The following is a 144,179-nucleotide window of genomic DNA, read 5'->3' on the forward strand; positions in this document are numbered from 1 at the left end:
TTGCCTTTCCCTTCTCCAGGGAATCTTCCCAACCCAGAGATCAAACCTAGGTCTCCTGCATTGCAGGCGGATTCTTTATCAGCTAAGCCACAAGGGAAGCGCAAGAATACTGGAGTAGGTAGCCCATTCCTTCTCCACGGAATCTTCCCAACCCAGGAATCCAACCCAGATCTCCTGCATTGCAGGCAGATTCTTTACCAATTGAGTTATCAGGGAAGCCAACTGATGGTGGGAAGGTACTCAAAATCATTCCAGAGGCAAAAGGGAAATCATTTTGATTGGTACCTAGTGAATGAGGGGTATAGTGGGGAGGATGAGGTTGGGGCGGGGGTGCTGAATGAGGGCCAGATCATGCAGGCATTTATAGAATCTTAGAAGGATTGTGTGGCTTATGCTAAATGTCACAGGCTGCCAGTGAATAGGACAGATTTGGAGAACATAAGACAAATGACAGTAGTTGGTGGTAGGATGGTAACAGTAGTGGAGATGAAGAAAGAGAAGAAATTAGAATATTTTTAAAGGTAAGATATACAGAACTTGATTTCTGATTGAAAGGGGTGAGGAGTGTAAAGGACTTATCAATGATGACGGAGGTTATCTGATACAAGGAACTGATGGATCAGGCTACCTTTTTTAAAGAGAGTTGACACAATGGTAAGAAGAGGGATTAGACGTCTTTAACTCCATGTGGCTCATTTTTTTTTTTTTCTTCTACTTCATCCTATAAAGTTAGTTTAATAGGATTAGAAGAGTCAAGCAAACCTAAGACAGAGTCTAGAAAAACAGGGATAGAATCAACTAGATTAATAATAATTTTCAACAACACTAGCTTGTATTTACTGGTGTCTGCTCTTTGTCAAGCCCTTATGTAAGCTAGTTATGTGAATATCATATTTATATTTACTTATCTAAATCCTTAATCAACATGAAGTTAATACTACTTTTAGTCTTATTTTATGGAGGAAGAAACTATTCAGTCCAGTCACTCAGTCATGTCCAACTGTTTGTGACCCCATGGACTGCAGCACAACAGCTTCCATGTCCATCACCAACTTCCGGATCTTGTTCAAACTCATGTCCATTGAGTCAATGATGCCATCCAACCATCTCACCCTCTTTCGTCCCTTTCTCTTCCCTCCTTTAGTCTTACCCAGCATCAGGTTCTTTTCAAATGAGTCAGTTCTTCACATCAGATGGCCAAAATATTGGAGTTTCAGCTTCAGCGTCAGTCCTTCCAATGAACACCCAGGACTGATCTCCTTTAGGATGGACTGGTTGAATCTCCTTGCAGTCCAATGGACTCTCAAGAGTCTTCTCCAACATCACAGTTCAAAAGCATCAGTTCTCTGGTGCTCAGCTTGCTTTTTAGTCCAACTCTCACATTTCTACATGACTATTGGAAAAACCACAGCTTTGACTAGACGGACTTTTGCTAGCAAAGTAATGTCTCTGCTTTTTAATATGTTGTCTGGGATAGACATGGGCTTCCCTGGTGGCTCAGATGGTAAAGAATCTGCTTGTGATGCAGTTCAGTCCTTGGGTTGGAAAGATCCCCTGGAGGAGGCATGGCAATCCACTCCAGTATTCTCACCTAGAGAATCCCCATGGACAGAGAAGCCTAGCGGTCTACAGTCCATGGGGTCACAAAGAATCAGACACAACTAAGTGACTAAGCATAGCAGGATAGACATAACCTGGTCATAACTTTTCTTCCAAGGAGCAAGTGTCTTTTACTTTCATGGCTACAGTCACCATCTTCAGTGATTTTTGAGCCCCCCAAAATAAAGTCTTTCACTGTTTCCATTGTTTCCCCATCTATTTGCCATGAAGTGATGGGACCAGTTGCCATGATCTTAATTTTCTGAATGTTGAGTTTTAAGCCAACTTTTCACTCTTCTCTTTCACTTTCATCAGGAATTTCTTTAGTTCTTTGCTTTCTACCATAAGGGAGTGTCATCTGCATATTGGGGTTATTGATATTTCTCCTGGCAATCTTGATTCCAGTTGTGCTTCATCCAGTCCAGCGTTTCTCATGATGTACCCTGCATATAAGTTAAATAAGCAGGGTGACACAGGGTGACAGTACACAGCCTTGACGTACTCCTTTCCCAATTTGGAACCAGTCTGTTGTTCCATGTCCAGTTCTAACTGTTGCTTCTTGACCTGCATATAGTTTTCTCAGAAGGCAGGTCAGGTGGTTGTTATCCCTATCTCTTTAAGAGCTAAGGCGTGGAGAGTTCAAATAATTTAAACAGTGTGGAAATGATGAATTTTAAGTTCATATATCAGATATTGCTGCCTTTCTTCATAGGCCCCTCTAGTTTAACCTCACACTAAAGATGTAAAGGAGGCCTTAAACATCCACCTAGGCTCAAATCCAATATCCTGAGAGGTGGGGTAAGTATTTGAAGCTGAAATCCTACATAACATAACACAGTGGTATTGTCCCACTGTCCTCTTGGGAACCAAGAAGCGCTCCAGTAAGTCTTCAGGTAGGATTGACTGGAAATTGAGAGGTGTGTTACTGGCTTTAGTTCTCATAATAAATGTACCCAAGGTGAACACTTGCAATTTTTTTTCAGTCCCTTAGCAACTGCTTTGCCATTTAAGAGCCCTCAGTTTTATGACACAGAAATATTTAGGCATAAGTACAAGAATGAACTTGCTTTTTATGAAGAAATAAGATATTATTTTTATATTTGACAAAATCTTGAAAAATCATTACTCCTGCTAAAGCATGAAAAGCAGAGACCCATGATCTTCGTCCCCTGCTGTAGAAGCATGAAACATGAGCTTGCTTAGAAGAATAGTGATGTCTTAAGGTACCAAATGGTCAATTTTATTACCACATGAATTCCACATAATCAGTTCTTAGCACAGCACTTTGCCATAATACGTTTCATGGTTCATTGACAAAAATGATCCTTCAACCCAGGTAAATAATAGCTTATGTCATATGTATTATCTGGTTCTGAGTCAAGCTTTGAACACCAGAGGTAGTTAAAATTTTAGTAGGGAATGTGATTCATAAATCAGGATTTTAAAAAGTGTCTGAGTAATATGTCTGCCTACAGTATCTTACACTGTTCTTACAAACTGTGAAAATACAAAGTGAAGAAAATGCACCCATGTACAGTGCTGAATCCTTTCTTGTTAAAACTGCTTTTAATGCAATAGCTGATCACCAATTATCAGGTACAAGACACAATTTAAATGAACCCTATCTTCAATTTATGTTATTTCACTTAACTTAGAGATTATGGGAAAATGTATCTGAAATGGGACAGCGTATTTTAGTGACTGCTGATAAAAATCCTAGTGTGACCTTACTGTTTGCAGAAATCTGTCTCTGAAGGACAAAACCTTTCCTGTCATGATTGCAACTCTCATTGCAAAATTAGAAAATTAAATCACTTGGGAATGCTAGAAAAGGCAGAAAACTTTTTAAACTAAATGCCATTCATAACACTAGAAAGCAGGAATAAATGATGTGTTGGCTTTGATACAAGAAAATATCTGTGACATTATCATTAAGTTGAAAAATCTGTCAGGTATGTTTTTCTTACAGTGATGATGTGTGTTTTTTTTTAACTTTTAATTTTTTTTTAAACTAAAGTCTGGGATTGAGCTGTTTAAATAATAATTGGCACATATATCAATTTTAAACACACTTCTCAACCCACCTATAAAACTTAGACCGATGAGAATTTCAAAAGTCTATATCCATCAGCTATTTTCAGGGTGACTTAAAAAACCTGATTCACACCAGCCAATGGTCTGCAGTCTACACATTACCTCAGAAGTTTCCATGATTATCAGCCAGTTAGTAGTAACCTTTCCAATGATAAAAGGTAGCATAAGTTCATGGATGCAATAGGAATGAAATTTACTTGGAGAAAGAATGGTGCTTGTGGTCAAGTATATATATTACATATATAACATTTTCTGTACACATTGTAAAAAAGTTTAAAATCCTACTTCCAAATTTAACTACATCTGACTGATGTTGAAGCTGAAACTTGAATACTCTGGCCACCTAATGTGAAGAACTGCCTCATTTGAAAAGACCCTGATGCTGGGAAAGGTTGAGGGCAGGAGGAGAAGGAGACGACAGAGGATGAGATGGTTGGATAGCATCACCGACTCGATGGACATGGGTTTGGGTGAACTCCGGGAGATGGTGAGGCCTGGTGTGCTGCAGTTCATGGGGTCGCAAACAGTCGGACACGACCGAGTAACTGAACTGAACTGACTGAAAATTACATATTAGATATTGGGCGGTAAGTTGTCCTGCAGATATTTTCTGCTAGGACAATAAGACCCATTTCTTTTCTAATTTTTCAAATACCAAAAATTACTTTTATAAGAATTTGTTTTCTTTGTTCATAGCTCCTGTTTTTAAAATAGCATGTTAAAAAGCTATGAAATATTTAGGTCTATCAGAAAAGCTGATGGTTCAGCAAAGTTAACTGATGGAACAAGAGAAAAAGTATATGGAAATTAGACTGCTACTTTAAAATGTTTTCTCTAAACGTTGCAAGATTTGAAACATCCACATAGAAATGAATATATGTGCTTTCCCTAAATATCAGACTGCCATTCATGTTTGCCTATGGGCTCGATAAAGGACAGAAATGGTATGGACCTAACAGAAGCAGAAGATATTAAGAAGAGGTGGCAAGATTACACAGAAGAACTGTACAAAAAAGATCTTCACGACCAAGATAATCACAATGATGTGATCACTCACCGAGAGCCAGACATCCTGGAATGTGAAGTCAAGTGGGCCTTAGAAAGCATCACTACGAACAAAGCTAGTGGAGGTGATGGAATTCCAGTGGAGCTGTTTCAAATCCTGAAAGATGATGCTGTGAAAGTGCTGCACTCAATATGCCAGCAAAGTTGGAAAACTCAGCAGTGGCCACAGGACTGGAAAAGGTCAGTTATCATTCCAATCCCAAAGAAAGACAATGCCAAATATGCTCAAACTACCGCACAATTGCACTCATCTCACACACTAGTAAAGTAATGCTCAAAATTCTCCAAGCCAGGCTTCAGCAATATGTGAACTGTGAATTTCACAATGTTCAAGCTGGTTTTAGAAAAGGCAGAGGAACCAGAGATCAAATTACCAACATCCGCTGGATCATGGAAAAAGCAAGAGAGTTCCAGAAAAACATCTATTTCTGCTTTCTTGACTATGCCAAAGCCTTTGACTGTGTGGATCACAATAAACTGTGGAAAATTCTGAAAAAGATGGGAATACCAGACCACCTGACCTGCCTCTTGAGAAACCTATATGCAGGTCAGGAAGTAACAGTTAGAACTGGACATGGAACAACAGACTGGTTCCAAATAGGAAAGGGGGTACATCAAGGCTGTATACTGTCACACTGCTTATTTAACTTACATGCAGAGTAAATCATGAGAAACGCTGGGCTGGAAGAAGCACAAGCTGGAATCAAGATTGCTGGGAGAAATATCAATAACCTCAGATATGCAGATGACACCACACTTATGGTAGAAAGTGAAGAAGAACTAAAGAGCCTCTTGATGAAAGTGAAAGAGGAGAGTGAAAAAGTTGGCTTAAAGCTCAACATTCAAAAAATGAAGATCATGGCATCTGGTCCCATCACTTCATGGCATCTAGATGGGGAAACAGTGGAAATAGTGTCAGACTGTTTTTTTGGGCTCCAAAATCACTGCAGATGGTGATTGCAGCCATGAAATTAAAAGACCCTTACTCCTTGGAAGGAAAGTTATGACCAACCTAGATAACATATTAAAAAGCAGAGACATTACTTTGCCAACAAAGATCCCTCTAATCAAGGCTATGGTTTTTCCAGTAGTCATGTATGGATGTGAGAGTTGGACTGTGAAGAAAGCTGAGCACCAAAGAATTGATGCTTTTGAACTGTGGTGTTGGAGAAGACTCTTGAGAGTCCCTTGGACTGCAAGGAGATCCAACCAGTCCATCCTAAATGAGATCAGTCCTGGGTATTCATTGGAAGAACCGATGCTGAAGCTGAAACTCTAATACTTTTGCCACCTCATGCAAAGAGTTGACTTATTGGAAAAGACCCTATTGCTGAGAGAGATTTGAGGCAGGAGGAGAAGGGGACGACAGAGGATGAGATGGCTGGATGGCATCACCAACTCGATGGACATGAGTTTAGGTAAACTCTGGGAGTCAGTGATGGACAGGGAGGCCTGGCATGCTGCGATTCATGGGGTCGCAAAAAGTTGGACATGACTGAGCGACTGAACTGAACTGATGAAATGCTCAGTTAAGAAGTTTCAAATGGAAAAATTTCTATGATGACAAGTCATTATTTTTAAGTGAAACAATGATGTATATCTTGACAAGTGTTCTTTGATTCCTCTAAGTAATATGATCAATCCAGTCAATAATAAAAAGTAGATGTCTCAGGTGATGGAATACCCTTAATCTATATAGAGAGAATATCACATATGCCTCTATATGCTTTACTTAATATTATTAATATGTTCATTTAATTCTATTGCAGAAAATATTCACAGACATAGCATCCTGAAATGCCATCAGGATTTCTTTTTATTCCTTGTTGGTTTAAAATGGCTAATCATTATATAAAATAAAAGGGCCTTTGTCTAGAGGCTGGGGTCTTACCTATTTCTCATGGTTAGGACCCATGTTTCCCCTCTACTCATCACCATACCATGGTAGTCAGAGGGGTAACCCTCAAAGGACAACTGGAGGGGCCTAGGCCTGCTACTCCTTCTCACTATCCCATTTTTGGCATGTGATGAGAAATGTTGCTTTTTGGATTGTCTCCTGGTCTTCTTTATCTTTTGAAACCATAGAACTCTGATCTCCTTCAAATTTTCCACTTTTCTTTGGTGTTTTAAAATTATTTTTTTTCTTTTTACTGCACATGCATTTTAAGGAATAATTAGATGTTATTGTGTAAAGAAGGGAGAATTAAAAAAAATAAAATGTGCATAATTATATTTGTAAATGCTTCATTGCAATTCAAGCAAGTAAATTTCTTGAAAAATCTAAATGATGCCAAATTTCTAAAGAGTTATCTCTGCCTGCTGTTTAATACTTCTGAAAGTATTTTGTTCAAATGGTAAAGAACAGAACATTTGAACTGTGGTATGCTTAGTCGCTCAGTCATGTCTGGCTCTTTGCAACCCCATTGACTGTAGCCAGACTCCTCTGGCCATGGAATTCTCCAGGCAAGAATACTGGAGTGGGTTGCCATTTCCTTCCTGAGGGGATCTTCCCAACCCAGGGATGGAACTCAGGTCTCCTGCATTGCAGGCAGATTCTTTACCATCTGAGCCACCAGGTAACCCTGGATGGACATAAGTAGATATAGAAAAAAAATTTAATGAACCTACTTTTAAAATCAGTTACTGAGGATAATCAGGTTTCTCTGCAAAAACAAAACTATAGGACAGTTTTTGTGGGACAAAGAATAAGGTTCTCTATTATCACAAGATTTTCATCAAAGCTCAGCTAAGTCATAGATGGTCAGAATACAGAAGTAGTAGAGTAAACCATTGCAAAATCAGATGCTTTTTTTGTAGTCAAGGTACATTATCTCCTGGACCATATTGATAGAAATCTCAGTATTTGGAGGTGTCCTATTATATGGTTTGCCTATCAATAAACAAATGACTAGTGCTGGTTAAAGCAAAGTTAAACAGTTCCTCTATTTGACAATTTAGAATGAGAAACTTCTCATTCAAGAACTCATTTTTTGGACTTCTCCAGTGGTTGGCAAACTGCCTGCCAATGCAGGGGACGTGGTTTCTCTCTCTCATCCAGAAAGATCTCACATGCTGCAAGACAACTAAGTCCATGTGGCACAGCTACTGAAGCCCACCCGTCTAGAGTCCAAGCTCCAACAGCAAGAAAAGCACCACAATGAGAAGCCATGAGCCACAGCCAGAGTGACCCCTGCTTGTTGCAACTACAGGAAACCCGTGCAGAGCAAAGAAGGCCCAGAGCAGCCAAAAATAACTAGACAAAAAATTACCAAAAAACCCCTCATTTTCCCCTTTCATTTCTAATAAAGGTTATATGATACATAATGCTAACAAATAGAAATTATAATCAAATATTATAATATCATATAATTTAACAATAGAAAAATATTATTTTTATGCTTTATATAAACTATAATTCCAAAGCAAGAGAAATAATTATTTGAAAAATGGATACAATTTATACAGCATTTATGCTATACCAGACTGTGCTTAGATGCAGATATAGATATTACTATACCACTTTGTGTGTGTACCCAGTTGTGTCTGGCTCTGCAACCCCATGGACTGAAAAGCGTCAGGCTCCTCTGTCCATGGCATATTCAGGGCATAAGTACTGGAGTGGGTTGCCATTTTCTACTCCAGGGGATCTTTCTCACCCAGGGCTCGAACCCGCATCTCTGGCTTCTCCTGCATTGGTATTCAGATTCTTTATCACTGTGCCACCTGTGAAGCCCACTATATCACTATCTGTATCTACTGAACAATCTAGACATACATTTATAAGCACATGCATACATATACACATTTATATGTATAAATATGCTTTCTTAATCCTCAAAATAACTCATAAAGCCAATTCTAATATTATGATATGCATTCTGTAGATGGGGAAATTGAGTCCCTGAGCATAGATTTTCCAAGTCACAGGGCTACTAATTGGTGGATTCAATACTGGAACCCAGGTAGTCAGTCCATGCTACTAATACGATTTTCACTATGTTACTGATTAAGCTTTCTTCTTCTTTTTTTTCCTCTTCCCAAACCTTAAAACCTCATTAAAAATATTATCTCAAAAGCAATACTCAAAAAATTTTCCTAAACTAGATCATAAAGCTTTTAAAACTTTATATAAAAGTGCTTCCTTATAATCAAAACTTATGACAAAGCAATGCTTGTTTTGGGAGGTGATCACTCTTCACACATATATCTGCTAAGATTCTTTTCTACTCACCCCTCTTGCTAGCAGAGCTCCTCAAAACACTTTTTAAAAATTAAACTGGCTTGAATGAATCAGCAAATTAGTCATCAGAACCAAATGTTTATTATTCCCTGGCTCTTTATCAAAAAGAGGCAAATCATGAGAAAAGGAGCATATACATCTTTTCCAAACAACTAAATTACAATGCATGTTCTAGAGTCAATATACATTTTAGATCAATTATCTCTGACTCCTTTCAGGTAAAGCAGCAAATTTATGTAACTAAAACAACCCTTCCCTCTATGTTTTCCAATTAATAGGGTTTTAATATGTTTAGAAAATATCTTGTTGAATTCAGTGAAATATCCAATTATAAACCAGGTGTTTCAATTGTATAAATAGTCTAAGATGTGGACTGCATTAATTATGGCAAGTCTTTATCTCAGCTCCAAAGCATCCTACTGAAAATGTAGTGAAGACTTCTGCAAATTTCCTCAATATATCTGGATTCTGTTTTAATATCTCATTATATTTTTAAAGGATACAATCAAGATCTCTAAGGCATATAGAGTTCCTGGTAATTATAAATACAAGATAGTATTAATAATAAACTTTTATTTCCATTCATTTTTCTCATTAATTCATTCTTCTAAATTTTGTATATTGCAATGGGATTCTTTCTCTCCCTGTGTTACAGATGTTTGGATTTTGTAATCCCCTGAGGTATCAGGAGCCTGCATATCCCATCTGCAGTGATAAACATATCTGGTGATTAGAATTTCATACAAAACAAAATACTAATACATCATTAAGTCTACAAAATATTTAGTCCTCCATATGTTGTTTGTGCTTCAGATTTCTCAAACATTTTGCTATAAAATACAATTCAGATTAAATAATAGATAAAAGTAAAGTCAAGGGAAAGTAAAGTACATGTGGATTTTTAAACTTCTTTGTTTTATATTTGTATAAAGTATACTATTCAACTCTCAGTATACCTAACTTCCTTGAAATGAAACCTGAATATTCAGAGTATATGAGGTTTGCAGAAGATATACATTTGGCATTAAACTGAGTTTAATTTAAGATGTGAAAGTTGTTCAGTGGTGCCCAACTCTTTGTGACTCCTTGGACTATAGAGTCCAAGGGATTCTCCAGGCCAGAATACTAGAGTGGGTAGCCTTTCCCTTCTGCAGGGGATCTTCCCAACCCAGGGATTGAACCCAGGTCTCCTACATTGCAGGCAGATTCTTTACCATCTGAGCCACAAGGGAAGTCCATTCAAGATGGGTGGGAGAAACTCATTAGAAATTTCCTGATTGGGCATTAATTGCCAATCATCTTATATAAAGTAAACTCTGTATTTTTCATTGTTTGGGCAATGGAGGAAAGATTCTGTTTGCTACAGAGTTTAAATGCAACATCGTGTCTTGCCACAACACTTAAGAAATAAATCAATTGTTAAGCAAAACCTATATATATGAGAAGAGTTGACTCATTGGAAAAGACTCTGATGCTGCGAGGGATTGGGGGCAGGAGGAGAAAGGGACGACCAAGGATGAGATGGCTGGATGACATCACGGACTCTATGGACATGAGTCTGAGTGAACTCCGGGAGATGGTGATGAACAGGGAGGCCTGGCATGCTGCGATTCATAGGGTTGCAAAGAGTCGGACACGACTGAGCGACTGAACTGAACGGAACGGAACTGATATATAGTTTATCACATATAATAAGGCAACAGAGCTCAAAGGTAAAGTTTCAACAGAAAGAGAGAGAGAGAAAAGAAAAAAAAAAAAGAGTTCCTTTGATAGCCCAGTATTTGTTATACCTTGCAACTGGGCTAAACAAGAAATAGGGGGAAACTACATCCATTGTATGAAACAAGACTATAGGATCAATTCTCAGATTTGGATTGTCTGGTAATTATCCACAGGTAATGTGTTAATTTTTCACTTCAGCATTAGAGTCATTTACTTTTCCACTAGCTTCCTTGACTACCACCTTACATACATCCTACTTACTCCTTCTCTCTGCTGAGTTCATTTCAGCTAGGATTACTTTAGTCTGGGCTAGAATAGTAAACACTAGAGGGACTAAACAAGCCAGTCTCCTCCAGTGAATAATATAATATTTCACCCAACCTACAAACATAAAATCAAAGAACTGGATCCAACGGAGCTTGGACCTGCGTATTTTAGTTTGTAATATAAACATAAATATGACCCTGGAGATTAAACAATTTAATATTTTTCACATTTAATGAAGACTGGGGGCCTCCTGAGTGTTTCCTGAGTATAAGCATCTTAGAAGAATATTTTTCATAAAACCAAATTAACCAAAAATGAGAAAGACCTTTCAGGTCAGTCAGACCATCCCCTGGAGACCTCAGAGGGCAGTTGCCTAGAATAAATACTCCAGTGTTTGGTCCCCTTGAGTGTTAGAGTTCCCTAGTGTTAGGCCAGCTTCTGACCTTTTATTTACAGTGTTATTTATTATTCATATTTTATTAAATATTTAAAATGCCACCTATTGTACTTGATAACTATTATAAGAAGAAAAGGTCTCTGTTCGTCAGATCTACCTAGTTAATATCCTGGACTTGGCATTAATTATCTGGCACTTCCTTTCAAAAATTCCTAAAGCTCTGTGTTTCTATTTAACAGCCAGCAGTTGCAAACCCTTTTGGCAGAAACCAAATATAGCCTCGAAGATGGCCAGACTCAGTAATTAGTTCCTTCTTCACCTCTTCTTTCAAATGAATTCATCATTTCTTTCACTTCTCCAGGAGTACCACTGATAACTGATATTAGCAGGCATATACAATAGGTGAGAAGGAGAATTTGCTTAAAGAAAAAAAAGGAATTTTCAAATTCAGTATTGGTTCTTCTAGAGGAGTGATTTTTAGGCATAGCTATGTCTTATACAGAATTTATTATACCAATAGAGGCTTTTGCTTGTCTGTATCTGTCTATCTCATGTCTTTCTCTCTTCCTCGTGGTGTGGGAATTTGAACTAAAGGGACAGGGTACAGTATCCTGTTTCTTTTACAGCTTATCTCCTAAACCAAGTGTCTAGTTCTTCATGCAAAACTCTATATCCTCAAATTAAGAAAAAGTAGAAAATCTCCAAACTTTATCTGAGGGAGTTAATCCTAGGGCTGTGCATAAGAATACTATAAGGAAAGACAATCAGTTGATTGAACAATTAATCAGCAACAGAAAACAAAATCTGAAGAGAAAACAAAACAAAACAAAACAATAAAACACCACAGAACTTTTCTGTCAACTTAGACTAGCTACAGAGAAACAAGGGGCTTCCCAAGTGGTGCTAACGCAGGGGACAAAAGAGATGTGGGTTTCATCCCCGGGTCAAGGAGATTCCCTGGAGGAGGAAATGGAACCCCCTTGGACACGACTTAGAGACTAAATCACCTCCACCACCACCAGTATTCTTGCCTGGAGAATTCCATGGACAGAGGAGACTGGCAGGGTATAGTCCATGGGATCACAAAGAGTTAGACACTACTGAGTATCTGAGCACACAGAGAAACAGAGGCGCCTAGACAACTTTACTGCATTTTTCAGATGCAGAGATGCATCTGGTCATGAAGATAAAGTTCACAAGCAAGGCTGATAACTGGTTGTATAAGGGAACGTGGCATAGCTATAAGCTTATGCGGCAGGTTAAATATATTTTCTGAAAGGTACCCTGCCTTACTATTGCCATAAAATTTTATTAAAAACGAGTCTGTCCTCAGTTATGTTCTACATGGTAATGGAAAGTTCTGGTAGGAGAGCAGCAATATCATCATAGCAGATGCTATGACGTGGAAAACATGTAAGAGATCACAAAGAAGAAAACAGCAATGAAGGGAAGACCAGAGGAGAAGAAGCAGATAAAAGAGTTAGCTAGTATATGTAGCCTTATGAAAACTTGGACAGGGACTATTTTCCCCTCACCTCACCCCCCAAAAATGTTCATGAAAGCTTATGCCATCATGATCTGAATTATGTAAAATCTCTTCTTGCTGCGTATTACTAATTCTCGTTCCTCAAATCCTTTCTAAATGCCTCCCCAAAATTATCTTTTGTATTTCTGCCCACTTTATTTTCTTTCTTACTCCACATCCCTCAACAATTTCAGAGGCTCCTAAGTAACATCAAGTTGGATTTCTGATTCAATAGAGAAGAGATGTTAATAAAATAACCTGGACTTCCTGGGATTAAATCTGAGATCCACCACTGATTATTTGTCTAACCTTGGAGAAAAGAAACTCATCTGCAACTCTGATTCTTCATATACAGCATGTTAAAAAAAAAAAAGTACATATATATAATCAATGTTTTTGAAGAGTAAATGGAGTTACTTGGGAAAATTACTTGGCAGAGTGCCTGGCATAGAATATACCTATATTAGCTCCAATTATTATTAATTATAATTAGTCAGGTGACATTCCTTTTTTTTTTTTTTGTCTCACTGTATGGCTGGTGGGATCTTAATTCCCTCACCAGGGAGAGAACCTGCACCCCTTGTAATGAAAGCTGAAATCTTAAACACCAGACCTCCAGAGAATTCACCAGGTGATTTTAAATGTGTATCTCCAATATGTTCAGTTCTTTTATTACACTCCATTCCTTATTTCCATCTTTTTTTGTTGTGTCTTACTATCACTGAATATTCAGTATTTGTTAAAACTAAACTCATACTGTTTTTTTTTAAAACTAAGCTATTTCTTTATGCTATTATCACATTTTTCTCTATCAATCTAACCAGTTATGAAAGTCTCCATCTACTACTTACACATCTTGAGCATTCCTTCACTGTTTTTCATTTCCAAAGTCACCACTCTAGTAGAAATGCTCAACCTCTGCCTCTGGTATAACTACTGCCTCCTACCTTTTCTTTCCTTTCCTAATAACTCCCTACTCCAATCACTTGTAACTCTTCAGAAATCAATATTCCTAATCACAGATCTTAATCTATAGACATTTGAAGTTTACAGTAGTTTGAGCCCATTACAAATTTTGCTCCAACCTTCACACTCAATCTTCACACTCCAACCTTACTGCTTTCATGCAAAAGCTTAAGCTCTGATAAAATACATTTCATTTCTGTTATCTGAATATTCCACAAATTTCTCTGTCAATATTTATTCTTTCTGAAATACATTTATCATTGAATTTCTGTGTTAAATAATATATGCATTTCAAGGGTCATTTTTAATGCAATATCATGTATAAAACTTTTCTTAATTATGACATTATCTTGACCAAGACTTTCCAGGATTTGATTTAAATATTTCTCCTGCCATGTCTTTGTGAAATGGCATGAGAAATAATATGTGTTTATATATCTTGTTGCCTCTTTCTTTTATCTCCACTAGGCTTAAGGATCCTTGGAAAAGCTTTCTAGGCATAATTCAGTCTTACATTTATATTAGTGCTCTACATACTGTGCCTGGCTGACATTCAGAGGTATGATTAACTTAACAGCACTTAGTCATTTTAAAAAGGGACACAAAAATAATTTCTTATATCCAGTTAAAATTACTACTCAGTGAGAAGAAAATATTTATTCACTAGTTTCATTATGGATATAAACTCCAGGTAGTAATCTAGCCCAAAGCTTATTAAGTTTTATTTCTTAAACAAAGGATTATTTAGGTCAAAGGAAAATTCATTTTTTTAAACAAAACAGAGTATCTTGAAGATGCACTCATATACATATACTTACATCATGCTTATAAATTTAAAATATCAAAGCTTAATGGTAGAGATTCTGATTCTGGATAGCCAAAAATTATCCCACCAGATCTCACACTCCTACATATAAAAACCATAAAATCTGAGGAAACTTTTAAAATAGCAATGAGCTGAAGATCTTGTAGAATGAAAAGAAAAAGATAATATGTGGAGAAGAGTTGAGAGTTGACACTTGAAAAAAGAATCATCATGCAGTGAGATATTTAGCCTGAGGGTGGATTACTTACAACCCTATGCAGGGTGGCAGAAACTCTAATAATAGCACAGAGATTTTAGGGCATAAACACCAGAGAAAAGCATTTACGGCAATCAGAGAATCTGAAAGAGGATCCTAGGATTGAGATCCAGAGATTCAAGAACAAAATTTTGTGCACAGACTTTGCAAAATTCTTAGCAGATCTCTGAAAAATGCAATCATGCATTAGGCTTGGAGATGACTGAAAACAACCTACCTAAGAACAAATTAGCTGAACTGAGATTTGAGCTGCTTTTCTTAGAGATAGGATTTGCAATTTATGTCCAACAAAAATAACTACCTGGTAAAACCACACCAAAAAACAAAAATCAATATTTTCCAGAGAAATGTAACTGAATCTAGAATCTACACAAAATACCACCAATATATCTAACATACAATCTAAAATTACATGGCATATGAAGTACCAGGAAAATGTTAACAATTTTCAAGCAAAAGACAATATGAGATAAACCTTGAGATGACCTAGATATTGGAATTATTACTACACTCAAAAATGCAAAGAATAAGATGTTTGCAGTGAATAAATGACAACATTTCAGCAGAAAAATTGAAATGGTTTAAAAAATGGAAAATTATAAAAATTTGAAATTTAAAAATTGCTGAATGTGCTTAACAGCCTAGTAGAGATAATAGAAGAAGAGTCAAGGCATGTGTAGACATGGTAATAGAAATTATCTAATTTAAAGAAAACAGAAAACAAATATTGTAAGAAATAAGAACAGCTTCAGACCTGTGGAAAAATATTAAAAGGTCTAAATTATGTGTAATTGGAATCTCAGAAAAGAACAGAGTGGAAAAATATTTTAATGAAAGATATAAGTTTAAAGCTTTGAGAAACTCAGTGAATGCCAAACAGGAAAGAAAAAAAAAAAAAAAAGCCTTAAGTGTATCATATCAGAGTCATAAAGATCAAAAGATAAACTCTTAAAAGGAGCCAGAGAAAAACAATATTTGGATTTTCACTAATTTATCAATCCTCTGGAGTAGAGAATGGCAACCCACTACCAGTAGAGAATGGTAGAGAATATTTGGATTTTCACTAACTTATCAATCCTCTGGAGTAGGAAATGGCAACCCACTTCAGTATTCTTGCCTAGAAAATTCCATGGACAGAGGAGCCTGACTGGCTACAGTCCATGGGGTTACAGAGTCAGACATGACTGAGTAAATGAACACACACACACACAATCAGAAACTGTGGACATCAAAAGACTGAAGCAAATTTAAAGTGTAAATTTAAAAAAATCTGTTAACCTAGACATCTATATTTAGGAAAAATTTCAAGAATAATAGATAAATATATTTTTCAGTTTAAACAAATATGAAAATTCAATGCCAAAAGACACGAAGTACAAGAATAGCTAAGGAAAGGATACATAGATGTTTAGGAAGGAAGAAAGGATCAGAAATAGTAAATACCTGAACAAATACAAAATACTTTTTCCTCATTGTTTTAAAATAAAATATTAAATTGCCTCATCAGTTTTTTAATATAGAGAGATATTACATAAGTAACAATTGTAACAAAGAAGAAAGGGGTTAATTAGACTATAAAGCTATAAAATTCTCTTGTTTTATAAGTAATGATACAATATTATTTCTATTTTGATTATGAAAATCAAGAAATTATACTGTAATTCCAAAAACAATCACTTGAGATAAAATATAAAATTTATAGCAAAAAATTGATTAAATTAAAATGGAATTGTTAGAACATACTTAATTTAAAGAGAAATAAGAATAATCAAAAATCAGAGGGGGAAAATTAAAGACAAGTAGCAAAATGGCAAACCTAAGTCCACCTGTGACAAAATTACCCAGAATGCTAATGGACTATACACTCCAAGTAAAAGCAAGAAATTGTCAAAGAAAAAATAAAAGCAAGACTCAATAATAAGCCTATTCTTCTTGAGCCAGGAATCGAACCGGGGTCTCCTGCATTGTAGGCAGATTCTTTACCAGCTGAACTAACAGAGAAGCACATTTAGTACAAATATAATTTCAATAAAAAGATCACAGGTTAAGGGCAAATGAATTGGAAAAGACATACCACCATAATTCTAATACCAAAATCTGTGAAAGACATAGATGATAATAAAATTATATACCTCTATTTTTCATATATAGATGAAGTTATTTCAAATTATTAGAAAGTCTTATCTAGCAATATATACTAAGAAAATACAGCAAGACCTAGCAGAGTTTATCAGAAAACAAAGTTGATTTCAATTCTGAAAGTTAACGCAGTTTACTCTATTAGCAGAATAAAGCATTAAAACCACGTGATCAATACATACATGAAATATATTGACAAAATTCAGTACCCATCTATGATTAACAATGACGCCAAAAACACACCTCTCAGCCAATTAGTAATAGGAGGAAATTTTCTTAATCTGATAAAAGGCATTATTTATTAATAAAAACAAAACAAAACTACAGCTGCTGCTGCTGCTGCTAAGTCACTTCAGTCGTGTTCGACTCTGTGCGACCCCATAGACGGCAGCCCACCAAGCTCCCCCGTCCCTGGGATTCTCCAGGCAAGAACACTGGAGTGGGTTGCCATTTCTTTCTCCAATGCATGAAAGTGAAAAGTCAAAGTGAAGTTTCTCAGTCCTGTCTGACTCTTAGCGACCTCATGGACTGCAGCCTACCAGGCTCTTCCGTCCATTGGATTTTCCAGGCAAGAGTACTGGAGTGGGGTGCCAATGCCTTCTCCAAACTACAGCTAATGTCCCTGAAATCAGGAACAGAGGAAGAATGCTTACAGTCTCACCAGTCCTGGCAACATTGTGCTAGAGATCTGAGATGCTAAAATTCAGCAATGCAGTAAAGGAAATAAAAATTCTAAAGCTTACAAAGAATAAAATAAATTGTCTCTATTTGCTGATGAAATACATGTTTATATAGAAAATCTTAAGGAATTAATAAAACAATTATTAAAATCAATAACTCTGGATCTGCATTTAATATATTTAAAAATTGATTATAGTTTAATATTCCAACAGATGATTTAAAAAGAAATTATTATTTTAAAATAATTTGCAGACAATCTGTACCATTTAGGTTAAGTATAAATGGACAGACATCTTCCATGAAAATTACAAAGTATTGCTGAGAGAAAATAAGGAGGGATCTAAATGAACAGAAAAATTACACCATGACCTTTTACATAGGTCATATGGATTATAAAACAATATTATTAAGGTGTGATTCTTCCCAAATTCATCCATATTTAAGACAACACTCCCAATTATGATCTCAAATGCCTATTTTGTAAAATTTGACATGCTAATTCTTAAATTTATATGACAGCAAAGGACTGGAATATATAAAATAATTTTCAAATAGAAGAACATGAGATTTATCCAACCAGACATTAAGACCAACAATATGATAGTAATCAATACAGTATATTATTATAATAAGTATTGCTGAGTAGATTAGTAGAAAATAGAAAATTCAGAAAGTCTGCACAAATAATTTTTTTTTAAACACAAAAGTGCTTTTCTCATTGCTTTAAACTGAGGGCTCATATGGCAAAGTACTATCTTCAGTTAGTTAGTTAGTGTTAGTAGCTCAGTCGTTCCCGGCTCTTTGCGACCCCATGGACTGCAGCCCACCAGGCTCCTCTGTCCATGAGATTTTCCAGGCAAGGATACTGGAGTGGGTTGCCATTTCCTCTTCCATGAGATCTTCCCAACACAGAGATCAAACCCAGGTCTCCTGCACTGCAGGCAGATTCTTTACTGACTGAGCTACAAGCTTATACAATTCTCAAAAATAATTCAACAATTTAATTACAAAAGCTTAAACTAGCTGGGACAGGAAACCATGGAAAAGAATCTTCATGACTTGGGAGTAGGAAAAGATTTTTACATAGGTCATATATATGTCAGATACTAGGAAATGTAAATTAAACTTTATAAAATTTTTAAAAAAATGAAAAACTGTGCTTCTTAAGAGACATTATTAATGAAGCTAAAAAGTAAGCTTTCAACTTGGAGAAATTATGTGCAAGGCATGGATCCCTGATACAAAAAGAACATTCACAATACAAAAATAAAAGGAAACAGCCTCTCTCCAAAATAACTCAAGCATTTTAACAGTCTCTTCACAAAGAAAGATATATGACTGGTCAATAAACACATGAAAATAGCTCAATATTGGTAATTAGAGTATTGGAAAACAAAATCACAAAGACATAACTTCATACCAATCAAAATCACTAAAACTGAAAAGATTCTCACAACAAAGTGACAGGAAAGTGACACAAGCCTCACTTTTTATTGTTGCTGCTGCTGCTGCTGCTAAGTTGCTTCAGTCGTGTCTGACTCTGTGCGACCCCATAGACGGCAGCCCACCAGGCTCCCCCATCCCTGGGATTCTCTAGGCAAGAATACTGAAGTGGGTTGCCATTTCCTTCTCCAATGCATGAAAGTGAAAAGTCAAAGTGAAGTCGCAGGGATTAAAATGATACTGACAGTTTTTTACCCAAGAAAAATTTTTAAAAAGCATGTCTGCAAATAAATTGTATAGTAATTTTCATAATAGGTTTATTTATAATAGCCAAACATTATAAACATCCTGGTACACATCAACTTCTAAATCTCTTGTCTATTCCTATACTGTGATTTGTTGCTCAGTCATGTCTTACTCTTCGTGACCCCATGGACTGTAGCCCACCAGCTCCTCTGTCCATGGGGATTCTCCAGGCAAGAATACAGAAATGGGTTGCCATGCCCTCCTTTAGGGGATCTTCCCAACCCAGGGATCAAACCCAGGTCTCCCACATTTCAGGCAGATTCTTTATCATCTGAGCCATCAGGGAAGCTATCCTATGGTGGAATACTATTCAGCAAGAAAAGTGAAAGAACTATTAATATTAATAGACCCAATAGCTTGTGTATATATATGGTAAATATATCCTGTATATAATTAAAATGTCAAGTGATAACAGCATTTCCAGTATAAGTACATAATGTATGCTTTAATTTATATGAAATTCCTTAAGAAGAAAAATTGTTTTATGTTGAAAAAACAAACCAGAACAATATTTTTCTTGGAGGGTATGGACAGGAGCTGACAGAGATGGGACCTAAAGAAACTCCATAGGCTGATGCCAAGATTCTGTTGTCTGATAGAAGTTTGAGTTGCGTGGTTTATTGATATCTGGCAAAACTCAGTGCATCTATATATAAGAGTCAACCAATACTTGTTCTTTTTATTGTATGTAAATTTTAATTTAAAAGGTAAAGACTATACACAAATCTTGGACTCTAGTTAATGATCTGCCACATGAACAAGTTAAATATACTTGTCTACTAATAAGTCTACTAGTCTGAAATTTAGTATGAAATTCACCAGAAATACAGTGAATTAATAGATGAAGAGAGAGATGAACACATAGGTAGATATTTGGTTTATTTAAAAAAAAAATAGCATTAAAATTCAAAGGTAAAATTTTGGAGGTGAGTGTGCAGATTCACTGTAAATTTTTTCAACTTTGCTATGTTTTTTAATATTTCATAGAAAAATATTGGGAAAAATGAAAGAACTCAATGATAATAGACATTTATATATTATAGGTAGTGCTAGTAGTAAAGAATCTGCCTCTAATGGAGGAAATTTGGGTTTGATCCTTGGGTTAGGAAGATCCCTGGAAGAGGGCATGACAACCCACCCCATCCTTCTTGCCTAGAGAATCCCATAGATAGAGGAGCCTGGCAGTCCACACGGTCACAGAGAATTGGACATGCCTAAAGCAACTTAGCATACGCACACACACATGTATATGTGTGTATATGTGTGTATGTGTGTGCACATTTAGGAAAACGGAGCATGCATAGCCAAACCTACCAACTTAGAACACTCTTGGAAGCCCTAACAAAAGCAAATAAACAAAACAAAATAAAACAGTTGGTGTAGCTATTGAGAACATCGAAGGCAGCCAGGACTTAAGGAGTTTCCAAAATTTAAAAAAAGCCCTGAAATGAGCCTAGTTTCATTAGTTTTTGAATCAACCTATTTACTGAGCCTTAATTTGTTCAGGATGAGGGACCAAGACAAAAGCAGCAGTTTAGAGCTTTTTGTGACCTCACAGGGATACAGGGACAAAATTGTATTTCAGCTTACCAAGGAGACTATGTCTTGAAGGGCCAAGGTTCAAGAGAAATAAAAGATTGTAGAATTTTGCATTATTTTCCCCTCAAGCTATTTGCGAATTTCTAATTCACTGGGAAAGAGATTACGAATACAATGAGAAAACTGCATCTAAGAGAGAGAGAAGAAGAATAGTGGTTTTGGTAGTCTCACTTTCCTGTGATCATAAAAGTTGGAGTTCAGGAAACTCCATAAAGGAGAAAATCCGCTAAACACTTTGCTCCTCAGCTTACAGTAGGGAGCCCTGAGGGCTAAGATCAAGAAAGAAACATGTGCAAACTGGAAACAGATTAGTCCTCAAAAGACTGAAACACAGACTAAACTATCTTAAAATCTGGTTGCCTTTACTCTAAAGGCTTTCCAGATGAAAACTCAAGTGTGCTTTGGAGGAAAACATCATAATCAAGATGTATATATATATGTATTAATACATGTTATCCAAAAATTATTTTAAATATACCAGATACATCACTTCTATTCAGCATCTTACAAGTGTTACCCACTGAATAAAACTACAAGGAGAGATCAAGAAAAAATAACACTTAAAAATATAACTGTCATTATTCTCAGATGAAATGATTATGTGCATAGAAAGTCTAAAGGAATCTAACAGTTAATAGTAAATGCATTCATTTAGCAAGTATGCAAAGGAGATGTTAATAATTGAAAATGTATGTCCATATACTAGCAGCTAACCATTAGAAATTGAGATTTTTTTAAAAAATGTGTGCACAGATATATTTTAGATTAGTTAAAATACTCTGTATGATACCATAATGATGGATATATACCATTACACGTTTGTCTAAATCCATAGACTGTACAATACCAGGAGTGGACCATAAAATTACACTGTGTCAATGTAGGCCCATCTATTCAAAAAAATCTGGTGGTAGATATTGGTGATGTGGGAGGCTATGCATGTGTGGGGTCACAGGGTATATGGGAAATCTGTACCTTCTCTTCAACTTTGCTTTCAGCCTAAAATTACTCTAAAAATATAGTTTTAAAAATTTTACAATAGTATCATAAAACTTCAGACATCTAAGAAAAAAATTTGCAGAGATATGAAAAAAGACCTCTATATGGCCTTCTACAAAATATCACTGAAAAAGCTTTAAGACTAAAATACACTGAGTGTTAGCTAAAATAATTTTGAAAAAGATGACCAAATTGGGCAATTTAACACTATCAGATATCAAGCCTTACCTTACTATAAAACCAGCTATTAACACTGTGTTGTTTTTATAAAAACATTGAGAAAAAAATTTCAGAAATAGACAAATATGAGCACAAGATTTTCTTTCTTTTTTTTTTTTTTTTTAACAAAAGTACAACTGCAGTAAGATGGGAAAAGTATGATCTTTTGAACAGGTGGTACTGGGTCAAATGGAAAGCAATAAGAAAATAAATCTTGTAGTTTATTTTAAATTATACACAAAAGTAAATTACAGATAGGTCTTGGAACTACATTTGAATGAAACAATGAAATTTATAGAAAATAACAAAGGAAACTATTTACATAACTGTGGCATGAGCAGATATTTATTAGCAAAGTAAAAACAGACTAGAAGAAAATAGCTATATGTGACCAACTAACCAGCAGTGGCTTGTGGCCAGAATATATAAATCTCTTCTAACAAATCTATAGGAAAGAATCAGGGGAACCAATTTTAAAACAAAGGGACAAAAGACATCAACAAAATATAGCCAATGAATGAAAAGGACTCTTATATAGCCAATGAATGAACAGACTCTTGCATAGCCAATGAATGAAAAAGACTCTTATATAGCCAATGAATGAAAAGGACTTCATGCAATTATCAGAAAGAGGTAAACGAAACCTTTAATGGAAACATTGGCTAGAATAGCTAAAATGTAAGTTTGACAATATCAAGTGTGGATAAAAGTATGGTTCAACTGGAACACTTATGCTATGCTAATGTTAAAGTTAACTGGAAAACAAACAAACAAAAAAAAAAAAACTGATGTATATCCCACAATTCCACTCTTAGGTATATACAAAACATGTGAACACCATAAGACATATATAAAGATATCAATAGCAGTGTAATTCACAATGCATAAATGACAATATATAACTGTTAATAAACAATAGAATCCATAAGCTGTGACATATTTATCTAATGGAACTCCATAAACAAGTAGAAATGAATGAAATTGCTTTACACTGTAACCTGCATGAATTTCAAAAATGTAATATTAGGAAAGGAAGTCGAACAAAATGATTATTTGTCTTTAATAAAAACATATGAGAATTTCCCTGGTGGTCCAGTGGCTGAGAATCCATGCTGCTAATGCAGGAGACCCAGGTTCAGTCCCTGATCAGGGAACTAGATCCCACATGCCTCAGCTCAGAAATCCACATGTCACATGCTGCAACTGAAAGCTCCCATGTGCCTCAACTAAGACCTGGCACAGACAAATTAAGAAATAAATGTTTAAAAAACACATATGAAACAAACCAAGTGGAAAAGGGTCAGGAAAGTGGTTAGTAACAGGGTGAGGCTCACAAGACTGATAGGGGACATGGGTGAATTTCTGGGCTTATTGGAACACTCCATTTCTTCAATGAAATTGTAGTTATACAAGTGTGCTCACTTCAAAGTTATTGAGGTAAATGAATATGGTCTGTGTAACTTTTCAATAAATAGATCACATTTCAGTAAAAAAGTTTTCTCAAAAACAGTGGTATAAACTATACAGGTAAATATATAGCCTTTAAAATAAGATTCCCTATTTTCTATTCACTGAAAGACAGAATAGTTTGAATGTCCAGTCATCTGCCTTGTAGTTTCCTTTTAGTCTATACAGATTAAATAAGTTAATATAATGATTTTGGTATATCCCATAATCCTTCATATTTTTCTTGCCTATATATGTTCGTATACCATCTAGGGATCCAGATTTTCTGCTTGAGAATCCGATCATTTAAAAATATTAATAAAATTCATAGTAGGCACCTGTAAATTTGGTAAGTCATAAATATTCTACAGGTGCTTTCTGAATGAGTATAACAAAGAAGGTATGGTTTTAGAATGGAGCTTTTCTGATAAATCTGAACTGGGGAGAAGAGACCTCCTTTGAGAGAAACTATAAAAAGACTTGCTCATTGCCTTGTGTAGATATGTTCTAGCTAATTAGATCTTGCATTTTTAAATATATTTTAAACTGTAACAAAGTAATATGTATATCATTTTGTCCAAATTTAATATATGCTCAACAATGCAACAGTGTGTGGATCCATTACTACATGTATATATGTGTAATGTATATACATGTGGACTTTATATCTATAACTGTTTATATATGTATATTTCTCTCTTCTTAGAATGTAGTATTATGCCATACTATAAGTTTAAAAAAAAATTTGGTTTTGAGATTATACAATTAAAAACTCAAAATACAGATTATCAGTAGCTAAACAATGTGGCCTGGCTAAAACTGTTGTCCAGTCACTCAGTCATGTTCAACTTATTGTGACCCCATGGGCTACAGCCCACCAGGCTTCCTGTCCTTCACTATCTCCCAGATTTTGCTCAAACTCATGTCCATTGAGTCAGGGATGCCATCCAACCATCTCATCCTGTCATCCCCTTCTCTTCCTGACTTCAATCTTTCCAGTGAGTTGGCTCTTCACATCAAGTGGCCGAAGTATCAGAAGCTTCAGCTTCAGCGAAGTCATTCCAAAGAATATTTAGAGTTGATTTCCTTTAGGATTGGGTTGGTTTGATCTTGCTGTTCAAGGAACTCTCAAGAGTCATCCACTCATTATTTCATATTCTCTCCTTAAATAACTTGTAAGGTATGATATTGGAACACAAATTATCATTATTAATAGTATATTTATCTATTTTCATTTTTATTTTTTGCTTATTTCTGAGCACAGGGAAATTAGGTTAATAGTGATGCTACCTATGGTTAGGAGTGATTGGTGATAGCCAGGCTCCTGGAGTATATTATTACTACATTTGTGATGTGATTTGTAATGAGAAAAAATAAATAGCAAAAGCATATGATTATTTCTGTAATTTAACTTACATTTTCTAAAACCGGTAATAACTAGTGTAATTTAGATCTCATAAAAGAAACAGAGATACTCTACTGAATCTAAAATCAAAGCCCATGAAAACCTTTTATACACAATGTAAACAGACATGTTTAGTATAAGCATCTGCCAATCTAATCTGATAATTTTGCTCATGTTGTATTTTTTGCCCATTTGGCATGTTTTTATGCAGCAATTTATATACAACACTGTATCAGCATATATGGGGGTATACCACCAGCTGTGTCCCATTATATAATTTACAGGAAAAAAAATGTTTGACAAAGAAAATTGCTTTCTAATGAAACAAGGGGTGGGGGTGTGAAATTCTAAGACCAGAAGAAACCTGTTGACCTATTTTCCAAGAGCATATCCTGTATCAAACCTTGGGCTATAATGTTGACTGCCCTTGATCAGACTGGCATATCTACTCCAATGCAAAACTCACACATTTGCTTTACAAAGCAGTCTGTCACTTTTGAAGTCAATCCTTTGAAAAGATACGAAAGAACAGCATGCATTTTACTCCCCAAAAGGGAGTTGTTTCTGGAATTTTTTTTTTCTTCCCAATCAGAAAATTGTAATTAGTAGTAAACAGAATAAACAGTGGTGGGGAGTAACAATGCACAATCAGAAACACGCATGGGATGAGCAGCTGCCAGTAGTTAGCATAGGTTTTGTTCAGTTTGCCAAAGCACTGTTTATATTACAAAGGGGAAAAAAAATCAAGGGAATAAAACTGTAAGAAATGAATATGGGTCTTAATCCTCCTATCATTGTCGTTCCTCCTATCTTCCACCTCCAATTAATTTTTCCTATTTGTTTTTTCGGAAAGTTTTCCCGAGTAAGAATCCTTTGATCTACTATTAGTTAGCCAGGGATATTTGCTTGCAGACATCTTAGGTTTCAGTAGTTCAGTGACTTTGAATATTACAGACACCTTGACAAGATTTGTCTCTTCTGAGATATGACCACAAAAGGATTAACTTCTCTTAAGACATTTAATTCTTATCTTGTCTTGTCTAATCCTCTTTATTTTTGTCCAAGACTCATCAGTTAGTTTTCTTATATTTGGTGGCTACTGTCCATACACAGAGCATGGAGTTTCCTCCTCTTGTTACTGCTGTCTGTGTCCAGATATCTGAGATTAGTAAATGTGATGTGAAAACATTCCAGTGTGTTTCAGACACACATTCTATCCATTTTGAATCATAGATATGATGGGCAAGGATGCATATGCTTAATAGGCAGCTAGTGTTTTGGGTTCCTGGAAGTGATTTGCCCAGTGGATTAATACTTCTGCTTCCTTTTATGAATAAAGGCCTTCCCCAGTTGCTCAAATGGTAAAGAATCTGCCTGCCTATGAAGGAGAGACAGGTTTGATCTCTGGGTTTGGAAGATCCCCTGGAGAAGAAAATGGTAACCCACTCCAGTATTCTTGCCTGCGAGATAATTGGTGGGCTACAGCCCATGGGGACACAAAGAGTCAGACATGACTGAGTGACTAACACTCTCACTTTCTTTCAGTTTGATCATAATGATTCAGTGGTGATCATGGTGATGTATTTTTATTCATGGTTGTTGATCCTATAGTATATTAACATATTTGAATTCTGAGATTTGCTTCTTCTGAGCAAATTGCTTCTTTTTAAGATTTGCTTCTTTTGAGTCAGCAAGGCTTTCACAAGAAAGGATCAGATCCTGAATCATAAAACTCTCATTGACATAGTACTTCTGAGTCATTGTCCAGCTTTTCTTAATCTTGCCTCAGTTGAAACCAGCACAATCCCATCTTCTTACTGTCAATAGATAAACTCTCAAATAACTGTCCTTTCTATTAAAATAATCAAGTGTCTATGAAGTTATTCTTAGATCATGGGACAGGGTAGCACTAGACTTAGTGCCCTTTTCCAGTTATCTAGTTCTGCCATAGTAGTCCCTGCCTTTGCAGGATCATGCCCAGTAGACTATGACTACTACTAGTAGTGAAAAAAGTGTGATCATTAATATTTTTATTATAAAAAAGAATAAAGTTGAAGTTAACATCTTGAACTATTCACTCTGTACAAGAACTGTGTGTTAAACACTTTCCACTATTTTATTATAATTGCCACAAAATCCTCTAAGGTAGGTTCTATTGGGTTCAGTTCAGTTCAGTTCAGTCGCTCAGTCATGTCCGACTCTTTGCGACCCCATGAATTGCAGCACGCCAGGCCTCCCTCTCTATCACCAATTCTCGGAGTTCACTCAAACTTACATCCATCGAGCCAGTGATGCCATCCAGCCATCTCATCCTCTGTCATCCCCTTCTCCACTTGCCCCCAATCCCTCCCAGCATCAGAGTCTTTTCCAATGAGACAACTCTTTGCATGAGGTGGCCAAAGTACTGGAGTTTCAGCTTTAGCATCATTTCTTCCAAAGATCACCCAGGGATGATCTTCTTTAGGATGGACTGGTTGGATCTCCTTGCAGTCCAAGGGACTCTCAAGAGTCTTCTCCAACACCACAGTTCAAAAGCATCAATTCTTAGGCACTCAGCTTTCTTCACAGTCCAACTGTCACATCCATACATGACCATTGGGAAAACCATAGCCTTGACTAGATGGACCTTTGTTGGCAAAGTAATGTCTCTGCTTTTCAATATGCTGTCTAGGTTGGTCATCACTTTCCTTCCAAGGAGTAAGCATCTTTTAATTTCATGGCTGCAGTCACCATCTCCAGTGATTTTGGAGCCCCCCAAAATAAAGTCTGATACTGTTTCCACTGTTTACCCATCTATTTCCCATAAAGTGATGGGACCGGATGCCATGATCTTCGTTTTCTGAATGTTGAGCTTTAAGCCAACTTTTTCACTCTCCTCTTTCACTTTCATCAAGAGGCTTTTTAGTTCCTCTTCACTTTCTGCCATAAGGGTGGCGTCATCTGCATATCTGAGGTTATTTCTCCCAGCAATCTAGATTCCAGCTTGTGCTTCTTCCAGCCCAGCGTTTCTCATGATGTACTCTGCATAGAAGTTAAATAAGCAGGGTGACAATATACAGCCTTGATGTACTCCTTTTCCTATTTGGTTTCTCAAGAGGCAGGTCAGGCGGTCTGTTATTCCCATCTCTTTCAGAATTTTCCACAGTTTATTGTGATCCACACAGTCAAAGGCTTTGGCATAGTCAATAAAGCAGAAATAGATGTCTTTCTGAAACTCTCTTGCTTTTTTGATGATCCAGAGGATGTTGGCAATTTGATCTCTGGTTCCTCTGCCTTTTCTAAAACCAGCTTGAACATCTGGAAGTTCACAGTTCACGTATTGCTGAAGCCTGGCTTGGAGAATTTTGAGCATTACTTTGCTAGCATGTGAGATGAGTGCAATTGTGCGGTAGTTTGAGCATTCTTTGGCATTGCCTTTCTTTGGGATTGGAATGAAAACTGACCTTTCCCAGTCCTGTGGCCACTGCTGAGTTTTCCAAATTTGCTGGCATATTGAGTGCAGCACTTTCACAGCATCATCTTTCAGGATTTGAAACAGCTCCACTGGAATTCCATCACCTCCACTAGCTTTGTTTGTAGTGATGCTTTCTAAGGCCCCCTTGACTTCACATTCCAGAATGTCTGGCTCTAGATGAGTGATCACACCATCCTGATTATCTTGGTCATGAAGATCTTTTTTGTACAATTCTTCTGTGTATTCTTGCCCCCTCTTCTTAATATCTTCTGCTTCTGTTATGTCCATACCAATTCTGTCCTTTTTCGAGCCCATCTTTGCATGAAATGTTCCCTTGGTATCTCTAATTTTCTTGAGGAGATCTCTAGTCTTTCCCATTCTGTTGTTTTCCCCTATTTCTTTGCATTAATCACTGAAGAAGGCTTTCTTATCCCTTCTTGCCATTCTTTGGAACTCTGCATTCAGATGCTTATATCTTTCCTTTTCTCCTTTGCTTTTCACTTCACTTCTCTTCACAGCTATTTGTAAGGCCTCCCAGACAGCCATTTTGCTTTTTTGCATTTCTTTTCCATGGGGATGGTCTTGATCCCTGTCTACTGTACAATGTCACAAACCTCAGTCAATAGTTCATCAGGCACTCTGTCAGATCTAGTCCCTTAAATCTATTTCTCACTTCCACTGTATAATCATAAGGGATTTGATTTAGGTTCTATTGGGTTCTTGGACCCAATTCTACTATAGCAGGGGATGAGTAGAGTCCCCACAGTAATAAGTAATTCTCTGGACACAAGCTAGGTGGGGTCTTACAATTCAACTCAACTCAAATCAACCAAGAGATAACACCTGAGTCCACAGGTAAGGGGCTTCCCTGATGGCTCAGATGGTAAAGAATCTGGCTGCAATTCAGGAGACCCTGGTTCAATTCCTGGGTTGGGAAGATCTGCTGGTGAAGGGATAGACTACACACTCCAGTATTCTTGTGCTTCCCTTGAGACTCAGCTGGTAAAGAACTCACCCACAATGTGGGAGACCTGGGTTCAATTTCTGGGTTGAGAAGATCCCCTGGAGAAGCAAATGGCTTCCCATTCCAGTATTCTGGCCTGGAGCATTCTATGGACTGTTTAGTTCAAGGGGTCGCAAAGAGTCAGACCTGACTGAGTGACTGTCACTTCATTTTCCACAGGTAAAAGTTTCAAGCCTTCAAGATTGCCCTGTTTCCCACTCTAGATGCCAGTCACAAGCCTATGTTATCACCTGTGCTTCTGATCTATCACCAGTCTGTATCAGAAGTTTCAGTGACCCTCTCCTTGGGTTTTTCAACTACAAATTGGCACTTGCCAAGGGCATTTGCCATCTGCCTCTGCAGGGACTAAATCCTGTGCTGCTGCAGCTCTTAACCTTTGACATGCCCTGAAGGGAGTTCAGGGTTGAGAACAGAAATGTGGCGTTCACTCTGTGCTCCAGGAAAACTGGTGAGACAGGTCTGGATAGTTAGATATTTTCAGGAACTGATTTTGTGAGCTCAATCCTTGCATCTCCTCATATGTAGAAAAGCAATAAATCCCTTCACGGTGACATCAGTTCATCATGACTAGTAGAAAACCTATAAATACATGCTTGATTGCATGAAATTGTCCTTCAGCAAAATCACAGATATTGACCTTTCCCTCCACTTTTCTCAGTGCTATCTGAGATTCTGTCTTTTGGGCTACAGTCCTCATTTTACCCCAAATAAAGGTTGGCTCACCATTCTCATGTTGTGTGAGTTTTTATTTCTTTTTTCTTTCTTTCTTTTTTTTTAGTGGACAGGTTTCAGACACCATCAGTAGAAAGCCTAAGTTGTCCCCTGTACTTTTGACCAATTGAATATAATCAAAGTTTGCCATGATCCCCATTCTCAGGTTTGATTAAATTGTTAGAGCAGCTCTCAGAACTCAGAGACATAATTTACTTAGCAAATCACTGCTGCTGCTGCGTTTATTATAAAAGTATATTAAGGGAGGGCCAAATAGAAAAGAGTCATAAAGCCTGTATAGAGAAAGGGTACAGAGTTTCCATGCCCTCTCCAGGCCCACTGTTTTGGGGATTTCTTATGGAGGCCTCATTACATAGACCTGGTTGATTAAATCATTGGCCATTGTTAATTGATTTCAATCTCCGGCTGAAGACAGCTCCTCTCCCTTCCCTGTGCTTTCCAGGTGGCTCAGATGGTAAAGTGTCTGTCAGCAATGCGAGAGACATGGGTTCAATCCCTAGGCTGGGAAGATCTGCTGGAGAAGGAAATGGCAACCCACTCCAGTTTTCTTGCTTGGATGGAGGGGATTCCATGGGCGGAGGAGCCTCATAGGCTATAGTCATGGGGTGGCAAAGAGTCAGACATGACTGAGTTACTTCACTCACTCCCTTCCCTAGAGGTCAGGAGGTAGGACTAAAGCTTCTAACCCTCTAATCACTTAGGTTCTGGAGGCAAGAATTTTGGTGTGGAGAAGACTCTTGAGAGACCTTTGGACAGCATGGAGATCAAGCCAGTCAATCCTCAAGGAAATCAACCCTGAATATTCATTGGAAGGACTGATGCTGAAGCTGAAGCTCCAATACTTTGGCCACCTGATGGGAAGAGCTGACTCACTGAAAAAGACACTGATGCTGGGAAAGATTGAAGGTTGGAGGAGAGGGGCAACAGAGGATTACCGAATCAATGGACATGAGTTTGAGCCAACTCTGGGAGATAGTGAAGGACAGGAAGCCTGAAGTGTTGCAGTCCAAGGGTTGCAAAGAGTTGGACACAACTTAGCCACTGAACAATCGCTGGGTTGATTCTCCTGGCAACCAGCTCTCATCCTTAGGTGGTCCCAAAGTCATCATTAACATAACAAAAGACAACTTTGCTAGTATCAACAAGGAAAATTCCAAGGGTTTTTTGAGTTCTCTGTCAACAACAGGAACAAAGTCCTAATACATCACAAATATAATTATAAATCACAATATCACATCTGTACTATCGTTTTTCGAGTTGAGGCACAGATAGATTAAGCAAATTTCAGGAAGTAATATAAATTGTCATGTCTAGTTTAGGTTTGCTTATAGTCACCTTCATCACAGCACAGTTGTGCTGAATCACAAGCTGATTTTATTAAGCAACATACTCAAAGGTTAACGTGCTACTGTTCACAAAGAGACTCTGAGACTATGTCTTGGTTTGTTGTGAAGGAGGAGACCGTAAGGCCTGGACTCCAGCATAGGCCTGTTCAGTGCTGGCCATGCTCGGCCACCTTTTCCATGGACTCTGAACTCTGTGCCCAGTGCCTATGGAAACGACACACCAGCAGAAGGATAAGACCCCCTCCAGACAAAGGAGCCCTGAGAGTCGTATCTAGGTTACTCATCACCTAAGAGAAAACATATACTAATCACCCCTGTCTCCCGACAGGTCATAAGTTTTTCTCTGTACTTACCAGAGTGTAACCTTGGACTTATTGATTAATGACCAGTTGTTTAACTGTTTAAGCGCATGACACATGAGTGATGGGGATATTGTGATTGTATCTACCTTTGTTTATGCAACTTTCAAGGAATTTGGGGAGATGGCTTTGAGCACGTACATGTAGGATAAAAGATTTTCACAGAAGCTGGTCAGGGTCCTTGGCTAAGAGGAGACTCTGCCTTTGGCCCACCGGTGTAATAAACTGCTCTTCACTATCTGCACCATCCTTCTGAGTGAGTTTGTTTCCCGGAACACATGGCTACAACAGTTGTTGCTTAGTCACTAAGTTGTGTCCAACTCTTTGCAACCCCATGGCCTATATAGACTACAGGGTTCCTCTGTCCAAAGGATTTCCCAAGCAAGAATACTGGAGGTGGTTGCCATTTCCTTCTCCAGGGCATCTTCCAGACCCAGGGATTGAAACCACATCTCCTACTTGGCAGGTGGATTCTTTACCACTGAGCCATTTGGGAAGCCCCATGTTAAAGGAAAGGGGCATTTGGTATTGCTGGAAGGTCATAAAACTGTGTGTCTGGAAAGCCCCCTGGAAAGTAGTATTAGGTAAACAGGATTACTAGTACATAACCTTGTTATGTTAAACTGATGCCTAATTTAAATCCCCAGCATATGAATCCAGCCATATGAAGTGATTACCATGCAGGGAATTAAAATACAATTATGTGAATCCCCCATAGGAAAATAACAATTCTTCTGTATCTATTATCATGGAGTACTCACTATGTACCAGGTACTGTCTTAACTATATTTTAGCTGCACTTTGAAAATTAGTGTTTGGAGAAAATGGTGAAGGCTCACTAATAATGGTAGATAGACTCTTGAAAATTAAGCTAGTAAAATCGACATAGAGGGATATGACGGATCTTTCTTCCAAATGCCTAAGGAAACATTCAGGAATATTCGTAATTCTAACACAAGGAAAACTGGGAAAAAATATTCAAGGATACAGCACAGGAATGTTATCACAAGGAAGTAGGCAGACATCAAATCATACATTATGCCCTATTCAGAGAAGGTTATGATCGGACAGAAGAAAGATTAGGTTGGTTCAGCCAATGAGCTTAAATAAACACACAAGCAAAACAGCAACCATAGTGACACAAACAATGGCAAGCCCCACCCAGGTACCAAGTAAGGGATGTGGTGGCCTGTGATCAGCCCCCTTGAATTGCTACCCACTTGACATAAATCCCCATTACAGAGATTGATTCATCGATCCATCAGAGTCGAAGGACAACACATTTGAAACATATAAATAGCATCTTTCTTTCTGATTCTAAACTTAGGATTACCATTTTTTTTTTTCCCCACATGTGACTTTCTTTTAAGAGAGAATGTGCTGGTAGAACTGATGCTAGCATCTGGTATGTTTGATGGTTGTTTTTCCTATTGTTAATAATACACTGCTTTACTGACATGTCTATAGAGTTATAGTTATAAAAGCACACAGATTTAGACCAATAATGTGAGTCAACCCATGCATGACCACTGTGAAGGAAAGCAGGTTCTCCAGCACAAGAGCTGGTCAGATCTGTTACTAGAGGCAATGTCATTCAGTGAGGCATACTGGCTTGGCCATCACTTGGTTAAGACTCCTCCTGCAGAAGTGGGTTCCACTAACCATTGCATTTTAACGTAATGTTTTCTAATTATCCTTGTGTACGACTCGTTCATTTTGCTTTTTAAGATGAGTAAGCTGAGACTCAGAGAGGTGAAATAGCTTCCTCTACATTACTCAGTAAGTACAGAGCTGAATACTGAATACAAAACTGTATGGCTGAAAATTCCAAGTTCTTTGGACTACTAGCCCGGGTGCATTCTCTGAAAGAAATATACTTACACTTCACTGATGCCATGGGGAGTATGCCTTAAAAAGGATTCATTGTGAAAACCCCAGAAAAAGCCAAGAGCAACCATTAGTTAGAGAACTTAGCTAATACGGTTTTGGAAGCTTTCACTTCTTTTCTTACTTTTTGTCAGTTTTCAGGAGGATAAGAAAATCTCAAAGCTGTGTCCATGACAGACACCCATGGGGGAAACTCAGTGTCACTCACTGTTCTCACAAGTAGGTTTACTGTATTGGAAGGCTATTGCCTAAATAGAAAATGTAAGTTGAGGTCCCCTTCTCATATCTGATATCCTAAATTATTCCAGAAGTAGGCGAGAAGCAACAAATTGGCAGGAAACTCAAGGAAAAACACATTTGTTAAGAAGAGATTATTCATTATACTAAATTGCGTTTGTCTCTCATGATGAGAGAGAGAGTATTAATATCAGAACTCAAATGACTCTCCCTTCACATAAAAACTATTTTTCAGATGTTTGAGCCAAATTGCACTGTCAGAGAATCACTTCAAATTTCATAACCATTATTATGACTCAGGAGCAGTACAATCTACTTAAAGTAGAGTTTGCCTTAGGCACAATTTTGAAGTGAGTGGAATTTATCTTCTGGGTCTTTAGCTTTTTTCTCTATATTCCACCATCTCTTCTGGTGCAGCCTGCTGTTATCCCTGTTTTATTTTTCCTTAATGGAAGAGTTAGAAGTCATTTACACTTTAGTATGAATGCAATTTAATTAGCATAATTAGCATGTTTACTCAATTAGTTTACACTCATTTTAAGAATTCTTTAGCTGTGAAATAAAAGGCTGTATTTTTTAAAAATGTGAGACATCAGGGAGATGATGGAAGGGCTCTTGAGGAAATTAGTAAGAAAATTTTCATACAGTTTTTGTAATGATACTATAAAGGCAATCACCTACTGAAATGATGATAAATAATTGGGGAATATTTTAACCATAATATTTCTTGGGGAAAAAAAGCAATCCTTATCTAAAACCAAAAATTGGAAGGATAGATAAAAGCAGTGTGATGAATTACTTTCTTTCAATAACAGAATTTTAGATCAGAATGAATGTTAAACTCATCATTTGAAATTTATAATTTCCATCTTTGCCCCTTACTCTTATTATTCTTTTTCTTCTTTATTAGGTCTTTACTAATTGTTACAATATTGCTTCTGTTTTAGGTTTTGGTTTTTTGAGCATGAGGCATGTGAGATCTTAGCTACCCAACCAGGGATGGAATCCCATACACACTTCATTGGAAAGTGAAATCTCAACCACTGGACCACCAGGCAAGTCTCTGATTCTTACTGTTTTGCTAGAAGCATGGAACACTTTCTGCCCACAATCCACACACAGTTTCTGTCTCACAAGGCATTGCCCAGAGCTTTACAATTATCTCTCATTCTCAGTGATACGTTCCTCACAAGGCAAGATTTCAACTTCTCAGTAATCTGTTTCCAACCAATGACTATGTTAGATAATAATGTGATAAATTAATATTTATCATAATGTGCACGACTCAAAACGGCCTCGTTTCAGTCATCCTGTACTCCTAAATGTGTTTTCTTCTAAAAATTATTTTGTTAACCAAATGGAAGGTGGTCCAACTTAATTACAAAATTTAAACCATAGGCATATGGCAGATATTAATTAACAGGTGTGCAGGCAGGCGACCTTCCCAACTTCATACCAGCAACAAAAATAGCAAGAACAATAACAACAGTAGCAAGAGCAGTGGTAAAGCAACATCACCAACCATTGATACAGAGTGGGCAATTTGCCCCTCTGGATGTGCATAAGGTTGAACCCACCTTGTTGAGACTCTGGTAAGAATGGCATTAATTACAAAGTCTGTCACAAAGGGTTTGATTCAGGAGGAACTGTCTTCTATGAACATCTTTGAAGCATCTGTTCATTAGGAGTGTTAGAGGACGCAGAGGTGAAGATAATTATCAAACAGCACTGGAACAATCACATTCGCTGGCATCCCCCACCTAGCCATTACAGTCGTTGCTTTAGATTTATTCTGATCGCATTTTAAGTTCCATTAGTGCTAAAGCCTTCCTGGAACAAGCCCTAGGATTCTACCTCTCTCCTAGTAGATATATTGTCTCTCTCTTCCATAACTCCACAATATCTAGAGCTTTTGATCTCTACTGCTGAAAGGAAGTTTGGATTAAAATCTTTAAGCAGTGATAGAAAATAAAGTGAATCCTTCTCTTATACAGGCATAACAAAAAGGAGCTGTGTGCATGCAGATACAATTCTCTTAGTCTGGCAGTTCAGATCCCATGGCCATTTCTCTTTGATCTTCCTCGTGGTCTTGCTATCACTTTGAAGCAGCATGGCACGCACTCTGGGTACCAGCTTATTAAATACAGGTTATTGTTGAAAGAAAGTTCCAACTGAGACTGAGCTGATTCATGTATGGTCTCCCTTGTTTACCAAGAATACTTTTGACTGGAAAATATTGAAAGGCAGCTTGCTTTTCATTTTTTTAAGAAGTTTTAACTCCCTTTTATTTAGAAAAAAATCTTTGAAGTAAATTTTCATCAGTCACTCCCCAAATTTGTTTAATCCCAAAGCCTTTGTGCTTAAAGATATTTCTGCACACAAGTGACTCAGTTAAATATATATCCTACTGTCCCATTAACTAATATTGTCATTTTCTTTTTACTGGAAAACACTGGTTGCACAACGTAGGTGTTGTTGGAACGAGTGAGATTTGGAAAAGATGGCATAAAGTTTTATAGCTTGTATTTTTTTCAGAAATGTGGGAATTACATTTAATTATTATTAAATTATGACCTTTTTCAAATTCCCAAATATATAATCATTAAATTAAAATCATACTACATACATAGAAAACAATGTGTGCATATATATATAATATATATACATATATATAATACATGCACTTGTGGAAGTTTGGGTTACAGATTTTTGAATAAAACAGACTGGGGTTAGTTTTATGCATTTTATACCCTATCTGACCTTGAGAATGCTTTGTAAATTTTTTTATCTCCATTTCCTCATCTACAGCAGGACTGCTAAAATTCATCTTGAAAACCTGTTGTGAGGGTTGGAAACTGCGAAAAATGACTACAGGAGTACCTGACATCGAACAGGGTCATTAGGTTTCTGTAAGCATCTGAAGTTAGATCTAACAAAAACAACAACAGTAGCATGCTTATTAATCAGGCATGACTGTAACGGATATACATATTCAATCCTTCTAACAACCATATGCTGCTGCTGCTAAGTTGCGTCAGTCGTGTCCAACTCTGTGTGACCCCATAGACGGCAGCCCACCAGGCTTCCCCATCCCTGGGATTCTCCAGGCAAGAATACTGGAGCGGGTTGCCATTTTCTTCTCCAATGCATGGATGCATGCATGCTAAGTCGCTTCAGTCGTGTACGACTCTGTGCAACCCTATAGACGGCAGCCCACCAGGCTCCTCTGTCCCTGGGATTCTCCAGGCAAGAATACTGGAGTGGGTTGCCATTTCCTTCTCCAATGCATGGATGCATGCATGCTAAGTCGCTTCAGTCGTGTACGACTCTGTGCCCCACAGATGGCAGCTCACAGGGTCCCCTGTCCACGGGATTCTCCAGGCAAGAATACTGGAGCGGGTTGCCATTTCCTTCTCCACTAACAACCATAGAGGATAGGTAATATTATTTCCTCAATTTTTTCTGGTGAGGAAACTGTGGAACAGTGATCCCACAACTAGCAGGAGTGATACTGATATTCACACTCAGGCAATTTACTGAGTCTGAGCTGTTAACCTCTGCCGAAGGCAATGCATAACATTTTTGAATGATGTATAGCAAACGAATAAATGAGGTAGATAGGACATAGACTATTTTTAAAGTAATTTTTTCTGCATACAGTGTTAGAGTCAAACACAAGAGCTTTAAATGTAATTTTAAATTAATGTCCCTTTGGAAAGAGAAACAAGTATTTATGATTCTGTCTCACCTTTTAGGTTGAATCTGTAATTCTGCTTCTACAGATAGGAATGTATTATTACATACTGGTACCAATTCCAATATGTTCCCTGCTACGCACTCAGGCACTTGTGTTTCTAGCTTCTTTTTAATGTACAAGCAGTTCAAATATGAACAAGTCATTCAACAGAAGAATCACTTGGAAATATTATAATTTATTAAGAGAAAAACTAAGCTTAGTACTAAATTTGAAGGTGCATGTGATGGACAGGGAGGCCTGGAGTGCTGCGATTCATGGGGTCGCAAAGAGTCAGACACAACTGAGCCACTGAACTGAACTGAATTGTTCTCCTTTTCAAACACTATAGAGGATACAGTACATCTAGCTTCATAAATTTTAGGATGATTAAATCCGGTAATACAATGCATAAGAAATATCAGTTCTAATGACATGTTCCACTCTCCAAATTTATTTAGTCAGAGATACTGCCTATAAAATGCCAAATTTCTGGAAACAAACTGAAAAAAGTCATCCACCACCTGAATATTTTGTCTACTTTAAATTGAACACTGTGTTATTTATAAATTGGAAAGTTGAGATTTTTTTTTTTTTTTTTTACTTAGAAAGCAGAATATTTGGCAAAGACACTAAGGCAGTGGAATCTGGCTCCTTTTGGGTAGAGTAATAATGCCTACTGCATTCTTCTTCCCCTAGCTTTTTGCCTAGGTATGTTTGAAATCACAACATATTTCACTACATCTAAATTGGCTTTGCATTAATGTTGTACCTAATTAAAAAGTACATTAGAAGTATTGTTTAATAGGTTAATTAATGATGAATTATACAAAATGTGAAATTTTTTGCATAACAATTTTGGAAGCTATTTGGCAAGGTAAAGCAGTGTGTGCCTGTGTGCTAACTTGCTTCAGTCCTATCTGACTCTGTTACCTATGGCTACTCTGTCCATGGGATTCTCCAGGCATGAATACTGGAGTGGCTTCCATTCCCTTCTCCAGGGGATCTTCCCTAAGGAGATTAAATCTCTAGATAAACATGTATTATTGGTCTTCTACTTTTATCCCCAAAACTTAGTGTTAATTATGAAATAATCTCTTCATAAGCATCAAATACTTATCTTTATCTTTGAAGCATGGTTAAATTTTATTAAAAAATACTCTTTCTCTTTAGAGTCCAGACATATAGGAGAAAAGTTCTTGCTGTAAGGAAGTAAGGAAAGTCAGTTATAGTAGTTTCTGTAAACAGTGAGAGTGATGCACCCAATCTGTTAAGAGTAGCATGTAGTATGAGTAGCTGGGTTTCTTTCATTTGTAGTATCAGTAATTGATTTTTTTTTTTGAGCCATTATCATATACAAAGAGCATTGCTGGTTATTTTACTTCAAGATATTATTTTCTGAGGTGAACACTAGTGAAATTTTCAGAACCTAAATGAGGCATTCAATGCAAGTTGAAGTAAACTGTCTCGATATAACTTCCAAATGAAATATAAAACTAAAGATATATAAATATCCTTCAAGATTTCAGAAATTATGTTTCATCTGCTAATCAATGTCACTGCTTATGAAATGTCATTGCCTTCTATTGTCAGAGAGTCAATCTGAAACAGATCTAGTGGACACTGAGACCTTATATTTGCAAAAAAAAAAAAAGAAAAAATGAATTATTTAACATATAACCCCTGGCCTGATCATGACATTAATTTATGGTTTCCTTCCTTTCTAATTAAGATAACCATTAGAAAAGTATGAACAAGAGTCTGCTTTTTTTTTTTTTTTTTACTTTGACAATTTAAGAGTTTGGAAATATTTGACTAACTTAAAACCTAGCTAAGTATAAGTACACCCGTGTCTGATTCATGTCAATGTATGATGAAAACCACCATAATATTATAAAGTAATTAGCCTCCAATTAAAATTAATTAATTTTCAAAAATCTAACTATTTAACTCTGTATCAACCAAAGTATCTTCAAAAAAAAAAAAAACCCTTGTAATTCCTCAAAACATACTTTCCCCAAATATATGATAACATGTAAATGAATAAATAAACTTATCTCCCTTTTAAATACCACCTACTACCTCCATAAATGGAAATTATACAACTAAGAATGTTAGTTTTTATGTCAGCATATAACTTGATTTAAAGCAAAATTGTGATAACCAGATATTGGCAATTTTTCTTTTTTCTTTAAGCCTCAAAGTCATTGGCAACAATTGGTAATTCATCATAATTTCCTATTCATTTTTGCAAAAGGTACAGTGAGATATTTATAACAATTTGAAAATTAAAGTGAGTACAATATGTCTGGGACCAAAAGTACATGGTTTCTTTAATCACTGATTTTCCTTTTTTACAAAGTGAATTCTAACTAATTAGAAGAAAATTTCTCTGGCACTTCTAAACAGTATATTAAAAAAATTCACTTCAGAAATCAAAATTATATGTCTATTTCAATTTAAATCTTTTTGAATTAAAATATGAGCAAGCACAAATAAAAAACAAGTGGGAGATAGAATTCAATCAGTTACCACTATTAATAATAATAATTGGGAAAATCATGGCCAAATAGCAATACAGTAGCAACTTTAAATTTAAAAGTTTGAATTTTTTATCTTCCAAATAATTCTAAGTTTGAGAGTGTTTAATTTTTCTCCTTTAAGAATAATACTGACATTGACAAACAGCCATTTTCATCATTATATAATATATATTTATCTGAGCTGAATAATATTTTAAGAGATAATGGACATTTTGATTAAAAATTTTGAATAGCTGTCTAAGTATAGGTGAAGAGACAAAGATAGCTCAAAGTTATATTCAGGGATAGTCAACCCCAGCTAGTGGTCATTTACCTTATAACACATTTCATAGAGATAACACTAATTAATATTTCTAGAGATTGTCCATACCAGAGATTTTCTGTCATTCATGCAATTGAAGGAGAGAACAACCTTATTTTATAAGTCATCTCAACAGCTTCCTTGGTGGCTCAGCTGTTTAAAAATCTGCCTGTAATGCTGGAGCCTTGAGTTCAGTTTCTGGGTTGGGACGATCCCCTGGAGAAGGGCATGGCTACCCAAATGACAGGGTGTTTAAATCAAATTTAAGACGGGGGGCATTTAAATGTTCTCTTTTAACACAGCAATATTCAGAAGATTTCTCTCTTGGTCTTAATTCTATAACTGTTTCAAAAATTAAAAAATACCACTCATATTCACCTTCCTGACATTGTCTCATGTAGGAATCAGCCTCATTTGTAGTAGACATCTTTCGAGTCTTATCCCAAAGGCCTTCTCTATGAGATCTGCAGTCCCACATGCAAGATGGGTTCCAGCAGCCCTATTTTCACTATTACGTTGGCCAAAAGTTCATTTTCATAACATCATATGGTACACCCAAATGGACTTTTTGGCCAATTGAATACATTATCCTGCTCCCTAATAAGACTCTACTGGACTAGAAATGGAAACCTGGCCCAGGCTGGACCATTCATATTTGTTCTTTCAGAGTTTGAATTGGACTAGGATAAGCAGGTCAAGCTCTAATACTTCATGACCAGAAGGCATGCTATTTGCAAGTGTGGGATGAATTTTTACCAAAAGTACAATGCAGAAAGCAGAGAAAGGATGAAGTGAAGACGCAAGATCACACATCTTAGAGTCTGAGTGCCATGGTGCTGAAGGCCAAATGCATTCTAAGTTTTCATCTCTATCTTTCTTAAGGTAAGGGTATCTTTTTCTCCCCTCTAATTCCATAAGCTAGTTTTATATTGCTTAACAAATTCCCCATCTTTGCATGGGTTGCCAGTTGATTTCTCTGACTTGAATCCTAAAGACAATTAATTAAGACACTCATCCTTTTGCACCCTATGCCCTTTTCCAAAATTTTGAGATGGATAAAAATACTTGGACATATGTTTTATTATGTTGAGAACAATGAAGTCTTCTTTGATATTTTACCAACAAATTCAATAAATATTGTCCCCATCATATATTTGAAAATGTCTTTCAACTTGGTAGATTATTGAAACATTTTCTTTCCAGTTAGTCACCGAGTCCCCCCTTGGGCTTGTTACTTCCAAAGAAAAGCATAGCACCTGTACAGCATGTCTGTTTTTGCCCAGTGTAATGTCTATGTCTCTAAATTTATCTTAAAACCACAAGCCAATGTAAAGTAATGTGATGTGATACACCTCCCAAGCCCACCGAGTAGATATTATTAAGCAATCCTAGTGCTTCTGGGAGTTTCCCAGGTGGCACTAGTGGTAAAGAACCTGCCTGCTAACGCAGGAGACATAACAGACCTGGGTTCAATCCCTGAGTTGAAAAGGTCCGCTGGAGGAGGGCATGAAAACCCACTACATTATTCTTGCCTGGAGAATCCCATGGACAGAGGAGCCTGGCAGGCTACAGTCCATAGGGTTGTAATGAATCTGAAAAAATTGAAACGACTCCTCAAGCACGTACACACATACTCCTAGACCAAGCAACAATGAAGTATAAGTTCTGGAACATCTGCTAATCAACATTTCACCAACAGTAACTCTTATGGAACAACAGACTGGTTCCAAATAGGAAAAGGAGTACGTCAAGGCTGTATATTGTCACCCTGCTTATTTAACTTATATGCAGAGTACATCATGAGAAATGCTAGGCTGGAAGAAGCACAAGCTGGAATCAAGATTGTCAGGAGAAATATCAATAACCTCAGATATGCAGATGACACCACCCTTATGGCAGAAAGTGAAGAAGAACTAAAGAGCCTCTTGATGAAAGTGAAAGAGGAGAGTGAAAAAGTTGGCTTAAAGCTCAACATTCAGAAAACTGAGATCATGGCATCTGGTCCCATCACTTCATGGGAAATAGATGGGGAAACGGTGGAAACAGTGGCTGATTTTATTTTTTGGGCTCCAAAATCACTGCAGATGGTGATTGCAGCCATGAAATTAAAAGACGCTTACTCCTTGGAAGGAAAGTGATGACCAACCTAGACAGTATATTAAAAAGCAGAAACATCACTTTGCTGACTAAGGTCCGTCTAGTCAAGGCTATGGTTTTCCCAGTGGTCATGTATGGATGTGAGAGTTGGACTATAGAGAAAGCTGAGTGCCTAAGAATTGATGCTTTTGAACTGTGGTGTTGGAGAAGACTCTTGAGAGTCCCTTGGACTGCAAGGAGATCCAACCAGTCCATCCTAAATGAGATCAGTCCTGGGTGTTCATTGGAGGGACTGATGTTGAAGCTGAAACTCCAATACTTTGGCCACCTGATGTGAAGACCTGCCTCATTGGAAAAGACCCTGATGCTGGGAGGGATTGAGAGCAGGAGAAGGGGATGACAGAGGATGAGATGGCTGGATGGCATCACTGACTTGATGGACTTGGGTTTGGGTGAACTCTGAGAGTTGGTGATGGACAGGGAGGCCTGGCGTGCTGAGGTTCATGGGGTCTTAAAGGGTCAGACACAACTGAGCGACTGAACTGAACTGATTGTTTCAGGTGAACAGAGAAGGTGTATTTAACTTTCTTATTCTAATTGGAGTATAGAGACATATTGACCATTAGAAAGACATTCCAGAGCCTTTTTTTTGGGTAAAAGCCTAATTAAGATGATATTGCCTCATTCCAATCAAGACAGTAATTACTGTCACAAACTGTATTTCCATCAATCAGTTGTAGTAAGCTAGTTAACAGTGCACAGAGTACCTAGTTAGTTAACCATTAACAGTTATGAAGTAACTAGTGTGTAAGAAACACTAGGCTTAGGCATGGTAGAGGTGATATTAAGAAATAAAACTTCATTCAAGGACATTTAGGGGAAACTGAACAAGCACAAGTGGGACATGGTTAAATATAAGTAGTTTTCTAACATCAATAAATGATAGCAAATCCTGCCACGTGTGAGAACATGGATGAAACTTGAAACAGGCTGGTCACAAAAAGGAGGAATCCAAGATGGGCCAGCATACAGAAATAGGGAGTAGAATGGTGGTTCCAGGGGATATGGGCAGGGGGAATGTGTATATAGTTTGTAAGTTTATGCAAGAGGTTTTGGAGATCTGAAGAATAACATAGTACCTACAGAGAACAATATTACACTGTGCCCTGAAACTTCGTGAAGTGGCTAGATCTCATGCTAAGGGCTCTTAACACACACACGCACGCGCACACACACACAAAGTAAGAAAACATCTTGAAAGTCGTCTATGGTCAATGGAATTCTCCAGGACAGAATACTGGAGTGGGTAGCCTTTCCCTTCTTCAGAGGATCTTCCCAACCCCAGGACAGAACCCAGGTCTGCCGCACTGAGGGCAGATTCTTTACCAGATGAGACACAAGGGAAAAAGGCCTTAAACTTGCACAAATTCAGCTTGGAGCCTGTAACAAACTTATCTGCCCATCTGTGCAGGGAAACATGCCTACGTCCATGAACGAACTGAACACAGCAGAGAGCTGCTCATTATTGTTCTGTTGAGACAAGAGGGAGTTGACTGGTGTGTGTTCATATCATCCCTGTTCCGGGTGTCAGCTGGTGACAGCCCCGCATCTCGGTGGCAGCAGCGGTGGTGGGGTCTGAGCGCTGCCCGAGCAGCCACCTGCAAGCGCTGCCTGGAGCGTCGGGTCTGTGCTGCGCACCTCCTCTCCTCAGTGGGTCTCTGGCAGCTATTCAAATGCAAGCTAACTATGTTAGGACTGGCTTTGCAAAACAGCTCTAAGCAAGAACTCCCACTGAATCATAAAATGGAAATTCTTTTCTCAGGAAACCTCCAGAATTAGGTTTTATTTCTGACACCTCAGATAACAATAGAAAAAAATTTGTCTTCATACATTCAAAGTGCTTCACATATATTATTTACACTTCTGCATCCGTGAGGAGTTGGGGAGAAAAAAAAAGAAAGAAAGAAAAAAAAAGAGAAGATCTAAAGCATAGAAATGCTCAGGGATTCTCCGAAGCTGTATTGCTAACAACAATAATTTCCACTACAAGCGCTACCCCTGCCACTACACTGCTAGCTCCTACAAAACTTACTATGTTGTATGCCAAGGACAATGCAGAACACCTCAGATAGCCTTTCCTTTGATTTTTATGGCATCCCTGGAGGGGCTCTGTCACCCCATTTTGTGGTGAGGAAAGTAAGGCTCAGAGAGGTAACTGTGCCTGAGCACACAGGCTGCAAAGAGGTAAATGGGTTTATTTGATGTTGAAGCCCACATTTTGAATTGCTACACCATCACCCTTCAAGATTTCGCAGAAGGCGTTTCCATACATTCTGTTATTATGCTTCTATATATTTACGTATTATACTCAGAATTACTGTACATTTTTTACTCTCACATAGCATGCATACAACTAGCTCTTCAGCAATCCTTTTATACTATTTCAAATGTCAAACACACGTCCCAGTGCTTCTTTGAAGCACTTACTGTGACATGATCTACAGAGAGATACAAACGTGCATGTTTGTTTCTGGCATGCCTTCCTCTTTAGAATGTAAGGTCGATTAGAACAAGAACTTTCTGTTTGAGTCATTATTCTAGACCAATCCCAAAATAGTGTTTACATTCAATAGTATATACACATATGCATACATTGGATGAATAACTCATAATCCAGACCCCAAATATCAGGACTATCTCTACTATTATAGATGGAAGTTATAATTACGTTTTATATGCACACATCATCAACTTATTAGCAATATTCTTACTTGAGCTATTTAACCAGATTCTGTAAGGATCACACTATGACGCAGGATGCATGCAGTTGTTGGAAACTGTTGAAAAGAATAAACAGTTCTTTAAGTAAAGAACAAATGAACTAGGTGAATAGTCAAGAAGCAACACCATGGGGCAGAGAAAAATCAAGCTTTGAAATTCCTCAAAATGAAGTTGAAGTCCTATCTCTGCAACATAATGTAAATGTATCTTTATGTATAAAAATGGGAAGTAATTAAGATTACATATAGGAATTACTATGAGGATGACATGAGACAACACAGTCTGACTTTGCAAACATAATTTTCCTGACTTCCTCTAAAAATACGGCAAAACAGCAAAGCATTCTATTTCAAAACAATTGCAAATCTCTCGACCAAGTCATCTGCGGCAACAAAACAGAAAGGAGAAAGAAGAAAGATGCTGCAAGGCCCTCAAAGACCTCGAGGTCAACTGAGAAAACATCAGACAGAACATGGCATCCTGGGTGATACCTCAACAGAATGGCAAAGCCGAGAGACGAAAGAAGAGGCATGAAAAGCGGCGCAGAAAAGAAAGTGGACAACGTGGCTTTAGAACTCAGAACTGCATGGGGGGCAAACTTCAGAAGCAGCTTAGTGTGATGGCAAGATAGTGGATAGAACTAAATTCAGACTAAAAAGCTAGAGCTTTTCATTTCAAAGAGGGACAGAAGGGATAGACTGGCTTATGTTTCAGGAAAGCACCAAAGAACTTCACAATCCTTGGGAATTCCCCAGGGTGTAAAAGTTCAATAAAAGAAAATTGGATTAAAGTACTCAGCACTAAGTGAACATCTCAAGATTAGTTAGGTAGTCTGCTTCCCTCTCCTCTTAGATCTTTGGACTGGACACAGTGAAAAAATCAGAAACAAAACTATATAGTTCTTAAGGAGACAGAAAAGTTTATGGAGTGAAGACTGTGTGAAAACCTCATGATGAGATTATAAACAGTTTGAGAGAATCCCCCCTCCTCATTCCTGAAAGATAATATTTGAGGTGATGAGCATATAGAACATGGTAGATGGAGATAAAATTAAGGAAAGTTATTCTCTTTTGTGCTTTCTTTCCAGTATTGTACAATTTTGTTTTTCTAGGTTTATGCAACTTACAAAGAAAAAAAAATGCAAGTGGAAGTTTTGTAATTATCCAAGAGATTTGAATACATAGAAAAGTCAGTTTGGAGAATGTCCCTCAACATCATTAGCCATTATTTATTTATGTTTCTTCAAAACTAGAGTTTTATCTAACAGCTTCATAAGTATTGTTAAGATATTTAAGACAGAAGAGAGTTAATCTTTCTTATGATGTTTGGACTTTGAGTTAAAAGTCTTTAGGCAGAAAAGATATATTACATGTGGATTATTCTTAGAAGGTCCTAAATGAAACACTGTGTTCCATAATCATGTTTTCCATAAACTCTAAGGTACATATTTTTTATTAAAAAATCAAGCAGGACTTCCCTGGTATTACAGTGGATAGGAAATCCACATGCCAATGCAGGGAATGCAGATTTGATCCTTGGTTCTGGAAGATTCCACATGATGCAGAGCAACAAAGTTTGTGTAGCATAACTGCTGAGCACGCACTCTAGAGCCCATGAGCAGCCCCAACTACTGAGCATATGTGCTGAAGCCCCTGTGCCTACAGCCTGTGCTCTGCAACAAGAAAAGCCACCATGCTGAGAGGCCCAAGCACCGCAATGAAAAGTAGCCCCATTTGCTGCAACTACAGAAAGCCCATGAATGAAGTATGCTGTTCCTGTGACTGTTTTTAGTGATTTGCATGTATTGAAATATTTAATTTGTAAGCAATCCTGTAAGGTAAGAACTATTGTACCCACTTTACAGAGGCAGAAACTGAGGTAAGAGAGGTTGTATAAACTTCAATTGGTAAACTGCAGAGATTAGGTTCAAACAGAGATTTGAGCTATAGATATTATGTGCTTAAGTATAAACTATATTGCCACTTGTACCTTATTTGATTTAGTTCAGCAGAAAGTAGCAGAGGAGATGTATGTCTGCTGTTGACAGGACAATAAAATCTTTAAATGGGAATATACATACTATCCAGGGCTTCCCAGGTAGCTCAGTGGTAAAGAATCTGCCTGCCAGGGGAAGAGACGCAGGGGATGCAAATTCAATTCCCGGGTCAGAAAAACCCCTGGGGAAGGAAATGGCAACTCACTCCAGTATTTTTGCCTAGAAAATTCCATGGACAGAAGAGCCTGGCAGGCTACACAGTCCATGGGACAGCAAAGAGTTGGATGCGACTGAGCATCAGTATGATATATACCATCTTCACAACGGGGTATAACATTTACTGTCTCTCCTCTCAGATGCATCTTTTCCCCCATTTCTGGGATTTTTTTTTTTTTTGACCAAACGGCAACAATATTCATAACCATTCTTTGTCACTTATTTTAATCTACTTCTTTCTTTCATTATTTTTACACAAGTGGATGACTTAACCTATGAAAGACTTAATCTATGAATCAATGGATGTAGGGATCAAAGGAGACTGGAAGTGAGACTGGAGAATTAGATCAAACAGTAGTACCATGACTGGAAATGGGGTTTGAAGGCATTGAGAGAATGTATGGGAGACACAGAACCGAGCATAGAAACTGAATGAAGGCAGGAGAGGAGAACAGCAGAAAGTACAGGCTCTGAGAGTGCCCTAGGTTGAAATCTCAGGTGATTTTTTGACAAATCACTAATCTCTGTTAAGCTTCTACTTTCTTCATTCTGTAAAGTGGGAACAATCATGGGAGGCTCTTATGGTGTAGTACCATAGGTCATAGCCATAATTAACATTATATATTAGAAGTGAGATAAGGGATAAAGAATTGTACTTGATTAAAAAAAGATTTAATAAATCAATAAAATTGTACCCTGTAAGAAATTGAAGGCCACCTGAGAAGTTGATATAACCCTCCAAATCAGAGGAATACAGATGTTAATTACGTTTAAGAACAAAACTGCTCCGTAATTAATTCAAGTATGCCTAGCAAATAAATTATAAAAGTGAAACATCATAATAGTTAAACTATTACAAGTCTTTATGTAACCTTAAGTCAATCTAGATTTTTTTTGGTGGGGGGTGGGTGAGGAAATATATGAGGATCTATTTGGAAAATAACATCTGCCTAGATACAATTAATCAGTTTAATATTTTATTCTGCAACTATAATTTCATTCTTATACACAATATTTTAGTATATAACAATTTGCAATTGAGATTATGAAGACTTTTACTTTTAATTTTTAAATGACCTTTCTGAGAATTTATAGTAAATGGATACAAAATATTTAAGAGTCCTTGTCTTTGTGAACCGCTTAATTAAAGGATAACTTAGAGATACATGACTTCATACCTAGAGTTCTAAGTTGATGTTTAAAAACATGTAGAATGGGTCATCTCATGATTATATGTCCATAAGTGATACATGAAAAATGTTTTAGTAGTTTTCTACTTATTTATATCTCAAAATTATTATTTTCTTTTAAAGCAGGAATACAAAGTTTTTATAAATAATTTTAAATTTTAAAATGTAAATTTTTAAAACTAAATTATCTGAAAAGTACAGTACAACTATTACATAAGTGATATTAGAATCCACAAATAATAAATTAGGAAAACGTTGAAAAATATTAAGGATTTAAATGTTAAATCTCTTCCAAGTTTCTTCTAACAATATTTTGTATTATATAATCTATCATATCTCAAAAATTTAACAGAAACACAACTATTACTAATTGAATAAAAATTTCAGTTGACTATTCTGTATGATGTAGGCAAATATGACCTGATTACCTGATTTTCTTTGCACTTGTCTTTGTGTGTGTGTACTTGTGCATGATCTTCAGCTGGTATTTAAAGAGAGATAGACATTAACTATAGTTCAAATACTGTCCACTATTAAAATGATAACCAGTTGTGTCTTTCCATTTTCCCTTTTGGACTGCAGGAAATCAGGAAACAACTAAGTTAAGTACGAAGGAAAATTAAAACTCCTAGAAGATTTGCTATTTGAATTTAAAATATTTTACTTCTCTCATTCCAACACTACTCCTGCAGACATGTATTTCTAAAGCAATAGAAGCACATACAACATATACACACACGACACACTCGAAACTCTACCTTGCTCCAATGGTTCCACACTCCTAATTAAAAGCCACATTTTGTTAAGCAAATTAGGAGTTACAATAAAGTGGAGGGAGCATGCGAAATGAATAATTAACGTTTTATAGACTTCAGCATCATAATTAAGATTAAATGCTGCATATATTCAAACTAGATTAGCACAGCCATTGAAAGCAGCGATGTGCTCAGTGGGAGAGTATGCTTTTGCTAAATAATGTTTTATGAAGAGTATTCTAAAAACATTAAGCATAAGGTTGTCATATATAAAATGATTAAAGTTTTATACAAAAGAAGCTGTAATTCCGGTAAATGAAGTAATTTCATTTTCCTGCTGTTTTCACCTTTAGGAACATACCGTAAATGGAAAGGAACGCCATGTGATATCTTATTAAATAGAGTATGAATCCCCTTGTTTGAAATGAATAAACTCTCACTATATAAATTTGGAGTAACGGACAGTTTCAGGCACTTAACCTCCCTTCTTTCTTTGCTGTTTCTTGGAAAGATTCATTTTGTTGGACTTGTTTATTACATCCCTCAATCTTGCTAGCAAGATTTTTGGGGGGTCATTACTCAAGAGAAACTTTCACTTAATTTTTTTTTTAACTGAAATCTTTCCTGCATTTTGCCATAATTCCTGGAAACTCTTCTTGGCAATGTATATTAATATTTTCCTTGTATGTGCATTTCACTTATGTTGACACCTTTTATGCTGAGATTTGACTTGATTCTGAGCTACTTTCATTCACTCTCCTCTCTTGTTTCTTTTTCACAATATTTTACCAAACTAGAATCTTAAATCCAAAGCAAAATGTGATTTTTATGCCCATTTATTTTATTAGTTACAGTTCTTTCCTGACTAACCTCTCCATTGTTGTTAATGATCTAAAGCTGTTTAAAAAGAAAAAAGTAAAAAAGTTCTCTTAAATCTAATTCCATGATAAACCTATACCTTTAATGAGAAAAATCATTGCTCAGAGTGATCACCTAATGAAGAAATAATCTAGTGCATTTATGCATATATAATTTTAAGCATATCCTTATTTTAAGATCTCATTATTTTGGTATCTATTGACTTGAGAAAAAGTTCATCCTATGTGAAAACCTAAACAAACTTTTTGGCCAATCCAATTTTTAAAAAAATCTCAAAATTATGATATAAATAAAAGCTATGCTATTGGGATATATTGGTTTAAGAAAAAGATATATAATATATATATATACACACACACACACATATATATATACACACACACATATATATATGCATATCTTATTTGTTTGTTTTTATTTGGGGGAAGTGAATCTTTTCCTATAGTTATGTATACATATTGCAGTGTAAAATATTTCAAACAGCTTTTGGGGAGTGTCAATTCAGGGATTGCATTTTATTTTCTAGGTAAGTCTTTGTGGAGTGGGTGGAGTGGAGTGGGAGAAAGAAAACAAAGTATTCCATAAGAGGACAGTATGATCAGATAGGTTGTTATCATTTAAAACAGAGAAGAATTGCAGGTTTTATTCACATTGTGCAAATGTCTGTTTTATCAAAATCATACTATGAATTTGATTCAGCACGGGATGGTTCCTATAAACTGAGGGAGGGACTTTAACTTGTAGATGAATTATTCTCAGGAAATAGCATCCACTACTCTAAAAATGAAGCAAGTCAAAAAGACGAAAAGATTTTAAATGCCAAATAAAAAGCTGACTAATTACATACAAATAAGCCAAGGGGAAATCTTGAAATATTATCTCAAATATATATCAGGTTAAATATTTAGGAAATTCATATAATGGGTGTATCAAGAAATCCACAAGGTTTATTTATTTATTTATAAGCAGCTCATGCCAAGAAACTCTTAAACAGACTGGAAAAAATAGGTACCAACAAAAACACAAAAAATTGAGATAACCAGGTCTGAAGAGGGTAAAAAATCTACAGCTAGTATCCTTGTCAATTCAACAAATTATTTTTTAAAATATTACATTAGTCACCAGTTTTTTGTGTGTTAAAAAAAAAAATCACTGCTTTATGGATTTGAGATTTGAGATGAAACAGAATTACTGTAACTGTAAATTACATTTATAGCAACATAATTGTAGGCCCTACAAGTAGGTAACACTAAGAACTTATCATTACAGTGCCATAAACATTGTTTATAGCAGTATAAATATTGATAATAATGTAATCAAAAATCAATAGTGGTTATTCAAAGTGTAACTAACTTAGATGAAATATTTAACTTTAAATCTTTGTGGGATATATATTACCATAGAAGGAAATTCTGTATGTCAAGTCTAATCAATCTTAAATACTGATTTAAAATGAAAAGAAAAATGGTTATATTCACTGGACATCCTGGATATGGCAAAGTTTTTATAAGATGGCCTCCTTAAAAAATGGTATATTTTATTAAGATAGAAAAGCAGCTGGTATACATGACGGTGATTTTCAAATTAGTGTGCATAAGTCTCATGTAGCAATCAAAGTCAAGCACCATATTCCATTTTATTCCTGGAAAAAAGTAACGAGAAGAGGAGTACAAGTATTTATCAGGGTTCTTATGGAAAGTTTCTACTTAATTCTCCTTCAGTTAGACAGAATTCTAAGACTCCAAAATTCCTGCCCTGGGCTGTGCATGCCCTGTAAATCTACTGCCTGTCTCTGAAGGGAGAAGTCAGAGTTTCTAAACTGGAGAGCATGCACTTATGTATGGCATGTTTTAGAGAGGCTCACTGAGCACAGAAGGGCAGGCTGCCTCTAGACATTGAGAACGATGAGCAGTAAGTATCAGCCCTCATCTACCAACTTGTGGATAGAATTACCGACATCAGCACTTCATTTGAAAACATTATAATGATAACATCCTTAACTTCGTAGTCTAGAAAGAAACTCCACATCTGCCATCCCCAGTACCTACAACTCACAGATACCACTGAAAGGAAATGAATTCTGTTAATAATCAGTGAGGATGCAAGGGATTTGTGAGCCTCAGAGGAAAATATAGCTCCAAACAACACCATGACTGCAGCCTAAAGAAACCCTGAGTAAGACTGAGTTAGCCTACATTCAGACTTCTTACCTACAGAATGGTGAGATAATATGTTAGTTTATTATACAGAAATATAATTAGAAAGCTAATATACCTACTTTAACCTTTCTGTCCAAAAATCTAGGTATTTATTTTGCTATCTGTTCTAGCCTCAAAGCAATTGAAAACTTAAGAACAAAACACACCCCCTCCCATTTTCCTTAAACAAAACAAAAAACCCACTGTTTTCCCTGATCCTCCAAACTAGTTCCAGCTCACAGTGAACATCCAAGACACCATGCCTCAAATGTGAAATGAGTATCACTTGCTGATGGTACTATAGGCACCTATGTAATGCTCAAACGCAGTAACATAAACTTCATTGGTATATATGCACAGAGGCATTTACCTTTGAAAGGATCATTTTAAGGGCAGTATAAAACCTAGGAAGACTTCAAATTTAAGTCCAAATTGTAAGAACAAACCAGCTGTGTGTCACCATATTAGTAGGTAAGAGAATACATGAATAGCTTCAGAATTTGAATAGGATGGCCCATCTCAAATTCAAGTCCTGAGAGAAGGGAATTCTAGTCCCCAATGTGACCTACATATTAACATTGTCTAGAAGTACTGAACTTCAGTTGGTGACAGACAGGGAGGCCTGGTGTGCTGCAACTCCTGGGGTCGCAGAGTCGGACACGACTGAGCAACTGAACTGAACTGAGAAGTACTATTATTTCAAGCAAACAAGGGAAACTTAAACTTATTATCCTCATATGCCATGTATAGACTGGAAGCTTTTACTTTTTGAGATCATTTAATTATCTGCCACATTTTTAGAGTAATTAGAAAGAGATAGTAACAGCAGCCTGAAAGTCAGGTAGCACAAAGCGTGTGAATCAAGCAGACACATATAAGGAGTGGTATAGAAAGCAGAAAACTGAGGAGTGCATGCCTACTTAATATCCAGTGGTTTTTTTTTTTAATAAAAATATCTTCTGATTACCAATTAAAACACTGCTTCCATATGCTTGCAAGAAAAGAGAGAGAGATGGTAAGGAAACCAGGCTTTGTAATTTATGCTCTGGGACCCTTGTTAGTAAATTACCTAATCTCTCTAAGCCTTACTTTCCTTAACTTTAAAATGAAACAAAACACTGTTTGTTCTTAAATTGTCCTAAGGATTAAATTATATAATGCACTGAGAATAACAACCTTAATATATGTGGTAGCAAGTAATGGAAACAGTGGTGATCAAGTAGGAATATCAATTTGCTCAACTCCAATCATTCTTCTATTACTGGGCATTCTATCCTACATATAATGTAGTAAAATCCATGTACATAAGTAAATATTTATATATAAAATATATATATATGTGTGTGTATATATATGTGTGTATATATATATATACCCACACATATCTATAAATTGGGAAAGTCATGTTAAAATATTAATTTTTGGCTTTTTTTTTCTTTATAAAAGTAGATTAACATTTAAAAGTAGATATTCAATTCCATGGTGATTCCCTGGTGACTCAGATCGTAAAGATCTGCCAGCCAATGCAGCAGACACAGATTAAATTCCTGGGAAAGGAATATCCCCTGGAGAAGGGAATGCCTACCCACTGCAGTATTCTTGCCCAGGAAATCCCATGGACATAGGAGCCTGCAGGGCTGCAGTCCATGGGGTCGCAAAGAGTTTAACACAACTTAGTGACTAAGCAACTACAACAACAAATCCTATGGAGCGAAATTCAAAAGATATAAATGAAATCCAGTGAAAAACAAATCTCCAACACATCCTTGTACCTTAAGCATGGTATTGTTCTCTGGAGGACTTTTGTTACCAGTTTATTGTGTTTATTTACATCCAAGATTTTCTCTAGGTTTTTTCCACTTGGGGGTTGAATGGAGGTGTAGAAGATTTTGGATGCAATTTTTCTAATGGTGGCATTCAATGGCTGCCTAATTATTCCATTACCATACTACTGATAAGCTAACAGTGAAAATAAATTTAGGAAAAAAGATACTTAAAAAGTAGCATTTGAGTTGATACCATTGTTTCTTACCTCAGTGCCCTAGAGGACACTGGTAAGTTAGAATTGAGTATATTGAAAATGTTTCATTGTTTATAGAGATAAATTGAATAGTTACATTCATCCAGGCATTATATTTTTTTTCTAGAAAATCTCAGTGAGTCTTGGAGATGTCCATAGCAATTTTAGATTTTTAAATAAAACTTTTTTTCAGTCAAAAGACACTTCATAATATTTCTGGTATTATCTAAGCACTAACATATCCAGAGACTTGAGAGTTCTAGCTTCTCAATCTTCTGTTCTAAAGAGTTGTATATAGATTTTACTTTTTACAAAGCTGAAACATTTAATTCTTTTAAGACATTTCAGGTTAAGTTACCTTGTAATGAAGAATTTTGCCCAATCACACTAAATAGCATTAAATTATTAATTATTTGAAAAATTGAATAAGAATTCGTAACATAACTTTCTACTTAAACAACAGAACAGTTTCTCATATACTGTGGTGCTTTGTGAATGCATTTGCTGTAGGTGAATATTCTGTATTGCCATTGTGAACATTATAACAAACAGAAACCACAATTTAAAATAGAGTTGGGAAGCCAGAAGGGGGAGCTGCCACGCCCTGCAACAATGGAAGAGTCCAAGAGGAAGAAGAAAGACTTCTTGCCTGACAAGAGCTCATCCATAAGAGGCTGTCACAGTAAGTCAGTGGAAACCCACTATACACTTTGCACTCTAAATTTTCCCAGAGCACTCTTTTCTGCTCCCCCCACCCCCAACTTCCTTTTACCCTCTTTTAAAGAGTTCCCCTCTCCTTACTATGAGGGGATTTACATATGGTTCACCTTGGTTGCAGATTCCAAAAGGCAATTCTTGGCTGATCTTGAATAAACCTATCTTCTGCTGGAGAAATAACTAGTCATCTATTTGTTTAAGGTCAATGCCATCTAGCTTAGGGAATTGTTATGAAAATTCTTTTTGTTTGAAACAATTTAATGTCCTCTCTATAGCTCACTGTTGCAATTTAGGCAACTTCCCTTAGCACATGTTGGAGTGAGTCCTAATTCCTACTAAAATGATTTTGCACCCACATTTTTAATGACTAAATAATTGATATGTTGGTGGGTACTCCATGCACATGATTTTGAAACATTAAATATAAAAGGACATTCTAATCACCCTTGAACAAGATTTTTTTTAAGTGATATTTTCCATTATAATAAGTGTTAAAAGTGCAGGGAAGTTAAACAGCAGTTAATAACAATCAAGTAATTTATGCTAGCTTCATATTTAGGGTTAAGTACTCTAGCAAAAGCACTTGTTCACCTTGGAGATTATGTTTCATTTCCAACATAATCCTCAAATTAAAAAGATATACATGTTGGCATGAGCCCTCTTTTCTATGCACAGTAGCTCCCATTGTCCTCAAGGGTCCTCTTGGGTTATTTTGCTATGGAAGCAGTTAATTTTTTTTCCCCCACATTTTAAACCTGAAAATTACATAGCTGTAAATCAGTAAACAGCTCTGCATATTTAGCATGTTTAATTACAGGCTCAAAAACTGTAAGGCAGTGGGGTCAAGATTATCCCAGAACAATCATCAAATTGACAAAAGTAGGGCTTCATGACTTTGAAGTAATCCATAATCTCATTTAGGCAACTCATTTAGATATAAATACAGAAAATGGTATAGATATAGCCTTCTTATAGCGTGCCAAGATTTGGCCAAGAAGAAAATAGCAGGCTCTTTTACTAAGATTCCTAGTTTGGGACCATGTTAATGTTCTCTTTAGAAATCTACAGGGAGGTTTAACCTTCAGATTAACTTGAATACCCAGTGGTATCCAGGCTGTCAGGAAAGGCTGTGGAAAGACTCTCTTAATAAGCATTCAAGAAAGTTATTTACATAAGCTGTCTTCCTTAAACTAAGTATTAAAAAAATGATATTGTTGCACAAAACCGAAGCAGTAAGCAATAAACGTTTGAACCCAGAATTTCCTTCACTATTATTATTCCATAAACAAAGAGAAGCAGCTGTCGCCAATTCTTGCTTCAAGTGAGAGGGCTCTGGATCCAAACAATTGGAACTGTGTACCCAGAATACAAACAGGAATTTGTTACTCAGACTTCAAGAGGTTAAGGTTAAGATGTTTTGGTAGGACTGCTATAACAAAGTACTACAGACATGGGTGGCTTAAACAAGAGAAATGTGTTCACATGTTCTCTCATAATTCTGAGGACTAGAAGTTAGGGGAAAAAAAAAAATCAAGCTATCAGCGAGGTCAGTTTCTTTTGAAGCCTTTTTCTTTGGCTTGTAGGTGACCATCTTCTCCATATGTTTTAACATGGTCCTGTGTGTGTCTGCGCCCTAATCTCTCATAAGGACACCAGTGACATTGGAATAGGGCCTATCAGTGGAATTCCTTGTAACTGAATTAGCTCTTTAAAGATCCTATCCCTAAAACAGTTACATTTGAGGAGCTAGTGATTAGGACATCAACATATAAATTTTGAGAAAACTCAACTTAGTCCATAATAGTACATAAGAGTAGACAGTGATAACTGGAGATTGAAGTTCAGATGTTTTTATCCTGGTGATTTTGCTTACAATGCACACGTTACTTTTGCCTTTACTTTGTCTCATTATCACATAATATATAAAAAAGTGAACTGAACGTATTAGTTGCTCAGTTGTGTCCATCTCTTTCCAACCCCATGGACTGTAGTCTGCCAGGCCCTTCTGTCCATGGAATTCTCCAGGCAAGAATACTGCAGTTGGTAGCCAGTCCCTTCTCCAGGGGATCTTCCCCAACGAGGAAGAAAACCCATATCTTCTGCACTGCAGGCACATTCTTTACAGTCTGAGACACCAGGGAAGCCCAAATAATATATAAAGTATTTTTCTATTTTAAAAAAAATCCACTGATAACCTGGCCTTCTTTCCCAGTAACCTAAACACTGAATCTTTCTTAAAGGCCTGTTAAGATCTTTTTTTTTTTTTTTTTTAAACAGGCTTCCCAACAGGAATATTTATTTTAGACCAAGATATTTGGACAATAATCCTGCCAAAACATTTTTTATTTTCTGGTTATAACTCCAAGGCTGTGAAACTCTAGATGTATTCGTGATGATACTACACCTCAGATATCATAAGTAAGGCAGGACAAAGCTGCTATGGTACACATTTTATTCAGGAGCAAATCTCCTTTAAGTTTTCAGTGAAGCTGTTTGGTGATGCCCAGGACAAAAAATCAGCCCTTCCCTGCTGTATAGAGAAAGTCATTTGGCTCTGAGGGCTTTGAGTTAATTGGCAACTACAAGAAGGAAACTTTGTATCTACTTGCCAGATACCTCAAGGGTGTGTATATATATATATATAGTAACTGACAGACCAAAGATTTACAGATCTGAGATTCTAGAAACTTTCTTGAAAATATACCTTGAGAATATTCTTAGTTATACCTACTAATACTGAGTAAAATAAAAATAAATATGGAAGCTATTGTCTTCATTATTTCTAAATACCCAACAAAGCTTGTTATAGTAGAATACCTTTCTTCATGTGACTATAGTTAATGACCAAACTGCTATTTGTGTAACAAAAAATAAATGAAGTTAAATCATATTTAGATGATTTAATAGATAATTATATATTTTTAAATTATTAATGCAAACATAATACCAGGAAAAGGTAAATAATTAATGATGTGCTTATAAATAATTTCTATTAGTGAAATAGATTAAGAAAATGATTTGTCCTTACCAGCGGGTTCATAAATAATTAACAATAACTACGACTGACATCTTTTAGATTCACCTCAAAACCCTTACATTTAACCCTCTATTTATAATATAAAGTGCAGTTTTAAATGAAAAATAAAATGTATTTATGTATAATCTTCATTTACTTCAGATCATTTTAAACATTTTTAAATGAGGGATGTAAACAGCATTACTAATGTGTTTAATATTTATAAAGATAGGGCAATTTTTCTTTTAAATTTTAAATCTGGAAGAAGATGTATGTTTGTTGAAACATAAGTTAATTTTATAGTTCCAATCCATATCATGCTCAATTTATGTACTCCCTAACTTTATATATTGTGTTAAAGAAAAAATAAATACATTTCTGGAAGAACTTTATAGACTTCATTCTCCAGCAGTATGTTTCCAACAGACCCTTTAAAATATGTCCAGGAATCAGTTCAGTTCAGTCACTCAGTCATGTCTGACTCTTTGTGACCCCATGGACTGTAGCATGCCAGGCTTCCCTGTCCATCACCAACTCCCAGAGTCTGCCCAAACTCATGTTTATCAAGTTGGTGATGCCATCCAACCATCTCATCCTGTTGTCCCCTTCTCCTCCTGCCTTCAATCTTTCCCAGCAATAAGGTCTTTTCCAATGAGTTAGTTCTTTGCATCAGGTTGCCAAAGTATTGGAGCTTCAGCTTCAGCCCTTCCAAAGAATATTTAGGACTGATTTCCTTTAAGATTAGACTGGTTTGATCTCTTTGTAGTCCAAGGGACTCTCAGGAGTCTTCTCCAACACCACAGTTCAAAAGCATCAATTCTTCGGCACTCAGCTTTCTTTCTGGTCCAACTCTCACATCCATACTTAACTAGCTTTGATTAGATGAACCTTTGTCAGCAAAGCAATGTCTCTGCTTTTTAATATGTCCAGATCTCCCACATTGCAGGCTGATTCTTTACCAGCTGAGCTACCAGGGAAGCCCTGTCTAGGAATTTGGGTAGGTTACCTACAGTTCACCCACTCAGATAGTAAACAAGCAGAGACTGGCTGGTGTGGTTAAGTAGCAGTTATTTGCAACAAAATAACAGTTATGATGTAGCCAGTTTCTTAATAATAGTAACTACTCAGAAGAGCCAGATGTCCTCATTAATGACAAAGTCCAGAGGGCATCCTTGCTCATCTTTGAATCAGGAGGTCTCTAACTCCATATTGGAGCATGCATGCTTTTAATTTAAGTTTCTGAATCTTTACATTTAAAGACACCTGTGTTCCTTAATGGGTCTGTTCTTGTTTTCTACCAATTAACATTAAATTTTTGATGATCACAAATATCACAATATATGCATGGATCTATATGAATAATACACAAACATTTACTTAAGTCTCCATTGCATAAGTAAGTCTATCAATACATTGCATCAGTCAGTTCAGTCGCTCAGTCATGTCGAACTCTTTGCGACCCTATGAATTGCAACACACCAGGCCTCCCTGTCCATCACCAGTGCCCAGAGTTCACTCAAACTCACATAGGTAATCTATATAAGTATACCCCCTCAAGTGCTTATTATATATAAATATGTAAATCTTATTAATATATATTATATAAATGCATGTGCTGCTGCTGCTAAGTCGCTTCAGTCGTGTCCAACTTTGTGTGACCTCATAGACGGCAGCCCATCAGGCTCCCCCATCCCTGGGATTCTCCAGGCAAGAACACTGGAGTGGATTGCCATTTCCTTCTCCAATGCATGAAAGTGAAAAGTGAAAACATGTAAATATATACAAATCTTAAGATACACATATCAATCTCCTCCATATTCTTTTCTTTTCAAATCTCACTTTGATAAATACTTGCAGACTTCCCTGGTGGCTCAAACAGTAAAGCATCTGTCTACACTGTGGGAGACACGGGTTTGATCCCTGGGTTGGCAAGATCCCCTCGAGAAGGAAATGGCAATCCACTCCAGTACTATTGCCTGGAAAATCTCATGGACAGAGAAGCCTAGAAGGCTACAGTCTATGGGGTCGCAAAGAGGCGGACATGACTGAGCGACTTCAGTTCACAATTGTACTTCTTGATGTGCTCAGTTTCTCAGTAATATCCGACTTTTTGTGGCCCTATGGACTATAGACCACCACTCTCCTCTGTCCATGGGATTTCTTGGGCAAGAATACTGGAGTGGGTTGCCATTTCCTACTCCAGGGGATCTTCCTGACTCAGGGATCAAACTTGCACCTCTTGAGAGTCTCATGAATTGGTGAGCATATTCTTTGTATGCACCATCTGGAAGCCTGTACTTGGTAGATTTCTTAAAATATAATAGTCACCTGTTATTTTCAGTGTATATGCCCCGAGATCCCCAGTATATACCTGAAATTGCAGATAGTACACAGCCTTATACATATTGTTTTTTCTTATACATACATATCTATGATAAAGTTCTAGGTAGTAGTTCTACGTCTAGTTCTGCTTTATTGACTACACTAAAGTCTTTGACTATGTGGATCACAACAAACTATGGAAATTCTTCAAGAGATGGGAATACCAGACCACCTGATCTGTCTCCTGAGAAATCTGTATGCAGGTCAAGAAGCAGCAGTTAGAACTGAACATGGAACAAAGGGCTGGTTCCAAATTAGGAAAGGAGTATGTCAAGGTTGTATATTGTCACCCTGCTTATTTAACTTCTATGCAGAGTACATCATGCAAAATGCCAGGCTGGATCAGGCACATCTAGAATCAAAATTGATGGAAGAAATATCAATAAACTCAGATATGCAGATATTACCACCTTTATGGCAGAAAGTGAAGAGGAATAAAGAGCCTCTTGGTGAATGTAAAAGAGGAGAGTGAAAAAAGCTGGTTTAAAACTCAACATTCAGAAAACTAAGATCTTGGCATGCAGTCCCATCACTTCATGGCAAATAGATGGGGATACAATGGAAAGAGTGGCAGACTTTATTTTGGGGGGCTCCAAAATCACTGCAAATGGTGACTGCAGCCATGAACCTAAAAGATGCTTGCTCCTTGGAAGAAAAGCTATGACCAACATAGACAGCATATTAAAAAGCAGAGACTTTACTTTGCCAGCAAAAGTCCAGTCTAGTCAAAACTCTGGTTTTTCCAGTAGTCATGTATGGATGTGAGAGTTGGGCTATAAACTGAGCATCGAAGGATTGATGCTTTTGAACTGTGATGTTGGAAAAGACTCTTGAGAGTCTGTCGGGCTGCAAGGAGATTTAACCAGTCTATCCTAAAAGATATCAGTCCTGAATATTCATTGGAAGGACTGATGCTGAAGCTGAAACTCCAATACTTTGGCCATCTGATATGAAGAACTGACTCATTTGAAAAGACCCTGATGCTGGGAAAGATTGAAGGTGAGAGGAGAAGGGGACAACAGAGGATGAGATGGTTGGATGGCATCACTGACTCAATGGATATGAGTTTGAGTAAGGTCCGTTTGTTGGTGATGGACAGGGAAGACTGGCATGCTGCAGTCCATGGGATTGGAAAGAGCTGGACACAACTGAATAACTGAATTGAACTGATGATAAAGTTAACTTATAAATCTGATACAGTAAGAAGTCATCTGAATTGCCAGCATTACTACTCTTCTGGTTTGGGACAATTATTAAGTCTCAGCACAAATCAAGGTGGACAAAATATAAGTAAGGAGATAATAGCAATTAAAATAAGTATAGAGATGGAAAATCTGAACAGTCATTACAATAGATCTTAATAATATATTTGAAATTTATACACTTATAATGGAGGCTCCATCTTCAAGAGAAATAGACATTTCACTTTAAGTGGCCATGTTCTAGAGTCACACTGAATATATCTCTAAGTCACACAATAGAAATAATATAAACAACTCTCTGACCACAATGTAATACAATTATAGAATATCAACAAAACTAAAAAAAAAAACAATTTCAGTTAAAAATTAAGACAAAATGAAAGTTCTATTAAAAGACGAGCAAAATAAAATATAAAATATACATTGAAATGATATAATTTCTAAAAATATAAAATGTGTTCTACTTAACGAAGTAGGAGAAGAAAATTCATAGCACTTAATAGTTTTATCAGGATAGATTAAAAATGCAACACCTAGCTTTAAAAATAAACACAGAAAAACTAAGGAATTGCAAAATAAACCAAAAGCGCACATGAAGGGAAGTAAAGGTAAAAAATTAATGAAAAAAAGAATAGAAAAACAGTCACCTAATTTTAAAGTCCTGTTATCATGATATATTAAAAAAGACAAGTCAGTAGCAAATCTGATCCAAGAAAATGGAGGTTGTGGGGGTGGGAATCACACATATAAACTAATAGAGGAAATTACTGAAAGTGAAAACATTTTTTTAATCTTGAGACTAATTTATGCATAATTAAACAAATGAAAGCAACAATAAAGCAGAGAGAAAAAAGTGAAACCTAGGAAAAATACATAATTTTCTACGCAAAAAGATTATTATTAAAAAATGACCCCTTGAGAGGTAGAAAGCTTCAACAGACCAATTTTCATAGTAGAAATAGAGCATGTTACTAAGGAACCACTTTGCAAACAAAGCACCAGGTCCAGATGCTTTCTCAGAGGAATTCTACCAACCCTCCACACACTGGTAAGTTTCAGTGCTTTGTTGTCCAAACATTGAAAAGAAAAAAAAATCTTTAATTCATTTTATGAAGCTAATATAACATCAACATGAAATCTTATAAAGATGGTACAAAAAAGAAAGCTGTGTTTCTTTAAAACATCAATGCAAACATACCAAATGGTGAGTGTGTGTGTGTGTGTGTGTGAATCGCTCAGTCATGTCCGACTCTGTGACACCAAAGACTGTAGCCTGCCAGGCCTCCTCTGTCCAAGGATTCTCCAGGCAAGAGTACTGAAGTGGGTTGCATTTCCTTCTCCAAAATGAAAGGGTGAACCACTCTAATGCTTTGTTAAGAAAATGATACGCCATCACTAAATAGAATTTACTCCAAAAGTATCACTAATCCAACATTAAGAAATCCATTGATACTGATATTATACAGTTATTAAAAACAAAAGTATACCAAAATGAAAGTCGTCAATCCCCATATCACCAAACTTAGACTACTCTGGATTCAGCTCTCCCAGAAATGGTTTAAACCAGTCCATCAGGAATTGCTTAACCAACATTAATTAATCAGCCTGATAGACCCCAGTAGCCATGTAAGGATGTGAGTATTGAGCTATAAAGAAAGCTGAGCACCGAACAGTTGATGCTTTTGAACTGTGGTGTTGGAGAAGACTCCTGAGAGTCCCTTCGACTGCAAGGAGATCAAACTAGCTCATCCTAAAGGAAATCAGTCCTGGATATTCTTTGGAAGGACCGATGCTGAAGCTGAAACTCCAATACTTTGGTCACCTGATTTGAAGAACTGACTCTTTTGAAAAGACCCTGATGCTGGGAAAGATTGAAGGCAGGAGGAGAAGGGGATGACAGAGGATGAGATGGTTGGGTGGCATCACCAACTTGATAAACATGAGTTTGGGCAGGCTCTGGGAATTGGTGATAAACAGGGAAAACTGGCATGCTGCAGTCCATGGGGTTGCAAAGAATCGGACATGACTGAGCAATTGAACTGAACCGAACTGACACCCCTGCCATGTTGTAAAGTAAGTGACTTTTCATTAACTGACCTGTTGCCTATGTTCCCCCTCTCGTCTGCTTATAAGGCTTTTTAAAAAACATTATAATAAAATACAACTCCTCAGAACCCCTTCCTGTTTGCTAGATTAGATATTGCCCTACAAGAATTAATTTTTACTCAAATTCTTAGTTTTTAATATGCCTCAGTTTATCTGAGTACATGTTTATATATCCATCATTAAAATATTTTAAGAATCATGATTATCTCAATAGACGCTAAAAAAAAGCCATTGATAGAACTAAACACTCATGCTTATTTACAGAACACTCAAGAAAATAAACATTGATGGATCAGTTCAATTCAGTCGCTCAGTCGTGTCCGACTGTTTGCGACCCCATGAATTGCAGCACGCCAGGCCTCCCTGTCTATCAGCAACTCCCAGAGTTCACTCAGACTCACATCCATCAAGTCAGTGATGCCATCCAGCCATCTCATCCTCTGTCGTCCCCTTCTCCTCCTGCCTCCATCCCTCCCAGCATCAGAGTCTTTTCCAATGAGTCAACTCTTTGCATGAGGTGGCCAAAGTACTGGAGTTTCAGCTTCAGAATCATTCCTTCCAAAGAAATCCCAGGGCTGATCTCCTTCAGAATGGACTGGTTGGATCTCCTTGCAGTCCAAGGGACTCTCAAGAGTCTTCTCCAACACCACAGTTCAAAAGCATCAATTCTTCGGCATTCGGCATTCAGCCTTCTTCACAGTCCAACTCTCACATCCATACATGACCACTGGAAAAACCATAGCCTTGACTAGACGGACCTTAGTCAGCATATTCAAAAGCAGAGACATTACTTTGCCATCTAGGTTGGTCATAACTTTTCTCCCAAGTAGTAAGTGTCTTTTAATTTCATGGCTGCAGTCACCATCTGCAGTGATTTTGGAGTCCCAAAAAATAAAGTCTGACACTGTTTCCACTGTTTCCCCATCTATTTCCCATCAAGTGATGGGACCGGATGCCATGATCTTCGTTTTCTGAATGTTGAGCTTTAAGCCAACTTTTTCACTCTCCTCTTTCACTTTCATCAAGAGGCTTTTTAGTTCCTCTTCACTTTCTGCCATACATTGATGGATATGTTAACACATTATAATGTTAATTTTTAGCTCGAAGCCAGTATTTTATTTTATCCAGAGCACTAGAACATATCCAGGAAAGAAGCAAAAATGCCTGATATCACCATATTCAAGAAATGACAGAGGTATAGATTGATAAAAAATTCTATTTGCAGATATATAATTATACACCTAAAAAAAAAGAAAAGAAAAAGCTAATCATTGATGAAACTAACAATCAAAAATTCATTATGGTAACAGGATTTTAGTCTTCTACATTTACATTTAATTGATGTAAGGAAACTGAGTCAAGTCCATAGATCCCTTTGGGGACTTCATGTACTGCACTGATGACATCTATGCTACAATATTCATTTAGAACTGAAAATTTCATGATTCTAATGTAAGTCTTCCCATTGTATGTCACAGAGCAATGTTTTAGATCATCAACTGAAACAATGGACATGAAATAGTAAAGGAAACAATCATTTTATTGTTTGTTGAAGTATGGATTGAGTAGTCTACTTGACAACTTAGTAAGTTTACTCTAGTAAATAAAATTTTTATATTCTTCCTTTCATGAGCTTATTATCATAAAACGGAACAGTAGAACAAGACTCCTGAGTTTATAATAATCATAAAATGGACATTAATGATCAACTAACTATGTACAGACAAAAAATATGTATTTCAACTAGTTCAAATATCCAGTCCAACATAAAGAAACTCTGAGTTCTCTTTGTATACATTTGATTTTCTCCTTATAATTGTAATGGAGCAGCATTACCATTACAGGCATTTCAGGGATCCATGAAGGAGCCCAGACTATTTCTTCTCTATTAGCCAGAAAGGGACTGAATTATTTTAACACAATTTAATCATGTTTCTTCAACAGCACTATTGATGATTTCCATGTCAACAGGTATAGAGCCTGCTCACCAGATACTGAGGTGGAAATAAAGTACTGACTCTTGAATGGCAAGACAAAGGCTGTGAAAAGACCACAATAAGAGAGAATGTACTTTCATTCTCTGCTAAATCTTGTTCTATTGCCTACCTTTTCCTCCTATCTACTAGGCAAATCATTGCCCTTGATATAACTCATGGGTCTCAAAGAGCATTATTTGGTTATTGACAAGTAAACAGGAGGCTTGTAATCTTCTGAAGAAACACAGCACTCAGAATATAGTACTACAGCTTACTGATGACACTTTTAAATTAATATTTTCTCAATAATTTACTGTTAAGAAAATATGGGCATTTCTACATGGTACTGATTTAACTGTCTGTGATTATGAAAAACATATGTACACATTCATTAAAAAAAACATGAGCAAAGTATGTGTTGCTGCTTCTGCTAAGTCACTTCAGTCGTGTCTGACTCTGTGTGACCTCATAGATGGCAGCCCACCAGGATCCCCCGTCCCTGGGATTCTCCAGGCAAGAACACTGGAGTGGGTTGCCATTTCCTTCTCCAAAGCATGAAAGTGGAAAGTGAAAGTGAAGTCGCTCAGTCGTGTCCGACTCTTAGCGACCCCATGGACTGCAGCCTACCAGGCTCCTCCGCCCATGGAATTTTCCAAGCAAGAGTACTGGAGGGGGTTGCCATTGCCTTCTCTGAAATTATGTGCTAGGCAAAGGGTATACCACGGTAACAAAAAAGAAGCAATCTTCATCGTAAGTGAATTTTATAATCTTATGCATAAAGGCCAAAAATAAATAAGTATGGAAATATTTAAATACAACTTGAAAGGAGAAAGATCACTCTTAAGGTGATGAATATCCTATTTCAATAGAGAATAACATGCATTAGATGGCATGGCCAGCCACAGCTTATCTGAGAAGGCAATATTTGAGAGACATTAGAAGGATCTATCCATGTGATATTTGGGTGTTGTTTTCCAGGCCAATATAACAGCATTTGAAAATGCTCTAAGAAGTATTCTAGAAATTGATAGAAGTTTGGACATGATGCAAAGCAATGTCTATGAAAAAGAGTAGCTTTATTCATGGTTGGGACTACAAATGTTGTGGGTTCTCATTAGCTGTGATGTAGAGCTTTTATGTTTTCCTATAATGCAATAAAGGAAAAGTGGTGGGTTCTAAGCAGGTCACCATAATGATCTAATTTATGATTAAAATTTTGACTGCTTTGTGAAACACAGATTAAACGAGACATAATGGAATGTGAAACAATACTCTAGATGAGAAATAGATTACATTGGCCTGGATTAGGTTAGAGGAGATGCAGAGAAGTGTAATTACTCAAGACACTTTGGAATTATAAGTAACAGGACTTGCTTTTAGTTTGGATGCTGTGAATTCAGGAGAAGAAATTATCCAGAATTATTCCAAGATTCTGAATTAAGCAATGTATCTGTAGCAGTATCAATTCCTGAGATATCTCTAAATGTCATTAAAGACAAAGTAGATTATTTTGAGTTTTATTAATGGCTTTCCTATCCTGTAAAATCTCATGAAAATGGCCAACAAGCATAAAAACATAGCTCATTATCTTTAGTCACTAGAGAAATGCAAATCAAGACCATGTTCTCTAGGATAGCTATTTAAAAAGAAGAAAAATAGTATATGTTGCCACAGATGTAGAAAAATCAGAATTCTCCTGCATTACTGAAGGAAAGGAAAGTGGTTCAGCCCTTGCAATATTCCTATATTTTAGAAAGGTGAGACTAATTTGAACCACAGAAGGGGTGGGGAAAAACGACCATATATCAAAGAAATGACCACCAGTGATAATACACCATGTGTTTATCAATTTAAAGCTAGAAATTACCCACTGATGGATACAAATGGGAATTAACAAGAGGAAAATGCCATGGAAAACAGCCGTGATGGAGCATCTACCACTACACCAGCCAATGGATTCTCTACTAAGTGTATCTTCTCGTCTGATCCACAAAAATCAGTGAGGTAGATGTCAGTATTCCATTGACAGACTAGAAAATAATTACTCATATATAAATTAAGATATTTCTCTTCACCTACTATGCAGTCCATTCTTTAAAGGCAGATTATATGTCGACGTATGCTTAGAGCTAGTAGGAACCAGCATGTGATAAAATCTTAATAAATAGTTGTTCATTGATTAAATGGTTGAATAAGTGATGTTTTGATGGCTTGTTAGCCTTTTAAAGCTTTTTATTGTTCTCAAGAATATCTATCTTTATGTATGTTCCTTTGGAAATTAGCTTTATCTCAAAATGTAAAAATCACATTTACACATTTTTTTTAATTGAGGTGAAACTTACATAACATAAAAGTAACAGTTTTGCAGTGAACAGTCCAGTGACATTTAGCACACTCGTAGTGTTATACAACCATCACTTTGATCTAGTTCTAAAACATTTTCAACCCCCTGAAAGGAAACTCTATTCCCATTAAGAAATTGCTCTTTTCTACCTCTAGCGCCAACCTACATTCTCTCTCTGAGTTTACCTATTCTAGATATTAATGAAATAATATGTAATCTTTTATGTCAGACTTCTTTCACTTAGTATAATGTTTTTGAATTTCATACACATTGTATCATTCTGCAATACTTAAATCTTTATGGCTGAATAAATTTTTATTGCATGTATATGCTACAATTGATCGGTTCACCCATTGATGGACATTTGGGCCTTTTTAACCTTCTGGCTCTTAGGAACAGTGCTGGTGTGAATGTGTCTGTGCATATATTTGTTTGGGTATCTGTTTTCAATTGTTTTGAATATATTCCTAGATGTAGAATTACTGGATTATTTGGTAATCCTATATTCAACTTCTTAAGTTGAATTAGAGGCTATTCATTCAGCTGTATTCTACAATTGGAAGAAATTAAAGGTTGTAGAACATATAAGTGGCCATTCTTTACAGCGCTAGTTAATCTATACTTCAGCTAAGACCCCCGGGGAATCTGCTCACGGTCTAGTGCTGTCATGGTGTCCCACGTTTTGATTCAACTATGCGAGTTTCTCGTTATGGAGGTGAAATAGTTGGACTATCAGAGGGCCAAATCTAATGTTTTAAGTCTGGAATTCTAATTGTCATTATATGCTACTAATCATCTAATTCTTTATATATATATTTTTAAGCCTCTTCATGTTTCCAAAAAATTTTTCTCTGAATTAAAAAAAAAAGTACTAGAAAATGCAAATGACAAATGGTAGGAATAAGAGAAAAGAATTCTATATTGAATTAAATAGCATATACATTGACTTATAACAACAACAGTGATAAAAATTACAACTCTGTATTCAATGTGCAAAACTTGTACTTGAAATCACATTGTGTTGTCCAAACAAATAATTATATTTTTAAATTATAAAACAAGTAAAAAAATGCCTCATTTTATTATATTTTAAGTGAGGTTGTTTTATTTAATGTAAACACTTAATTTTTTTTCTGCCGTGTGGCTTGTGGAATTTTAGTTCACTAACCAGAGATAGAACCCATACACATAGCAGTGAAAGTATGGAGTCTTAATCATTGGACCACTGGAGAAATCCCCCCAAAATGCCTCATTGTAGAAAAATTTGGAAATCTATAAAGAAAGGCAAAATTAAATATCATATAACTAAGAGGTGGCTGCTTATGACATTTAGGTCTATTTCCTGTTTTTCTCATTGTAGTTTATCTTCTGAGTTGCAGCTCTGGGGTAAATTAAATACAGTTTGATCCAGTCTGTACTCCATGCCTCAGTTGGAACTTTTAACAAAATTCAAAAGATAAAACTAATCCTTAACACATCTAGCCTCTGCGGCTGCTGCTGCTGTGTCGCATCAGTCGTGTCCGACTCTGGCTCCCCCGTCCCTGGGATTCTCCAGGCAAGAACACTGGAGAGGGTTGTCATTTCCTTCTCCAAAGCGTGAAAGTGAAAAGTGAAAGTGAAGTCGCTCAGTCGTGTCTGACTCTTCACGACCGCATGGACTGCTGCCCACCAGGCTCCTCCGTCCTTGGGATTTTCCAGGCAAGAGTACTGGAGTGGAGTGCCAGTGCCTTCTCCATACTCACAATGACAATTTTACTAAAAATAGATGACTTCGTCCTTTGGCTTCTCCCCCTCTTCTAGATGCACCAACACTCTTGCTGGCATCCTTGGGCTATTAAGTAAATGAATGAATGTAGATGAGCATACATCTCTAAATGATCTCTATGGTCTTTTACTCCAGGGATGGCAGACCCAGATATCACAATACTTCCTACTGTGGAAGAAAGGAGTAGAGTGAGAAAGGTATTCTTGGGTTCAACATTCAACTGGCCATTCTAGAATACTGAATAGGAATGCTGGGGCTCTGCTGGGTTGTGGGTTTAGGAAGAGTGGAGTCTTGCCCAATGCATCTCTCAACTTGGTTGGGAAGAAAAAAAATCAAACCAATGACAGCTACTTCAATAAACAGAATGATGGTCTTGAAGAGGTAGAGGATTCTAAATGGAAATATGAAAGATTAAACAGATGTTGGAAGGTGAAGAGATGGAAGGGGAGAATGGTATGAGTATTCCAAATAGAAAGCAGACAGTCAGGAGGCCTAGACAGTGTGCAAAGTCACATCCTAGGATCTCTAAAGAGTTCACGATTGGACAGAGCGTAGGACACAGGTTAAAGGAACAGAATATCTAGAGATGAGTCTGAGGGATACAAATAAGGGCCATGTAAGCCCTTGAGAGCTGGCTAAGAAGTCTGAAGTTGAACCTTATAATTAGGCTGTTGAGAGCTCAGATTGATAGAGGAACATTAGAGAGGAAGGGGGGTGGGCAAAGGGAAAGAGTTGGGGACCAGCAGCCACCCTGACAAGGGCTATCCTCTGCTTTTTCTCCCCATCCCCTGGATTGGACCCAACTGTTAGTTCCTTTATCCTCAATAAGTATTTCTGGAGCACCAATTTTGTGATGAGGATGTTCTCAAGAGGAACAAAAGTAAGATACAAGTATCATCTGTGTCCTTACCTGGGGCTTAGAATTTATTAGTAGAGCAGACAGACCTATCAACAATTAGAAACAATGTGGTTAGGGCCTACAAGAGGGATAGAGGGGGCTATGTGAAAACAGGGAAGAGAGAATTCAATATGGCTTGGGTGAAATGAGAGGTAGACAGGAAAGGCTTTGAATACGACATTGAAGCTTTGGATTACAATTTGTAAAGACAAGAATATCACCAGCAAAGGGATAGGTGCAGAAAAGTTACGGGGTGAGAGCAGAAGGTGGGTGAGAGAGGTTTAGTAGAGACTGAAGGTTAAGGGAGGTATTTCTATAGAGTTGCAATAATGAACAGAGCAGGACCCACTCTCTAGGAGACCTCCCAGAGATGTAGCCCAGTCATAGTACAGCCTGGGGTAAGCGGAGGGCCCCAGGGACTGTGCAATGGGCAAGGAAGCCAGGAGCAAAGTGTCAGATTGAACATATCCTTTCTATCTACCCACCTGTCCGGTGGGGCTCCTCTGTCCTCTTATAAATCCTTCCTCCCCTCTGGCCTCCCTTTCTTCCTGCCCTAGTTCTTATTCCCTGACTGCACTCCAGCTTTGTTTCTCTGTCCCTGTACTTCTCTCTTCAGTAAGACACACCAGATAGTAACTGTATCTATCACTTTTTAAAATAACTTATTTATAATCCTGAATTCCTTTTTTAAGGGAAAAAAAGTGGGAAATAAACAGTTTAGTTACACATATAATGGGCTTCCCTGGTGGCTTAGATGGTAAAGCATCTGCCTGCAGTGTGGGAGACCCGGGTTCGCTCCCTGGGTTGGGAAGATTCCCCTGGAGAAGGAAATGGCAACCCACTGCCATTTCAGTACTCCTGCCTGAAAAATTCCATGAACTGAGGAGCCTGGTAGGCTACAGTCCATGGGGTCGCAAAGAACTGAACACGACTGAGCGACTTCACTTCACTTTATATACATGTACTTTTTTTTTTTTTTTTCCCAAAATAGAGGGGCTGCAAAATTTTCCCCCCATATGGCTCTGCACTGATTTATTTATGCAAATTGAGAATGGGAAAAAACACAGAGAAGAAAAAATGTTTTCCTAACTCTACCCCTTAGCTGTGCTCTGTGGTTTTTCCCCTGACTTTAGTAACAAGAAGCCATTATACAGAATTAGTGATGTTACAAATGGTCTCTTTACTATTCTTAAATAATATAATGCCAGTCAATATATTTTATAATTTCAAAGTCACTTAAAAGTGTTTGCTTAATATATGAATCACTGTTAGGGTTTTGATATATGATAATATTTTCATGGTTAAATCCCATACAAAGCTGCCCGTTTCCTAAGGATGTGCTAAAATACACATAATGTGGGAAGGAGGGACATTTGGTAAAAAGAGCTTAGATCAGGCGCCAGACAGATTTGGAGATAAATTACATTCCTACTGGTTACCAGTTTTGCCACTTTGGGCAGGTTTTTTGACCTCTACAAGCTTCTTCCTGAATCGGTGAAATGAAGATGTTTCTTTCCTTGAAGGTTTTCTTGCACCTACCTGACCAGTCTGTGAGGCTGCTTTCTTCCCTCTCTTCCTTCCCAGCTATCCAGTGGTCAGCAAACAGGTCCTGTCTAGAGAACTAGCTTGATGCCAAGTTTAAATGAGATATAAAAAGCTCTTGTTCTAGTACTGTTACATCGTCAGCACCTAACAGAGGTCAGTTATTTTGTTATTATTGCCCATGTGGGTGCATGCTCAATCGCTTAGTTGTATCTGACTCTTTTGTGACCCCTTGGATTGTAGCCTGCCAGGCTCCTCTGTCCATAGGATTTTTCCAAGCAAGAATACTAGAATGGGTTGCCATTTCTTCTTCCAGGGGATATTCCCAAACTAGGGACTGAATGCATGTCCTGTATTGGCAGGTGGATTTTTCATCCCTGTGCCATCTGGGAGGCCCATTATTGCCCAGATGTTTGTCAAATAATTTACCAAGCAAACAGCTTTATAACTTCTGAAAAGTGATGAATGTTTCCTTGTTATGAGTGTACAGGTTACCTAAGCTGGATACTATTTTCATTTATTGCTAATTATAGATTATTTAGCTATCGAACTATATTTCTATATATATATAGAAACAGATATAGAAAAATTATATATATAGATATAGAATTATTCTATATCTATAGTTAATTAGTAATAAATTTTAGAAGCTTAAAATAAATTGGCACAAACCAATGACTTTTTGCCTATAGAATGAACCATATTAGAAATTTGATATTTAATATAAATAATATTAATTTCTAAATGATAGAGGTAAAGATTCTTATTAAACTAGAGAAGGGTGGAGCAGATAAAATTTTAAATCATTGCCTTTAAAAAAAATCATTGTCTTTTAATGGAATAGTTCAGTCTTTAATGTTTACTGCAAAGTCAACATAAAAATGGCATACATCAGTCTAAAATGATGAAATTGTCATTATGACCTTCATGGATTTTTGTCTAGCCTAAGTAATCCCAGTAAACCCTCCAGACTGAAGAATGAATCTTCAATCATTTCACTGCTTTTGCCCTTGATTGTAGATTTTTTTTAACATCTCACTAATACATCTTTTCTTTCTTTCTTAAAAGAATGACATAAAAATGGGAGGTTTAAAGTAAAAGTTTGTGACTTGTCAACAGCCTGGCTTAGAACCTGATACTATCGATTTTACTTGTTTTAATTTTATTGAATATGTCTAGTGTGTGCTTTGTTCTTTTAAAAGAGTCAGCATCTCTTATTTGGAATGATTTACAGTTTGAGAAATTTCTTGTTGTAAATTTTGTCGTGCAAATTTCTGTTTGAAGGAACAGACTGGCAAAGAACTAAAATTAAAGTGACCCTATTTCTGGACAATATACCTGAGATTAATGTGAAATCAAGAATGAGCCATGGAATGAGAACAGAAAGAAAACAGAAGTCTAAGGGCCTGACTACATCATTTTCTGCCTATATGCCTAGCAAAGATAGATCTCTGATTTTCTTATCCATCTACTGGTATACTATGACCTGTGACCCAGCAATAGGAAGGCAATTCACTTCACAACATACTAAAAAGGTGGAGGAACACTGAGAAAATATACACTGTGTTCAACTTGGACACTGCTAGTAATGCAAAATTCTGCAAGACGATAGCAGTAAAACGTCATTTATTTCCTAGAAAGGGATCTATTAAGGACACTGAGTTATTTTGATTCTGGACATTAAGTTAGGGAGTAAAGATGTGAAGAGAATGAGAAAGGGGAGGAATTTAGTAGGGTTATGTGGCACCAGAGGGCACTGAAGATGGACCGCTGATGAGGCAGTGACAGGGAACCCCCAACCAAATCTCACCTACTTGGCAGTTTTGCCAGAGGCCAATCCTATAGTTTAAAAAATAGAAAGAACCACTGCCTGCACCTCCCCTACTGTCCAGGCATGCATTGCCTGCCCCAAAGCAAGCCAAATGGTCTACCTTTCCAACCCAGCGCAAGTCGTCGTCTGCTGAGGCAGATGATCGATTGTTTTTCCCTTAATTCACACTCAATTATGATGGCAGATATCCCAACCACATTATCACTTCCAAAAGAGGAGTCTAGTTATCCAAAGAAGAATGAAAGAGAGAAATTCAGGCAGCTGTGGTGAAAGAGTTTCTAATTTTGAGTAGGGGGCCACTGCAAGTAGAGCAAGCCAGCATTGCTGGAGGGCTGCCTTCTGTTCTTGCAGAAATGTATATAGCTGATACTTGAGCGCTACTCCAAATGCGTTAGTTCTTCCAAACCTCAATCATTTTCCCAAAGTTGGCTTTGATACAGAGACTGGAGGTAGGGGGAAGAAGGGGTTTAACTCATGTCTGAGTCAAGGGCTACCTGCCATTGTATATGCATAGGAGGCATTGTTTCCAGAGCTCTCTTTCTTTTGTAAACACTTCATCAACTGCTCAGCATAAAAAGCTACTTTGTAAGAGGATTCTTACTGTTACTACTATAATACTAACAATTGGGAATCCCAATTGTTAGGCAGATAGGCAGAGATCTTTAGAAGAGAAAAACCATTTCAATTGGCCACGTTTGTAGCAAAGGTAATAGGAAGTCACTAATGAGTTTTAGTAATTTATTTGTATTGATTGCATATTCTGTATGGGCATGAAACGCAGCACTAGATACAGTTTTCCACCTTCAAGATCATGATCCCAAGGAGCAGAGGTAAGTATCTCACATGGCTTGTGTCCTACAGGACTCACACTTTTATTTAGGAAGACCACCCAAGTAACTCTTCACTTACAAAGTTTATCGTTTTCACCAATAGCAACGACTGTGATGTGTTCTAATAGCAAATATTCCAGAGAGATCGCTTAATGGCTTGGGTTAAACCTCTGTAGATTTATAGTTTTTATTTGAGGCAGGGACAGGAACTTGGATGAAAGAAGAACAAAAAGATGCTACTTTCTACTTGAAGAGGAACAGATCTCAGGACTTGATGAGAAGAGACCATCAGCTAGAACTTTCCCATGGCAGTGCCTGGGCAGTGAACACCAAAGCATAGATGACTAATACTCAATTTAAGTCTGCCTTTCTGTTTAATTCTCTCCGGCACCCTCAGATAGTGAATCAAGTTTGCAAAGCAGTACAGAGTAGGGTCTGCTTTGTCTTCGCTAGGTTTAGGGGAGGAAAGGGTGGAGCTGTGAACACATTTGAGGGTAAAGTGAGTGCAGAGAGCAGAGCAGCTTGAGGTTGTCAAGCATCTTCTAGGAACTGCCCAACTAGGATATGGGGTGCCATCCCAGGAATGTATCTTGCTCAAGGTCATATAATAATCAAGGAGCAAAACTAATTCATACCTAGATCTGCCTTAACTTTTAATCATTATGATGTACAAACAACTTATGAATTTTTGCAGTTTTCTCACAAGAGAAAATTAAACACCATTTCATCTCGACACCCTCAAATTGGCCGTTGAGTAGGTCAATCCCCAATTTATTTAATTCCTACTTTCCACTTCAAAGTATAAAGACAAAGGTCATGTATAAAATCTCTGCAGAAGATGAAAACCGGTGAACTCAATGCATGACCAAGGCTGAGTTGCAGTTTCCTTCTTAGATATTATTAAATGGCTGCATGTACACTTAGTTGCTCAGTCATGTGTGCCTCTGAGACCCTTTGGACTGTGGCCCGCCAGGCTCCTCTGTCCTTGGAATTTTTCAGGCAATGATATTGGAGTGGGTTGTCATTTCTTTCTCCAGGGGATTAAATGGCTACATGCTATGAAAATTTGCTATTTCCTATGATAAAAGATCATTCATGATGCCTCTTGTATAAAGGATGTTAGCAGCAAATAGTAATTCCACAACTCCCAAGCAGTTCAACCGTCTAATGGTACATTTGTGCAACTCTGGTTAATGCCTTTATTTCAATGATCTTCAATAGTTTCAAGCAATCATTATTTACTAGGAACAATCTGAACAATGTATTTCTAAGGCAAATGTTTTCTGAAATAGAGCTTTCCTCCATTATCTCATGTATTAATGAATGGCACTTACAGAAAGGTATTGTTTAAATATCAACAAAAATACTGAGAGGTTACAGAGATTGTCCCAATTATGGTAAGCATCAGATAAACAGACTAATAAACAAACAGTAGGTTTAAAGGCCATAATAAATTAACAAAGTCTTTGGTGGGGGTGAGAATTAGAGAGGAAATGGGTCAGAGAGAGAGGGAAGGAAAAATAGAGAATTAACCAGAGAATTCTAAACTAATGGGTTGCTTCCCTTTTCTACTTTGCTCTTAACAAATGTCGATTCAGAATTCTTGCCTTTCTACAGGTGGGTAATGACCTTTATATTCCTTTCAAAACTTTTTATGTTTATCAGTTTTATTTTTCCCATTTAGCCAGATTTAAAGTTTGAAATCTTGCTTTGATTTCATTTTTGCTATACCCAAAGTGGCTGGATGTGATGTAAAAAATACTATTTATTAGAGAAAAAAGCTAATTTAAAAAGCCAATGATAAGAATTATAATTACTTTTCACTAAAGATATAATTACACATAGATAACTTCCCATTACAGAAATAGAGGAGAGGCAGGAAGAAAAAAAAATAACTCAATGCATCCAACAATTATTTTCTCAATGACTGTAGATACTCAGGTCCTTTGAGACTGTGTGAATCAGAACTTTCTTGGATTTGCAGCTAATTCCGTAAGCATTTATATATATATATATCTCCCCTAAAATGAGAGTGCAAATGAAAGAGAGTCACAAATGCTGTGTTCAAAATACTCATTCTATCATTCTAGTGGGTATCTTTAGACTTAAGACTTTGCACTGTACCTCTCCTGGTCAGAGGAAGCATGTGTTTGCTCCTGATCACTATATCCTTAGCTGCAAAGATGAACATATCCTAAACTCTAATAGATATTGTTGCAGAATATTTAATATTTTGCTGATTTACAAAAGGTACTAATGTTCTAATAACATTGATATAATTTGCATATTTTATCTATTTATGAAATATAATACTAATAATTAATAATACTAATAGGCCATATTCCCTTGCCTGCAAAATCATACCAGCAGGGAATAGAGAAATATGTGTTTGTAAAACTATGTATGTTTATATTTATATAAAATGGCCTACATCCTACAGCACTCATTTTGTATGTGTGGTTTTCTTTTCATTTTTGAGTAGACTGAAGTTTACACAGCAGGTGATATGCAATTGATGGATGATTTCAAATTAAATGATCAAAATATATTTCCATCATTTTGTTACATAAAGTACACTCAAGCTATTGGCAAATATTTAATTACCAAATCAATAAGCTTCTTTTTCAGACTTTTAAGTCCAATGGACTTTTAAGCCTATGGAATTCATGCTTACAAACAGAGGACTGACCTAAAAGGCTTATTTATGTTTCTGTTTTCCTCTTGTTCTTTCCCAAGTCAAATAACATATATTGTAATTGAAAATACTGTTTACCTTAACAACCTAGATCTGACTACATATTCACTACAACCTACTGCATGTGAGAAAAGATTTCAGTCATAGGACCAAGGCAGAGTGATGGCTACTATCATCAGGTCAAACAATATTAATCTACCATGAATTAAGGGAACATCAAAAATGATGACTGTTATTTTTTAAACAATCACACCCCAAATGACAGCATTTGTCCTGAAATACATTTCTTCTACTTCCTAAAAAATGGATATATTTTAAAGTCTTAATGTTGGGGTGACAAAGAATCACAAATGGATGAACTCTCAGAGATGTTCTTCAAATATTTCAAGCGATATAAAACCAGGAAAGTGAAAGTGAAGTCGCTCAGTCGTGCCCGACTCTTTGCGACCCCATGAACTGTAGCCTACCAGGCTCCTCTGTCCATAAAACCACAAGAAAATGCATTTGTAAAGTTGTGGCCTTTAAAATTATCCTTTCATGATTGGTGTGAAGTGTGTAAACACATAACTTCACTTGAACAATTTTCTGATCACACTGAGCGACTAGCCTCAGCTCTTGGGGCAAGTCATCTTTAAAATTAGGGCATCCTCTAAGACGATGAGGTAATGGTGATTAGCATGACCGTGTGAGGTATCTTCGGGATTGCTTTTGTAAACTTGGACTATGAAATGTTTCAAATACATTGATAGAGTAATTAGAAGAATATCAATATACACACTTTCAACCACCCATCTCCAACCACCATCAGTTTTCTGCTTCATATCCTCCTCCAATCACCACTCTCTCCACTACATCAAGTGCGTGTGCATGCCCACACCCATACCCTTTTCGTTTGCTTCGTGCTCGAGTACGTGAAAGAAAATCTCAAACATATTACTTCATCTTTAATTACTTTTGTGTTTATCTCTAAAGAGCTAAGCCAAGATATCTCTGCATCCAAGAAAATGAAAACTTTACAATAATCATATAATATCCAAAATATTTGAATTGTCTCCAAATGTCTTAAGATGTCTTTTTCCAGATAGTGTGAGGGTAACAGAAGTTAAACTCATAGAGGAAGAAGTGAAATTGAGCTGAAGCTTTTATATTTTAAACAAGTTTGAAGCTATTCAATATACTGCCACCAAGTCATCTTATATGAGAAACAGCACTGAGGATCCAGTGAAAATAAAGTAGAAATCACCCAGCACATAATCTAAGAAGCCACAAAGTGCTGACTCAGTAAGTTCTGTTTAAATTTGGTCTTAGCTGTAGTCAAGATCCTTTGAATGTCTCATGCCAGGGAGCTTCACTTTCATTTTAAAAGCTGTTCAAATTCCCTCTTCCATTATATCTCCTCGCTTTCCATCTTCCCAGATTACAGGCCATGGTCAAGCATGATCCTTCCTCTACATATACCCTTCTGTTCCATGATCTTCAACTTTAATGTAAAGCTTCACAAAATCACATCAGAATAAAATTCAACATTCTACCTACTCCACAGCTGCACCCATGAAGCTGACAGAGCCTAAAGGAAAGCTCATATTACTAATTGGTTTCACTTTAAATTCAACTAAACAACTTCAAAGTGAGTCCTTAATGCTGTGAAGCAAACATCAGATGGGCTTTCCTGGTGGCTCAGTGGTAAAGAATCTTCCTGCTAATGCAGGAGATATGCAAGATAGATTCAATCTCTGGGTTGGGAAGATTCTCTGGAGAAGGAACCCACTCCAGTATTCTTGCCTGGGAAATCCCATGGACAGAGGAACCAGAAAGGCTACAGTCCATGCAGCCACCAAGAGTCGGACATGACTTAATGACTCAACAACAACAAAAACGTCAGAGAACTTCTCCCCCTGCTCACTCTCTTTCCCTTGTTTACAACTATTGTCCACCTTCCTTCCTTAAACCCCTATCATCTCCTCCCATATATCTTCACTTTCCACTGGTGACCTTGCCCAAAATGTCATGAACCAAGTTAGAGCAACATGAAGAGGACTTCTGCAGACTACCACCACCACATCCACCTGTACTGGGATGTGCGCATTGTTACTCTACATGCTTTCACTGTTTCTCTCCTCTCCAACCACTTAACATTGCAGAACTCCAGGACCCAGTCTTTGGAACTAGCTACCCTCATTCTTTTGGTGATCTCATCCATCCTCTTTGTTTTAAGAACTATCAATACGCCAATTCCTAGATTCACAGCTCCAACCGGGACCTCTCCCCAAATTTCAACATCAGCCACCTATAAAAACAAATCAACACCCAAGCTGAACTTCTGATCTTACACCAAAAACTGTTCTCCTAATGTCCATCCCTAGCTCAGCAGGTGGAAATGTCGTCCTTTCAGCTGTTCATACAACTCTTCCCTTCTCCTTCTCTCTCATCCCATATGATCCCATCTGTCAGAAGATCTCATTGTTTCTAACTACAAGATGCATGCAGAATTCACAGCTTCAGAATCCCACACTCAGGTCCACTTTGCTCTGAATCAGCATATTCTCTTGTCTAGACACTTCATAAGCCTCCTTTTCTCCTCACCATTTCTCCCCTCACCCATTTACCAGCAATCTATCACTTTTAAAACTTAAAAACATTTCACTATTCAATCGAGGTTTGCCAGAAAGTCCCCATATCCCTCAGATTAGAGGCTGAATAGACAAATGATAGGTATTGAATAGGATATGGGGAGAAAAAAGGAACACTTGAACACAGTTGATGGGAGTGTAAATTGGTGCAGCCACTATGGAGAACAGTATAGCAGTCTCTCAGAATACTGAAATAGCCTTATCATATGATCCAGAATTTCACTCCTGGGCATATATCTGTGCAAAACCATAATTTAAAAAACATACATGCACCCCAATATTCATAACAGCTCTATTTCAAAAGCCAGGATGTGGAAGCAACCTAAGTGTTCAAAAACAGATGAATGGATAAAGACGATGTGTGCATGTATGTATACATGTGTACATGTGTATACGTATACACACAATGGAATGCACACTACACAGCTACAAACGATGAGAAAACCCTGCCATTTGAAGCATCATGGATGGACCTAGATGGTATTATGTTAAGTGAAATTAGTCAGACCAAGAAAAACAAACACTTGATTGTTTCACTTCCAAAGTAGAATCTATATACAAAACATAAACAGAAATGGACTCATAGATACAAGGAACAAACAAGTGGTTGCCAGAAGGTAGGGTTTTAGGAGACTGACAAAATACGTGAAGGGGATTAAGAAGAACTTCTAACTATAAAACAAATACATCAGGGGAATGTATTCTACACAGAGGGAGTACACTCTTTAGTACTGTAACAACTTTATATGGTGACAGACAGTAACTGGGGCTTCCTGGGTACCTCAGCTGATAAAGAATCTGCCTGCCATGCAGGAGACCCTGGTCCAATTCCTGGGTCAGGAAGCTCCCCTGGAGAAGGAATAGGCTACCCACTCCAGTATTTTTGGGCTTCCCTGGTGGCCCAGTTTGTAAACAATCTTCCTGCAGTGTGGGGGACCGGGGTTCAATCCCTGGGTTGGGAAGAACCCCTGGAAGAGGGCATAGCAACCCGCTCCAGTATTCTTGCCTGGAGAATCCTTCCCCATGGACAGAGGAGCCTGGTGGGCTACAGTCCATGGGGTCATAAAGAATCAGACACGAAGAGTGCGTAAGCACAGAGAGTAATAGGTATTACTGAAGTGATCATTTCATACTGAATAAAAATATCGAATCACTATGTTATACACCTAAACTAATATAATACTGCATGTTAATCATAACACAATAAACATTTAATTTCTTTTTAAAAAGGCAAACATAACATCAGAACTATCGATGATCTGCCCCAGTACCATTTATACGCCCATGAGTTGTGATCCTATTTGCTCACAATGGCCTCTTTTTCTTGTGACCTGTCAAGCACACTTCTCACTTGAGGGCCTTTGCTTTAGATCTTTCTCTCCCAGGGCTGATTTCTCCCAGATTTCTTGCTAGGTAAACTTTACTCTTCTTGGTTTTGTTTGTCTTTGTGGCCATGGAAAAGCTCTGCCTCAAGGCAACAAGCAATCCTCCCCATCAACCTCTTCAGGTTGGCAAATGGTCTCTGCTTGTCCTGAATGAACAGTTATCCAGGCTAACATGCCAGTAACATTGCTTTCCTTTCCTGTTTGTCACTGTGAATATGCAGTTTTGGTGGCAACCATCATAACAGCCTTCATTTATTAGAGAAACTTGTACTTTGCATACATTATTCCTGATTCTGATAGCATTCCTATGTGGTTTTAGTTTAAGTATTCTTTTTTATCTTTTTTTAAGAGAGCTATCAGAAGAGAGAGACACATAAAGAGAAAAATCACAGTTAATATCCCACAATATGGATAAGAAAGTGAGTCATTTGTGTCTGACTCTTTGCAACCCACTGGACTGTATGTAGCCCACCAGGGTCCTTTTTCCATGAGATTCTCCAGGCAAGAATAGGAGTGGGTAGCCATTCCCTTCTCTAGGGGATCTTCCTGACCCAGGGATTGAACCCAGGTCTCTTGCATTGCAGGCAGATTATTTACCATCTGAGCCACCAGGAAATATTTGCATTACCCCTTAATTATGAAATTATATGTGATTATTTTTTTTCATTTTTTTCTATTTCCTAGTTACTATATATTTCCTGGGGCTATTCCCAAATGTTTTTACAATTAGAAAAAATAAAATCTTAGAATGTTAATTCTTTAAATCAGTATAGAAAGTCCAGTCACCAGGACAACAACATACTCTCGATTCTAGCAATTTCAATTATATTGATTAAAAACAGGTTCCAGTATACCTGCTGCCACAGGACTCCAAAAATTCCCTTAGATTTTCTTCAAAACTTCTACACATTTGCCCAAATATTCAACTACCAATTGGAGGCAATAATTGTAAGGATTTTCTCTAGAAGGGAAGGTGGCAAGGAGAGGTCGAGAGTCAGACTTCAGACACAATTTGTCATTGACTTTTTGGGTAAATTGCGTAATCCCTTTAGGCCTCCCATGTCTCATTTCAGAGAGTTAAGAGAAGGTGATTCCCAGACTTCCTTCCAGCTCAAGTCCATGAAATAACAGTAGCTTTTTCTGCTCTATCCATGTTGTCCTAGGAGGTCACCAATGAGTAAATTACATTTGGAATGTGTTAAACCTCAGTTGTTCTGGTTGGAAGAGAGGCCAGTAACTAAAGAACAAGTAGGGCCAACCACACACATTCTGGCCATTCAGCAGCTCTCTTTCCAGAAGCCTCATCCCCTGGCTTCTGGGCCCAAACAACACAACCTGCTTAGAGTTCTGCTGTCCTCACAAGGTATGATTTATCATTGCTCTAAACTACTCAATTCATTTAAAATTAAAAAAAATAAACAAACTGTTCCTCTATTTCTCCCATCTCCCCCACTCCCATCCTCTGGCAACTACCAATCTATTCTCTTTATCTGTAAGCTTGCTTTTTGTTGTTTTAAATTCCAAATATAAGAGAGATCAGTGGCATTTGTTTTTCTGTCTTATGGCTGAATTTTGGGGGTGTGTGTACACAAAAAGGAAGAGAGGGGAAAGAGGGGAGAGCGAGGACCTTTCCCACTCCTCTAGCATTCTCAAATCCCTTCTGTGCTCCACATCTCTTTTCCTTCCACAGCATAGCCATATTATTATTACACTCCCATTCCATAATATATACTCAAAAAGAGCAGAACCATTAATTTTTCCCAACAGTCACATTTCTACTACCTGGAACAGAACCTGGAATATATCAAGATCTCAATAAACATATTTGAATAAACTTTCAAATATTTATCTATGTGCTGTTTTATTTGTGATCTATTGAGTAATCAAATTTTCTAAATGAGAACAAATATTTACACAAATAAACATACTAAGACTTGACAATACCCACATTTATTTTAGCGGTCAATACTGCCCTTTAATTGGTGGCAGAAACTCTCAATTTCCATAATAGAGTTAAAAAAAAAAAAGACTTAAGGTAATGAGCTACTGACTCACAAATCTAAGGTATCAAAGAGGACATAAATTGAAATTAAATAACCGCTATGTTTTCTAGTGTAAGAGCTTTCTCTAGTTGTTTTACTACAGAAGGTACTAAGAAATTTAAGAAAAACAAACAAAATTACATCTTATGTTTCTTACAGACACAGTAAGAAATCGGCAGAGAAGGCTTGAGCTGATGAATTAATGCACTCTTGGGTGTGACTTTTGACAATTAATAATCTTTAATTAATTTAGTCATTGTTTGCCCTTCAAGATAAAAATGGATATCTATTCATTCTTAGGCCATTATTTTATTTAACACAATGAACTTAAGTTGAAACTCTTCTGAGTGGCAAACTTTATTACAATTATATCCACTTTAAATTAATAACATCTCACATGAGGAGACTTGAAGATATGTAGAAGCCCCCAAGCAATGAAATATCATGGCCTCATTATTCCCCCAATTTTATATTTAGTTCAAAATAGAAACCTATTAAGTTTAAATTAAGTATGAGGAATTTGAAATATTTTCGCCATAATGGCTAATGTTTTTAAATTACATTGAAAAAATTGGTCATTTCACGTATCACAAAATTTTAGCACTGAATTGAAGAAGATACCTCAAAACCTTGTAACTGAAACCCCAGATTTCAGTCTTATTTGTCTGCTCTTATACAGTCAGCCTACTCCTCAGAGGATGGACAACAGTTTTACACACGCTTCTCAAGAGGTTATTGGCTTTCTTAGGAGAAACACACAAGGCTCTTCCATTTCAATTTCTTTTGGGCACATCCAGCCTCTCTCCCTACTCACACTGAGGTCAAACAAGACTTGCTCTCACACCAGCATACACAACACAGTGGTTCATGAGATATGTTTGCTCTGTACCCCAATCTCCCCAGTTTGGAAAACCTGATGCTTTATACAGGAAAACTGATGTCCTCTCAAACCAAAGCTACCAAACATGTTACTAACCTTGAGTAAATTTCCTTTCAACAGCAATCCTCTTTCCTTCCTCCAGACCAGCACCTTCCTTCTGAACCTGGGTAAAACACCTCTATTAGCAACACATCATAGCCTTTGTTTGTAACACCTGGAGATTATAGTCAATTAGCTACCCACTGAATGCCAGGCAGGTCAGGTGTGTTTTATAATTTTAAGTTCCACTCCATGATGAAAAGTATCTTTTTTTCAGCTGAGTGGAGCAAAACTGGAGGCTGATGAAGGAGACAAAAGAAAAGAAAAAGGCACTGTTTTTAATGGTTCCACTGTCCTGTAATAAGTAATGGCTGCAACTCTCCTGCAACCCCATAGTTGAAATGAAAACTAGTGAAACACTCAGCTTCATTTCAACCTGATGTTCCAGAGGGTTTTAGGAAAAGGTATAATACACATTCTTATTTAAAGAATTTTTAAAGGCATGAAATATAATCTCTGAATTAACTTCAAAGAAACTGAATCCTGATACAGATAAGAGGCACCAAGCTTTAGCAGTCAGTTGGCTCTTTAAAGACCTTCAGCTATATTTCATGTGCTATACTCACCACTTTCCTACTTGGGGAAAGAGAAAAGGGGACAAAGATGAACATTTTCTACCTGCATTTTTACCTCCAAGAACTAAGATGATGTCTAAGATATTCATGAAGATAATGAACTATTATTTGAGGTTGGTGAAACTTACTCAAATATCAAAGGACTCAGTTACACAAAAGAATGACTGAGGGTGTATATTATCATACATTTTACTATTTTACCTCTATTACTCTGGCCCAAGCCTATTTTTTCCTTCTCTCATTAAATAAGAATCTAGAATCACTATTAAGCTTTAAAAAATTACTTTGTTGATTTTATAATAAGATACCAAATGTACCTTTCCAGTCTCTGGATGTTCAAACTAAAAAATTTAGTGGTTCTTTGCACATATTTTCAGATCCTGGATCAAAAAATATATAAGGGCTTATGCAAATAAGATGGGGAAAAAAGTAGTTTTGTTGTTTGTAGGCCACACACACAATCCATTGATTAAGATACTTTACGTGATAAAGTAATTTTATGTCAAAATATTACCTTCAATGCAGCTGAAATTTGAGTATTTCCCTCACCTCCAAAATAATAGAATCAAATGGGAAAAGAATGCACACATATTGGTCCTTTAATTAAAAACACAATTGGAAACACAACTGCAGACTATCACCTATGAATTAAAATGCTAATTCTTTCAAAAGAAGAATATATTTGATGTCCCCCTTTGAAATATAAGAAATACACAACAAAGAAAGGAAGAGAAAAATGCCATAGGAAGTCAAACACACATTTGCAAAGCTAATTGAGCAAATGCACCACCATTTGACATTTTGCTGAAAGAAAAGCAGCCTTGCAGCCAGATAAAAGAACAATGCAAACAAAGCCAGAAAAATACACAGTCTAAATTGATCTGTTGAACCCCAAAGCACTAAGATAGCCTTGTACAAAGTGTGAAATTGAACTGTGAGCCACAGAGAAAATTTTTGTCCTAACACTTCCCAAGATCAGAGGGAATTGTAAGTGATCTTCCCTTCTTCTTTTATTTTCGTTTGTAAGAAACTAACCCATCTGAAGGACAAGAGTCTTAAATTCGGAACCCTCATCAGAGTTCACAAATGAAACACACAGATGAGGATTAAGAAGATTTCCCACCAGGAACATTACAAAGGAGAGTTAGGAATGGGGTGCAATGGGGAGTCCAAGAGCGAGTACCAACTTAATTACCTTTCCAGCCCATAATAATGCAGTGCACTCATTTGCTAGATTTGGCTTGTTTCTGAATCTAAAACTTTTGCCAAATTTGACTTTCAAGGGAAACCTAGAAAAATCAAATTCTTATTTTGTGTTTCTTATTGAGAACTGAGCCCTTCTGTCATCTCTGCACAGCTCTATTTCCACTCAACCCATTACTGAAATGAAAATGTTATGATTTACATCCTGGCTCATACTGGCATGGAGCACATACCACACTAGGAATGACCGAACCTCATGGAAAATAAAGAACGTCTTATAAGCTTGGCATGGGATGCCAAACAGCTGCCAAGTGAGAGGGCCAATCACACTCCCCCTCTGCAAACATCCCCTTGGACCTCATCAAATTCAAACACACACACACACACACACACACACTGAATCCATAATAGATAGGAACCTAGCTTCAGGTGATACTGTTAACCTCCTAAGGTACTTGTAAGACCTTTTCAATTTAACCCATATGTCCTGCAGGTTCTCTCCTGTATCACTGGAAAAATAATGGTTCTTTCCTTTAAAAATGTGGCCTTGGGCATGGACAGCTGCCTGGTGTGCTTACAAAGCTACCTGTCTGCTTTGATACTGGCTTCTTCTTTAATTGCAGTGGTGTTGTGGAGAGGAAAGCCTCAGCAGGATGTTTCCCTTTCATTGGCCTGATGAGTACTTTGGGGTCTGCCTTAATAAAGTCCTGTAGGAATATTTTCACCACTGTTCAGAGGAAATGGGGATATCTTGTTAAATTAGTTTCACTCCACAGTGAGGATTTGTGGGGAGGAGGCAAAACAGGAGATGTTTGCCCAGAAAGAACTGTTTCTTGATTCAGCTTCTCCATACATACGGGCCCGGATAGCCTGTGTGCTTTCCCTCTTCATTAGTATCTTCGGGGAGATTTTCCCACACCCTCCTGGCAGGGGAGAGCAATGAAGGTACAGCCTCCTGTGGATCTTGTTTCCTGTGTCAGTGCAGCTTCCCCCTTTCTGATACCCATGTCAGAGTACATTAAATTCAGAAAGGTAGATTGACTTAGCTCAAGATGCAGTAGGGAGGCTGCACACAGAAAACAATACCAACAGAGTCCAAGGGGCCCCTTCAAAGAAGTAAATTAACTCAACAGCCAGCTGCGTGCAAAGGAGTCGTGTTTGCAGAGCCATCACAATCCTGCCACCAAGGCTTGATTAATATTAAAATAACAATTATGCATATGTAAGATTTCGGAACAAGGGATCCCTCCCATTTCTGAAATCTCCTCAATTTTTTTTTTCCTAACAGCTACTCTGCCTTTTTCCACCTAGAGTCTATTGGTTAGAGCCAGAAAAAAAGAGGAGTTCTGTAGGGAACCAGGTTCTTTGTGGAATTGTAGACTTCTTATGCAGCAAATCCCAGTAGCCAGGAAGCAATGATTTCACGATTTATTAGCATTCAAACAAACTCTGTATAGATTCTCTCCTTCCCAGTTTCGTCCTTAATATTCTATACCAACTCCAATCTTGTACGTGTCTGGGTTTCAGCCTGAATACAGATCCATATGTGAGTCTCTCAGACCCTACAGGCTCACTCTGAAGGTACGTTTTATTTTTACATGGTCAGCTCTGCATTTCACCCAGCAAAACTGATAAATTATTAAGCAAATATAGCATTAAAAGGGAAATGTGGGAACTCAAGAATACATAAAAGAGGGAAGAAAAAAAACTTCCCTTATATATCATGAAATGAAAATGTTCACCAAAAATCCTTTTGATTCAGGAAAAAGTACACTGAGCACCAACTGTGTGTCCACTGAACACTAAATGGCATTCCTAAATTATAAATTAAAATTTCATTAACTATTTCCATTCAAATGAGAACTCTGCACATTGAAAATTTAATTGACTTTTCCAAGGTCACTCAATTGATAGAGCAGGAAAGTTAAGACTGAAACCAAATCTCCTTATTCCCCATCCAATTTCCTTTCAACTCCACCACACTCCTTACATCTCAGTGTCTAATTTCCATGTCCAGGTTTTAGAAAGTCCGAGGACAGAACACAGAGGCTTTGATTGTGACTGAATGTCTCAGCTGTATCGTCAGATTCTCCGGGGGAATTATAAATCTCCCCAAGTGCTTAACCAATTACCGTTTCTCCCCCCTCATTTTCAACAGGCATAGTCTTTGGAGAAAACACTTGCACTAAATTACTTGGGTCATTTATATGGGATGACAACTTCTCTCCTAGTCAATTCAGTGTCCTTTTCTAATCACTGTCCTTTCAGGTGATGGATAATTCTTGTATTCTTTCTAAGGAGATAGCTCACTCAAGTATTTTATTTTTCCTCCTGAGCTATATCTCTATTATCATTTCAGTTTTGTCTGGGGTCCCTTTTTGGCCCTCAAATGTAAACAGAAGATTCCATTAAAAATATTTTTAAGGGACTCGTTTAAGAAGAGCCATTTTCTGTAACTCTTTAGATCCCCCCATCTAGATTTATATTGCTTTTTCCCACAAAGAGAAAAGCTAACTGCCTAGTGATAGTTCATATAGGTTCCTTCTTTTAAATGAGAACTTTCTGAAGAGTGCTACTGATCTACAAACTTTATGCCAAAAGTATTTGGTTTGAAAAATAGATAATTACAAAATTAAATAGAGATAGGTGGATAGATAAAAAATCTGTGATGTTTAATGTTTAATCTGCTGTCATTAATTATTTAATTTTAAGATATTGGCCATTTGTAAACATGTGACATGCTCATTTTCATTCCAAAAGCAATTGCCAATACACACACACACACAGAGAGATATACAACATTTTTATCTTCCCAAATTATCTAAAATTCATTGTTCTCTAAGAAACAATCACTTATAATTTTTTAAACTATCATTATTTAATACTTTCTACATTCATGCCTCTTGTATTTCCTATTTTTAGAAATATATTCTAAGGAAACCCTCATGGATGCATAATAAGATTTTCTAGAAGACTGTCTAACACAACACTGTATTAGCAAATTGTTGAACAATAAATGTTAAACACCAGAAAATCAAATAAATATATTATGCTATCTTTTATATAATTTCAACCATAGATATTTAAAATTATGTGACAGAAGACTGAAAGATTCTCTTGATTTATTTTGAGTGGAATAAAAGAAGAACTACCACACACATCATGATGTTATTTTGGTAAATGAACACATAGATGGACAAAAGACTTAAAACATATACATTTAATATGGTGCATTGTTTTTAAGAATCTATCAATACTATTTTGGTTAGTCTTGCAATCCTGCAAATAAAGCTGGTCTGAGAAAGAGAAGATTACAAGCTCTTATATATGAAATTTGAGTTTTAAGAGTTTGTTCCTTAGTAGGCTCTGTTGCTTCTCTTTTTCTTCTTCATCTTGGAACTCCACAAATTTATGCTTTTATCTTAAGTGTAATGTCATTGTTACTGCCAAAATAACAAATACTTCTGGCTAAATAAAGTTATATTTTGTCAGCCATTTATATATTAATGAAACTGAGTTCACCAGAATTTTTCCAAAAAAAGGGATTCATAAAGAAGGCAGCAAAGGCATAAGTAACTGGGTACACACCAGTTGAATCTCTTTATTCCACTGAATATAAATTTCCCCTTCAGGAATGAGATTAGACTATGATGGGAGGCTATGTGTATCAATGTGAGAAAGAGACATAAGAAAGGAAAAAAAAAAAAAGAGCCCAGAGGATCTCTCAACTAGAGCCTAGTTTTATTGTAATGGTTTCCAAATATATCAGTTCAGTTCAGTTGCTCAGTTGTGTCCGACTCTTTGCGACCCCATGAATTGTAGCACACCAGGCCTCCCTGTCCATCACCAACCCCCAGAGTTCACTCAGACTCACGTCCTTCGAGTCCGTGATGCCATCCAGCCGTCTCATCCTCGGTCGTCCCCTTCTCCTCCTGCCCCCAATCCCTCCCAGCATCAGAATCTTTTCTAATGAGTCAATTCTTCACGTGAGGTGGCTGAAGTTTCAGCTTTAGCATCATTCCTTCCAAAGAACACCCAGGGCTGATCTCCTTCAGAATGGACTGGTTGGATCTCTTTGCAGTCCAAGAGACTCTCAAGAGTCTTCTCCAACACCACAGTTCAAAAGCATCAATTCTTCGGCGCTCAGCTTTCTTCACAGTCCAACTCTCACATCCATACATGACTACTGGGAAAACCATAGCCTTGACTAGACGGACCTTTGTTGGCAAAGTAATGTTTCCGCTTTTGAATATGCTATCTAGGTTGGTCATACCTTTTCTTCCAAGGAGTAAGCATCTTTTAGTTTCATGGCTGCAGTCACCATCTGCAGTGATTTTGGAGCCCCCCAAAATAAAGTCTGATACTGTTTCTACTGTTTCCCCATCTATTTCCCATGAAGTAATGGGACCAGATGCCATGATCTTTGTTTTCTGAATGTTGAGCTTTAAGCCAACTTTTTCACTCTCCTCTTTCACTTTCATCAAGAGGCTTTTTAGTTCCTCTTCACTTTCTGCCATAAGGGTGGTGTCATCTGCATATCTGAGGTTATTGATATTTGTCCTGGCAATCTTGATTCCAACTTGTGCTTCTTCCAGCCCAGTGTTTCTCATGATGTACTCTGCATAGAAGTTAAATAAGCAGGGTGAGAATATACAGCCTTGACGTACTCCTTTTCCTATTTGGAACCAGTATTCTCATCCAAATCATCATCACGAGTGCTTGTTAAAATTCCTGGCCTTCCTTTCTGATCCCATCTATCTAAACTTGGATTAGTGTCCATATTTTGAAAATCTTAAGTGGCCTTAACATAGTAGGAATGTGAAATAGTGTTTGGAAACCATTGGTCAAGGCAGAATGTTCTCAGCATATTACTTTCTAGCTTAGATTAGAAAGGTAAATAAGATAAGTAATAAAGCATTTGATCAACTTATTGTTTTTGCATTATTGTTTCTCACCCCTTCTATGAAGAAAGGCCAACAATGCAAGCAAGCTAGAAATGTTATTTTGACTAGAAGTATAGAATAATTTCACCCATGTTTTGAAAACACTGTTATTCATAGCCATGTTTCAATAAACATTTTCCACTAAGGGTCATAGAGTTAAAAGGCTCTTTGTTAAGTTGATAAGGCATTGAATTACTTAATATTATATCTGCTGAAAAATCTCAGCTTTTAATGTGACCATTATACATAGAAGAAATCAATGATTTCATCAGCTTATTAGGGCTACTGCTCCTGTGTTCAATTCATTATGTGGAACTACAATGGTTGCCAATGGATATGGCTTTGAACATTTCAAACAGATTCATTTTTAGTTTCTGATTCAAAATTCAGTAGATGTTCTGGAAGGGCTGCAGTAGGTAATGGAAAATATACATCAAAATTTTATTTAAAAAAATAACCTGAAATAGAGTAAAAACAGGGGAATCTAGTCTGGTGATTAAAATCTTGAGCATTAAAAAGACAAGTGCCTTCTGACCTAGCCTCTATTTCCATTTGGCGACAACTGTCATTAAATTGTTGTTCAGTCACTAAGTCATGTCCAACTCTTTATTATCCACGGACTGCAGTACGCCAGGCTTCCCTGTCCATCACCAACTCCCAGTGCTTGCTCAAATTCATGTCCATCTAGTCAGTGATGCCATCCAACCATCTCATCCTCTGTCACCCTCTTTTCCTCTTGTCTTCAATCTTTCCCAGCATCAGGGTCTTTTCCAGTGAGCTGGCTCTTCCCATCAGTTGGCCAAAGCATTGGAGCTTCAGCTTTAACATCAGTTCTTCCAATGAATATTCAGGGTGGGTTTCCTTTAGAATTGACTAGTTTGATCTCCTTGCTATCCAAGGAACTCTCAAGAGTCTTCTCCAGCACTACAATTGGAAAACATCAATTCTTTGGTGCTCAGCCTTCTTTAGGGTCCACCTCTCACATATATACACGACTACTGGAAAAATCATAGCTTTGACTAGATGGACCTTTGTCAGGAAAGTGATGTCTCTGCTTTTTAATACTCTGTCTAGGTTTGTCATAGCTTTCCTTTCAAGGTGCAAGTGTCTTTCAATTTTGTGGCTGCAGTCACTGTCCACAGTGATTTTGGAGGCTAAGAAAATAAAATCTGCCACAGTTTCCACTTTTTTCCCATGTATTTGTCATGAACTGATGGGACTGGATGCCATCATCTTAGGTTTTTGAATGTTGAGTTTTAAGCCAGCTTTTTCACTCATTAAATTAAGCTTCCTTATTTCATTTTTGCCATAAACATATAGAACTCAAACTTGAAATAACTTGTCTTTTTGGTAGCTCGAGAGTAGAGATTAGTCATGCAAATCTAAGCTCATTCTCAGGGCAGGCTCTGATATGAGAAGCACTGGGGTTAGGTTGTCCATTGCAATCTATGAAGTGGTGGGTGGGTGTATCTGATTTAGAGGAGAAATACCAAGGCCAAATGACCTCACAAATCAGCCATATCCTCGAAATTACTAGCCTTCCAGTTTACCAATAATAAAATCGATATGTTGATTTTTGCCTCTCTAAATAGTATGCCTACTTTTAGTTGATCTAAAGAGAGAAAGGAGGGTTTTGTTTAGGGACCCCCATAAAATCCCACTTAGGGCATGCATGAAAGGATTTTGGGGCCCTCTCCAAATTACACAGAAAACCTCTACTTCAAGAACCACAACTGATTTTTCTAATTCCAACTTCCTGTATCTACTCTCTTACTCATATCTTAGGATTCGGCTACAGGTCCTTGTCCAAAAACAAAACCAACCCCAGAGAATATCTTCATAGAAAGTGACTTAAAATTTGCAGAGGTAGTTTAACTTAGTGGTGAATAAGGGTTTGATGGTTATATATGTATATATATTAATATACATTTTGGGGTAATGTGCTGTTGCTCCCACACCTCACCTGGGAATGGGCATGCAGGCCTGGCAAAGGTACAAAGAATTGTTCAGAGATGAATATCCAGGCGTCCCCCACTAGGGCCATTTCCACAGATTTGTGTTGTTGCAGCTAGTGGAGAAGATATTGCTTTTGCATCTCAATTTTAAACTTAATCTCAACCTTAATTTAAAGTTTGATTTTATTTTCAAGTTAACAGTATGAGTCTGCAGGCTTTTAGGAGTTATGTTTTCTATCTCTTTGGGAGAAAGTTTTGTTGAAATATAAGATATGAGACCAAATGGAAAGGGCTGTGCCATTTTTGGCCTTTTCGCAAAATAGCTGCACGATCCAATACAAACTTTGCTTTACTTACGCCAATATGAGTTGAGCATCTGTGTTTGCAACTGAGTCCTGTGTAAAGCGAGAGGCATATAAACTTTAGATAACTTTTTTCCCACATATGTAATATGCACTTATGATCTTGAAAATTAAGAGAATACAGAAACATAAAATACTCCAGACTGAGGTTAAAATGTTGATGTACATTTTCTTTCAGTATTTCCTACACTTTTTATAAAACATATCTGTGCATGCATGCATACAAATGTCCACTTTTCTTTACTAAACAATTTGTCATGAAAAATTACTTGATACATTGTAAATTGCATGCAGCAGAACTTACTATACAGCAAAGACTGGCTCTTATCCTTCCTTCCACCTTTTTTGCCTTCTTTCCAATGAATATTTGAACCTTACAAGGTTCCAGGATTTGTCCTCTGCACTAAGGATATAATGATGAGCAAGAGAGGTTGGGTTCCTCTTTTTATATGAAAATTAATTTTTGGTGGGTTAGACTATATTAACAAAACAAATAAAATAATCCCAGATAGTATAAATATCCCTAGAAAAACAACAAGATGGTGTGATAAAAGTAACAGGGAGGGGAGGAGACACTATTAGGTAGGATTGTAGAAAGTAAGATTTGAGCTTGAAGTTGATGAGAAGAAACAGCCAGTCATTTAATCTTGGGTTGGGAATTTTGTAGGAAGAATAAAGAGTCAGTGCCTGGACTCTGCAGTGGAGATGAGCTGGCTGGATCTGAGGAATGGAAAAAAGGGGTGGTGCCCCCTGGATAAGGAGTGGAGGGAGCAACAGAACAGGTAAGAAAAAGAGTCCTAGGCAAGGACATACAGCACTTTGGAGGTTGTGTAAAGGGATTTGTATTTCCTTCAAAATAAACATTGCAATGTGTTAAAAAGACAGGTGACACAATCTGTTTAGGATGTTAATTCACTGGAGACACCCACAGCTTACATGATGCTGGTGGCGGTTAAGATGGAGAAGAGTAGATACATGTGTGTACATTTCTGAGAAACAATAAGACGTGAATTTAGGCATTGAGAGATGCACCTCCCGAGCCTCCATCCTTCAGCTAGAAATTGAATCAGAAGCATTAAATGATTCTTGGACTGCCTTCCATGGTCCCTGTCATGTTTCCAGCAAGAGCATAAATATTTTAATTGTACTCTGATCCACAGAAAATTGTGAGAAGGTACGTTGTTTACTTTTTTCCCTTGACATCTGTTTAGTTTCTGGAAAATCACAAGGGTGGAAGGGGGAATGACTGGTGAAGCTGAACTCTTCTGCAAAGAGGCTGCCGGGTTGGAGGGTGGAGAGTTGGCTTAGTGGGTTGAGCAGCTGGTTCAAACATTTCCAATCCCTGTGCTCAGAGGCTCAGATCTCAGCAGGACTCACTAGGCCATTCATCCTTCCAAGGTAGATAAATTGAGTGCTGCACAATTTAGAATGTGTGCATCTTTCAGATAATGCCTTAAAAGGCAAATTCTGTGTGAACATTAAAGTCTACATAGCACTGTAGAGGAGCAGGGGCCACCCTCGTGTCCTTGGCCTAAATTTCCTCCTTTCTGCAATGCGGTAGGGTGAATGGTTTCACTTATCAATATTTTACTGTTGCTAAATCCAGGTTATGCCTGGCTCTTTGGGATTCTTCAGAAAGAAATGAGTTTTATTAACAAAGAAACTGTTTTGACTTTACTATGAGTAACTCCAAAGTTGACTGTAGCCTCTCTGCTTTTTAATGATGTCCCCATCACAGGGACTCCAGCCCTCTCAGACTGGAACAAACACATTTTGGAGGTGAAAGGTAGCTTGATCTTTCCTATAGGAGGTCTGTAGTCATGTTCTGATACCGGGGGAAGTTCCACCACTGAGGTCTCTCTGCCCTGAAGATAATCCAGCTGAAGGTACTGCAAGCTGTGGAAGAGGACACCGGAACAGATGACAGGCAGGAAACCCTGGCACAGTCACTAGACTACTGTACCTTTTATATGTTTTTTTTTTTTTTTTTTCCTTTTGCAGATGACCAGACTCTGCAATGAATCTGATAGGCCTCAGTCAGATAATTAACACTGAAATCTCGGTCACTTATCCGGCCATAAGAGCTAATGGTTTAAGATTTTTTAAAAATAAGTCTTTAAACAGTATATTATACATTTTTATTGTTAAAATTACATAAAATTTTCATCCCTTCAATAGTAATAATAGCTATATATATAGTAATATATGATTATATACAAATGGTGGAAGCCTCATATCTGTTTATATATATGTGTGTGTGTATGCGTGTGTGTATTCTTATCCCTCAGCTCCTCACTTCCGCCTGACTCTATTTCTTATTACCTAGTGAGCCATTTTTTGCTAAGAACTTAGTCAAGTGGATACCATTACCAGACAGTCATTCCAAAGAAGTGAGGATTCATATTCTTAACTTTTGAGTTTCAAAAGGTGAATTTAAAGTGTGAAGCAAAAAAGACTTGGAGAAATATTTATTCTGATAGAATAAGTTCTTTCTGCCCCTGGCTTCTAGGGAAAATTGACAGAGCTGATGAAGGGAGAAGGAGGTGAGATGGAGTGATAATAAGGAAAAAGTGAAACCAGAGTTTCATGCAACAGGATTTGAAAGAACTAAGACCAATATCCACAAATATCTCATCATCTTCTTCAGTGAGCCATGGAGAGTCACACAGAACCTGAATTAGTCTTTAAGGCCAATACATAATTCATTCATTCTACTAGATTTTATTGGGTGCCTGTTATGGGGCCAAACATTGTTTGAAGGGATTTACAAAAGAAAAAAAAATGTGGATACAGAACTAACTCTGAAGAGACTCAGATTTGAGTGGAGAGACAAATATAATCATTACAATACAAATAGAATCATCTAAGAAATCTGAGAAGGTTATACTGATTTGAGGACTGTGATTTATCTGAGACAAAATTTTGAAAGGTCTCTCTTTAGACACATAACATCACCTGTACAAGAATTGTGTTTATTCCAAAAATAGAACCTCTTTGGACTGCATGTTCAAAAATAGCATAAAATTATCTCTCACCCTTGCTCCTTTTCCCAATAAAATAGATAAATTGAAACAAGTAAACTTTGTGTAATGATGGAACACAGATGGAAGGTGTACCATGAAGAACAATTATGCTTTCTTAAAGTGCCAGAGAGGATATGTGATTTTTTAAAACTGGATCACATGAGAATGCAAGCTGATACATTAAGCATTTTGGGGTGTTCTGGGACCTGAATTTATGGGATGTTCTCGGGTGTGGGGTACAATTTCCCTACATCAATTCTTGGATATCCTGCTGGTATCTAAGAAACCCTAATTAATATTGTAAAGTTAAAAAAAAAGAAAGAAAGCCTAATTCCAGCACTGTTTACCAAGAGAGAGCATCAGATTCCAAGGTTAAAATTTCAGCCCTCTGTGATCACATATGGATACACACTAACACACACACACACACACACACACACACACATCTTCCTAGTTTAGAAGCCAATTGCAAGCCCAGTTTGTTACCTATGCTTCTGACTGACCTATACAGAGTGAAGGTTTTTACCACCTATACTCCTTGCTATTGGCATACTCCCCAAGCTACATAAACATTTAAACTATGACCTCTTCCCTGAACTTCTACACAGTCTCTTTAGCATTGTTGTTTAGTCGGTAAGCTGTGTCTGATCCTTTTGCAACCCCATGGACTGTATCCCACTAGGCTCCTCTGTTCATGTGATTTCCCAGACAAGAATACTGGAGTGGGTTGCCATCTCCTTCTCCTGGGGACCTTCTCAACCCAGTGAACCCACGTCTCTTGCATTGGCAGGTGGATCCTTTGCTACTGAGCCATCAGGGAAGCCCCTATTTAGGGAGACATGACCAAAATGTATCAAATAATAAATATCTAAGATTGCATTAATAATTGTTTAAATTACAAAAACAAAAAATTTCGGCAAGTAGGACACAGTATGGATGGTTAGAGACAGATGAAATGTGGGGAAACAAATGGGCAGAAAGCTTAGTAATTAAAGGTCCAGGGTCTTAAAGCAAATCCACAAGAATCTAAACACTGACTCTTTCAATTACTAATAGTTGAGTCCATTACTTACATATGTATCATCTCAGTTTCCATACTGGTGAAATAAGAGTTATGAGACGTCCACAGTTTTTTTCAGTATTTGAAAATGAAATTAATATCACATAAGTAGTACTTGTAAGTTCACTATTATGCCTATTAAATAAATATTTTCAAAGTGACAACTCAATGGGAGAATTAATAAATAAATATATTTAGAGACTTGATAATGAATTACTGGTGCTCCAATGATATATATTAATGGCTTTTGCTCAAAGTTGGAGGAATAAATAAAAGTATAAGATTTCCTGAGGCTATACCTCAAAGAATAAACAAAGTCTTTCATGTCTAAATTGTTATTACACATGCTATTATACATTAGCCAATTCTTTTAGCCGATATCATGCTAAGATATTTCATGCATGCAATTCAATTTAAACTTCATGACAAACTATGAATCAGTAATAGTATTACAATTTTATAGATGAGAAAACTATCCATCAGAAAGTGAAGAGATATTTTTCCAGGTCCAATATTTGTGGGGAAAAAAAAAGGTTAGAATTTGGATCCCCTGAATTACAGCCTCAGATTTTTTGATGTATATCCTTCTCATTAAAGAATGACAAACAAGCAACAGAATATGTGTATACATATTTTTTACCATACAAAATGGGTAAAGGTCTCTTTATAAGAGATGGAGTGAATCATCCTAAGATAGAAAATAGAGTGCAGGCCCACCAACAAAACGAGGCTGAGTTAATACAAAAGAGAGAGTGCATGCCAAATTTAAAAAAAAAAAAAAAAAAGGTCCTCCAGGTAAGAGGCTAATATATATGAACAAGATTGGAAGGCCATCAGGTGAACAGCCACATGTTCGGAAATATAGTTTTCAAATGTAAAGGATAATGATTTTTATGGATAGAGTCACATTTGCTTAGAAGAGTCTGTTATAACCAGTTGTTTAGTGGTATTAAGGAACAAGTCCACTCAAACTGCTTCAAGAGAAATGCTTTTAATAAGAATAGACATGTCTTAAAACTTGTCAGAACCCTGGAGAGCAGCCTTTTTCTGTCATGGCTTTCTGCTTTTCCTTGCACACATCCTCTGTCTGCCAGCTTAGTTAGCTAACCATTGATTATTTCACCTCCAGTGTCATCACTGGTCTTTCACATGGACAGTTGGTTTGCCTGGTCAGCCACACTCAAATTCAAGGCATTCTTATTGATTATGTTCCCCATTTCTACCTGGTAAATGTGGTGTTGGAGTCAACTGTTTGGTTATCTGTTTGTTATCAAGGAGATTTAGGGATAAATTTTGCCAGTAATTTTCCTTTAAAAACAAACAAAAATGATGTTTGAATGGGTTGGATAAGTCACTCAATGTAAAACAGATTTATTTGAGCGGTAACAATTGTGTTTCAGGAAGATTGCCTTAGACACCAGTATATGTGAGACAGGTTATTATATTCTTTAAATCTTGTGTCACGTAGAAAAGAAGGATATAGCATCTAGAAGAGTGTACTATGTCATATAGATGGAGACTGTATTTCATATAATGCAATGATTTTGGCAATGCGTGTTATTAAAACAATAGTCACAGGTTTAAGGTTTACAGCAGAAGTCAGATGAATATCAACTGTTGGCATTTATCCCCAAGATGCCATGAAGTCTCAATGAAATAAAACTCAAACAATTTTCCTTTTTAAGAGTAGTTTCAAATATATATATATTTATATATGTATATGTACACATATGTAAAGGCATATAAATTACACTAGAGTGAATTGAACTACATGCTGATTTATAGTTACTACCTTGTGAGGGGAGGGGCATTTTTAAAAATTGATGTTAGGAAATTCAGAATTCTCTCTAAATGATGATACCAGGCATCCTAGAAGAGTTACATAATGTTTTCTTCCTTCTTTTTTTTACTTTTCTTGGCATATAGTTCAGATAAAAGAAATCAAATACTGTTCCCATCAATAATTTGACTCAACTGTATTGTATTATTTGTTTTTCCTTCTGAAGCAATCTATGCAACTGGAAACATTCAGAGCTGAAGTACAGTTGATAGGAGATCTTGCCCTCACTGACATATGTTATACAGACCATTTGTCTGCATGACCGTTTCCTAGAGCTTATCACAGCTAACCTACATTCTTATTCCTTTTGTTGGTAGTATTCTTAAAGGCATAGCTCCTGTCCTATTTTTCTCTGCAGCCTTGTTGGTGCTGCACGCCAGACCCTTTTAGTTTGAACAAGACACTAACTATTCACTGGTTGCAAGCTCAAGGTCATTTCATGAACTATTTTGGATTTACAGATGTCCATCCTTAATCAAAGACTATTCAATTCAAATAAAAGAAACAGTGAAGATGCCTTTATCAGTTTTGACTTGTCCAAGTTATATTTTACTTGATATGTAACAGTAAGCAAGCCACCGAAAATTTAAACCAATTTCAGGTGAAAATTATTTAATTTCAATCTGTAAAAAGTAAAGAATCCTCCTACTTAAGAAGTTCTTCAGTCAGTAACTGCAGTTCGTTTGCTAGGAGACTTTGAAATATACCAGAAAACAGGCTGGCTGGCAGGTTGGTTTGTGCTGCAAGATATTCTGACAACCTGTCAAAGTTCCACTTTTCTCACATTCTACCAACTTCTCTTTTCTAAAGAAAGCATGAAATGTCAAAATGACAGGTGCCGAAGCGCAGCAGCATCCAGCTTCTGGGCCTATTATCTTAGGAAGGAAAGAGTTGAAAAGTTGTGCAAGTGACATATGCTGAAGAGTGATATAATTTGCCAGGTAAAGGAGTGGCTTGATGCTGCTTGTGTTAACCCTTTGGAGCAGACTAATTTGTGTTACATCCTCTGGAAAGAATTTCCAGGGGTAGCTAGAGAAAAAAAAATATATATATATATATATAGCTTTTGAGCCATAATTTCAATAAGTGGGACTATTTTCTTTCTCTAGCTAATTCACTGAATGCAATCAACACTGCGTAGTTACAAGGATCCAGTGTTATAGTTGTGTTATCTTTTAAAAGTATGGATGGAGCAATATGCCAGAAGAAAGATTAAAACATAGAAAACTATTCCAATTACATCTGTATGAAATCCATTTGTTAATGTGTGTGTATGTGAATATGTGCGTGCCTGTCTCTGTGCATGTGCTGTTTGTGTACATAACCATGGGGAGATTTAAGTATGACTTGATTATACCAATTAGGGAAAAGTCAGTCTAAATTAATGGGCAAGACTGAGTTATGGATTAGAGTTTAACAATTCTGTTACTTTCAAGTTTAGATCCTATCTTATGAATAGCTATGACTAACTGGCAACTCTCCATTGTTTTTCATTATAATGTACAAAGAAATTAAAAAAGACAGCATTTCCCCTAAATGATGAAGAGAGTTCTTAATTATTTGTTTATCATTGCCATTTTATGTAGTAAACAGTTGTGTTTGAGGACAATTTTGAAGTATATAAGTAATAATGTTGTAATCATATGGTTTGCCAGGAGAGGAATGGCCAAAAAAATTTAATAAAAGTGAGAAATGGTTGAAAGGAGGGAAAAAATGATTGAAATTCCCAGAGAAAGGTGGGAAGGGTTTACACTGATAAGGATGAGACTAGGAAAGGATGCTTCCCCAGAGAGATAAAGATAGAGATAGAGAAGGTGAGAGAGGGAGGGAGGGAGAAAGAGTTATTTTAGGTTCTGGGAGAAAACAAGATTTAATGGTAGGAGTCTGGAGATGTAATCCTATCTGTACTCTGAGAAGTAATACTGTGCAGCAGTTGGGAGTTTAGACTCTGCAGTTGTACTGCTTAATAACTCTGTGAGTTTGTCTCTGCTACTCAATTCAAGTAGTCCACAATTTATCTACCTGCAAACAGAAGTGCTTGAAGTATTTGCCTCACAATATTCTTATGAAGAATTAAATGTGATCCTGAGTGTAAAGTAGGGCTTCCCAGGTGGCGCTAGAGATAAAGAAAGTGAAAGTGAATTCGCTCAGTCGTGTCCGACTCTTTGCGACCCCGTGGACTGTAGCCCACCAGGCTACTCCGTCCTTGGGATTCTCCAGGCAAGAATACTGGAGTGGGTTGCCATTTCCTTCTCCAGGGGAACTTCCCGACCCAGGGATCGAACCCAGGTCTCCTGCATTGCAGGCAGACGCTTTAACCTCTGAGCCACCAGGGAAGAACCACAGATAAAGAACCTGCCTGCAAATGTAGGAGACCTAAGAGACTCTGGTTTGATCCCTGGGTCAGGAAGATCCCTCTGAGGAGGGCATAGCAACCCATTCCAGTATTCTTCCCTGGAGAATTCCATGGATAGAGGAGCCTGTTGGGTTACAGTCCATAGGGTCACATGCTTGCAGGTACACAGTTGTGTGTAAAGTGGAAGTTATTATATGCTTGTACCTTTGGAAAACAAGTTTTAAAAGACTCTCTTTCCTATGTCTTCAGAAGTTAAAGAATAATATTCCATTACATTAGAGTTATATCCCTGACAAAGAGAATTCTTAGACTAAGGGGAGTTAGGGCTCTATTAATACAAGAGAAAAGGGCTTTAATTAAACAATCCATTATTGTATATCTTGATCATCTTTATACCATAGTAGTTATATGTACTTATAGCAGTTAGAGAGGTAGTTACTTATATATGATATTGCTGGAGAAGAGTCACAATTAGCAACAACTAGTAATTAGACAGCATTTCTATGATTTGTCAGGTCATGAATTAAGAGTTAAAAACTACCTGATTAGGTTTGACATGAATACATTACCATGTGTAGAAGAGATAGCTAAATGGGAACCTGTAGTACAGCCCAGGGAGCTCAGCTCTGTGCTCTGTAATGACCTCGAGGGGTGGAATAGGGTGTGGAAGGGACATCCAGGAGGGAAGAGATATATGTTCAACATATATAATTATATAACTATAATGTAATTATATCAATATAATTTAATTATATTCCCCCCAAAATAAACTCTAACCAAAAAAAAAATTTACATGCAATATGTTACTCACCCCCACACATAACCCATATGAAAATGCTTTGCCAGCAGGTGTCTAGCTTATCTTCTAGCAATGAAAGTGATGCAAATTAGACTGAAAGGTGAAAGCCAGGCAGAAGCGATATTGTTGCTACTCCAGCAGCAATAAGCAGGTGGATAGATTCAAATGTGAAAATTTGCAGGAACCCTTCAGCAAATCATCTGATTTTAGGCTGTAGAGTATAGTGATCACTCCTTTAACTTCTAAAATTTCTTGGCTTTCTGAATAAAATTAAAAATGAAAGTTCATAGCAAATAGGAGATACTGGCAGTTTCCCTGACCTTTACCTCTTCACTCTTGCCAACTGCCCCATAAGCACCCAATTTCCTGTGCCATACTCCATCCATTCCTCTGGGAATACCTATAGGGCTATATGGTTTTGTTCTGATCAGCCTCAAATATAATATTTGTAATCAGAATTAATTCTAGAAAAGAAACTTTAATGATGGTGATGCAGGATGGTTATTCTTTAATGATAAGGGTTCAAGGAAGTGTCCACAATATTTCAGAGCAGAAAATAAGATAGTGCTACTCCACAGCATTCAGTGTTAAGTAGCTATGTAAATTATTACCTGTAGAAGCCTTAAAAGAAACAGATTGAGTAGCTCCTACAACAGTATAGTGTAGGTTGTGAGGCACTCAAGGGTTGTAAAGTAGCATGGCTAATTCTGATTGCACTGGAGAGCATTCAAGAAGAAAATGTCAAGACCAGTACTTTCAGTTTTCAGCTCCTGATATGGTCAGAAAATCATATAGCGCTTTTATGACTTTCCTAAATAAAATATTTCATTTTATAGCTATGGGGTTGATCTATCTGAAAAATAGAAGTCAACTTTTGATTCTGCAGGTTGGGAAATAAATTAATTCATAGACCCACAGGTCTCCTATGAGAGGTAGGCCACAGTTTGGAAAAGGGTCATACCTAGAGGATTAGAATAGGGATATGTGAGTAGATGCAGATGATTAAAAACTCTAAATCTCACTGAACATCCTTTACCGCACTCCTGCATCCTCATCTGAAGAGACAACATAATTTGCTCAAATACCTTTAATTCAAGACAGTACATTTTTAAGAGGATGTTAATTCTTTCAATACTCAATGCCAGTACCCAACTTTGCTTCCAGACCCTTGACTAGAATCAGAGTCCAGATTTCCAGTTTAAGGAAAGGACTTCAAAGACCTACACAGAAAGAGCATAAATGTATATACATACACATACACACACACACACACATACATATACATTATATATGTATAACTCTTTATATATGATGGGTTTCAGCATTAAGAAATATGAGATTATATCTCTACATAGATCATATCTCTATATTGATATATATTGATATATATTCTATATTGATATATATTCTATATTGATATATAATGATATATATTGATATATATTCTAAGAGTGCTAGATTATAGAAGAAGGAAGATTGCATTGGGTTTATGAATCCATAATAACTGCATATACCAGAGTTTCAGAACTTGAGGCCATGGTTCTCACAGTTTCCTATAGAAACTAATATGGACTCATTGTTGATTGACTTTGTAATGTAAAGAATCCAAAGCCTGAGAACAGGAATGCTGGATTAGTCTGTACATTCTTTTTACTCACTCCTCACTATGTTCTCTGGCTGGACCCCAAAGAATTTCTTTTCACCAAAGCATTGGTAATTATATTTCTTAACACTGTAAGAATCTTTATAACCATCTTCTTATTTGGGGTTACAGTCACACTATCATTTTCTAGCAATGTCCCCTGGGTCAAATAATTAAAAATCTCTGAGACTCAGTTTCCTTAACAGAGGAAATGTAAAATGAGAACAATGATGACCACTTTGTTCAGTCATGATAAATTTGGCACAACATAGTCATTAATGATTTATTGAGTGTTCTCTATATCTATATAACACACTGCCAAAACGCCACATGCATTACAGTATTTAAGCCTCTGATCCAAATGAGGTATGTCCTTTGTCTAGTCCCCATCTACAGGCAAGACAACTGATGCTTAGCTAGGTCATGGTAAAGCTGGGATTTGAATTAAGGTAGTTTGACTTTAGGACTTGCATTTTTTAACCACTATTCTCACCTACCTACAGTAAAATAATTGTTTGTCATTCTGGTGTGTTCAACTTTTTGCAACCTCATAGACTGTAGCCCACAGGGCTCCTCTGTCCATGGGATTCTTTAGGCAAGAACACTGGAGTGGGTTGCCATTTCTTTCTCCAGGGGATCTTCCTGACTCAGGAATAGAACCTGGGTCTCCTGCATTGTAGGCAGATTCTTTACCCTTTAGGCCACCAGGGAAGCCCACCTACAGTAAAGTATCTGTAAATATAAATCATTATTAGCATCATCCTTAAGGCCATCATGATCATCAGCATCACTAATAAATGATCATTTATCCTTACATACAGGCTACCCTGGGGGCACAGAGGTTAAAGCGGCTGCCTCCAATGCGGGAGACCCGGGTTCGATCCCTGGGTCGGGAAGATCCCCTGGAGAAGGAAATGGTAACCCACTCCAGTATTCTCGCCTGGAGAATCCCATGGACGGAGAAGCCTGGTAGGCTACAGTCCATGGGGTCGCAAAGAGTCGGACACGACTGAGCGACTTCACCCTTATCCTTACATACCGTCATACTTTTACTACAATAAAGTGCTTTTGATCATTGACGTATGTGTGAGGGCTTTAAATAACAAACACTTGATTAACAGAGTATAACCAGAGCCCCAATTCATAACTTCTATGGACTGCCATTTCCTGATCCTAAAAGGAAGATGTATAATTGCATGCATCCGAAGATCCCTTTTAGTTCTAGTAAGCAAGTTGTAGTAAAATCAGTCTTTGAATGCTGTCAGCTTATGATGCATGGGCATATGTTCATAGCTTCTGTTATAGGAATCATTGGTGGTGGCAATAACAAAGCCACCATATAACTTAATAACTAATATTAATATTAAGTTAATGCAAAGAAATTCATCAGAGGGCTCCTAGAGACTTGTCAGAAGCCCAGAGTATGGTATTTTTATTTTCACTTGAATACAAATAGATTCTTCCTAGAGGATACCCTTCTACCTAGTCAAAGCTATGTGGCCATACATTATTTTTTGTTTCTATAAAATTTTATACATTAACTGAAATATTGTGTGTATATATATATGTTACATATATGCTACACATATATACATATATGTATATACATAAACTGAATTTTATACATTATACTGATATTACATATCAGTTAATTTTATACATTAACTGAAATTATGTATGTATATACATATATGTATATATATGTAAAGAATCAGTGGTAAAGAATCCGTCTGCCAAACAGGAGATGCAGGTTTGATCCCTTGGTTGGGAAGATGCCCTGGAGAAGGAAATGGCACCCCACTCCAATATTTTGCCTGGAGAATCCCATGGACAGAGGAGTCTGGCAGGCTATAGTCCATGGGGTCACAGAAGAGTCAGACACAACTTAGTGTCTAAACAACAATTATATATATAAAGAATACTGCTGACCTAAAAAATCAGAAGTATGATGTTTCCTTAATTTTTATGTAATGATTTTCCCTACAACCTGATAAGAGAAATTTCTTAGATCTATTGGGAAATTGTAGCACTTTCTGAAAACTTATAACAGGTGTTTGTTTGAAAGTTTTTGCTTATTTCATTTAAATGTAAAACAATAAAATAGCACAATAAAATACAGGTTTAAGGAACATAATCTCTTTTATCATTTAGACATCTGAGAACTTAAATTAGGTCCAGAATTTTAACTAAATGCATTATAAAATCCAACTTTTTAGCATTAATTATCATCACCCCAAAATGCATAAGATACCATTTTTCTAATTATTATAAAACATAGATAATAAAAAGAAAAGAACACGTCTTAGTTCCAAAATTTACCAAATGAAAAGACAATTACAAGACCCTCTCCGATTCTGAATCAGACCAAATCAGTCAGCTGAAGAAGCAGTAATTCATCCAGGAAGTTCACTGTTTGGTGGACACAGTGCCAATTAACTAACTTGACCTAATGCAATTAATAAGTATGACATTTATTTATTTGTAATGAATTGACTGCCTTGGCTTCTTGTTTCAGTGTCATGGAGATATAGCAGCAGATATCAGTAACAATATTGAACTGAGAGGTTAAGTGATTTAATTTTGAAGACATCACTGTTGCAGAGGCCACATTTAATAAATCAATGTGTTTAAGATGCTTGGAGATCTATGGATTAAAGATTACTTTGCTGGTAGACTGCCTAGTAATCATTATACATTGCAAACTCATGCACAGCACTAAAAGCCTGTCTTTCTTAGTTGTCAATAATATGTATCTCCAAGTAGGCCCAAACTTCCTCTCCACACAACACTAACTAGCTTTCTTTAACAGATATCATCCACTTTTCTATAGTAATAGATCAAACTTCACACCTCCCTGCCTTAGCTTTAATTAAGGGTGTTTGGCAATTCAGTTTAGAATATCAATACAAAAATTATTTTAAGCAGTATACAAGTCATTCATTATATAAGCCTAAGACAATACTGTGTTTCGGATTATTTTTCTCCAACTAAGCTGAGTCATTTGTGTGGATGAAGAAAAAAAAAAATCAAATGTTTACCATGCAGAGAAATGCAATGTCAGTGCAGACCTCCTGGCCCTGTAGGCAACTATTTAGCAACTCATTGTTAATTTGCAGGTCATTACATTTATTGTTCCAAAAAGACAAATATTGTAGTCCATCTTGTCAATCAATACATTTTGTCAGTCATTTTTCATAATGAATTCTAGTGGAGAAAAATCTGAACATTTAAGTTGAGTGAAATATCAGGAATAACGATAGTAGTCACAGAATCATCAAATAATGGAATATATGATACGGATAAGAACTTAGAAAATGTCTAGTTCAAATGTGATGAAAGTACTAAAGTTTAGGGTCTTAGGAAAGATTACAACCTCATTGGGAGCAAAACTGAGTCTAGACTTGATTTCCTCCTTCATTGTCTTGCTAGTGTCTTTCCCCAGCATGCTCTGGAATTATTTTAAAATGTGGGAAATTTCATAACCAGAAATGGCTTTTGCTTTCTGCCCAGAATCTAGTTGTGTAGTGTCACACTTCAGGATAAATCCAAAGTACTTCTATTCAAAGCATTCTTCTTCCACTACTTGACCCATTTAAGCAATCATATCCTCTGTCCTTGGACTCCATTCACCTTGGTTAATCATGGTTTCCCTACCCCTACTGTTTGATACAAACTCCATAAACCAATGGCACCCCACTCCAGTACTCTTGCCTGGAAAATCCCATGGATAGAGGAGCCTGGTGGGCTGCAGTCCATGGGGTCGCTAAGAGTCGGGCACAACTGAGCGACTTCACTTTCACTTTTCACTTTCACTTTTCACTTTCATGCATTGGAGAAGGAAATGGCAACCCACTCTAGTGTTCTTGCCTGGAGAATCCCAGGGGTGGGGGAGCCTGGTGGGCTGCCGTCTTTGGGGTCACACAGAGTCAGACACGACTAAAGTGACTTAGCAGCAGCAGCCATAAAGGCAGAGCCTCTATGTTCTGTGTTGCCAAGGGTATCCAAGTAAAGAGAAAATGCTGAATAAAAATTGGTTGATTGAATTAAATACTCCGATATCCTGACTTCCATGTTAGCACTCTCCCTTCACATGCTATTGTCCTTTGACATATATATGAGATTTTGTTAAGACAATCTGATACCCACCCATTCCCATTCCCACCCATGCAAGGTGTTAGATAACAAGTTTTACTTTCCTGTTAATCAATAGGGAGTGTTTTTGTTCCTCAGAGAGCTTAGAAAGAGCACCAGCGAGAGCATTAGCAACTTCAATGGAAAGAAGCCATTTAATCCTATAATTTTTTAATGCAATCTTTAAGGCCCTTTTTGAAAATACATCTGGAGGACATTTCTGTCCTAGTGAAGCTTTCAATGTGATGTAAATTTTTTATTCACAAAATGAGATAACAGTATCACCAGATGTGTAGGTAGTGTTTTTTCTACAACTCAAAACAGCTCTTGCAATTTAGTCGATCAGGTCTGATATACAGTCCCCTGTCCCCACTGTTTTATTTGATTCAATTACAAAGAAGCACTTTTTCTAACCCCAATGCTCTACTAATAATCATTCTGCCCAAATATCACAAGGCACAGTGTCCTCCTGAAAGCAAATTTGGAAAAGAATGAGACCCCAGGTTTGCCATCTATCCTACACAATAATCACAAAGTCTTCTGTTTGTGGAGCATTCTATACAATTTCCTCATATGCTACCACCTTTGAGGTCATAAAGACATTGTATGGCAGGCAGAGCAGCTCTGGTTGTCCCCATTTGGCTGAAGCTGTGGGGCCTCGGATAAGGCAGATGATTAGACAGACTAAGGTCACACAACTGAAATGAAGCAGAGTGGGGAAACCATATCGCAGATTTCTGACCACATCTGTTTTCTTGCCTCTGCCTTCTCTACATTTACTCAAAGGTATGTGGGTCTGTATGCCAGGGAAGGACCTGGCAACCTACTCCAGGATTCTTGCCTGGAGAATCCCATGGACACAGGAGCCTAGTGGGCTACAATCCAGGGGGTTGCAAAGAGTCAGACAGGACAGAGCAGCTAACACATGCCAGGGAGTACAGAATATCACTGGATCAACATGGTGTAGTCGATACATTGTACATTTTCTCCAAATATTGAGAGGAAACAATTTTACGTGAAAATAAACATATGTATGTTAGAAAGCAATGCAAAACTTAAATATAAATATATGAAGTACTATAGTTAAAATTTCTCTCTTCAGTTTACATACATGAACCCCTGGTTACAAGTTCATTTTCTGTCATGAGGCATGCTTAAGTATTAATACATAAGCAGTCGGGGGCAGGGGATTGCCTCACAAGTATGGCAGCAAGTCCTTCCATCTTCCCGTCTGGGTTCTCCATTGATTCATTCAGAAGGATGCTGACTTGGAAAACAAAAGACTACTGACAATAACAGGAAGCATGGGGGTTGCTTCTGATCACAGAATAAATCACATGGGTGTAACTATATAACCCTTCAAGAGAAAAAGGCCAACTGACTTAGCAACAACAGGTTAAACAGTGGTAAACAGTGGTCTCTACTATAGAACTTCTCAGGGACTAAATGGACTGCATGCCTGATGAATCCCCTAGAAAGAATAATGTGTACTAGTATTTCATTATATTTTGTTTAAATCAAGTATTCTGACTCTTGCTATAATGATAAGGAAAACTTCATTCAAGATTTGTACATTAGAGTTTTTGTAATTGGGCTCAAGCAAAGAAATCTTGGAATTTATAGCCAGTGAACAGAGGGAAGGGGGTACATAGATGGAAAAGTACTAAAAAGAGACACCAAGGGTGAAGATTATAGCTAAACTGATTCAAAAGGTGATCACATATCAACAGTGGCAAATTATTGCTAAAGTGACTTAACAGGATTCTTGCTACAACTGGGTTAGGCAGGGTGAAAATTGTCCTGGGGGCTGGGAGGTGGAGGAGGGAGCAAGGTCAAGGCCTAGTAGAGAAGAGGGCTCAGAAAAGGCTGGCTAAAGAGAGTTCATGGAAAGTCTATGTCAGTTTACTTGATGCAGAGCACTTTTGGTGGGTCACTTCACTGGACTAGTTGCCACAGAAGACATTTCAGAAGGCTCTGTCCTCTACGCCATGCTTGGTGTTACAGTCCATTTATGATACTACCAGACACACCCGGCAAATTGCTCAGCATTAATTTAATTTGACACACCAACCATAGAAAAGTCAATCCCATCTTACAGACATAACTATGCTTGGGTCAAAATATGGAATTATTTTGGTAGAGAAAATAAAGAATGAATTTAGCTCTCCTCCTGTTCAGTCTGAGTTTCATTCTAAAACAATGTTTTCACTCATTCTCTGAAAAACTTTGGGTAAGCCACTTAACCTCTGGGTCTTCAATTCCTCATTGGTGCAATAAAAAGGGTTTAAGTGAATGATCTCTATGCCCTTTCCATCATAAAAAAAAAAAAAAATACCTATTAGGTTTTCTGTGCTTCTATGTATCCAATTAATGTTTTACAAAGAATAGATTAAAATGACCAGTGTTCACTGCCCTGGGCTGAGGAAAGGAACAGAAGATTTTAGACAGGAGCAGAAGGAAGCAAGTGTCAGTTTCTAATACCTTCTAAAAAAAAAAAAAAGTATTCATTTTGGTTTTAGAAATCCTCCCCTCTTTCCTCCCCCCTCCAAAAAAAAAAAAAAAATTGGTATTTTAAAAGTAGAAAAACTTTGTTTCAAGATATAAAACTGAGCCACAAGCGTTAAATATAAATTCCAAATGTGCTCATTCCAAAGGGAGTATTCACCTTTCCCAGTGAGGAGCAACCTCTGCTTCAGAGCTGAAACCTAGTGGCATTAATTCACCACAATAGAAAGGATATTGACATGTAAAGACCTATATAAATAAAGGTGTAGACACTTAAACTACATTTGCCAGGCAGGCTTATTTGAAGGATGGTGAGTGAATTCCTTCCAAGAAGGCCAACCTTTTGTCTTTTCATTTACACAATCAGCATCTCACATTTAGATTTGGAAATCTCCTTCTTTGTCCTAATTTTAAAAGTAAAAATGAGAAAAAAATCATTCAAATATTTATTTCACAGCAGTCTATGGATATAGATATAGAAAGAGATGGATATTAACTCAGAGGGAAGACTTGAACAGCAGACATTTAAATTCACATCTTCCCTTGTTTTTGTATTTTACAAATGTTACAATTTGATTTTTAGAGTGAGATCCAGAGTTACACTTGGAAGAGACCTTCAAAATCATCTGCTCTAATCCCTTCATTTTACAGAAAGAGCACAGAGCCTCAGAAAGAGGAAGCCTGCAGCTGGTGAGTGGCTGAGTCGGGTCCATCCAGAACTCAGGCTTCCTGACTCTGGGCTCAGAGTTGCTTTTTTCTGTCTCAACTCCTCCCACCCCACCCCCACCCCCACCCCCGCCCCCCGGCCCCCACTACCAGGAACCAAAGAGGAATTAGGCAAGCGATTCAGGAGGCCTAATACAGGGCCCGCTTGTGGAATCAACGTGCATTTGTCCCATGGAATTTGTTATCTCCAATTGTGTTCCTGTTATGGGATTTGTTGTTCTGTTTTCTGACTCTGCACTTGATTTGCGATTCTGGGCCACAGCAAGATGTTTCCCCAGAGTACTGAGCAGTGGTCAGTGAATTTAATCTGTCACACACTGTGATCTGTGAGTTAAATTGTTACAGCTCCACCTAGTGGACAAATCCACCTAGAGGGGAACTGTAAAGGCGTCTTGACCCGCAGAGGACGAACTGCAGGCAAGGGCACAGACCGCATGAGGCAGAGGTGAAAGCTGCAGAAAGTTGTCTTGAAGACTGGCAGTAAACTAAAGACTGTTATGGAGAAATCAAAGTATAATTATTGGAGAGGGAAAAAAAAAACCATCAGCTTTCTCATTACTTCAAGGACCTCTAGAGATTTTTATAGCTTCTGGAGGATGCTGTTATGTACGAAGAGAGACGAGGCAGAGGATGGAATTAATAGAACTCACAAGTGAAAACTAATTCTTGAAATTTTCCTAGAAGTGCACACAGACAAATGCACTCAGTCTTTGGAATCTGATTCCCCCCGTCCCCCCAAGATCCCTTAAAACCTAAACAGAAAGGTAAGTCCTGGGTCACAATTAAATATACAACCCTACCTGCCCTCCCAGGTTTGTAACAACAGTACTATGCTTGGTGCTTCGGAGGAGGCCTCACTGGTTTGTATGTACCACCTGCCTTTTGCTATCTTTCTAAAGAGGTATGACCAGAAATCAAAGGATACAGTTAATATATAATGCTCTCCTGAGAATAGACCAGTGCTGTCTCTGAGAAATAGATAGATCTCCAGACTTAAGTGACACGTGTACATATATACTGGGGGGACAGACAAAAAATTAACAATCATTCAAGATAATTGTCGACATCACTGCCTTCCCCTTTTCCCCTCTACCCTTTTCGCACATCTTGGGCTTGTGTTACTGAGGATCCAAGTAGCTTCTACTGCATTAATTTACTCTCTATGCAAACATCCCTGGGACATTTTGCGCTACGTTAAGTGCAACTGCTTTCTGAGAAGAACTGACAAAACAACTGCTGCTGATTTTCTTTTATTCAAATCAAGTTTATTTTTTTTCTTTTTATCAACATCCATATAGCATATTCAGAATACTTTTGCATTGATAGCAATTTTAAGAATGTCCTTGACATTAACAGTTTCTATATTTGAGACACAGCCTCTTCTGAAGAAAGTGTATAATGCTCTAAGGCTGAGTTGGCACAAACACTGCAGAATCACAGGTAAATGACACCTGGCATGTAGCATACATTCAATGAATAGTCCTTGAATTGAATTGGAAAGGCAGTTTGTATTCTAATAGGTTTTATTTGACTTGGTTCCTGACGCAGCTGGTTGAGCAACTGAAGTGAGTTACTCAGAGGGCCAGCACCTATAGCTTCATCCTAAAGATTGTGGGGTTTGTGAATAAGAGCTGAGATCAGCCAGTCTGCCCCTTGCTTGTTGTGTAAGTTACTTAAAACCTCTGTGACTCAAATTATCTGATTAAAAATTACCAATGGTAGGAATACTGTTTAATTCAGAAATTTCTAGTGATGATGCAGAAAGATATATAAAAAGTCTTTAGCACAGGGTTAGGCGCAATGTAACAAGTGCTTGAATGCTGACAATTTGTGCCATACTGAGAAATTAATTTTTTAAATCAAGTATGCCTTCCATTAAAAGGCTTCACTTAGAAAGGGTTGGAAAAATAATGAGAACAGAGGTAATTGACCAAGAATTATGTATTATTCAGCTAATTATAAAGTACTCTGAAGAACTTTTTAAAGCAAATCTTTATAACTGACATGAGTTTGAGAAAACTATTAGGCAAATATGAACAAAACTCTGCACTAGAAACTGAAAGAAGCTGAAGAGGCATAGCCTATACTTTATTCTTGGGAAGCTGATAGGGTTGGTAAGGAAAGAAGGGCAATCACACAGCAAATTAGCAAAATGCCCACATCACAGAGAAATTAAGAGATCCACTAAAAGTTGATATTGGGCAAAAAGAAATATGCAAATATGTCCCAGATATTAAACAGAAGATGCTGATGATAGAGACATCTGGAATAAATGGAGTGGAATGAGAGTAGGATGTCAGTATTGGAGCCAGAAGAGTTACCCAGAATGGTAAAGAGAAGACCAAAGGATATTTGGAGATGTCTGGAAACATGGAGACATGTTAATCATAGAAGTGGGCTGACTGAGATCAATAAGCAAGTTCATCTAACTTGCAATTACATACTCATATAGTTTCTGCTTTTGTAAGCCAGACACTGCTCAGTAAAAGGAAAAAAAAAATTAAAATTCTGAGTTGGTCAGGATGGTAGGCAGAATACTGGCTTCCCCAAAATGGCCAAATCCTAATCTCCAGAATCTGCAACTACATTACATTATATGTCCAGGGAGATAAGGTTGCAGATGAAACTAAGGTTGCTAATTAGCTGGCTTTAAAATTAGGAGATTATCCTGGGTTATGTGTTCCATCCAATGTAGTCATAAGGGAAGAGAGACACAGAAAACTTAATGTCCAACTGATGATATTTGAGAAATCATCTATTGCTGGCTTTGGAAATAGAAGAGAATGTTGAGCCAAGGCATGCAGGTAGCTTCTAGAAGCTGGAAAGAGCAAGAAACAGATTTCCCCTACATTCTCAAGATAGGAGTGAAGCCCTGCCGACACCTTGATTTTAGCCCGGTGATACCTCTGTCAGACTTCTGACTTCCAGAACTGTTTGAACCTCTACATTTACGGTGCTTTGTTACAGTAGCAATAGGAACTGACACATTCTGCTTTCTGCTTCTAGGAGATGAATGCAGAAAGTTCACACCATGGACGTATAGTTGTAGCAAAATACCTAGAGAGGATTTGAAAGTAAAGGAAGAGGAACCAGAGCAGAGATAATCCACTGTAATTGCTAAATATTGAGGTAGTTCTATTTTCCTAGAAGCATCCTTGGATGTCCCTAAGGACAGACTTTCTAGGAGAGGCACCATCAGACCCTCTCACTATGTGCTCTTAGCGATCCAAGATTTAAATAATTGGGGTAAACAGTTTTGACAAAGTGCAACCAGAGTGGCTAGCCATGGCAGCAGTAGGAATAGAGGCTCACAGTAGCAGAAGGATGTAATAATGAATTCCATACAACATGCAAATTATAGGGAATAAGGAAAGGAAAACAGAAAAAACCTTGGAGAACAGGACCAATGACTTTTGCCTTTATAAGGAAAGGTGCCCCACTCCTGCATGTACAGAAATTTCAAGAAAATAAAAATAAAACAAGTAAATAAACAACAATGAAGAAAGACAATTCACACTGAGTTAAGTCTTAGGGAAATAAAGTGACCTGGTAGAGTCAATTAAGAGCCCTACTCTAAAACTATGATTCTTAGGTTTTATACTCATAAATTCTCTGATCTATCCTCTTGACTCTTAGGGCTATTAAGCAAAGTGGAACTAACAAGAAGATCTATGTTGTATCATTATTTTGAGAATTGTACCATGTCTCACAATGAGTATAGTATCTAGAACATAATGAAAGTGAAAGTGAGAGTCACTCAGTCATGTCCAATTCTTTACAACGCCACGGACTATGAACCAGTCTCTTATTCCATGTCTGGTTCTAACTGTTGCTTCTTGACCTGCATACAGGTCAGGAATTCTACAGTCCATGGAATTCTCCAGGTCAGAATACTAGAGTTAGTAGCCATTCCCTTCTCCAGGGGATCTTCCCAACTCAGGAATCGAACCCAGGTCTCCTGCACTGTAGGCGGATTCTTTACCAGCTGAGTCACCAGGGAAGTTAGCTATTGTTTAATCTGTCAGTCATGTCTGACTCCTTTGTGACCCCATGCCCTATAGCCCACCAGGTGCCTCTATCCATGGGATTCCCAGGTAAGTTTACTGGAGTAGGTTGTCATTTCCTTCTCCAGAATGAACTATTACTATTATTTGTTAGATCAAGCTAACAAATTATCACAGATACACTAGAAAGGAGTAGTTTAAGGTTAAAGTTCTACTTATATGTGTATAGCTTTTTATACCTCTATAGCAACCACAGACTAAAACAAGATTTTTCAGATTCTACAAAATGAAGCCAGGCAAAGGCTAACAGAAATTTGCCAACAGAACACACTGGTCATAGCAAACACCCTCATCCAACAAAACAAGAAACTACTCTACACATGGACATCAACAGATGGTCAATACCAAAATCAGGATTGTATTCTTTGCAGCCAAAGATGGAGAAGCTCTATATAGTCAGCAAAAACAAGACCAGGAGCTGACTGTGGCTCAGATCATGAACTCCTTATTGCTAAATTCAGACTTAGAGTGAAGCAAGTATGGAAAACCACTAGACCATTCAGGTATGACCTTAATCAAATGCCTTATGATTATACAGTGGACATGACAAATAGATTCAAGGGATTAGACCAATAGAGTGTCTGAAGAACACGATACAGGAGACAATGACTAAAACCATCCCAAAGAGGAAAAAAAAAAATGCAAGAGGCAAAATGGTTGTCTGAGGAGTGTTTACAAATAGCTGAGAAAAGAAGAAAAGAAAAAGGCATGGGAGAAAGGTGAAGATATACCCAACTGCAACACAGAGTTCCAGAGACTAGCAAGGAGACATGAGAAGGCCTTCTTATGAACCACACAAAGAAATACAGGAAAACTAGAGAATGGGAAAGACTAGAGATCTCTTCAAGAATATCGGCGATACCAGGGGAACATTCCATGCAAGGGTGGTCTTGATAAAGGACAGGAGCAATAAGGACCTAAAAGAAGCAGAAGAGATTAAGATGGCAAGAATACACAGAAAAACTGTACAGAAAAAGGTCTTAATGACCCAGATAACCCCGATGGTGTGGTTACTCACCTAGAGCTGAACATCCTGGAATGGGAAGCCAGGGAAGACTTAGGAAGCATCACTATAACAAAGCTAATGGAAGTGATAGAATTCCAGTTGAGCTATTTCAGATCCTGAAAGACACTGCTGTGAAAGTGCTGCACTCAATACGCCAGTAAATTTGGAAAACTCAGCAGTGGCCACAGACCTGGAAAAGGTCAAGATTAATTCCATCCCAAAGAAGGGCAATTCCAAAGAATGTTCAAACTACCACATAATTGCACTTTTCACATGATAGCAAGGTAATGCTCAAAACCTTTCAAATTAGGCTTCAGGAGTGTATGATCTGAGCACTTCCAGATGTACAAGCTGGATCTAGAAAAGGCATAGGAATCAAAGATCAAATTGCTAACATCCAACAAATATAGAAAAAGCCAAGGAGTTCCAGAAGAACATCCGCTTCACTGACTATGCTAAAGCCTTTGACTGTGTGGATCACACCAAACTGTGGAAAATTCTTAAAGGGACTGAATACCAGACCACCTTGCCTGCCTCCTGAGAAACCTGTATGCAGGTCAAGAAGCAACAGTTAGAAACAGACATGGAATAAGAGACTGGTTCAAAATTGGGAAAAGAGTACATCAAAGCTATTTGTTGTCACCCTGCTTATTTAACTTACATGCAGAGTACATCATGCAAAACACTGGGCTGGATGAAGCACAAGCTGGAATCAAGATTGCCAGGAGAAATATCAATAACCTCAGATATGCCGATGACACCACCCTTATGGCAGAAAACAAATAGCCTTTATAAGGAGCTCTTGATGAAGATGAAAGAGCAGACTGAAAAAGCCATCTTGAAACTCAGAATTCAGAAAACTAACATCATGGCATCTGGTCCCACCATGTCATGGCAAATAAATGGGTGGAAAAATGGAAACAGTGATGGACTTTATTTTCTTGGGATCCAAAATCACTGCAGATGGTGACTGCAGCCATGAAATTAAAAGATACTTGCCCCTTGGAAGAAAACCTATGGCAAGCTTAGAGTATTAAAAAACAGAGATGTCACTTTGCCGACAAAGGTCCATATAGTCAAAGTTATGATTTTTTCCAATAGTCATGTACAGATATGAGAGTTAGACCATAAAGAAGGCTGAAGGCGGAAGAACTGATGCTTCTGAACTATGGTGCTGGAGAAGACTCTGAAGAGTCCCTTTGACAGCAAGAAGAGCCAATCAGTCAATCCTAAAGAAAATCAACCCTGAATATTCATTGGAAGGACTGATGATGAAGCTTCAATACTTCGGCCAGCTGATGATAAGAGCTGACTCATTGGTAAGATCCTGATGCTAGAAAAGATTGAGAGCAGGAGGAGGGGGTGACAGAGGATGTGATGGTTGGATGACTCAATGGAAATGAGTTTGAGTAAACGCCGGGAGGAAGACAGGGAAGCCTGGCATGCTGCAGTCAGTTAGGGTTGCAAAGAGTTGGACATGACTGGGTGACTGAAGAACAAGAAGAAAGCATTTGAAACACTGGAGAACTTTTTAAAACAGATTGCTAAGCCCCACCTCCAGGATAGGGCCAGTCTAAGATTTTGAGTTTCAAACAAGTAGCCAGATGAGAACTGATGTTAATGGTTCAGGCATCACCCATTGAGAAAATCTGGACTAGACTATACATCTTGAATGTTCTTGAATTCCTCTGTGTCATCCTCAAATTAGCCCTTTTAGTTTAGGAGCCTGTAGCAGGTGATTTCACATGTCATTGTAAAGCTGGACAAAGTGAGGGAGGAGAGCGTTCACAGGACTATTTCCTTTCAATGAATTTAGAGAGAGTGATTTTTACTTGCAGGCTAAATAATTTAAAAGCCAATATATAACTCTCAAGAAGCTTTAACCTTCTTTGGCCAGTGCCAAGGAAGCAATCATGGGGACATTGTATTCCAGATGGTATATCTATCCAGATGAAGGACTATTACTAGCCTGGGTTTTTGAGCAATGACCCTATACTTACCCAAAGAAACACATAATGTGGGTGAGATATAGGCTTTCGCCTACTGCTCAACAAGGATGTGACATTAGTATAATTCTCTCCTTCCTAATCTCAGTGCTTTCTACCTAGCAGGAACCCAAGCATGCTTTTTTTTTACAGACAGATTATCTTACTTGAAAATGTGCCACAGTCAATGGATATATCCATGTTAGTTTTCATATACGTACACACACACATACAACATCCACGCTTATTTTGATACACATCACATTTGCCTTTCTCTTGCTCTTCTGTCATTCACTTTTCTTTCTTTCCTTGAGAACTGTTGTCTTCTCAGAGGAGAATAGAGAAGCTAATTGGAGAGGGTAGAGACAAGATATCAGATGACTGTGGAGCAACCCTGACGAAGTATTTGCCTGGATTCATTAGTAACTGGAGTCTGTGACGCTGAGTCCTTCAGTAACTTACTTTTCTATTGTAATCACTATGAGGATTTTCTAATCTCAACTCCAAATGATCCCTATTAACATTCTCCAGATGTTGCATATATCTGTCCAAAGTTTCAGTCACACAGATGTGCAATATGTTTTCCAGAGCTGGTTTAAGGTAAACAATGGAAGAAATCAAGAAAAGTGGAATTATTACAGTGTTTATTAAAATATTTATAAAAATTACCATTTGAAATGTGTTATATTCAGTTTGTGTGAGACAGTATCACTACTGAAAAAAGAAAACAGTTGGAATCTATCTTTCTTAGAACCAAAAAAGCAAGTGTTCTATATAAAGTACACACACACATACACACCATAGAGTTCTATGAACCTATTCTTATGATATGCTTTAATAAACAGAAAGCTAAAAATTATAGCATAAAATATTTACGAGACTTAGAATATCCTTCTTCTTTTCCCCAATTCACTGGTCTAATTTTTAGGCTCTTCTTAAAAAAAAAAAAACTTCCTTACAGTTATTTTCCCAAAGAAGCCTTTCTCCTTCAGCAGCTAGAGGAAGGTGCACTCACAACTAATCAAAATCCCTTGTGCAGTGTTTTGATTCACGTGTTGTATGATTTTACTTCCCCTTTTCTTAATGTCACGTCTACTCTAGATTGTAATTTGCTTGAGGGCAGAGGCTGCACTTTCCCTTTGTTGAGCACAAGTTCTTTGAACAAGCCTGCAGTATTGTGAGCACTTAACAGAATTCTGTTGATGATAGTGATGTTTCTGAACATGTCTAAGAAAAAAGCTGACAACTCTGGCCTGCTGCGGCCTTCACATGCTTAATCTAAAGTAAGTACTTTTCCTTCCTCCCATAAACAATAGTGCATCCAGGCAGCGCATATGAAGGAAAGTGAGTCAGAAGAGCAATTCATTTCTCCAGTGCCCTTATGTGACTCCTTCAATGCCTCAGAAATCTGCTTGAGGATTTATTTTAAGTATGCCTGCCATGCAGTTTTTAGACTCCACAAGCCAAGACCTAATTCCATTCTCTCCTCCTCACAATCTTAATTCTTAAACTGTGCCCTTGCGACTTTTCTGTTAGTTAAGAGATGTACAACATAGGGGCAAAAATCAATCTTAATTAAGGCGAACTCTGGAATTATGATCGAAGGAAGGTACATTAGCCCAGTGCCTCCAGACCCCCATACACTGTTGTTATTGATGTTTGGACAGATGGGGAAAGTGAAACAGTAGTCAATACTTCGATCTACTGTGTTCTCTAAGGATCTGAATTTTTAACACATCCATAATGAGTGCCGGTGGTGTTTAATAAATACACAACATCCCCTAAGAGTGGCTCTGTGTGTAAAAGACATCAACAAAGTCTCTAAAGCTTCTGGTTGGTAGGCAGAAGTAGGCTCAGTCTGGTAGAACTGAGAGGTAAGTGTGGTTTTTCCCAATGACTTTAACATCTGGGGAGCTGTTTTCCCCAAGGTGATCGGTCTCCTCATATAACCTAGGCTTTTCTCTCAAGTAAGATTATTTACTTGAGGAAGTTAAGAATTCAATTACTTCTCCTATCTAGGTGTGACAGACAGTTGTTGCCACGTCCGGCATACCCTCCTCACTTCGTCCACGACTATTTATAGCCCTGCCATGTCACCTCAGAAGTAATTCTACCTCGAAGCTCTCGATTCCTGACCATTGTTAATTTGTTGGTAAATATCATTTGGCCTAAGAAGGCCAATCACATTCTCTGGCAAAACCCTGGCGAGGATTCAAGAAGCCTAGTTGTTCTTCATAAAATGACTGATTGGAGAAGGCATTTAATCAAAAGTGTCATCTTGAAGTATATATCCATTTCCCTCTTTTACTTGAGATGCAGAGAAACCACTCTGAAGAAAGAGAGAAAGATGTGGCCAAAGAGACAAAGAAAAGAGATGGAAAATTTTCCAGTGGTGAGAGACGGAAACAGCCATGACGACAGCTCAGCTAGGTATGGCTCCACTCTCCAACCCTCAGTTTCATGAAGTACTAATAGATCCTTTTCATATTCTTTTTAAAATTTGCTTAACCTGGCTTGAGTAAGTTTTTGCTTCTTGGAAATCAAATATCACTTTGTCCATTGCTCCCTTTCTCAAAAATTTGTTGAACTTTCACCAATTTTCTGGGCCCTTTGTGGCTATTTGGGATATAGAGATAGAAAAGACACACTTTCTGCCTCAAGTAGATTATTGGGTAGTTGGTAAAACAAATGATAAAGCAAAAAAATTATAATATAATGTTGTAAGTAAAATGAAAAGATAATACAAGATCTGGAAGTCACTTAGAAAATGAATATATTGAAAGTTTGGGTGGGAGATTCAAAGAGGACGGTAGTCTCTGAGACAGATTTTTACAGTAAAAATAAATTTTCTAGGTAAATAAGAAGGCTAAGGCCATGCTTTGTAGATGGAACAGAAGGTATAAAAATAAAGAGGCCAAGAAAGTGACATATACCTAATAAAGCCAACAAAAAATATTGTATGTCTCGTAAATACAAAATGTCAGCCAACATGGAAAGCTAAAGAGAGAAGGGTCAGATTCCATCACATCCTAGAAAGCTTAGACTTAAATTATAATTGGTAATTTATGGACACATGGACAAAGCTGTCCTCACTGCTAAGGAAAATGCTCCAAATAAGAGTACCTCAAGTAATAACCTCAGTCCAGCAATGGAATTTATTCAGTAAGAATGGACTCAGGAGTATCCAAGTAGCCAGTTGCTCCTCAGGACCTTATGCAGATTGTTAGAACTCCTGTGGTTTGCACAAGCCGGCTGTGCATCTAGTACATGTGGATTTGGCAAGGATTTGTCCTCTACTCTTGGCTGATGGTCAACCCAAGAATGCCCATTTATCTTTGCTTTTCACTAAACCTCAGTAAGTCTCTGGAAAAGGGACGGACTCTGCAGGCAGAGAGTGATCTGCTTTGGCTGAATCCATCTGTCCATGAAGAACAATTTCCTAGTTTTCTCATAGTGCATTGATTATTCAAAAAAAAAAAAAGAGAGAGAAATCTTTCAAGATGGAGTTATTTTAGAAAGAGTTATGGATCATGGAACACGTAGTGATAATAATAATTTATATTATTATTAAAAAATATAGTGACTAGCTTACTATTAATAACTTACCAAGTATCAGGCACAGTGCTAAATGCTTAATGAATATTTTCTAATCTAATTTTTTTGAGAATCCTCTGATGTATATAAAATTTTGGGCCCCAATTTAAAGATGAAGAATGTAAGATTTAGAGATATTAAGTAGTTTGATTTTATACAAGCAACAATTGTAGGAACTCTATATACTATGTTTTTAATTTTCATAATAATGTAAAATGTACTAATGCATTATTTTTTTATTTTACTGGTTAAAGAAAAAACAAACCAACTAGACTCCAAGTACTAAGTAAAAGCTGCTATTTACTAAAAGTTATGCTTTATGCTTTATTTCTACTAGCTCATTTAACCATCACAAATATACTATGAAACTGATAATATTATCCTCTTCATAGAATATTAAAAAGAGAAACTGAAGAATCTGTCAATAATAATTACCATTTGTGGCAGGCAGAATCATAGCCCTTCCTAGATGTACATATCCTAACCCCCAGAACATGTCAATAAGTTACTTTACATAACAAAGGAGAATTTTGTTTGGAGATGGAATTAAGAGTGCTAATCAAATCACCTTAAAGTAGCTAGGATTATCTAGGTGGTTACAAGGTAATCTCATGAATCCTTAAAAGTGGAGAAAGAATAAAAAATTGGAACTAGAGATGTCAGCATGAGAAGAACATCATCTTACAGTGCTGGGTTTTAATATGGAGGAACAGGCTATAACCCAAGAAAACTAGGTGGTCCCTAGAAGCTGGAGAAAATGAGAATATAAATTCTCCCCTTGGTCCTCCAGAAAGGAACCCACCAAAATTTGATTTTACACAGTAAGATCCCTATCAGACTTCTGTTCTATGGAAATGTAAGAGATTATATGTTGTTTTAAGCCACAAAATTTGCAGTAATTTGTCACAACTGCCACAGAGAACTAACACGGCACTTTAAATCTGTGTTGCCATGTAATCCTCACATCAGTCTTACAAAACTGATAAAATTACTATTACTGTTTAACAAATAGGAGAATTGAACTTTAGTTCCTTAATTAACTCTTCCAGAGGTATTTACTTAGTAAACAGGAACCTACTCTCTCTGATTCCAAATCTTCAGGGCACAAATCAGATTTTGCATGACTCAATAAGTTATCCTAAGAGACTTTCTGAGTGACTTATAATTGGGAGTTTCAACACAATAAATTGTTTTCTAAATCCCTGTACTCGCAACCATTTCTCATATCGAACAGTAGAATGGCTTCTGTTTCTCAGAGATGTGCTATGAGTAGGAGGGATTTAAAGATAAATGCCTATTTTGTTACATTTTATCCTCTCCCCAAACTTCAAAATTTCAGTAAAAAATGTGGCATGCTCCAAAGCTGCCTAGAAGAAGTAAGAGATTAGTGGAAATTCCTCCACAAGCCCACTCTGTTCTGATGCCCTGAATTGTTTCCTAGTGACCCACTGAATTTTCAGTCAAGTGCCTAATTTATTCCACCTGTGAGTTGCTGAACAGATATGGGCCTCTACCATACAGTGCTTCATTTTGTGCAGTGCAGAGTAATTTTCCAGGTAGTAAATGACTCAGGGAAACAAGCTATTAACTTTTCCAGTGTATATTGCTTAGAAATCCCTTTAAAGATACTAGAATAGCTTTAGAATAGATTCTTTCCTTCAAATACCATATCCTTGTGGGATCAAAGAAGGGAATAAAATGCCTCTATTTACATGACACAAGTATTCTTGAGTGAGAAAAGACAAAAACATTCAACTCTTTATTATCACCCCACTCACTCACCATCCATGCATCCATCCATCCATCCACACATTCATTCATCAACCCAATGCATATTTCCTAAACAAACACATGTATGTCACTTAAATTTAACTTTGGAAATATAGGTACAAAATATAAAGTGTGTGGACCTAAGGGGTTTGTAAACTATCAGAATAGATAAATTAATGATTGCAATAGTGTAGTAAGCAAGGATTTAGGAAAATGTAAGTTTTGCTAAATATAGTGGTTGTTACATATAGAAATTTGTGGAGCATCCAGATTAAAGAAATGTGGTATCTTTGAGTGTGAAATCACAATAGCAATGCCTGGAAGAAAAGTTATGACCAACCTAGACAGCATATTCAAAAGCAGAGACATTACTTTGCCGACTAAGGTCCGTGTAGTCAAGGCTATTGTTTTTCCTGTGGTCATGTATGGATGTGAGAGTTGGACTGTGAAGAAGGCTGAGCGCCGAAGAACTGAAGCTTTTGAACTGTGGTGTTGGAGAAGACTCTTGAGAGTCCCTTGGACTGCAAGGAGATACAACCAATCCATTCTGAAGGAGATCAGCCCTGGGATTTCTTTGGAAGGAATGATGCTAAAGCTGAAACTCCAGTATTTTGGCCACCTCATGTGAAGAGTTGACTCATTGGAAAAGACTCTGATGCTGGGATGGATTGGGGGCAGGAGGAGAAGGGGACAACAGAGGATGAGATGGCTGGATGGCATCACGGACTCGATGGACGTGAGTCTGAGTGAACTCCGGGAGATGGTGATGGACAGGGAGGCCTGGCGTGCTGAGGTTTATGGGGTCACAAAGAGTCGGACACGACTGAGCGACTGAACTGAACTGAACTGAACTGAGTGTGAAATCACAATAGCAATGCCTGTAAGATGAAAATGGAAATAGTGACTTTATAGGAGAAAATAGATGGCTCTCTGGCTGGAATAAGAATAAGATTAATTAATTACCTTAAAAGTCCTCTAGTTTAACTTTGAATAAGTTAGAATGCATGCACTCCACCCTGTTTCTGTTCTGTTCTAAGACTTGGATAAAATGCATGGATGAAATATTTGGGGTCTGTGAAAAGTAAAAAGCAACAGGTAAATTTGGAGTAGGAGGCCAGAATTCAAAACCCCTGAACTAGTGGTGGGGTTAGAATTTTTCCCTTCAGTATCTCCTTGCCTAAACATAATGCTTCAGAACCATGTACTAGGGAGCAAAAAGAGAAAGCTCCAGGAAAAGCTCTCTAGTTCTGATTAAAGGAGTGAGAAAATTAACATTTATTAATACTTACCATAGGGAAGGAAAAAGTCCCCCTACTTTTTTCATTTCATTTCTCTGCTCTTTTTTTTTTTTCGCCCGAGTCTATTCACTCTCACAGTGGTAGCATTATCCAGCAGCAATAGAAGCTGCTTGCTCATTCACTTATTGCTCAATTGTGTCCAACTATTAGCAGATCTTTGGACTGAAGCTCTCCAAGCTCCTCTGTCCATGGGATTTTTCAGGCAAGAATACTGGAGTGGGATGCCATTTTCTCCTCCAAGGGATCTGCCCAATCCAAGGATTGAATCCATGTTTCCTACATCACAGGCAGATTCTTTATCCGCTGAGCCATCAGGGACGCCTGGGAGCTTGGGAGAGTCAAACATCTGAAGGTGAGGAATCTTCCTCTCTTACAGAACTATGGCTCCAAAAGACTGGGCCCAATCCCTGTTACATTATTTCTCTCTCTCTCTTCCCATTGGTTAGCCGTGTATGTGGGTATAGTTTCATAAGTATATGGCAGAGAGAGATAACTAGCCCCAGATTTCTAAAGAGAGGACAGAAAAGAGGAGACCCAGGGAACTGGAAAGTAATGGAGAGATTACAGAGAGGGAGAAGCTTAGTAAAACAACCTCATAAAGTTTTTTGTGAAATTCTGAGTTTACACCTAAGGAGCACATGGAAGGATCTGCATTATTTAGCAAAGAAAATGCTGTGAGAGCCACGCTAACAGACAGATCATCCCCAAGCACCAAATGACCACTGAATGACGCATACACAAGATAAATCTGAAGGTCATGACAATGACTTTGAAAAACTTCCTGATACTGGAATTATAGCCCAGAGAAAGGAGTATGGAACTTGTGGCATGAACGTAGACTGACTTACCAAAAAATATAATTATTCTGCACAATTTAAACAAACCCCAGGGTCTTATGACACAATATTCATAATGTTCAGGATATAATTCAAAATTATTCAGTGTATTAAAAATCAGAACAATCTAAATTCACATTAAAAAAAAAAAGATGCCAAAGCTGAGATAATACAGATGTAACATAGACTTAAACCATGCTGAGTAAGTAACTGGGACAACTGCTGAAATCAACAGAAGAATAAAACTTCTCAATAAAGGAGTCAAAGATATAAGTAAGAACTAAATGAATACTTTAGAACTGAAAATTTCAATAGCAAAAATGGGCTGAATGGGCTTGACATCATAATAGGGAAGTCACTAAACTTGAAGATAGACCAACAGAAACTAAGTACTCTCAAGGAAAAAAGAGAGGAATGTTGGGGGGTTGGGTGGGAAGCAGTCTTGCTTATTTATAGGATAATAATAAAAGGTTCAATATTTTTGCAATTGGAATCTGAGATGGAGAGGAATGTAGTATATGGGACACATATTTAGCAAATAATAGCCACCAAGGAAGTTCAATAATGACAAGAACCCCCTCAAACAGATTCATGTAGCTCAGTAAATGCCAAATAGGATAAACTTAAAATTTATACCCAGCTACATCAAAGGAAAGCTGCCAAAAACTAAAGTAAACAATAACAACAAAATTAGAAAAAAATTGTGAATTTCACAGTAAGAAACAAGAATTTAAATAAAAGCTGTAGATTTCTCACCAGAAACTAAGAAATCCTGAAAGAAAGTGTCACAGCTTTAAAGTGATGGGAGAAAAGTATTTCATCCCCAAATGCTATATCCAGTGATGACATATTAAAGGAAGGAAAGTGAAATAAAGACATCCTCAATGAAAAAGAATTAAGAGCATTCATAGCCAACAGACCTGTTTTAAAAGCACTGCTAAAAAATTTTTTCAGATAGAAGAGAAATAATATTAGAAGGAAATGCTGAGCAAAGTTAATCAAGAACAACAGAGATAATCAATATCTGAATAAATATATTATAATAGACTAATTTATACAGAAAGGATCTTAATGAGCCCGATAACCATGTGGTATGATCACTCACCTAGAGCCAGACATCCTGGAATGCAAAGTCAAGCTGGCTTTAGGAAGCATCGCTAAGAACAAAGCTAGTGGAGGTGATGGAATTTAAGCTGAGCTACTCCAAATCCTAAAAGATGATGCTGTGAAAGTGCTGAACTCAACATGCCAGCAAATTTGGAAAATTCAGCGTGGCCACAGGATTGGAAATTGTCAGTTTTTATTCCAATCCCAAAGAAAGGCAATGCCAAAGAATACTCAAACTACTGCACAATTGCACTCATCTCACACACTAGAAGAGTAATGCTCAAAATTCTGAAAGTGAGGCTTCAAAAGTATGTGAACCAAGAACTTCCAGATGTTCAAGCTGGATTTAGAAAAGGAAGAGGAACCAGAGATCAAATTGCCAAAATCCGTTGGATCATCAAAAAACAGTTCCAGAATAACATCAATTTCTGCTTTATTGACTACACCAAAGCCTTTGACTGTGTGGATCACAACAAACTATAGAAAATTCTTCAAGAGATGGGAATACCAGACCACCTGACCTGCCTCCTGAGAAATCTGTATGCAGGTCAAGAAGCAACAGTTAGAACTGGACATGAAACAATTGACTGGTTCCAAATTGGGAAGAGGGTACATCAAGGCTGTATATTGTCACCCAGCTTATTTAACATATGCAGAGTACATCATGTGAAATGCCAGGCTGGATGAACACAAGCTGGAATCAAGTTTGCTAGGAGAAATATCAATAACCTCAGATATGCAGATGACACCACCCTTATTGCAGAAAGTGAAGAGGAACTGAAGAGCCTCTTAAAGAAAGTAAAAGAGGAGAGTGAAAAAAGCTGGCTTGAAACTCAGCATTCAAAATATGAAGATCATGGCATCTGGTCCCATCACTTCATGGCAAATAGATGGGAAAACAATGGAAATACTAAGAGACTTTATTTTCTTGGGCTCCAAAATCACTGCAGATGGTGACTGCAGCCATGAAACTAAAAGATGCTTGCTCCTTGGAAGAACAGCTATGACCAACCTAGACAACATATTAAAAAGCAGAGACATTACTTTGCTGACAAAGGTCTGTCTAGTCCAACCTATGGTTTTTCCTGTAGTAACGTATGGATGTGTGAGTTGGACCATAAGGAAAGCTGAGTGCTGAAGAATTGATGCTTTTGAACTGTGGTGTTGGAGAAGACTCTTGAGAGTCCCTTGGACTTCAAGGAGATCCAACCTGTCAATCTTAAGGGAAATCAGTTCTGAAAATTCATTGGAAAGACTGATGCTGAAGTTGAAGCTCCAATACTTTGGTAACCTGAACTGAAGAAGTGACTTATTGTAAGAGACCCTGATGCTGGGAAAGATTGAAGGCAGCAGGATATGTTAGTATACTGTATTGGTGTTTTTCTTTCTGGCTTACTTCACTCTGTATAATCGGCTCCAGTTTCATCCATCTCATTAGAACTGATTCAAATGTATTTTTTTTAATGGCTGAGTAATACTTTATTGTGTATATGTACCACAGCTTTCTTATCCATTCATCTGCTGATGGACATCTAGGATCTTAATCTACACATTTAAAAGGCCCACTGAGTACCAGGAAAATTCAACCCAAATGATCAATATGTTTGAACATATCCTACGTAAAACTACTAGACTTTAAACATAAATAAAAATCCTCAGGGACTCAAGGCTAAAATATTTATGCACAATTACTTTACATGGAGAGTCAAATTGACATATTTTCAAAACACACAGAAAGAAAGGCAAGAGTGTAACTTTTCCATTAGTAGTGCTGAAACAATTGAACAGTCATTTGGTAAAATATATGGTTGGACCCACTGTCATACTCCATTGTCTATGCCCCAACCAGTAATGCTGAAAAAGCTGAAGTTGAATAGTTCTGTGAAGACCTACAAGACCTTCTAGAACTAATACCCCCAAAAGATGTCGTTTTCATTATAGGGGACTGGAATGCAAAAGTAGGAAATTAAGAGATACCTGGAGTAATAGGCAAATTTTGCCTTGCAGTACAAAATGAAGCAGAGCAAAGGCTAACAGAGTTTTGCCGAGAGAACGCGCTGGTCATAGAAAACACCTCCTTCCAACAACACAAGAGAAGACTCTACATATTGATATAACCAGATGGTCAATACCAAATATAATCATATTGATTATATTCTTTGCAGCCAAATATGGAGAAGCTCTACACAGTCAGCAAAAACAAGACTGGGGGCTGACTGTGGCTCAGATCATGAACTCCTTATTGCTAAATTCAGACTTCTATTGAAGAAAGGAGCAAAACCACTAAACCATTCAGGTATGACCTAAATCAAATGCCGTATGATTATACAGTGTAAGTGGCAAATAGATTCAAAGGATTAGATCTCATAGAGTGCCTGAAGAACTATGGACAGAGGTTAGTGGCATTGTACAAGAGGCAGTGATCAACCATCCCCAAGAAAAAGAAATTAAAAAATGCAAAAGAAGGTCTGAGACGGTCTTACAAATAGCTGAGAAAAGAAGATAATCTAAAGGGGAAGGAGAAAAGTAAACATATTTCCATTTGAATGCAGAGTTCCAGAGAGCAAGGAGAGATAAGAAGGCCTTCTTCAGTGATCAGTGCAAAGAAATAGAGGAAATCAATAGAATTGATTGGGAATGGGAAAGACTGGAGGTCTCTTCAAGAACATTAGAGATACAAAAGGAACATTTCATGCAAAGATAGGCACAAAAAAGGACAGAAATGATATGGACCTAACAGAAGCAGAAGATATTAAATAGAGGTGCCAAGAATATACCGAAAAACTATACAAAAAAGATCTTCATGACCCAGATAACCACGATGGTGTGATCACTGGACAAGAGCCAGGCATCCTGGCAGGTGAAGTCAAGTGGGCCTTAGGAAGCATCATTATGAACAAAGCTAGTGGAGGTGATGGAATTCCAGCTGAGCTATTTCAAATCCTAAAAGATGATGCTGTGAAAGTGCTGAACTCAACATGCCAGCAAATTTGGAAAACTCAGGAGTGACCACAGGACTGGAAAAGGTAGTTTTCATTCCAATCCCAAAGAAAGGCAATGCCAAAGAATGCTCACACTGCTTCACAATTGCACTCATCTCACATACTAGGAAAGTAATGCTCAAGATTTTCCAAGCCAGGCTTCAACAGTACATGAATTGTGAACTTCCAGATGTTCAAGTTGTATTTAGAAAAGGCAGAGGAATCAGAGATCAAATTGCTAACATCCATTGAAAAAGATTGCTAACATCATAGAAAAAGCAAGAGAATTCCAGAGAAACATCTACTTCTGCTTTATTGATCACACCAAAGCCTTTTATTGTGAGGATCACAGCAAACTGTGGAAAATTCTTAAAGAGATGGGAATACCAGACCACCTGACCTGCCTTCTGAGAAATCTGTATGCAGGTCAAGAAGCAGCAGTTAGAACTGGATATGGAACAACAGACTGGTGCCAAATTGGAAAAGGAGTGCGCCAAGGCTATATATTATCATATTCTTATTTAATTTATATGCAGAGTACATCATGTGAAATGCCAGGCTGGATAAAGCACAAGCTGGAATCAAGATTGCAGGGAGAGATATCAACCTCAGATGCATAGATGACACCACCCTTAAGGTAGAAGCAAAGAGGAACTAAGAGCCTCTTGATAAAAGTGGAAAAGGAGAGTTAAAAGTTGGCTTAAAACTTAACATTCAGGAAACTAAGATCATGGCATCTGGTCCCATCATTTCATGGCAAATAGATGGGGCAACAGTGGAAACAGGGAGAAACTTTATTTTGGGGGGCTCCAAAATCACTGCAAATGGTGACTGCAGACATGAAATTAAAAGACACTTGCTCCTTGGAAGAAAAGCTATGATCAACCTAGACAGCATTTTAAAAAGCACAGACATTACTTTGCTGACAAAGGTCTGTCTAATTAAAGCTATGGTTTTTCCAGTAGTCATGTATGGATGTGAGAGTTGGACTATAAAGAAAGCTGAGTGCTGAAGAATTGATGCTTTTGAACTGTGGTGTTGGAGAAGACTCTTGAGAGTCCCTTGGACTGCAAGGAGTTCCAACCAGTCCATCTTAAAGGAAATCAGTCCTGAATATTCTTTGCAAAGACTGAAGCTGAAGTTGAAACTCCAATATTTTGCCACCTGATGTGAAGAACTGACTCATTGGAGAAGACCCTGATGCTGGGAAGGGTGAAGGCAGGAAGAGAAGGGGGCAAGAGAGGATGAGATGGTTGGATGGCATCACTGCCATTGAATGTGAGTAATTTCTGGGAGTTGTTGTTGGACAAGGAAGCCTGGTATGCTCCAGTCCCTGGGCTTACAAAGAGTCGGACTTGACTCTGCATCTGAACTGAACTGATTGTCACACCCACACGCAAGGATTAGTTCTTGACATATTAGCATTCTAAATGTATAATGAAACTGACACAAGGATTAGAGAAACACAATTCATTTGTTATGCAGTCAGACCTTCTAACTATACCTAAGAATCCATGTGAAACAAAAGAAAATGATAAAGTTTACTATATTAATTAAGAGAAAAGTTGGTAATAATAAAACCATAAGCACTCTTCAAAGACAATGAATATAATTGTAGCACCCATCATAAATGAAGAGTTAATATTAACAATTTAAAAATTTGAGGCTGATAGGACCAACAGCCATATATTGGAAAGGAACATCTATGTTTATGCTATTCAAAAAAAGAAATGTAACTTAGATAAATGCAAATCTAAATGACAATGAGTTATCACCTTTTTCTCAGATCAGTTTGACAAAATTCACCACCTGACAATAACTTCTGTTGGCACTGCTGTGTGGAAGTAGGCTTTTTCATACATTGATGACAGGAATATAAATGACATAGCTTCTATAGACAAAAATTTATAAATATCTAGCAAAATATCATATCTACATATACTTCAATATTTTAATGCCACTTCTAGGAATTTATCCTGAAGATTCACCTCTATAAATATAAGTTCATAAAAAGAGTTATTTATTATACATGTTATAATCATAAAATATTGGAAGTAGTTAAATTTTTAAGCATAGGAGATTGGTTTAAGAAATTACAGTACATATAGTACATATAATGTGGTACCCTGAAGCTATAACTGTGAATGAATGAAAAAGAAATCGCATTGAGTACTCTCTATGAGATAATTCAAAGAATTGCAAAAAAACATAGTATGTTACCTTTTGTGTAAGAAAAACATATGCATATATTTACTTTCATTAGAAAATACAGCAAAGAAAGAATAAAACAAAAAAGACTACATAGATGGCTATCTACAAAAAGTAAGAAATGTGGTGAAATAGAAGAGGAATAATATTTCTGTGATTAAAATTATTCTGTAGTCTTTCTTGGAAGTATACTAATTGTTTACATTTTAAAATTAATTTTTTTTTTTGCTTACTTCCCACAAGAATGGGAAGAGTGAGATAATCTAAAACTGAAAGAAAACTAAAAAAAAGAATCGAATTTTATGATAAAATATGATAATCATATAGACAGGAAGGAGAGAAGCAAGGAAGGGAAGGAAGGAAAATGTAGCTTAATCCAAATAATAATTCATGAGTACAGCATTTGTCTATATACCCTCTGTACTGGGAAGTCCAGGTGGAAGCCTAAACTTTTTTTTTTTTTAGTAGTTTTGCTTATTATAGTGGTTTGCACATAAAAATTATAAAACTGTTTTAAAATCTTAAATTACATCCACTATTCTAGGTGTATTATAGGACTGAGCAGAAGAGTAAATGTGTTCGATGTTATAGAGAGTCAGGATTCTCACTAAAGGAAGAATGAAAAAAAAAAGAGGAATAGTATAAGGAAGAAGGAACACTGAGAGAATGCATTAGAATTAAAAGTATTGCTATGAACATATAATTTCTAAAATATGTATCCATGTGCAAATTAATGTTTATATGCAATGAATATGTATGCATGTGTATAAATATACGTATTTATATCTGTATGCATATGTGTGTATATATGTGTGTTGTTGTTTACTCACTAAGTTGTGTCTGACTCTTTGTGACCCCATGGACCATAGCCCACCAGGCTCGTCTGTCCATGAGATTTCTCAGTCAAGAATAGTGGAGTGGGTTGCCATCTCCTTCTCCACGTATAGTGTGTGTGTGTGTGTGGGTGTGTGTGTGTGTGTGTACACATATATTTCCTAGTTCGGATGGCTGAAAGGTCTATAGAAGCACAGACACTTCAGTAGTGATGAGAACATTTTGTCCCCAAACCTTGATCACTACATTCAGTCCCCACTAAAGTTCATTCTGAGGAATGGTTGAGCTCATAGATAGTTCAGGGTAGGTACATAATGAGCCTGGAATGCCATGCTATGCTGGAAAACAAGAAAGCACTCAAAAAATGATAAGGGCATATCACAAGAACACAAATACCAGACTGAAGGGATTTCCAAAGGCCAAACATAGGTAATGTTGGTCAAAATTAATGAAGTACAGTTATGGACTGTAAACCAAAAATGTATAAGAAATCCTGGGCCCATAATAAATAAATAAATATATAAATAGGAAGAGATTTTGCTTATAGTAAAATGCTGAATGACAGCTGGTAAACGTGGAAGGAAGGCTGGAGTTGGAAAACAATCATTTTGCAACAATCCTGGTAAAGCTTTCATCAGGCAAAATTATCATGGATGGTAAGTCTAGGGGGAAATTTTGAAAGGGAACAGAAAATTTTTATTAATGTTTCTCTTCACAGACTGTTTACTAGTTGTTTGGAGGAAAAAAAATAATAACAGTAATCATAAAATGGAGAAATCTGAAGACACTGGATTTGTGAGTGAAATTAAAAATTACCAATGCAAGACAGATGGACACTGAATGCCTCCAGATGTGCTGCTGAAAGATGAAAGCAATGCTATTTCAGTCAAAAAGAGGGAAGGTTATTTCTTCATTAGCAAAAATAATGTGCAGTGGGATATATTTTATTTTTATGAAATATCAATGTCATAAAAGATAAAAACCTGTGGAAATTATTCCAATAAGTAGGCTAAAGAGATATGACAATGACGTGGACTAACTAACTCTAGGCTGGATCCTATACTTGGGCAGTGGCAGCAAGGGGTAGGGAGATATAAAGACATTATGGATCAACAGACCAATTTGGAACATGAACAGTAGATTAGATAAATTTATGGTAGCATATAAATGTATGAAGGTAATAACTGGTATAGTAATAAAATAATACATTCCTACATTTAGGAACTATGCAATGACATATTTAGGATTAAAGGGCCATCAGTGATATATGTGACCCACTCTCTAATGTTTCAGAGAAAAAATTAGAGGGTTTCTATGTATGTGTGTTTGACAGAGAGAGAAAGCAAGTGGAATAAAAAATTGGCAATAAGTGAACATAGGTACATGGTATGCTTAGCGCTATTGTTACTGTTAGAACTTTCATAAGTTTTGAAATCATTTCCAAATTGAAAAAAAAAAAAAACCTAAAAAGCATCAACCATTTGGCAACATAGAAGCTATTGATGATGTGACAGGCTGAAAACAGATTGAAGTATGCTTCAAAAATACGAAAACTGAAGGTGTCGAAACCATAAGGGTATCTTTCAAGAAGTTTTTGCTGCCCAGTAGAGGTTGAGAGACCTTTATGCAGGTCAGGAAGCTACAGTTAGAACTGGACATGGAACAACACACTGGATCCAAATAGGAAAAGGAGTACGTCAAGGCTGTATATTGTCACCCTGCTTGTTTAACTTCTATGCAGAGTACATCATGAGAAACTCTGGGCTGGAGGAAGCACAAACTGGAATCAAGATTGCTGGGAGAAATATCAATAACCTCAGATATGCAAATGACACCACCCTTATGGCAGAAAGTGAAGAGGAACTAAAAAGCCTCTTGATGAAAGTGAAAGAGGAGAGTGAAAAAGTTGGCTTAAAGCTCAACATTCAGAAAATGAAGATCATGGCATCCGGTCCCATCACTTCATGGGAAATAGATGGGAAAACAGTGGAAACAGTGTCAGACTTTATTTTTGGGGGGTCCAAAATCAGAGCAGATGGTGATTGCAGTCATGAAATTAAAAGACGCTTACTTCTTGGAAGGAAAGTTATGACCAACCTAGATAGCATATTAAAAAGCAGAGATATTACTTTGCCAACAAAGGTCCATCTAGTCAAGGCTATGGTTTTTCCAGTGGTCAGGTATGGATGTTAGAGCTGGACTCTGAAGAAAGTTGAGCGCCAAAGAACTGATGCTTTTGAACTGTGGTGTTGGAGAAGATTCTTGAGAGTCCCTTGGACTGCAAGGAGGTCCAACCAGTCCATCCTAAAGGACATCAGTCCTGGGTGTTCATTGGAAGGACTGATGTTAAAGCTGAAACTCCAATACTTTGGCCACCTCATGTGAAGAGTTGAGTCATTGGAAAAGACCCTGATTGTGGGAGGGATTGGGGGCAGGAGGAGAAGGGGATGACAGAGGATGAGATGGCTGGATGGCATCACTGACTCAGTGGACATGAGTTTGAGTGAACTCCAGGAGTTGATGATGGTCAGGGAGGCCTGGTGTGCTGCGATTCATGGGATCGCAGAGTCAGACATGACTGAGCGACTGAAATGAACTGAACTGAGAGTATAAAAAGGATTTCCTGGTAGCTCAGTCAGTAAAGAATCCATCTGCAATGCAGGAAACCCAGGTCAATGCCTGGGTCCAGAAGAGCCCCTGGAGAAGGGAATGGCAACCCACTCCAGTATTCTTGTCAGGGAAATCCCATGGACAGAGGAGCCTGGCAGGCTATGGTCCATGGTGTTGCAAGAACTGGACATGACTTAGCGACTAAACCACCACCACCAGAGCACAAAAAAGGATTTTAGCTGTTAGGTGGAAATAGAGTTAAGAGAAGTTTTCATAAAATTGGGAATAGAAGTTGCCTGTTATAAACAAATTATTCTAGAAAATTAAAAGTACTAGTAAGTGAAAGAAAGCTAGTGGAGTGATGTCCTTGAACAGGCTTAAAAGGATAGAGTCTACAGTGCATATGGGGATTAGACGTAACATCTATGTTTCAAAGATGGTACTGGAGGGGAGGACAAGTGAACGGTGTGGGTACTGCTGAAGGAGGTGCATGTGTTGAGGGCAGGGTGTGAAACTTCTGTACCTGCCACATGTAAGCTACTTCATTAAGTGCCAAAGATGGAAAGATGAACATATTATCCCCGCCCTTGAACAGTCTATGGTCTAGGGGAGGAGACCAAAAAGAAAAAAAAAAAAGCATTTCAATTCATAAAGTGCTGCATTCTGAGTCAGGAAATGCTTCTAAAAGAAAAATTATCTCAGCTGAGATCTTGAGACTATGGAGGCATCGATCAGTTTAAAACAGTGGAACCAAAGCTCTTGGCAGAAGCCTAGAAAGGGGACTGTATGTGATGGGGCCCTGCATGTATCTCTGTAGGGTAAGAATATGGTCTTTCAGGTGCTTTGAGCATAGCATGAAATGAGACAAGAGAGATTAGATAATAAATGTTCTTCTGTGCTATGTTAAGGAGTTTGATCAGCATCATCAAGACAATGGTTGGCCTTTTAAAATAGTGGTAAGTAAACAGCATGGTCTTTTGCTTATTTTAAGTCTACCCTTGCTGCTATTTTCTGTGTCATAACAAAAACAGCTAAAAATTGTGTGCTGACTGCTAAACCATGTACAAAGCTCCTTATATATGATATCATTGATCTTACAATAGTGCTGTGAACTAGATGCTGTTACCATTTGCATTTTATAGAAAGGTTAGCAAAAGAACAGGTAATTGACTGATGACCTAAACTTTACACAATGCATTAGGTATTAGGGATAGAGTAGTGAACAATGCAGAATGAATCCTGCCTTTAAGGGGAAAAAAAGTGTGTGAGTAATGAGCAAGTAAACTTCAGGAATTGTTCCCTTGCTATAAACAAGGGAACAAATGAAATGTTCATGACACTAATAAAGAGAAAACCGATGATGACAATAATTCTCAAAGGACCTGGGGTTATTCCAGGAAGGTAGAAGAGTCTTGGAAGTCACATTAAAGAGTGATGTCCTTAATGACAGCCAGATTTCAGATAAGTCATGGATATGGTAGCCATTCCATGTATCATACAAATTAGGAGGCTTTCTTCAGTGACAAGGAGAATTATTATTTGTATGCTGAGATACCAGGCATCAACTGGAATTTGTTCACCCTAATCACAAAGTGGAGGAACAGCTAGTCAATTTTTTTAGGAACTGAAGATTTGTTTACCTATGAACATTTTGAAATAGTAAATAAGAAACATCTATATTTTATTATAGAAATTTTGTAAATGTCGGTGTCAGTAAGGAAAAAAATAAAACTTTGTCCAAGTTGGCATCTTGCAAAGAAATCAAAGATATGCTAGAGCCTCTATGAATAAGATATGCAGATATATATAATACAGATTCATAATTTAAAAAAATCCCTCACAACTACCGATATAACATCAGCAAAATAACATGTTTAGAACTTTGTATATATTGGATGACGTAAGAACATGAAACCAAGGAAATATAAACATTTAAGATATCACATGAGTAGGTAATACAGCAAAATACAGGTCTGTAAGTTACATATTTTGAATTTTTTTTTTGTTAAAAAGAGAACACTGGGTCTAGTCATATCCACCCATGTTAACAGGATATTATTTTACTTAGATTTATTTTTAGTAATAGTAATAAGGAAATGCCCATGATTTCACTCTTTGCTTAATTCTCTTAAATTCCATCTTTAAATGAAAAGAAAAAAGAAATTTGAAGCAAAGGTACAGACTCTCCAAATTTCGTGGCATTGCTGATGTATCCGACAACCAGGATTAATGAGAAAATGTTTGCAGCCACCAGAAACTACATGCTATTCCGTGATATGTTAAGCTTCACATCCCATTTGAGGCCATTTAAATGGTAACAGAGTGAAGCTGAGTCGATAGGCTGTTAAAAATTCTTCATTAACTCTTCACTCTTTAGGAATGGCTTCTTTCATTGGCTATTTCAGAGCTTATTTCTTCAGCGTATTAGATTTTCTATCACACTACTTAGGCTGGGAGTTGATTGGGAACAAAGGAAAAAAAAAAAGAAATACAACCCCCAAGGAGAAAAGGAGAGAAGGGTTGTAATCTATCTTCCTCAGGCACAATTTCTGGAGGAAGGTCAAATTTTTCATTTGTTTTCTTGCTCCCTTTTTCTTTAAAACTTCAATATTACTCCTCACAGATCCACCATCTACGAACAATTGTTCTCCTTTTTCTGTAATTTAACACTTACCATTCATATATATATATATATATTTACTATGATTATTGTTTTTTTCTGTTTTTTAATATCTGTTTTCATTTTCCACTAGATTTTAAGTTTCTTGGGATCAAGGGTCTGTTTTATTAATGTAGCCATGTATCTAGGACAATATGTGTTGAATGAATAGATCTTTCTTAAAACAAATCACACCATTGCATTTATGAGTCAAGTAAGATCCTCATTGTCCACAAACTGACAGATCAATGAATATTAGAAAAGTGATTAGAGTCAGATGAAGTAAAGGTTTCATAGTATATAACCTATCTTTTCTTTAAAGGGATGTATAAAAACACCAGATGGTCCTTGTGGCTACAGGTTTTCCCTACATGTGGCATGGGCGAATGGGAGAAAATAAAATCCTGTTCTGATAGCTAGGACCACAAAAATAGGATTTATTAAAAAATAATTTAAAATCCTTCTATGACCCAACAATGCCAAGAAAATTCTAACAAAAGAATGCCAATGTAACTAAATAATATGGACAATTGTTCATTCATCAGCAAGCATTTTTTGTATATGTATCTAATATAAATCCAGAACTGAGCTAATACTGAGCAAACAATGCGGGCAGTATTGGTTTCTGTGCTCTAAGGATTTAGAATTTGGGGCAGACATCATGAATTCCTAAACAATGAGTGTTGAATAATGAGGAAAGAAGGAAATGACTGAGGTTTTGAATTAACTGGACACAGTTAATAAGGATACTACTAGTTTAATGATAGTGATAGAAGAAGATCAAGTTTGAGGGAAAATAAAGTGTGATCGATTTGGGGAAGGATAAGATTAAAACGGCCCCGTTACTTCATTGCAAATAGAAGGGGAAAAGGTGGAAATGACAGATTTCCTCTTCTCGGGCTCTAAAATCACCGCAGATGGTAACTGCAGCCATGAAATCAGAAGATGGTTGCTTCTTGGCAGAAAAGCTATGACAACCCCAGACAGTGTGTTGAAAGGCAGAGACCTCTGCCAAGAAAGGTCCTTATAGTCAAAGCTATAACACTGGTCTTCTCAGTGTTTCACATACAGTTGTGAGAGCTGTACTGTAAAGAAGGCAGAACGTCAAAGAATTGATGCCTTCAATCTGTAGTGCTGGGGAAAACTCCCGAGAGTCCTTTGGACAGCAAAGAGATAAAGCCAGTCAATCTTAAGGGAAATCAACCCTAAGTATTCATTGGAAGGACTGATTCTGAAGCTAAAGCTCCAGTTTTACGGTCATCTGATTCGAACAGATGAGTCTGGAAAAGTCCCTGATGCTGGGAAAGATTGAGGGCAGAAGAGGGTGTCAGAGGATGAGACGGTTGGATGGCATCACTGATGCAGTGGACTTGAACTTGGGCAAACTTTCGGAGATGGAGAGAGACAGGGAGGCCTGGCATGCTGCAGTCCATGGGGTTGCAAAGAGCTGGACACAACTGGGCGACTGAACAGAACAGAAGGGTAAAATGCATATAGGTAAAGGAACTTCGTAGATGAAAATACACTTTGATACTTATAGTAGTTAGTAGACAGTTCATACCACAGCTGTGAATACAATTGCTCTAAAATCCCATGGACAGAGGAGCCTGGTGGGCTGTGGTCCATGGGGTCGCGAAAAGTCGGACATGGCTGAGCGACTTCCCTTTCACTTTTCATGCATTGGAGAAGGAAATGGCAACCCACTCCAGTGTTCTTGCCTGGAGAATCCCAGGGACGGCAGAGCCTGGTGGGCTCCCATCTATGGGGTCACACAGAGTTGGACACGACTGAAGTGACTTAGCAGCAGCAGGAGTTTCTAGCCAGGTTTCAAAACCAAGAGAAAAGAAAACAGATTGCTCTAGGAGAAGGCACAAAGCAAAAAAAAAAAAAAAAGTTACAAGGGTTAAAGGAGAAAGGTTTATGAAAGAGAAAATCTAAATATTACATAAAGATAAGATTATAATCAGATTTAATAGAGAAAGGAGTAATTAATAGTGTCAGACTATGGGATGAAATAAAACAATTAAAAATATCATGTTGGAGGTTGGTCACTTCTAATGACTTTTATAGCAGCCTTTCCACCATGTGAACTAGAAAAGGAGACTGGACATTTCTAATGATAAATCTGATATGAGAGTTCAGTGGCCACATGACTCCATAAAGCAGGCTTATCCATTCTTTTTACTGATAAATATCTCAGTTTCTTAATATTCTATGCTTTGGCATAATCTAAACACTTAGGGAAATGGGTGTCTTGAAGAGTTAATACACTTCCTTGAGCACCTGAGTGATAAACTCACTGGGGAAAACAAGATACCATATGTTTATTTGGGAAATTTATAATGCACATAATTATGCACATTACATCGTCACATATGAGTTACTTCTCAATAACAAGTCTAATATTGCTGCTGCTGCTGCTAAGTCGCTTCAGTTGTGTCTGACTCTGTGCGACCCATAGATGGCAGCCCACCAGGCTCCCCCATCCCTGGGATTCTCCAGGCAAGAACACTGGAGTGGGTTGCCATTTCCTTCTCCAATGCATGAAAGTAGAAAGTGAAAGTGAAGTCGCTCAGTTGTGTCCGACTCTTAGTGACCCCATGGACTATAGCCTACCAGGCTCCTCCATCCATGGGGATTTTCCAGGCAAGAGTACTGGAGTGGGTCGCCATTGCCTTCTCCCATAATTCAGTATTATCTAAAGAGGAAAACTAGACAAAATTATTATGAAAAAATCAACTTTCAAGTCCTACTCCAAAGTTAACATAATAGAGTGAAGAGCTATGAATTTTTGACACAAAGAATCAAGGAGAATTTATAAGTAATAAAGTACATATTTTAATTGCAAGCAGAACTGCATTTTATTTTGGGAACAAGGGTAAAATTTTCTAATCATACTCTTGCATCCTCCCTTTTTTTCTGTAATTTCACAGTTTGCTTTTCTTGAATGTCATGATATTTAAAGTTAATTTTCTAAATTTCCATGAACATAAATGAAATAAAGCAGATTATCCAGATATTTTTTCTTTGTCACCTTTTCAAATTTGAATTCATGTATATTAGGTGAAAGATGTTGTAGACAAAGATTGTTAGTGGGGCTCATGGGGCCTTTTTTTCTGGTTTTGAATTCCTGGCAAACAGATTGCTGCAGTTCTGACAGTAAAAATAGCAGATGGGATTAATTAACTGGGTGACAACTCTTCAGACCTACCTAAATTAATATTTTTCTCCAAACAATGTATTCTGATTATCATAAAAGTGACGTTTATAGAAATAGATTTTGGTCCCAGTGATTTTCAAAATGTATCTGGAGCTATTTTTTCCCCCTTATAAGAGCTGGCTTAGTTTGTTATTTGCATGTTAATCTCTCTAATCATTTTCTTGAAGAAAGCAATCACATCCAAGGAAATACATCTTGTTTGTGATGCTACAGTTTGTCCTGACCTCAGACATTCCTTCCTCTGTAAGAGTAAAAGGTGCAGAAGATTAATTTATTCACAGAAATTCTTCTCAAACTCAAACCTCCAAGGAGCAATTAATTATCTTCTGTATGAAAACTGCAAATCAACTCTTCAAAATAACATTTTCACCAGGGCTGTTCAAATTATATAGGGTCTTAGGGTAAAAGGTCATTTTGTTTAAAAAAAAAAAAAAAAGTACCATAGTTTATCAAATTCAGTATACCACAAAGTGATGGAAAAACCACAACTTCATAGATTTTTAAATATCTCTCTCTCTATATATATATAATATTTTTCTCTGTCTCTGTCCCTCTTTATATATATTCATATAAGTATAGATGTGTGTACACATACAGAAGGTTCTAAAGGAAAATCTCATATTTCATAGTGAATATGTATATACACATATATATCCTATGAAAGAGTATTTTTATGAGATTATATATTCATGTATATACACATATAGATAGTCTATGAAATATGGAGCTTTTCTTTTTAGAACAATTTGCAAGAGCAAAGTTCAAATAATGCCTTACATAAGATTGCAAAGACCAGTAAAACACTTTTGTTACTAAGAGGCAAAACTTTTAATTTGGGGCCATTTTATGTCTGTCAATGAGAAAACTGTCGATAAGGATCTCAATTTGGGGGGCTTCCTTAAGAATTGATTTATATGCTCTATCATTGGCATTATTAACTCTATTTATATTGAGAGACTGTAACATGAAACATATTAGGAATCTGTTACTTAATTTATTGTGTTAATACTATTGAGAACTGTCTTCTTTTCTGACTCTACTGCAACACCCTAGCTTTGAAGCCTACTAGGAAAAATTTTCTTTAAATCCAAGGAAGACCTTTATTCAGCCTGAAATATCACTTAAGAGATTGATTAGGTTTCCCCTGATGCTTTGATGGCCAAAGAGCATAGTACCATATTTATTGCTAATTTTTATTATATTTAGAAACTTCAGGTTATCTGCAATCTAATGTTACTTCTGGTATTGAGATCTTATTCTACTTTAAGACACTGTTCAATAATTCTTTTATAACTGTGGTGTTGGAGAAGACTCTTGAGAGTCCCTTGGACTGCAGGGAGATCCAACCAGTCCATTCTGAAGGAGATCAGCCCTGGGATTTCTTTGGAAGGAATGATGCTAAAGCTGAAGCTCCAGTACTTTGGCCACCTCATGCGAAGAGCTGACTCATTGGAAAAGACTCTGATGCTGGGAGGGATTGGGGGCAGGAGGAGAAGGGGACAACAGAGGATGAGAGGGCTGGATGGCATCACGGACTCGACAGACATGAGTCTGAGTGAACTCCGGGAGATGGTGATGGACAGGGAGGCCTGGCGTGCTGCGATT

The sequence above is a fragment of the Oryx dammah genome, unplaced genomic scaffold (genome assembly GCF_014754425.2).
Source record: "Oryx dammah isolate SB20612 unplaced genomic scaffold, SCBI_Odam_1.1 HiC_scaffold_5, whole genome shotgun sequence".
Taxonomy (NCBI): domain Eukaryota; kingdom Metazoa; phylum Chordata; class Mammalia; order Artiodactyla; family Bovidae; genus Oryx; species Oryx dammah.